Source organism: Papilio machaon, chromosome 12 (genome assembly GCF_912999745.1).
Source record: "Papilio machaon chromosome 12, ilPapMach1.1, whole genome shotgun sequence".
NCBI lineage: Eukaryota > Metazoa > Arthropoda > Insecta > Lepidoptera > Papilionidae > Papilio > Papilio machaon.
The window spans coordinates 493,166-637,344 of NC_059997.1; the positions used below are offsets into that span (position 1 = coordinate 493,166).

At 33.2% G+C, this 144,179-nt stretch overlaps 2 protein-coding genes across 4 annotated transcripts; one reads left to right on the top strand and one right to left on the bottom strand.

The window, feature by feature from the left end:
• Positions 1-22,414: 22,414 nt before the first annotated feature.
• LOC106718923 (knirps-related protein) lies at positions 22,415-82,584 on the bottom strand. Of its 3 annotated transcripts, XM_014513127.2 has the most exons (4): positions 82,133-82,584; positions 63,571-63,612; positions 35,979-36,056; positions 22,415-23,958 (listed from the first exon to the last, which is right to left on the bottom strand). In XM_014513127.2, exons 3-4 carry the CDS (start codon positions 36,054-36,056, stop codon positions 22,924-22,926), a joined length of 1,113 nt encoding a protein of 370 aa, XP_014368613.2. In that variant the 5' UTR covers positions 63,571-63,612; positions 82,133-82,584; the 3' UTR covers positions 22,415-22,923. The 3 variants fall into 3 exon arrangements, with proteins under 3 accessions (XP_014368613.2, XP_014368612.2, XP_014368614.2); XM_014513126.2 differs by lacking the exon at positions 63,571-63,612; XM_014513128.2 differs by lacking the exons at positions 63,571-63,612; positions 82,133-82,584 and adding an exon at positions 36,396-36,463.
• A 54,517-nt stretch (positions 82,585-137,101) lies between these two features.
• LOC106720810 lies at positions 137,102-143,640 on the top strand. The gene is made up of 4 exons (XM_045680330.1): positions 137,102-139,034; positions 139,326-140,681; positions 140,832-141,956; positions 143,582-143,640. Exons 1-4 carry the CDS (start codon positions 137,102-137,104, stop codon positions 143,638-143,640), a joined length of 4,473 nt encoding a protein of 1,490 aa, XP_045536286.1.
• The last annotated feature ends 539 nt before the right edge of the window (positions 143,641-144,179 follow it).

The following is a 144,179-nucleotide window of genomic DNA, read 5'->3' on the forward strand; positions in this document are numbered from 1 at the left end:
CGGGAAATGTTTTCAAAACGTACCTATCTCCTAAATGAATCGTTAAAAAACTAAGTTAATAATTACCGACATTCAGTTTTCGATATACAAGTGTTTCAATTTAATGGTGTCGATTCCATAAGTTCCCGATGAATATTCGATTCTATCGATGTCAGAGTTCGACAGTAAATCAGCGGCGGGCGTCGATAGCGCAGCGGCCGAGTATAGATACAGGAATGCGCCGCGCCGCCGCACAGACAAATGTACTGAGCGTCGCGTTTTAATTCCCCGTGTGTGCCCGCGTACCCGCGGAGAGCGAGGAGAAATCTCAAAATGTCACTTTAAATAATCGTGTTCATTAGTAAACATTTAAGACAAGCATTAGAAGCGCTGGGTGCCGGCGCCCGATCCCTATCGCGTGCACGCATCTATCGCTGTCGCCTGCGCCCATTGCCGCAATCACGCGCGCGACAGAGATGTGCGCGCGTTAAATAAGGGATAGAGGTGTCTCGGCGATTCTATCGACTGGACGTAGGGGTACTAATTAAGAGGCCGGTCGCATATCGATAGCCCCCGGACCGATATTCTTGTATGTTGCAATAAAGAGGTACGCATAACAAGCGGGGGCCGATTCGGGACGTTTTTATCGATAATCGTCCGAAGTCACCCGCCGATACGGCTCTGGCGCAGCGGCTTGGACACGGCGACCCGCCGCGCACTAATTGGCGGTAATTTTTTTAATTGTTGTGCTCATTGTGTTTCCTATTCGGTAATTTGTCGAGATGATTTTTTTTCCTATTCCGAGGATTAAACGGTCCCATTGGTCATAGTTAACGCGCTCCACGTTTCGTTTATCTTTATATCTTTATCTACAAAAGTTTTGTAACGCCCGATAATTACAAGTAAAGCAAAATAAAATATACATTTTATTGGGATATGAATAAAAGAACGTTTATAGATTATCTCCGGTTTGTGGCCCGATGTTTATTTAAATTCGGCCTCGATCACTATTTACTTTACTTGAGTGTGGTCGAGTTAATTATACATTATATTTTTATTAGCACAAACAGCTCGACAGAAATGTTGAGTGGAGACCGAAAATTTGCAAAGTCTAGCTCTGATTATTTTGAACGTAGTTACATTAAACTTTTTTACTTCCAATTTTTCATCAAACGAAATAAATAAAACAAAAGTTTAACCACTAAGGGGGATGATAAAAGTTATATTTTTACCTCAATCACAATTAGTGATGGGTATAAGAAATATTTAGCTTAATGATTGCAACTTTTAACTTCTACCGAAACGAATTCTTGCGCTATAAAAACGTAAAAGTTAACGAAGTTGATTGACAAATTCATAAATATACAGGCCTATAATTATTATTAAATTAAATAATTGAAACATTTATAAACAAAAATTATTAATTGATATGTAATTATTTAATTAGGCGTAAGATAACGGCTAACTTAATTAGTTAATGTCATAATCCGAAGTTGGGCGCGTGCTGCGATCCGTACGGGTAATGATTACCAATGATTTTATATAATCATAGTTCGTTCATTAGTTTGTTTTTGTTTAATTGTGTAAATTATAATTTGTATAAATATTTAGAGGCAATTCGTTAATGGCTTGCTAAATTCCAAAATGTATCGTGAAGGTTCATCACGTCGTTCCTACTTCCATGACACACAGGTTTTTGTTAATTAAAAAAAAATAGAAATAAGAAAAAAAACATATTTAATTAGATGTAAGGAATATAATATGACTATAAATAGGAGGATAAGGAATATAATAGGAGTACAAATAAGTTTCCGCCGTTTTATTGTTGATGGCGCAGCACGGAGTTTCGGTCAGCTTTGGCAGATGATAACCGGCTTAAAAAATAGTTTGGACATTCAAGAACAACATAACCTATTAATAATATTGATTTTATATTGGTAAAATATAATTTTTGTAACATGAAAATGTCAAAATTTGAGCCAAGTAAGCGTCATTTGCGGGAAATATTAGTTTACTTCTTTAATTTAAAGAAATCTGCTGCTGAGGCGCATCAATTGCTCGTAGAAGCATATGGTGAGGGTGCTTTGAGTAAGAGAACGTGTCTAGAGTGGTTTCAAAAGTTTAAAAACGGTGATTTCGACGTAGAAGACAAAGATCGCAGTGGAAGGCCAAAAATTTACGAGGATGCAGAATTGGAGGAATTATTTATGGAAGATTCATCTCAAACAATTACTGGAGCCCACTATCGAACACAATTGATGAGATTGAGCCGAGCTCTGAAGGAAAAACGCCCTCAATACTATTCTAGACACGAAAAGAATTATTCTTCTGCATGACAATGCTTGTCCACATGTTGCGGCTCCCGTAAAAAAGTACTTGGAAACACTTGATTGGGAAGTGTTACCCCACCCGCCGTATTCACCAGACATTGCACCGTCCGATTACCACCTGTTCCGGTCCATGGCACATGCTCTGACGGCGTAGCGGTTCATATCTTCTGAGGATAACAAAAATTGGGTTGATTCGTGGATAGCCTCAAAAGACAAGGAGTTCTTCAGACGTGGGATTCGAATGCTGCCTGAGAGATGGTAAAAAGTGGTTGCAAGTGATGGGCAATATTTTAGATAAATTTATATTACCGTTCTTCTATAATAAATATTTAATTTGTGTTAAAAAACGGCGGAAACTTATTTGTACTCCTAATAATATAAAAAGAGTACGGGCCAAGAGTCTGTAGACGTCGTTTGAAATAAATAAAAAAAACCAAGACATTACAATATAAAACTCGAGTGATACACACAAGAAAAAATTTAAATCATGTTACAAAGAAAGAAAGCATGAACATTCTGGAAAGCTTGAATTTGTTTATTGAAATTATATTAATATAATTACGCCGCATGCAAAAGCAACATACGATAGACAAGTTAAATCTAAAATTCTTTATTTTTTCGTACACAATTTAAAAATAATAGAACAATTAATTCAAACAGTTACTAAATACTGAACATTGTGAAAAGAGCAAAATTATTAGTTACAATTATTTACGTAGATGCCGTTGTAACCCGGATACTCATCCACGTGGGTAGGCTAGTGCAGTATCCCAGGTGCTGGTGGTCTTCGACTTTCGACTCGGATATCACGGATTAGGATGTGCCTGTTAATTGCTCTAATCGAGCTAATTACCGCGTTTGAAGCTTTTGATATCTTTATACGTTGAGTTGCGACGGATGCTATAAATATTGACAATCTCGTTTTTATTGTTACTATCTTATGAACTCCTGGTACTTATATTTTATAGTCATAAACTTACTTATATTGGTGTAGCAGAGTTTTTCATTATGTTGACTGTCTCTTTCGCTCTGTTGATGTCTTGTCAGTTGTAAATATGGAAAAATAGAAAAAGCAAATTCTGAATCGCAGCTTAAAGTATATACTAAACAACTATCAACTCTACAAGCTCAACTAAACACGAGTGTAGAGAAATCTTTAGTGTATAAGTAATCGAGTTGAAATCTGATGCGTACGGTAATATTTTATTTTATAGCCGTTTGTGAGATCAAAATCTGTTGGCGTACCTTTTACGGTGCGTTGTTTGTCTGTCCGTCGCATCTGGTGTGGAGGGCGTTTAAGGTGCTGATTGCGATTGCTGAGGCACATGGGGATATTGATCCTAAGGACAGATAATCGTCATTGTTCCTTACGTCTACGAAGAGGTTATGCACGCCTGGTAGTTTATGTGTGATCGCGTTTACCGTATTTTGGAATTTCTTAATAAGTTTTAAGAGCGTTGGTGGCGTAATTGTTAAAAGAGCTTTATCGGACCGGACCAAAATCTACATGTCCAGGTTCGATCCCATGTACCATTGTTTTTGTCGATTTTCGAATATCATATATACATTAATCTGACGTTCTTACGGTGAAGGAAATTAAGGTGATGCAACCTGCATATATCTGTGAAGATATTCAAAGATATGTGTGAAGTCAACCAACCCGTACTGGACCAGCGTGGTTGACTTTGGCATAGTTACTCCTAACTATGGCAGGCTCGGAGCTCTTCGATAGAAAAATAATAATTGAGTTAACTACGTATACATTTTTATTTGAATGTATCATGTCCTACCCTGATGTCTATTTTAAAACTAATTAACGCTAACAAGCTACGAGTAGATATAGCCACCTTTCTCGAGCATTGAGTTTATTAGATATTTAAAAGGTAGTTAACTGAGATATTAAATAACTGATTAATTAAAGGCATCCAGATCCTCCATTAAAATTAATATAAGTTATTCATAAGGAAATATTAATAAAAATGTAATCCATGTCATTTTTAAACCAAGTATTTTATTATTACATTTGCACCAACACCCGGTGTTTGTCACACGACAGTACATCTTACCGTTAGTGTTAAAACTTAGACAATTAACTTAATTGATGTACACTAAAAGGTCTGCACATGCAATCACTTGACATGCGAACAATTCACACTTTGCTTAGAAAGTCCCTAACCCGAAGGTTACGTATAAACAATCAACAATCGCATGCGATCGCGATCGCGTGACGAAACGATCTTCGACTTCGATACATCGATACCGTCGATATCGATTAGCATCGCCCGCAGTGGGTTACGGGAACGAGAATCGATACAGTACCGATCCGTGGAGGCCGATAAACGCCTCCAATTTAGAACAATTATAGATTATAATGAATTAATGGTGCTCAGTGTAAATACAGCTTTTTTTTTTTTTTTTTTTACTTCTCGGTCGTTTGTCAAATGTATTTCACGGCGCTTTATCTATTTTTATTGCCGGCAATTTAAACATTTCTACGGTAACGAATCGATTCTATGTAACAGTTCGAATTCAATCCTAATAGAACCGAATAAATATTTAATTATTGTTCTTTATGGTGAATGGTAACGCAATAACGTATTGATTCTTTGATGATTTTAATCGACGTAGATTCGACGCTTTCACAATATTGATTTTCTGTTTGTGGATTTGTGAATCGATTGCAGATCGAGTTACCGTTTAGACGAGAGATATTAGTCTATAAACATTAGTTTTACGAACGTTTTATTTGTAAAAGTTTTAGTTTATAAAACATCGTGATTGTAAAATTATTAGAATGTTCGATACATTACAATTTCGATTAAAAAATAGGCTAGCTTTATGGATCGCTCCGGAGCGTGTGAAATAGTTTCGAATTTAAATTTTTTAGATGAGCGCGCATCGACGAGGTCTAATATACAGCTAATCTTGTTTAATCATAGACATTATGAGTGTATTATTAGAGGCCGGTGGGTGATGGGATTTGCCGCGTCACAAATATTATCTATATTTTATAAGAGAGATGCATTTTAAACGAGGTTGACACAAGCATAGACATTTTCGAATCAATTCAAAGAGATTATGTAAGGAAATTTAATCTCACAAATTTATAATCGTTAGCTTTTATGAAAAAAAAAAAAACTGTTACAAGCTCTTTCGTTTTGTATACAATCGAGTATTTTTTTTAATTTAGGTGTTTATGAGAGATTTTAAGTGATTTTATTTGAGTCTTGAACATTTTGATATTCATTTTGGTATGACGCGGTTTGATCGATGTTTAGATAGGTGTTGGAAATTATCTTCATACATTTACTTTTTAATTTTGAATGTACATTTTAAGTAAAAACCGAACAAATTTATTACCCATTAAAAATACGTTCCGTGATCTTAGTTTATCGTTTGGACAGTAATTTAACGATCGAACATCTTAATTTCATCGACAAATGTATCGATAAGAGCCATCAATCAGATGAAGTGTGGACGGATGAAGACATCAACGGTAATAACACACTACGAAATGGATTTATTAGCTCAATAACGCTGTTATAACTGTTATAACGCTAATGGTTTGATTAGTTGATAATTATAAAAAGCAATGGTTCGATAATTCGCGCCATTTTCAAATGGAACGCTTTTTATACGGAGAGGTTAGGGCGGTCTCTTATATTATAACCTATGATTATGTGAGATTTACGTGTTACATATAAATGTTACTCATAATGTATAATGAAATAGTTAGTTATGAGATGTAATTTCTAATACTTAGTCTATACTTTCAAAGACGAATGCGGTGCAGTACCTTGTATATGTCTAGTGATGAATTAATTACGAAGATCCTAGTAACCAGTCATTGAATCACTCTTCTAATATATTTAGTTTTTATTTATATTTTAACTTAACTATTGAAATATTGCCTAACCATACAATTTCCTTGAAGGCCTGCAGATCATCTGCAATTCCTCTGGTGTTGGGGATGTCGATAGACTTCGTTGATCACTTCGGTGTACCCGCCGTTTGCCCCTTTCCCTTATAAAAAAAATAACTCGTTATGTTATGTTAGTTTGAACACTAAAACAAACTGTTGGTTAACGTTTGACATACACTTTAAAATAAGTAATGTGCGTCGATTATAGCGATATAAGAGTCATGAATAACGAGTAATTACACGACCTTAGAATCGATAACACGTATTAAAATCGATATATAATTATCGATTACTCGTACAGTTGTAACGAGTTATGTGTAATGGAGCGATTTTATTCATCGCGTGATCTCAGTTAATGAGTTTTTGGGACTTTTTTTTAATACAAAATGTATGAACCAGCGATAAAAGAAAGGCTCTTTAACGTTTGCGTCTCTGGTTCAATTTTTAAATTTGGAACATTAATTATTTATAGTGATGTCAATCAAAATTAAGCACGTATTGGAACACATCACCACTTACCATCAGCTGTGTTTGTGGTCAAGCACTAGTTTATTCCTTTAAAAAAAAGTATTTTAGCCGGCATATGAATTGGCAAGTCGAGTAGACATATACCTATTATTAGTTTTGTCTTAATCAAGTATATAAATAAAAATAAATAGACATTGGTCCATTTACTTTTTACAATTAATGTGTTTGTCCATGCCCTTATCTATGTATATCTGATAAAAGTAATGCGTTCGCACAGTTGTTTATTAAACTCCACTTGCAGATATACTGCGGCACTTTGTGTTTCCGCTTCGCGCAGCTCCTTGCGCGCTATCGTTACAAGCCGTAAAACCTTTTCCACCAACGCGACTAGGCCCACGAGTTCTATATCAAGAATGTTGTAACTTTCCACTGGTTGGAGTGATCGCGACTGCTATATTATTATACGCGTGTGTTATATTGCCGTGCTTAGTATCAGTGGAAACAGGGTCTTAGTGTGAATAGGGTCTTAATAAGGAGCAGGCGTAATGAGCTCGACTCACTCACTACGATTAGCCGATATCTGCATTCGGATGAGCAAACAGGATCCTAACTTTGCGCAACAAACCGTTACCTAGAGCTTTTTAATTGGCTCCATAATATTCAACCTAATATCTTTTAAATTAGATTTTTAGCAACGGATCTGCATTGTAGTTACGTATCAAGTATATTTGGATAGATGTTTCTTAGAAGTTATCTCAAGACCGCTCAACGGATCTCGCTAAAATTTGAATTGAGAACACATAGGCTACATTTTTTAATTCCACGCCGTCGGAGTCATGGGTAAAAGCTAGTCTTTTCATAAAAAATAACGGCATGTTAAACATAATACAATAATTAAATTAATCATAAAATAATATGAAAATTGCTATTACTTTACTATATGTAAGAAAATAAGCTCATGTATGCTACACTAAAGCTTTCTATTTATATACCTTAATTTATTACAAAAATTACATACAGAACAAAATTTTTGTGTTTTAAAAGTAAAAAGCCTACATTAATAACACGACAACAAGAATAATCATAAAATATCAATTTGAATGTCAAATAAGATAACCGCGCGTTTCGAATTCCACAGATACAATATGGCGTCAGTTTAATTTTTTTAAGGCAAAAGTTTTCTGTCATTCTGCTCGTAAATTACGTTCGCGGGATGATACTGATATTATTTTAGTGATAAATGTTTCTGATTATTTATTATTTCAAATAACGTGATGAATACTTCGTTATATATAAGATATAAGTTCGATAGAAACGTATTATTATAATTTACAAGTGTAGTGTAAGTACTGGTTCTTTTGCTTTAGCATTTATCAGTCTATTTTAATTTTAAATGATCTTTGGTATGCACGTTTGATTTATTGCGGTCGGTTTCTGATTTATGACATTAATCATTGGAATTAATCATTCAGAGGTTTTTTTATTTAGATAGAAACTCGATAACTTAACACTATCAGAAATAAGATATTGAACGAATTATTATTGTATTGGATTTATTAAGTTCTACTTATTTATGAACGATATACATTATAAATTATGTCTGGATATATTTTCAAATTATTGTAATTTTATGTGTATTATTTTCTAGTCGATTATTTAAGGTCTTTTGTAATAAAAATCAAAATTAAAATAGTTTTGTTCTCAAACGCCACATCAAACAGGTGGAGGGAATCAAAAATGAGGTTGTATGTCGCAGCAAGCGAGCAGAGACAGTGCGTAAGTTACGGCCGATATCTGGTGATCTGTGAAACACAAGGCGGCCCCGCGGGCCGTCTGCCCCTAACGGCCCCAAATTATTGTTATTGCCACCATACTAATGTAATTATTTTACCTTAAAGAACAGCAGCGCAATGGAGTCTGTTTTAATTAATTTTAACTTATGATTTAACAAATTAATTACTATTTATATGAAGAAATAAAAACGTAAACAAAAATAATTGTGGTAAAACTTAGTCAGATCACTCATGCTTCCATTAAAATGGTAAAGCAATTTTTTATATTTAGTTGTATGGTATGTATTCAAAAAATTCACGATAAACTTTCTTGTCAAAGTAAGAAAGAATAGATGAGAAAATTGTTTACTAATTAATAATTTGCAGTCACGATTATTGACGAATTTTAAGTCTAATAAGTAAAAAAAAACAAAAACTTAAACTTTAGTATAATTTTAAAAATGTAATTAATTCTACAATAGTATCAATGTTACTAAAGAGTATTTGGCATTAATAAAACGATCCCTCGATATTATAAGCCAAATAAATAAACTCAAAACATATACATTACACTTCATTTGCTGTCCTTGTAATGCTCGCTATTGAAAAGCGTGAGCAATATTTATGGACAAATTATTCTAATTAAATTAAAAATAATAACATTATTGAATAAGTACTCTATTCCATTAAAATAGCAATATATTTCGTAACCTTGCTTAACAATGCGTGACAATTGCAAATAAAAAGATTACATTTTATTTTTAATAAAAATTTATCGTTGTTGTTCTTCCAGCCAGTATTGAATCTGTTTACATTTAAACCAAAGACAATGTAAACGGCATTCGATATATTCTATTAGCATATACAGTTGTCCAGCCACTAGAGTTGGGCATTTGCCTAATTTATGCCACCGCTGGGCCTGGGCCGGGCGTCCCGTGGGAGCTCCGCGGGAACTCCCGCAGATTTATAGGGACGAGCGAGTGGCGGGTTTTATTGTCTCTGGTCGATAATGTCGCCATTAAAATTTCTTATTATTTATTAATAGATCAGAGACGTGTTATGCGCCGAGAATTCTTGTAACCGGAGTACCGATGTTTCGGTTTTACGTAACGTAATAATTTCCAATGTGAGTTGTTTTTAATCAACTATTTCGTCTGATATGTATTGATATGGCGATATAAATTATATCTCAAGTGTTTTTATTCGTTTGTAAATTGAGCTTTTATTTTAATTTTTGTGAGTGTACAAGATGGACGATTAATGTTGATAATAAATATCCATAATACCGGTGTTCTGGGGAATGTTGTGTGTGTTGGATCTCTTTATATATTTCATAAAATTGGAGTGTCTGTACGTTAGATTGAAATAAAAGATATGTCATATTTCGTAAACATGATGTAGTTTCTGATAACGAAAAAATATTTTTTTGTCTGTCTGTATGTCTGTCCGTAAGGTCGTGTTTGTTCCGGATAATCTTCGGAACGGCTGAACCGATTTTGACTGCATGCACGTGGGTATATAATAGACTACTTTTTTAATTCTGAGCTGACGAAGTCACAGACGACCGCTAGTATCTTATAAATCTATGACAAAAATATATTGTACCTAAAATAATAAATCATGACTAAACTATTTCAATGCAACAATAATTACAAAACGGTCGTATGTATGTAAATGTACGGTGTCATTACGTAGTTTGCTATGATTCGTCGCGGAGTTGCCTTAAGCCAGTAAAAATTCCGTTTACCCTAATTGACGACCCGCTCACCTTTTACACAGAGATACACAGCTTTTAGATGTGTTATCTTAACTTAGTTATTTAGGAACGTAGCAACGTTTTTACACTCTCAAGGTAACTTTCACATGAAAAAATTAACACACAGTATTCAAATTCAGAGCTTCAGCTTGGCTCAGGGGTTAAGCACTTGACTTGCAATCTGCAGGTCCTGGGTTCGAATTCCGCCATGTACCAATGTGTTTTTCGATTTTCGATTTACATATGTACATTTATCTAACGTTCTTACGGTGAAGGAAAACATCGTGATGCAACCTGCACATATCTGAGAAGAAATTCAATGATATGTGTGAAGACAACCAACCCGCACTTGGCCAGCGTGGTTGACTATGGCCTTGTCACCCCTAACTTGGGGTAGGATCCGGGCCCCTCAGTGGGGACGTATAGTGAGCTGATGATGATGATGATGATGATGATTCAAATTCACATATCCAATTACGACCTCATATTTTTTAGCCACTGAGTCTGTTTAAACGAGCCACTGAACAATTGTTCTGAGAGTTACTTGATGGAAACCCAGAGAGTCAGAGTCCGTGAAAGTGTTGCTAGGTATATCCAATGCATCTTTAATAATTTTACTTTCTTTAAGGGACTGCTGATTTATACTTAACTAGCTTTTACCCGCGACTCCGTCCGAGCGGAATAAAAAATAGAAAACGGGGTAAAAATTATCCTATGTCCGTTTCCTGGTTCTAAGCTACTTGCCCACCAATTTTCAGTCAAATCGATTCAGCCGTTCTTGAGTTATAAATGGTGTAACTAACACAACTTTCTTTTATATATATAGATAGATACAGTCTGCAACACTACTAGTAGTAACCGATGTCAAATTTAGTAGTAGTTGTCATGGTGTGTCGGTGGCGGGGTCGCGTGTGAAATGCCGCGGTCGTGACGTGAGCGACTCGTTACTCTAATATCGAGCGCATCCTCAACAGCGCCACTACCAATATACCACTGAAAGTATTTACCACTAATTGGCCAAATCACTGACAGCCAAGGACATGACAACTGTTTATTTACAAGACATTAAAGAGATAAATGATTTAGCATCAGAAATAGTTTATATTCCTCGGATATTGAACGTAAATCGATTTTTTCAAAGCCTAGATAAGTTTGATTCATATTCTTTCTTACCATGGCTTTGTCGTTGTGGTTATAATTCGTATGATATTTAATATAAAGTGGCAGTTGACACTTTTGTCGTTGTGATTAATAACTCGAGTATTCATTCATTAAATCGATTAAAAATCGATCTTATACCGATACTCTAGTTAAACTGTATTGACAGGATAAACGTGACAGCAAAACTTGGAATGGCTTGCGATTGTTAAATCTGTTTATCATTGCGGTTGTTTACAAACACAAATATAAAAGTGAACCTTATACTTTTCTAAAAAGGTTGAGTTTCTATTGATATATGTATGGAGCTGCAAAGTTAAGTTGTCAATTTGGTTGTAAGATGGTCTCGTAATAGCAGATAATTGTCATCGCGGAGACTCGCCCCCATTCCTGTAACAATTTATGAGTATTTCGATCACGAGCGCAAAGTAATTGCTGAAGGATGCGCCCCCCACCCCGCCTATCCGCACGACCCTTTAGTCGATATGGTCTCTATGTATTGCTTACTGACTGTATTTGGCGCTGATTTGACAACTATAGTTCTGACTTATAGCAGCTACCCGCGACTTCGTCCGCATGGAATTAAATAACCTTGGATAGTGTAGTTTACCAACAGTGAAAGATTTTTCCAATTAGTTTAGTTGTTTTTGAACCTATTCAATGCAAACAAACAATCAAATCTTTCCTATTTTTTATATTATTATAGATAACAGTCCAGTCACAGGGTGATGTTTATTTTTTAAACAGTTTTTTTTGTTAGTATAGAAAATCAGATATAAACACAGGCCGCAATTTAATACATTTTAAAAGGAACAAAGATCGTGTATTCTCGCTGGGAAGTAAAATGCAAATGGGATCTAGTTAAGGGTGTATAAATATTTTGTGAATGACTTAATAAATGGCCCGCGCACTGGGTGAACCACAAATCGGAGCCGTGAGATGATTTTCCTATAACCGTTCCGACCAAGATAACCATAGTGTAGTAAAACATAGACATTACTTAAAACTAAAAGGCGGTGATAACTTTAGTTTCCTTTTTTTATATGAAAAGTTTTTGTTAAGTCTATGGAAAAAGATTAAATAAAGTGATAATAAAACCTTTATTGCTTATGAAACTTATTTTTTTTTTAGAATTAAAAACATATATTTTATACTATGTTCCGTGTCCTGTCTTTACTTTCCACGTCACGATATCAAACTTGAATGTATGTCTATCTTGAATATGTAACATATTCATAATTCGCAATTGGTTTTAATTTTGTATGGTCTGTAGTAAAGTTACTCTGTGGGCCATCTCATTACAATGTGCGGGTAACGTGGCTGTAATGCGAGCGATCAGTCAACAAGCGCACAGAGCACCTCAGCCCGCGGCTGTTCATACTCCTAGTCTACTCTTTATTAACTTGTCAACGAGCTGGGTCGAAGGTTGAAGCGTATTATACTCTATCGCTTTATGACAAACAATCTCTTCGGAAGAACTATTATAAATATATAGAATTTCTTATAATGGTCCTTCATCGAGAGTATTTGCTTTTTAAAAAAAAAATTCTTTAAGGTTGATTAGGAAATTTTTTAATACAATAATAATGCAATAAGCTTTGGTTACATCTTTTCTTTCATTACACAAAGCTTTAACTTTTTTATTTAAATTATTACAAGAAGCTTTAAATTAACACAAGAAGTCTACATGATGTGTACAAAGTAAAGGTTAAAGGATGATATTTTTACGTAATTCCGTCTAAAGGTTACAATAATGGAAATCTTCCTAAAGAATGGAATGCAATCTAACCCGGTACACGATGTCAGCTTGCCCTTTGTTTTTATCGTCTGCAGACCATTTTCGGTAAACAGCGCCTGCCGTCTGTGGCCTGCCGCGTTAGTAATATTACAACAAAAATTAATTCTATTACCACACTAATCTTGCAGTGGAGCGTACGATCTCAAACGACACGATTATAAAAGGAATTATTAAGACATTAATTATTTCCATTTGTAATGTTTATACAAAGTTTTAGCAAAGATCTTATAAAATGTTAACCTCCGAGAGACACTGATTGCAAAATATGATTTAAACCTTTGACATTAATCAATAAAAGTAAAACGTCGATGGTCATAAAAGCTTTTGTTAATTGTTTGTGTGGTGATAGTTACCGTAATTTGTGCTACAATTTTCCATGATATTCTCAATTAAGTGATATAAAAATCGAGTTTATGATAGAGCTATGATTCGAATTGATTTTAGTTGTGTAGCGTGCGCAGGGCGTGGGTTTTAAGACGTTATAAAATAGTCGTGTGTGAGCAATTTGCAAAAAATTATAACTGTTGATATTCAAGTTGGGTCGTGAAAGTAAATCGTTATTTACTAAATGATTGCTAGAGATTCAAGAACTCAAGAATTAATGAACCGATTTCAAAAATCTTTAACGTGTAGAAAGTTCTTAGATCCGAGAGTAACAGTAACATGCTATACTGTATTTATATATGTTTTAATATGATTCTACTTTAGCTGGAGTATATTGCTCATAGCATATAAAATAATTGCTATCAGAGTATCTCAGAGTAAGGTTCACGCGAGGGCTCTGCGCGTGGGCGAAGCCTCAAGGGCCCAGGTTCGATAATATCTTGATTAAACGCGTTTGTTTTATTCATTAAAATTATTTTATTACGACTTTGAATTACTAATAAATTTTTAAAAAGCCTTTATTTAATTGGAATGTTTATTAATTAAAAGAAATAAGTATAACGCTCCTAAAACAGAGAGGTATTCAGATATTACCCATATTGTATTACACATACCTTTGCTTCACAAATTCATACATCTTCTTGTTGCGGGTAATTTTAATGTCGCATTTTATTAGAATTCCAACAATTTAGACAGTATACGTTGACTCGACAATTTACTGAATACGGCATCAAGAAAAGCTATTGTTTATCTACATGTGTAAAGTGAAAATTACACGAAGTTGCAGCAGTAAGTATGCGGTCTCTGCTACTGGTGTATAATTTCGAAAATTAAGGATAACAACTCGAATGTTTACTTTGTAATTATATAGTAAAAGTAATTATCTTACTTGAGCATACATCGGTACAGACTTGCTAGGGCTAGGTATTGCGATATACATAAACAAGTAATAAATTGCACAAACAAATATGTCATAAACAACATAGCAGTGTGGCAACATTTAGCGGGTGTGATATGGATGTTTAAACGGTGCTCGAGGGACCACCCATCAAAGTAACAGTTACTCGTGGACGTGTTAATTAGCCGACTCGGATATCGAAATAACCTATTGCTATGAGAACGCACTCCTCACTATTCACTATAAACGATTATAGCGTAAAAATTGTCTGTAACTGTCACACTCAGAGTTATTTTTTGGTTAATTAAATAGGTACTTAGAGACGATTCCTAATCCAATTTACAAAGTAACTGGTCTAGTAGTTTTTATTTATATTTATTGTAATTAGTAAATGATTAAAAAATAATTAGTTAACAAAGAATGAGGTTTGATATAATCATCAGCTATAAGGTGAAATGTTATTGGCTGAAATTTGTTACCACCAACATGACATTGACAGCGACTGTCAGGAACTGTATTAAGCGAAATTGTCCATTAGAACTGCCACGTAGGGTGCCTAACGAAGTGCATTCTGGTGATTAGTGATTACAAGTTTTGTTTTATTTTGAAAAGTTTTAGTCAGCATACATCTACAAATACGTCTATAAAATAAATACGTAAATATCTTCAGTTTATAAACGCATCTGTAGCTCTAAAATAAAATACAAGATCGACTGCCCAAGTTTATAGATTAAAATAATTGAAATTAAAACGAGTATTGATTTTATGTTTAGTGTAATTCGAAATGAATACGGAGTGAGTTCAGGTTATTGCAAAAATATACGAACAAAAGATTGTTGACGTAGAATACGTTATTTCACTATTTTCTTCATAGAACAAATTTAATGCATCGGGCAACTAAAATTATGTAAAAAGTATTACAAATAATCTATTTTAAAACCTTGCTTTTGTCATTAGTAAGGATAATTAGAGTGGTTCAATTCTAGTACCTATCGATTAAAATCTTCAAAGAGCATTCTTTGAAGCTCTTTGAAGATTTTAATTGATACTAAAATTGAACTTGATGCATATCAATAAAGGAAATATTGTTAACTCGTCTTTACATATGAATAAAAAAACTTGAGAGGTGTCAAGGGACACCCGGATGGAACGAAGTTCCTTTCAATTAATTAGTGAAGGAACCAATGTTTATTCTATGCATAAAAAACTTAAGTCTTCACAAGGAGTACATTTTATTTCTATGAATTTTCGTTATATATTGTCACGTCGTTGCCATGGTGATATAGCAAAAAGTGTCGTGACAACTTTTCGTAAGAATTTTTTCCGTCTAGCCCCCTTTCACAACGCGCGATAAGAAACTTCGTTCCAACAGTATCTAAGACCAATATTTACAATTTTATTGTTGTGTATTTACTTATTTTATTTCAATTTTAATGATACGATTTCTGAGTATAGTCGACAAGGTACAGTTAGGTTTAACAAGATGTTAACACAAGTCAAACTCAAGTAATCCGGTGCTGACACGAACAAGCTAATAGAGTAGAACGTAAGTTAAGTGTTAAGTATGATGTTTAATTATGCTCAGCGAGTTGTAGGTAATGAGGTGCGTACACTTGAAGGGCTCTAAGTGGCGAGTCCGGCCCTGCGCCGAGCTCGTACTAATTAACCGGTGATTTTGATAAATGGTGGAGACGGGCCTGTAGGCCGGTGCCAATAGCTTAACTGTTACTGCGGTAATTGATTAAGTCATGTACCAACTGTCTGTTTAATGTTTTACACGTGTTAAATTGTACAGTTGTTCAAAGAAGTGAGATAGAATTAGATGAGATTTAAAATTCATCTTTGAATGGTTTCACCAAACATTATCAAGTCTTAAGACATGCGTTTTGTATTACTATTATGACATAATTCATATAGAAACTTAAATATTTTTGCATTCATAGTCATGTGATGAAAAGATGTAGGCTTAAAAATGATGTGCCGGGAATGTTGTAAACATTACTCTCAGGCAATATCAGACGTCAGTTAATTAATATAATTTTTGACATCAGTTCGCAATCATTAATAATAATGTTTAAATAATTATTTTATTTAATCCAACGCGTCTGCCTGTTAGCGTTTCATCTCTTTATAAATGGCCGCAGTTCGCATCATCAACTTGTTAATGTTAATCAACACAATATCCGATTACATTTAAATAATTTAGAAAGTGTATCGATACAACTAATTTATAATAATACAACATAACAATCTAATATTTCACGTATAAATAATAACTGTTCGTCTGACGTTTAATCTGTAAATCTTACTAATATTATAAACTAGCTTTTACCTGCGACTCCGTCCGCGCGGAATAAAAAATAGAAAACGGGGTAAAAATTTACCTATGTACATTTCCTGGTTCTAAGCTACCTGCCCATCAATTTTCAGCTAAATCAGTTCGACCGATCTTGAGTCATAAATAGTGTAACTAACACGACTTTCTTTTATATATATATATATATATATATAGATAGATGCGAATGTTTTGATGGATGGATGTTTGTTTGAAGGTATCTCCAGAATGGCTGCATGGATCTTGATGAAATTTGGCATAAATATAGATCATAGTTTGGAAGAACACATAGGCCACTAATTAAGTTTTTTTTAATTCCGCTCGGACGCAGTTGTTGGCGACAGCTAATAAAAGATATTTTTAAAACATAAATTTAGAATTAAACTGAACTTAATTTGACAATCATTGCCTTTTTAAATAAGGTCACCAAGCTTAGTTACTTCTGTATTAATCCTTTAAAAATAGATACATGGTGTTTTATAACAATCATCGAATCGAATGTTCGTTTTCTTACCGTGAGTTTTTGAGACCAACATCTATGTTTTAAATATATTGTTATCTCTGTTTTATCAAATATAATGACAGGGATGACGATATGTTTTATGTAGAGATTTTGGTCTCAAAAATCCACGGTTAATTCTATAAAAACCTTGAACAAATTATAAACGCATATGCATAAGAAAATGTTCGAAGACGTTGTAACTGTCAATATTTGTGTTCTAAACGATCATTTACAGAAATTATTATATCATTTAAATTAATATGTCGCAAGGTATCAGATTACACTATGAAAAAAGTTATTAAATTAATATTACTTTTTATTTTAAATGAATAATTACATCATATCATGAATCGCAGTGGAATAGTGTATAATTTGAAATAAATTACCTTAATATTGTTTTTAAGAAAGAAATAGAACATAGCGAATTAAAATAAATTCAACTTACACTTGCTCAGTTCGTTGTAGGAACCGATTAGTTTTGTTTCCCGTAACGCGTCGAACTCAGTGCGACTTCGAATCCAGCCCTGTAATCAGTTAAACTGAAGACGAACCTTCGACGGGTTTGAAACTAGTCATTACAAAGAACGGATTATTTATGGGAAGTCGAATAGATTTTGATGAAAGTGTGGTTTGATATGTAAAGGATAACATAGACAAGATTCAAATTAGTTCCTTTTTATGGTCTTGGTTTTCCTATTTACAATAAACAAAATGTAATGTGTTTGTACTCAGCAGTTTGTTGCGCTAATCCGTGAATGTGTGATCGCTTGCTTGTGTGATGTATGAGACACGTCGACATATCTCAGCGTCCAACCGCGATCTGCCGTGTCCCGCTGCGTCCCGCCGCGCGCAATCTCATTATTTTTAAAACACAGCACACTTAAAGCACACTATTAATGCAAAAAATTGATATATAGATGAAAAAAATACTGCCTGGAAATAATTGCAGGTGGCGTTATAGAATTATGTTATATTTATTTTTTATAATTACCGCGAAATATTGAAATGCCTATGAAAAATATATATAAAATGCCTTTTAAGTAAACCAATAAAAATTAAAAATAATATCTTTGCCGCAATTATTATTTCTATCCGCCTTTTGCAGAACTTTAACTACGAGGAACTTACGAAACTTAAATTACGAGGAAAGCGAACGAAATAAACTGTTTACGCTTCGATTTGCAAAGCAAAAAATAATAATAAGCTAAATATCCATATAAATATCCAAAAATTTAGTTGATTCCGGATTCAAACCCAAGACGCACGGGTTAAAACTACTCACTGCGCTAACAGATCGCTATCGTTATTTATTTAATAAATTTTGTTTGTAACGTTAACAAGCGCCGCGCCGGTAAAAAGTACCAGATGAGGGCAAACGTAATGGTCCCCACTGCAACAGGATTTCTTGCAACTAACTCGATTTATCACACTGATTAATTCGAGTTTCAATAGTACGCACCGCATTCCTATATTTTTATTTTAGTAATTTAATGTTTGAATTCATGGAATGATTTGATTACGTACTAATTAGTAATACTGTCTTATTCACATTTTTATTGCTCGAATTAATACGACGAAATTAATCTTGTAAAGTTCAGCTTCCTCTCCGACAAACAAATGATAATGAAATGATGGTGAAAATATACAAAACAATTTAAATTATCTAAGATTCTCTATTTAACAGCTTGACTTTTGCAGGAATCAGTATGTTTTCAATTGGTGTGTTATTTCTTCGAACAAGCGATAGGACGCCTGGTTATTTTTTATAAATCTCAGAGATTCAAGAAGTTATAATTTAAATGTAGAACTGTTCTCATAAGCAATATTATCGTAATAATGCTGTTCATAGATTGTTTTCAATATTCGACTGCACGCAACATAAGTTAGAAGGTCTAATGCAAGAGGGTATTTGCCAGTGCTCGGGGCTCGGGTCTGTCGTCTCGTGGGTTTTACTAATTACGTATTCAACTATACAAAATGACCTATAACATGGCAGTTATTGTAAGCTGACTTTACTACTGTTACACAAGTCGTTTCCACTTGCGTTATAGTTGCTGGCATGGAACTATAGTGTCTAGATGTGATATAAGATTTAACATTTATTTATATCTGTTGAACTTCGCTCTTGTGTACGAACTGCTGAGTAACGTTATCGACACACCGACAGAACACCAAATTCCATCCTCACCATCTTGATGGTTGGTGTAGTGTTTGTGTCTATGGAATAGATACAATTCACTGTCTCATGTACCACACTGGAGGGACAGCTGTCTCTGGGTAGTTGAGTGACGAACGCGGTACGAAGCGGACGTGCGCCTGCGCTCCAGTGTGGTAGTGGTGAGCCAGTGTCTGTCCTTAATCATCTTTAGGGACCCTATGGTCCTACAGAATAGATACAATTCACTGTCTCATGTACCACACTGGAAGGCACAGCTGTCCCTGGGTAGTTGAGTGACGAACGCGGTACGAAGCGGACGTGCGCCTGCGCTCCAGTGTGGTAGTGGTGAGCCAGTGTCTGTCCTTAATCATCTTTAGGGACCCTATGGTCCTACAGTTGGCTTCTATAATGTCGAGGTTTTCACGAAACGAGTTTTTTTCAGCACTATTTTTAAACAATAACAACTTAGGTTTCTACAAGGAAAAACGTACTCATTCTTTATAGACGTTTTTTAGAAGGAATTTGCAGTTCCTCTGTTGTTGTGGATGTCTTTAGACGATCATTTAACTCTCGGAGATACGTTGTTTTTTTACTTATAAAAATTGTCAGCTACATCTAGTGTATTTATATCAATGTGTGGAGATGCTCGTGTCGCTTGGGTCAAGGCTCGCCGCTCACATGCGCCTGCACCAGCCTGCATCGGTACCAAACGCTTGCTAATATTATAAATGTTTGCATGTATAGATGTTTTTTACTACGTAATCCTAAAACGACCTAACGTTCTGGGTTTAAACACAGATAGATTACAGCTTACAATAGCGCATACGCTATTAACTTAGTTTTTTATTCTATTGTTTTGTTTCAAGTGAAGTCGCGGGCCTTCGCTAGTTCCTACTAAACGCAACTCCTCGTCTCATGTAACCATTACGTTCTTGTGAAAATCTATAATTTCCATTTTAAGTACGTCTCGAAGCGAGAAGTGTCATCGGCAGTTAAGGATCTATTTTACAATTGAAATGTTTAGGGTTGTCACCGTATTATGTAGACAAAGTTATTCTTTAACAAGTGTTTAATATTTGCTCTTTAAAATACCTTTTGATGAATTGAAATAAAGTCAAATTGCTTGCATTTTTTAATGGCATTTGATCAAATGATTACATACTATATGTTTAAAAGTAAACAATTTGTTTTATGTACATACGCGATATATAATGGAAACCTTATGTAAACCTTTAGGCAAATAAATCTTATAATACATTATCACTTTATTTACATACAAAAAAATACCTTAATTCCAAATTAATTCCATGAAAGTTGTTAACAACCAATAGCAAAACGTGGATTTTAATATAAAAAAGGCGGTTAAAGAAATCACGAATTAATTCGACGCTTATCAGCATTCTAATGACATAGAATACGTCTTTGTAATACACTTAATTGTACAAATGCCGTACAACCAATCTACAATACGTTTGTTCATTACGTGATTGCGTATTGGAATTGATTAGTTACGATTTGAATATAGGAGGAATATTGAGTAGAGCAAGGCGTGCGAGGGAACGCCCAGTCTGATGCTTCTGAGACATAAATAATGAAGACATCCGGAGTTAAGATAATGGAGGCAAAGGTCACACGAGTAGAGTACTCGTTCCGTACTCGTGTGAAATTCATTTGAAAATATTGCGTGCGACACGTTCATGAAATAAGAAAGTAAATCGTTAAGCGATGTCCGTGTAAGGAACCCTATTTGATAATCAATAAAAGTTGATGATTGTTTTTAAAGGCTCCTTAAAAACGCTATTAGATTTGATTTTACTGATTTATCATTCGATTCATATTAAGATTAGATTCTTCCCCCTGTGTGATATGTACGGTCAAGGCGCGTCGCTGTGTTCTACGTAAAGAAAAATTCTTCGCCCCTTCTTACAAAATAACCAATTAGGTAGCAGTGAGTTGTGTAAATGATAGCATAATAGTTGAAAGCAATTAGTCGCGTAACACTGACGGGACTTTTTTCGTACAGACACATTCAAAAGGTAGCCTTGTCTATTACTTTGATGTCATCGTCTCAATACTTATGAAACATTCAAACGACTGTCGCTTCTAAGTTAAAATACCACCAGATCTCCAGATAGTACAGTCAGATCAGATTAATGGATTTATATGTTTATAATAACGTCGTCCTCTTTCATAAAAACCACACAGAAGACAGGCGTGAAGTGGTAGCAATTCCGCTTTTCGTCTGATGAGTGTGGTGCCGGAGGCCTAATTTTAGTCCACGTTCCCTTCCTTTGCCAATTTACGATCTGATCGTTTGCATTATGTATGCAAAGTAAACATTTATTGATGTGATCAAGTCTCAATTTTATTTAAACTAAGTTCACGTTTTGTTATTATTCTGTACTAGCTATCGCCCGCGACTTTATTAGTAGCCTATGTGTTCTTCCAGACTATGCTCTACATCTTTGCCTAATCATCTAGATCCGTTGAGTCATTCCAGAGATACCTTCAAACAAACATCCATCCATCCAAACATTCGCATTTATAATATTAGTAAGATTGATTGTTTACCTATGTGAATGAAGGCTTTGATATGGCTTACTTAGTTTTATCAGGTAAGGGATATAACAGCAATAAAAATGAAACGATGTAAATCGAGTGCATGATTATTTTATTTTGTACGTTTCCGTGGAATGTATTTCTTTACAAAACATTTTGTAAACACAATTTAAAAAAAAACACGCTACTTATAATTAATTATATACAAACGTAACACTGGTAAAGTATTTTATCTGAGTATGTGATCGAGATTAAATTTCACTATATTGAGTACATAAGAGAGACAAACTAATGTTGTTACTTTGAGCAAATCCGTAGGAATGTATAAAAATACATCGAGTATACATCTTATACAAATATATTTTAATAGAGATTTTAGTAACACAAATATATAAAAGTCAGGTGCAGTTTTAGTATTAACTTACATTATAGTGATAGTTTCACAATGCACCCGAACGTAAACACATTTCAAAATTCACAAACGTCATGTCACGTTATATCAAAAACAATGAAAAAATTCTACTAAATCATATAAATTATATTCCAAATTATACAAAAATATATTTATCCATTTCTGAAGCAAAAGTTGGTTGCGACACCCGGCTGTACTCCACAGTAACCCAACAATTAACCTATCGCTTATACGTTACGAAATAATTTAATATTTACAACAGATTTGTACACGAACCTTCAACCGGGCCTAACTATCGTCAACACATTAAACGCTACTTAACTTAAGTATTTGGGATAGACTCTTTAATCAATCGATAACAAACAAACTTCGCCCAAAAAGTCATTTTTATACTTATTTTTAAAATCACAATCCGATTTACTGGCCTTTCTTAATAACAATATAATATAAAGTTCATCGTAACGATATTTATTAATGTCTATAAAGGAGACGTCACACTTTGGTCGTCAAATCTAAAGGGTGCAGTTTGATTCTTTTGATTTGCGTGTATGCCATATCTTCCTCATCACTGACTGAGCCGCCCGCGCTCACAGAGTCCCCGTCCTCGTTATCAGGGGCTATTATTTCACTGTCGTCGGATCTCCGTCGTGCCGAACTGGACCTGCCGTCAGACTTGACAGAGAGATCCATGGGGTTCTCCTGGAGAGGCGATTCCGAAGTTCTCCTTTCCGCTGGTGGTGTAGGAACAAATTCAGCTTCCGATATAACATCCTCCTGTGGCGTGGGCTGAGTCGATCGCTGATGTTTTAGAATCTCGTCTAAGAAGAAACGCTTCGATGAGTCAGCGTTGTGGTCGTCGATTCTCACGTCGTTGTTGTTCTCAGCTGCCTGCCGCAGCGCAGCGTGGTCGAGCAAATGTCTAGAGTATATCGGGTGGAAGCCAGGCGGGAATAGAAGGGGATGGTTCGCGGCGAACGGACTGAAAGGCGGAGGGGGTAAGAATGGCGAATGGGGGAAGTGGGGCAAGGAAATATTGGCTAAGGGGAGCGGAACGTATGCGTCTCTCGGAGGCGTTAGCGGTCTATCCGGCGGCCGGGATTGTGTGAGCCGCGACTTTTCGTCAAGTTTGGGCGAGGAGCCGCTGCGGTGAGAGTCAGGTGAGCCGGAGCAGGGCGCTTTGTAGTCGTCGAGGCCGAGTAACGCTAGTTCCTCTTTCGTCCTCGGTCTCGCCAGGCCCGGGAAGAGATGCGGTGGAAAAGGTGGCGCGAGATGATGTGGCGATGGTGGCACTCTGGGCGGCGACCTCGACTGCGCCGCTTGCTGCTGTTCCTGGAGCAGACAGTGGATCTTGAACCAGTTGGACCGCCGGCCGTACCGAGAGCCTGACTTGGACATGCCGACCATAAGGCATTTGCGCAGTCGGCACGCTTTGCACGCCGTCCGGTTCTTCTTGTTGATGACGCATTCGCCGTTGTTCTTGCACTCGGTTATGGAGTTGAGGTTGTTGTACGACCGCCCGAAGAATGACTGAAAAGAAAGAAACAAATGGTTTAAATATATTTAAATGGAATTAAACATGCTTGTTGAGTAAATAAGATCTAGTTTTACAGAAATGTTAATAACAATCAATGACGCTCTAAGTGATAAATTAAGCCCGGTTTGCACGGCCTGTTGGCCACCGCTCCAGCATGTTGCCTTGAAAGTGAAAACGATGCCTTAAAATTGTCGTGTTCACGGTTTGCCGACGTCATTTCCGTTGGAAATAGGCCACAGGCTCGGTTCCGGTCTGTTAGCCGCCTTTATGTACGGTTTCGATTTGTCTTGACCTTGGGATTTCGCTTCATTATGTAACGCCATTGTTGTTTCACTTAAAAGGAAGTTTACTGTAAATTCCGCCACCATACTTTGCATTTCTGGAACTTACTAACATTCAGTATGAGATTGACTGAAATTTAGTCGATATCTTCATTTCTAATCCGTTTTCTTAAGTTTACAAACTTAAAGGCGATGTATGCTAAGATTAAACCTACATTGATAGTTGCTATATTGTTTAACCCGTGTAATACTTTCCAAAGCTATGCCCTATGGTTGTACAATTGAAAACTAATAACGGTTCTTTATAGCGCATTAACTAATGTGTCTATACTCTCCTCGGTTACTACAACACGTACCTGGATTGCCAAAACGAGCGAGGATCACGGGGTGAATGATAAATGACATACGTTTGCAACGATCGCGTCATAGATGAGGAATTTAAACTGAAACAATGCCATCTTTAAACGCGTTGCGCGCGTGCGGTGAATTTTAGTTACCACCGAACGTCGCCAGTCGCTCGAGATTATGTTTCGGATAGCGCCAGTTGCGGACTACTGGCTGGTCAAGTGTTTTTAATAATGTATCTTTATTATTTTAGAAACTGACAATTAAACTTCTTATTGAATTATGGTCTCCCAATCAATTTAATCATAGTCATTTACTGCACACCAAATACAATGACTTGTTTAGTAATTAAAATTCAAAAGTTCATGTATTTGCTACATCTATAATTAATAATGAACTTTAAGTCCATTGTTGTAAAGTTTAATTTAGTCAAAGCACTTGGTCTTCTTTTGAATTTAACTTAAGTGTGAGATTAAAAGTTTATAGTAGATTACAGAACAAATATTAACACGAAAGACCTTGCATGAATAAAATTAAATTACATACTCAAAATTAATTCTGCAATGTAATATTAAAGTTAAGACTTTATTGAGGCTCTCATTTTGTTATGATTTTGAAAGGCATCATTCAAATTCAAAGGTTAATTGGATTATAACATTCCAAGAGACGTTGTCAACTATCGAATACTCGTAGTTCCTATGAAATAACACTTCAAAAATATAAATAATTTAGTACCAAGATATAGATAACATGTCTCATTTAACAATTTATAATCAAGTTTAATAATGTCATAGTGTTTGTAGGTTATTTTAAAGCACAATAATAAATATAGAGATGGACGTTCAACATTCAAGTAACCGTGTACGTAGTAATGTGAACGTAGATAAATTTAGTGCGGGGCGCGCCGGGCGACAGAGCCAGAGTTACTGCGACCCTAGCGCCACCTGTGACCCGCCGACCGGACTATATGTCTAGTCGACAGCGGCGGCCTGAGGACGGCTTGGGGCGCATTGCAACTTGTTCCCAGCAAACGTTTACTTAATGTTTATGAATAACTTGCCACTCGATAAACGGATTCGCGGATTTAAATAATTCTATTTTGTTTTAAGTCACTAAATTCAATATAGCAAGTAACTTTGTATTAAATCCTTCTCGTATTTCTGTCAAAAACTTTTGTTATATGAATTACGTGTTTTTATTTGGAGCATTGGTTTACCATGTTGGTTCTAGTCGTGTTATAATTCAAAAGACAAATTAACCTTGGAGTGGATTAAAAACAGGCCTTTGAAACATTTTAATTAGATTTCCTTACAATTTGATGTTCAATAGATGAACACGCAAATCAACACTTTATAATTATATCACGACATTTGAGGTCCAATCATTGATATAAATAAGTAAATTAATTTATGACTTATAAGTCTAAATACGTACTAATTTCTACCTAACTAGACTTACTAGCTAAAAAACTAACTATTACAATTTCCAAGTATTTATTTTTAGTGTACATGAAATGTTATATACAAATGATTAATGCATATTTATTTCTGATTGTAGACTTGCTGAGATGTTCGCAGGAAACTTACAGTGAAACTTGTCTTCAACGGTAGGTGGCGCTGCGTTAAGGCGCTTCATTGGTAGATGCCATAGATAATAAAATGCACGGATGATTTTCTTGTTTTATTATTCTACTAGCTTTTACCCGCGACTCCGTCCGCGCGGAATAAAAAATAGAATACGGGGTAAAAATTATCCTATGTCCGTTTCCTGGTTCTAAGCTATCTGCCCACCAATTTTCAGTCAAATCGATTCAGCCGTTCTTGTGTTATAAATAGTGTAACTAACACGACTTTCTTTTATATATATAGATATACAATTTATATACATCTATGATATGCCTGATTATCAGATGAGTAATGTTTTTTGTGAATTTGTACCTAAAGATAGTCTATTGTGATCTGTTTTGTAGACGATGTATTGTACGATACCTTCAAAGAGTCATAGGGATTCAGAAAGTCGAACTTTCGCACACTATAGCATGTTAAGTAAATCTTTATATATTTTTTTCTGTCAAACAAAAACATATTATAAGGACACTTTTATAATTTCTTATACCTTATAAGCTTGTTGTCTATAAAAGTTAGCACCTTATAAGAAATAGTTTTTCTATCTGTCATGTTTTACATTCAACTACATGTGACAGACGTGGTGCAAATATGGTTAACAGATTATAAATATTATTTTAGTAATAATTTTCTAGATACAGTAAAGTTGTTTAGAAAAAGTTTTTGAAGATGAAAAGAATCCATCTCTTATCATTTTAAGACATCATACTGAGTTATTTATCTTCTTTTTAAACTATGATTTCTGTCATGTTTTAAATTGGATATTAAACCTTATATTACTGTATGAATTATCTACAGTTAAATGTATGGAAGGAGTTGTATGACGATATAACTAGGTGCAATTGCTATTGGTCACCTAAGAATAAGGGTAAAACTCTATTTATTGACATCCAAAAAAGAGAGGTTTTATTATTTTATTTAAAAAAAAAAATTACTAATAAATTCCTTGTCATACTAGACACTTTACTAGATCTGTACAATAAATAAGTTTGGAGTGCATGTATGTTATAATGATAAACCTGTTTTTAAAATTTTTGTCTGCCTGTATGTCTGCAAGTTCGTGTTCGTTCTGGGTACTCTCGGAAACAGTCGGACCCATTTTAATAAGACTGGAAGTTAGCTTATATGTGCTGGACAATTTTTATTTTATTCTGCGCTGACGAAGTCGCAGGCAATAGTTAGTTGCTAATGTTTTTTTAAAAACAGTCTAGATAATACTTAGATTTATAGTTGAGAGCTAAGTGCTAAGATGCTATAACGACTATGCAACGTCTCGAGTCAAGGTTTGTGAAGGCAGCATTGTATTTAATGACGGAATAAAGGTTCACTTTTATTACGTGAACGCATTATACGTTTATGTATCAGACCTTATTATTAATTTATTAGCGATATTGCTCTTAATGTATAAGGATAACTTTTATTGGAACGAAGTTCCTTATCGCGCGTTGTGAAAGGGGGCTAGACGGAAAAATTCTTACGAAAAGTTGTCACGACACTTTTTGCTATAGTAAGTATGCTAACGACGAATAAGCGCTACTTCACCATGGCAACGACGTGACAATATATAACGAAAATTCATAGAAATAAAATGTACTTCTTGTGAAGACTTAAGTTTTTTATTCATAGAATAAACATTGGTTCCTTCACTAATTAATAGAAAGGAACTTCGTTTCATCCGGGTGTCCCTTGACACCTCTCAAGTTTTTTTATAAAATTGTCAATAATTTATTGACTCAATTAGTGTGTTTGTTCCTTTTACACTCCACGAATTTAACAATGTAACGTAACAAAATATTTCAATCGTTGAAATTTCTAGATCTTTCTTTTCTTCTCTATTTAACGTCATTGCTGTAAATTCGCAAAATGCTTGGTCCTTTTAGTGAAGTTTTATAGAGTTTACACTGTATTTTAAAAATACAGAGAGAGGTAATATTATTAAAATGTCTAAAATTAAATTAAATAAATTTACTATTTGTCTCTTTACAGTATTAATGTATTCGGAAATAACGCTGCTTCGAGTTTACGTCGGCCATTTTCTAAGAACCAATGCTCGGTAAAACTTTATTCGTTTGATTATTCAGCGAGGGGATTCACGTGCACGCTGTCACCACTTATATTGAATATAATATGTAGCATTATTGTTCGTGTACAGTTACAAACATTTGTAATATTACTTATGAATTATAGGAATCGTATATGACTCCTTGTTTTATAAAAGTTTTTAAACGAATGCCCTAATCGCCTTTTAAACTTGAAATAAACAGTCAGTGTATTGACTTTAATGGAATGGATTATGTCTAAAAATGACCATTACACTTGCTCCTTACATTTGCGTTAAAACTTAAGATAAAATACCTTACTGATAAAAACAGTAGGAAGAAAAGCTGAGAATTTTTTTTTGTTATGATTTGCTTTGAACTGAGGATAAAAGCGTTTTTGAATTCATTTATACGTTAGTATCCTTTAGAATTTACTATTGGCATGATGAGGTCAGCTTTTATAGCAGCAAATACCTAATAGAACCAACAATGTATGGCCCATAAAGACGGGCACAGAGCAAATTTGCTGGCACCATTAAGACTTCATAAAGTAAGGTATAAAAAGTTATGGCACGCGTTTTATAGTGTTTTCTTTAGAGGTTACCTACCGCAGAGATCTTGTAAGATGCGCCTAATAGCTTAGAACTCGTTTACTAAGTAACACTTGTGAATTTTACTTACGTGGAATATTGTACATATTTTGTATGAACTTAGCTATAACATGGCTAAGTGCTTACTTATTGTATAGATAAAATAGTCGTTCATTAAAAAAATTAAGATTGAACTAAGTATCAGTCGCTAAAAGAATTTAAAGATAGTAGAAGTTTTTTTTTATTAATTATATAGTTGTATAGATGAGCGAAAGCCTAGATAATAAGCAACGTCTAATGTTACATGTTTCACTTTCTGATCACTGCGCCAATTTCAAGTGAACCGAGTGACAAATTATCAGTGTTTCATGTGCAGACGGTCAGGCAGACCAACATAATCACGCTCAAACACGAAATAAGCGTGAGAACATTGAAGATAACATTACAAACTGTCTGACCTCCTAAATTGTACATCTTCGACAAATTTAATTTCACAATAAAGAACTAACGTTACCTCGATGTTGAGTACTATGTCCGATATTTTTAAGAAGCGAATTTGTTTGAGGTTATGTTTTACATTTGATGGTATAGTGCCGCGCGTCGTGGCGAGTTTTCGTTCGGAAGCGGTGACCCGCGCCACGCCAACGATGTTTTGATTGTGCCTGACATTCGAATACAATCGATTATTTGTTTAATATGACTCGATGCTGCAACCGCTTCTGTTATATGTATATGTATCCGGTTGTTGAATTGAACTATATATATTATTTTACCATGCTTTTTAGATAACACAAGCTTTACGGAATAGATTATGTTTCAAATATGGCTTTAATAATTAAAGTTTTGACTGACGATGTCAACAAAAGAAGTCGTACGACATTCCGAAACATAAATAATGTCCCGAATGACAACTATTGCCATGCTCCAATAAATCTATCGGTGTGCTAACAATTGCGTCCATTGACAAGTTTCGAAACTTTTTTGTAAAACAAAGGCAATTAACATTCAGGATTGGTTTAAGCGATAATCGTCTCTACGTCAAAATATTGAATACGGAACGAGCTATCAAATTCGCATGACATCGATTAAGGAGGTAAATAAAATCGAGTGAGTGAATCGATTCTCCGTCACAATCGAGACGAATCGATTCAGTTCGCGAATGATATTGCGAATATTTCAATATGACGGCCGTAGCGGCAACTCAAGCGAATTATTTTGATCTAGTTCATTCAGTATTTCTTTGGTTTGAAGCTTTTTTGTTTTACTAAAGGAAATTGCATCAAAACGTTGCATTTTAAATTGTTTATAAATATTTTTTCAATATGATTCAATATGTATTTTATTCATAACAATATTTCAAAATTAAATTAATGAAAATGTAAACACTTAAGTTAATTTAATAACAGTGGTCCTAGTACGAATATTTGTGGCAATAGCCTTCGTATCGTTATCATCAATTATGTCAAAATTTGTATGAAATTTATGGTGTACTTACGTCTGATTACGTTACAAAAATTTTAATACAAATTTTGTCGATTAAAATACGATGACATTTGTCACAACATTCGTGCTAGGCCCACAGTTGAGTATGACATTTTTCGTAGAACTGAGTGAAACGGTTTTTTCAATTCGTGTATTTATTTCCTGTTTTGTAATCGTAATAAACGTTTTTTATTAGTAAGGAAAAAAAGTATTGACATTTTAATAAAGGAAAGAAAACAAGGAGCATATTCCTACAATTTTAAGCATGAGTCAAATTTTGATTCTAAGTATTTTTCAAGCGATGTGGATGAATTTGTTTAATACTCAATTAATAAATATATTTGAAAGCTGTATTATACTTAATAAAAATACCCAGAAGATTTTTGACCGGGTTATTGAAAAAGATCTAAAAATGAAAATCAAATGCTTTAGCTTTTTATAAATATAATAAATCATTTGTAAAATTTTAAAGCTCATTATGAGTAAGTAATTTCTAGTAACGTCTTTGACGACCTAATCTAACATAATATTAGATTTCTTTCAGCAAGTTCCCGCATACATTTTACCTTAGTATTTAATTATACCTATCGTTATAATTAATTCGAAAACATATCTAGACTTAAAATAATTATAGACTTCTTAATGGTTCTCGTTAGAACTGGTTGAAATTGAAACGAGTTACAATTTACAAAACAACAATCCAATTAATTCAGTAAAAGGACCGCTAATGGCAAACTTTTTTTTAGCTACTGCGGTTGACAAAAGTGACAATGGCGGCGCCACTGTCTTTGTCCCCTAACAATAAACGATTACGCGCAGACGATTCCCGCTTAAACTTTTAAAAACAAATTAGTTGAGATGATTTATTGCTGGCCAGTTACGAAAGATTAGTGATGTGACTGTATGGAGTAAGTGATGATTAAAATTATATATCGATTCTTTTTACATTCTTGTCATAGAAAATAATTTGATAAAAAACAATGTTTTTGAAAATCATTTTTTATTTTTAAATTTCTCATCGGGATCACTTTTTTAATTGCATAGAAAACTTAAAACATTAAAAGGATTGTTGTTTTATTATTATTTTTTTAAATGCTGCTTGCTTAAAAAAATCGATATCTAGAACATCGCGCATCCCTATTTCGAGTCCAAATCGTTTCCACAGATATTTTTCCATTCGCGTGCTGTATCGCAATTTGAATGTGCTCTCAATAGCAAAATAATCTGTGGCGGGCGTGCAACCTGCAGCTCGACGGTCACCGTTGATGGTGAGCTGGTGACGTGCCGCTGGGACATCGCCTTGTTTTCTAATATTAGATAAATTTGTATTTTATATGCGACTAACTGTCACCCGCGACTCCGTTCGCACGGACTTAAAAAAAATAGTTGCCTATGAGTTCTTCCAGACTATGTTCCGCATCTTTGCCAAATTTCAGCGAGATCTGTTGAGCTCTTCTGGATATATCTTGTAACAAATATCCATACATCCATCTTAACATTTGCATTTATAATATTAGTAAGATTTACTAGGAGATTATAAAATGAGTACATGTGTAATTATCTTTGTTAAATCCCATGCAATGTTTCTATCTATTTCTTAATTGTTAAAGATACGTGTATATAAAGAAACTATCAAGCTATATCTATTAACATACGGTTGCTTTCTGCCATTACTTTTTTCAAAGAAACAAATGATATCATTCACAGCATTTCACCTCGACGACCATCTAATGACGATGTGAACAGAAACACATCAAACCCGGTACAGCGCGGTCCAGTGCGGTACTGTACCAGGCAATAATAACTGCGGTACAGTGCCCTACAGTGCGAGATAATGACTTCGTTAGGGTGTTATTGGAGCAGAGCCACGTTCTCACGTTTTTGCCGACCCATCAATCACTGTCCACCATAAGCCGCTAGCTACTGATCTTTGACTTGCCGTCAAAGCCTACCAGTTAAATATTATGTATTCTAATGTTTGTTTTTGAAGTTATTAAATCAATCAAAGTCACAATATAGTTGAAATACCAGGTATTCATGTTTTAGGAAATTCAAATATTTAACACTAGCTGTCGCCCGCGACTTCGTCCGAGTGGAATTAAATAAAAAACATAACAAGTAGCCTATGTGTTCTTCCAGACTACGATCTATATCTGTGCCAATTTCATCAAGATCCGTTCAGCCGTTCCGGAGATACCTTCAAATAAACATCCATCCATCTAAACATTCGGTATAATATTAGTATGATATAATTGTGTTAATTCTCTTTCGTTTGGTACAATAGAGTTCAACGACAATAAACCACAATAAAACAATTTTATGTATCATGAAAGATAACAAGATTATTCGTTAATTTAATGCACCTAATCACTAAATTAATAGACAAAATAAGCATTTTTTTAAATCATCATAAAATGTATCCCCACTTGAATTTAAACAAAAGGTTAGGTCATCGTTCATTGCAGTAGTTGGCCAATTTGGGGCATTTCGGTTAAATCGTGATTTGTTTTTTAAAATTACCTTTCAATGTTTCGTCGGCGGTCATTTTCCGGAGCCTGCGCGCATCCGTTTCTCAATGACTCGTTTCCGATTCAAACACCATGACCGAACTTTCCTGTATCTTTGCTATGATCGTATCACATTGCATTGTTATGATTAGACGTTGTTGATGGCCTTGGGACTGGATGTACGAATGATGTTTAATAATTGTTGCTTCGAATCCTAGCAAGGTTGCTAGTGTTAAGGATTTCTGACTGCAGTTGCAGTGATCTAAAGTTCAACATAATCTGACCCTCCTACAAAGAAGGTTAAGAATCTAACATTATAATCTAAATATATAGCTTGACTACAAACATAAAAACTCTAACCATATTGTGTGTGATAAAGAAGGCGATTGAAGCGCCCCCACGCCATGATTCTTTTATTATTTAAACCATAAAACATTGTACTATCGAACGTCACATGATTTAACAAATAAAGATCTCATTTGAAGCTAACATTAACCGTTGACTCATAACCTATTTAGAAACGGTACACAATCTATAGTCGAGTATTGTTTACGCGGTTGGTCGTTAGTGCACCGCGAATAGACCGGAGCGTGCCAAGCCGTGAGTAATGACACCATTTAAAAGGGCCACGACAGACTGATGAGATCGCAATTGGCACAAAGTCAAGGATACGCGCGAGCGGACGCCTTCAGAATATACTGTCGTAATAAAGTAACCATATTAGCTTAAAGAAAGATCTTACTAGCTTTGGAAATAGCTGGATATATATGACTATCCGTGGGTTTATGAAACCAAAATCTCTGTTTAAAACGTTTTGTTATCTCTGTTTTGTCAAAGTTAATGACAGGGATGACGATATGTTATAGTTTAATCGACTCGGCTAAATGTTAATTATGTTTCAACTAATTGATACATATTTTAAACGTTTTCCGGCGGAAAGAATATGAAAATCCGTTTGAATGTGTTTAAGTGTACTACGTTGAAATATCAAATAGTAGTTTCTTTGGCGCGGTAATGTCACAAGCAAAAGTGTTATCATATAATTAGTACACTACGTATTAAATTGATGGCCATCAATATCGGACGTTACGTTATATCGTAACAGAGCAGGGCCGCATCCTGCGACATTTCCCTCCCTCTTGCGCAACCCATTGTGCCGGCAGTTCTGTTCCACTTGATGCAAATTGCTTTAGCGCAATCCAAAGCAAATTTAAAACAATACAATTCATTTCGAGTCGACCTTATTCGGTATTTGTATGGTAATCGAGATAATCGATTACGGAAATTAATCGATTTTTTAGATATTTCATTTGATTGAAAAGTTTTAAATAGATTTATTCAATAATAAATACTATATTTATAGTAAATAGTACGGATTCATTAAAAGACAAAAAAGAAACTTATATTCCAGTTCCCTCGTCGTTTTCTCCCTTTCCGAGTTTAACCGAGTAATTATAGAGTAAATAAATACAGATACAATTAACCGAGAAATCGTATCAATAAATTATAATCGATATGGTCCAAGAAAAAAATGTGTACCGGAACATGTTGCGTGCCGATCGAATTATTGACGTGTATCTCCCGGACACATATTATATTTACACTCACCAAACTAATCCTTATTACAATCACTATAAGGTCGATTGTATGTTATTTGTGTGTTTGTTTTTATTAATAGTACTGAGGATGAATCAATTCTGAGTCGGAATTAAACACAATTAACGTTAATAATAGTCGATCTGATTAAAAGGATATTTGGCAGCCCTAGTTTCACATCGGTGGCTTTGATTTATTTGTTTACAACGTTATTAATAAATATATGTATTTATTCATTAATATCACAATGAAAGGACAGCACTGTAAAGTTTTATCCATCCATAATTAATCTAATTACTTTCTTCCTGTCCTATATTATACGAAGATATTCGTAAAACATTTTTCTTTTAAATATTATAATACTGTTTTAATGTTGGTCATTTAACCTCTTTAAAAAATGAAGTTTTCGTGATAATTATTTGAATTTTAGATGAATATTGTTTACGAAGTTGAAGCTGTCTGTGCATTACGTTAGAATCTCATTTGCACGCGAGATAATTAATTTTTTAAATGTTGCTTTTTATTTTCCATAATTAAACAACATAATTGTTAATAGTTTTATATTTTTTTCTCTCTATGTTTTGGAATGAATAAATAACTGTGTTATCAGTGGAAATGTTAGTTAAACTTATTTGACGAGATCTAGTAAGCAATTACAGAGATTGGTTACAGTTATGTATGTACAAACAATTATTAATTGCTTTGATTTTCAATGTATGTAAGTCGAGTCGTTTTATACGCTTTAATTTCTTGGCATTTCAAAGAATGTTTGTAATAAAAATGTTAGGATGAAATGAAGCTATAATATTTATTGTCTGTATCGAGATCTATTAATAAAATCTAACATTTATTATTTGTACTTTAATTGTTATTCTTTCAGTATCATTACTAACTAGTTGTCGCCCGCGATTCCATCTGTGCGGAATTAAAAAAAAGTAATAAGTAGCCTATGTGTTCATCATGACTATGTTCACATATGTGCCAAATTTCATCAAGATCCCTTGAGCGGTTCCGGAAATACTTTCAAACAAACATCCATCATCTAAACATTCGCATTATTAGTGAGATTAGCAAATATTTTTATACGAGTACATCAGTGGCCCCGCCACAGCGTCTTTCAATTTTGCCAATCTAAAAAGACACTAAACAAAAACGTCTCCATTGCTAATCCTATCATAAATTAAATTCGAATATTTAGTACCTCAAATGTAACTGCAAATATTACAAATTGTACGTCAGTATGTAACAGGCCGTAGTCACCGATACTTTTGTTGGAAAGTAGATTTGCTGCGAACCGATTTTATTATTTGTTTTCTACACAATAATTACACTTAATATTCCGAATTTATTAAATTAGGTCAGTTTTTGTTTTTAATGTGATATAAGATCTTTGGGAGACACGAAAAGTTAAATGCTCCTTACTGACTTTTATTTTTTTCATGTTATGAGACTGTCACTAAAACCTCCTTAGTGGCCAACATCAAGTGCAAAAGGGAGAATGAACTTAAATGTAATTTTTAATTTTAATAAAAAAAAAAATTAGCTTACCTTACAACCTTCGCATGTGAACGCGCCGAAGTGAAAGCCCGCCGCCGGCTCCCCGCACACTTTGCACTTTTGGTTCATCTGAAATAACGATAAAAGTATATCAATACCACAAATATAATGTACTAAGACGCATAGAAATATTAATAAAAAGACATTTAGCTCTTACTTAGTTGATTTCGAGGTAACCTTTAGTATAGTCTTCTGGAACACAAATCAAAACAAAATCAAAATTAAGTGAAAACAACTGAAGTGCTGAACTGAACTGAACATAACAACTGAAGAGCGGAACTGTTACGTTCTCTTATCCGATAGGACTACTTAACATGTTTATTGAAAACTTATAAATAAATACCAGAGAATATAATAAATAGGTTTCCTACTAAAATTCTACTGAAAAATAAAAAAAAACGCAATTACCTAACAAAGAAGCGTTAGTACGTAGTTCCAACTCAACATAGTAGCTGTTATCGGTCGATATAAAGTTGTGCGCGAATGAAAACCGCTTCAGAAACCCAATTCAGTGTTAATACGCCGTGACGGAGATCGGCCATTTTCCAATCAGTCATTTAGTTGTTAATTTCGAGGACCACGGCGCATGTTATTACACAGTTGGCGATAAACTCTACACTGATAGACGATCAAAATGTTTTTTAATCCAATTTTTATTTTCAAAAAAAAACCTATATTAAGAAGTAAATTGAAACCTTTTTATTATACTAAAATTAACAGGTAAAGAAATTTTTTTTCTTGGCTTTTAATTAAAAAAAAAATGGCATTTCATTATATTAATGGAAATATATATGTAATAATAGCCTGGTTGGGTTGCCAGTATTTTATAAAGATGAAGCCAAAAAATATAATAAAATTACCATAGAGCTTCATAAAATAGACTAGATGGAAGTAACACAAGTTAAGAAGAATACAGAGTTGGATTTAAAAAAACAGTGTTATTATAAAATAAAATTTAAGAGTCGGGAATTCAGTTGTATTTTAAATTACAAGTAGACATTGTAATATTATAAAACTAGTTATTAAAATCCCTTACAAATATTTAATACTAAACCGTTAATGTGTTGTCACGATTAACGCTGATTGTCAGCCGTGCGATATGTCTTTATGCTTGTATCGCGTTAACTTACAAACGCAATTAACAATAAATTGTGGAAATTACGCCATTACACAAACGCTGCAGTATTATGGAGACGTTAGGGACTTCTGTTGGGGGACATTAAAATTATTTTTATTTCGCAATATAAATTCTTGTGAAATTGATAACTGTAGTGTAATATGGGATAGTTAAGAGGTCATTTACCTTTGGACTTATCTGGGTGATTGACAATTGTTATTTTTGGTCGCTTTCTTTTTTCAATTTTCTTGATATTTGTCATTTTTATTTGAAATTTAATAGCTTTATTTTGTTAATTATTGCGCATGTATCCTTGTTTGCTTTTATTAATATAAATTAAGAACAATTAATCTCTTTTATCCTTCATCTGCTTCAATCCTTATAGTCCCAAGGGCACCTCGCGAATCCCCCGTACCTCCAGTCACCGGGACACGGGATAAATCGTCGAGATGCCACAGATTATGTTATAAAGGAAAATACGATAGGCTCCGGAGGTCTGCGCGATTTATGTCTCCGCAGACCTTGTACAATGCTAATTTATTTCGTGTTGTTTATTTTACTTTGCAGTCTGTTAATTTTCTACTATGATATGTACTTACATATTTATTTATTTTATACACAAGTTAGTTGGATATTTTTTTATATAATTTTAATATTAAAATATACACAATAATATATGTAAAGGATAGATATGTTTTGTATACATCTAAAATCATACCGTACTGCTAATTGTCAAACACAGCTTATATCTAATCTAACGTTATATCTAAGCGTTATATCTAATCTAATAGAATAAAATTTTGCCTACTGTCAAATCGATAAGGTAACAGACATTAATTTCTAGCAAATTAATTAGTACTATGCTATACAAAAATAAATCGCAAATCATTCGACAAAATAATCCGCAAGTTGAAACTGGTACAGTCGATGACAGCGCCTCTAATCAGATGCGAGCGCATCGCAAAGCGCAGGCCGTGAGTAAATCACGCAGCGTGGCGCCGCCGCTCCGCTTATCGCTGCGCTCATCACGCCGCTAGCCGCTCTAAATTAGATCGAACACGATCCCCTGCGAGCCTGGCCTGTCCCCGCGTAGTGACCGCGTCGTCCCCGCGGTGATTTGTCGACTTTATGATACAGCTTCTTGTTACCTTCAAGTTTGATTTACTTTTAATGTCTCCGTGTACAGTTACGAATGGAAACATCATTTTTAGATAAATGTTATGATTTATTTATTGTTACAAATTACGTTTGTGTAATTTTGTTTTATCTTTCTGAATACATTAATGTATTGATAATTGTTTAGTTATTCATTTAATCCACGGTGTCCAGTCCACGCTGGACAGAATCAGTAGCGGAGTTAGGGTAGGACGAGGTGGGGCGAGCGTCCAGGGCGCTGTCAGTTAACATACGTCTAAACAGTAAACGTATGTTAACTGAGGTTGAGACAAATAATGAGTTTGTTTTTCTGTGTAAGGAAAGGTCTATTTCAAATTATTATATAATTTTCATAATATAATCTTGTTTAAAAGAATTAATTTAAAATGTCACATTACGCATCGGAGAGGAGTTGACATCGGTGCGGCAAGATGGCGGCGTATTTTTTCATCTGAGAGCGGGAATCGTTAAATCGAGCAAATTATTGATATACGACATATATCAGACAACGCTTTGGCGACGTTGTGCCATTTTATTTTAATTCTTAGCCATCAGCTGTCGTCTTTATTTAATATTAATTTATAAGATGCAAGCTTACTGTTTCTTTTACGCTTGCCGCCAATACGCCATTATAAAAAAATAGTTTTGGCGCCAACGCGTTTCTAAACACATAGAAAAAAAAATACTTCATCAGGGATAATTATAGAAAGATGTTGGACAGATTATTATAAAAATAAAATTCGGAAAATCAGTAATTAGAAGAAATCGTGAAATTTTGTGTTTTATTTTATTGTATGTCTACAGATATCAGACTAGATTCACTTAGTACGATACTTAATAAAAATACTTCAATGTTATTAAAAATCGTGTGCGGCGTTTCGTAAGGGGTCGATTCGAAATCGATTTTCATTGAACTTACTATATCGGACGTGAATTAAAAAAAAACAACTGTCGCGGTCAGAGACCCCGAAAGCAAAAATGCGCAAGAGATGTCAGCACTGTCGCATCCTATCCCGATTGCTGGCTATTCGAGCATGTGACTCGACGCAACAGATCGATTCCCTTTTCTTGCGACTTAATTAATTTGTCAGTTGCGCCCATATTTTTGTTAAATTATACAATGAAATCTACCATTTAATTATCAACTTAAATACTTTAGTCCGAAGGTTGAAATTCACAAAACTCCATATTGTCTACTCGAGCGTAAGTAAGTGAAAACTTGATTCGGTTTGCGAAAAATTAAGAACCGAAAGGGTTGTCCCAGAATGATAATCATTTATCTCTTGTGAGATCGGAACTCACGATTTGCATACTAATTAAATCATTTTATTTATAAACGAAAGCTTTTAGATGTAATTTAAAATTATATTAAACGATTATAATCCAATTTAGTTGTTCATGTTTTTGACACAAAGAATTTAATTTATTGTAACTTCTTATTTAGATATCAATGCAATTAAATAAAAATAAAAAAAAAATAAAATAAATAAAATAATTAATTAGAAATTACATTCTTGTGTTGATAAAACTTTGGTATGTTTGAAAACAATGGAATTTTACTTTTGCGCCAAAATATTTGCAACAAACATTTGTAGACATGTTACAAACAATTGATCCAACCTTTGGTTCAAAGCATCACATGATATTAGTGTCGGTCGTGTGAGAAACACCGCTCTGTCATTTTCCTACACCGACGCCATGGGCCGGACTCGGGGCTCGCCGTGGGAATCCGAGCTAGGTATTGCCTTATGGGAATACGTAACAGGACTGTGAGCATCGCTCCGGGAACTCAAAAATGACATTACTCTAATATGTTGGTATCACTGTGACTAAGTTAAGTTTATTTTCGTACTATTAAGTTTTGTTATGTTGGTATTTTCTGGAAATTTATCTCATTAGATTAGCAAATTAGGAAGATTTTGAATTATTCTTTCAACTGCTTGCTGATTTCAGACTATCACAAAAGATTTTCTTTAAGATAGTAAATTATACAGCAATATTTTACATCCTTTATAAAGTAATTTACTTCAGCCGTATCCTTATTTTATTTTAAGATTATTATATGAATTTTGAGGTTATTTAATTTTTCAGTACGACTTGCGCTTTGAAACCTTGATTTTTTTTATTCTACTTATTAACACAACCTTGACGATGAAAATGCGAATAATTAACGATAACTACGTCAATGTATTATATTGTAACATTAATTTAAATTATAATAATGTAATTTCATCACGACATAACACATTGCATGTAGACAATGACCTTCTATTTTTTTATATACCTGCAAATCTTATCTTACTAATATTATAAATGCATATGCCAAAACGGCTCAACGGATCTCGATTAAATTTGATAACGATGTGGGGCATAGCCTGGAAGAACACATAGGCTACTAATTATTTTTTTATTTCACACGGATGGAGTCGCAGCTGACAGGTATTAAATAATATTTATATGTGAACGATGCATTTAGTCTTCTAAAAATTATGTTTTACGCTAAAATCATGATTAATTTTTAATACTTTTGTCCTAACCTAAATCTATCACCAAATCCAAGTCTAGAACAAATATAACCGTTTACTTGATATAATTATTAATCATATGCTCCTTCAACTTACTATCTTTTATCTGTGCAATTACTAACAAATCTATTACTGGCATACAATTCATTATTACTTCGAAAAAAAAAATTGATGAGTTATGCAGAACAGTGGCAGATAGATATATTCTGAAATCATTCCATATATTAAAGCTTTATAATGAATGATGTGAGAATAGTGAATGAGAGTATGTTTCGCATGGTTCTCACAAATCTTAGCAAGTGTAGCGGTGTAAGTGAGCGCAGCAAATTAGTAATAGCACAGTCTGGATACGGCGGGGAAAAAACGCCGGCGTTTTTTCTACGTCACTTCATATTTTTGCATTTCAAGACGATTTTATTTATATTGAATTTTATATTGTTTAAATTTCTTATATTATATTTAATATTTCTTTATTTCTCGGGCAATTTATTTGAGAACAAAAACACTTAATTTGTTCCGGTCTCTATTTAAGGTTAAGTTTTTTATTAATCGCTGATGTGCAAGAAAATTTTGATAAAATATGTTTTTTTTAAATTAAATAAAAGATTAACAAGATAAATAAAGAATTATAATTAAATAAAGAATATCATGAGCTTTTTTTTAATTAAAATTTAAACAAAAGTAAAGACTGTAAATATAGCAAGAGTCATAATAATTTTGTTGTAGACAGTACCATACGAGATCTCTTGATTTCGTTTTGATAGGTGATAATTTGCTATGGTCTTTGAGTTTCTTGCACGGATTAGATGCAGTCTCTTTTTTATCCTCATTTAACTCGCTCGTGGTTTTTGTGGCATTATAATTAATATCTGCTTACCGGCGGTATGTCTGTTTGTTCGTTTTGTGGACATTTGCATGTCTGATGTGGTAAGTGGATGTTGGAGGAGTTATTTTGTCGCTGAGTTAAACGACCTATACAGTGATTAAGATATTTTTGTTACACTGCAGTACTATATAAAATCTATATTTTGGTAGAAGTAATATTTTTAAGGTATACGCAACATTTTTAAGTATTGATTTTTGATAAATTAAAGTCATAAAAACACCAATGAGTTTCGTTTTTAGTCTGTGGTTGCTCATATTATTATAATACTTTGGTCAATTTCATTAAGGTAGGTACTATCTGAGTATATGACAGTATTCCACCTTAAAAAGACAGTCGTTTAAATGTTTCGTAAGCGATGACGATGCAGATACAATGACCAATAGGACGCAGCTCTTAAATGTGTGTGCCCGAAAAAGGTCGGTGAGTGGTACTCGACTAATTGCTATTTACTATTATGCCGTCGTTGCAAAACTCATTGCTACCTTATTTCTTAGTTTTGTAAGTAGGAGCCTCGTTGCAGGGAATTTTTCGGTAAGTGGAACACCGCGAAGGGCGCCGACTGTACAATTTCACTACACACTTTTCTTAAATATCTCATTCAGTCTTTTATAACCGCATCACAAATTCTGATAATATTCTTACCTCAACTTGTATTTTATAATTGCGATATTCTTGCTATGGACAGCTGCGATCGCAGAGCTTCAGAGCCCGAGGTCAGGAGGTCGAAACAAGAGGGCAAGTAATAACCATCGTGTTGTCGACCTGAGCCGATAGGTGGAGCCTTAGGTTTTGTATTGTTATTTCACAATAATATACACATATTGCGGAGAAAGTGGGGTACTGAGATATATCTCATTATATATAAGAAAATGTGCTGTTTTATGTTTTACGAAATTTCGAGATTTTTTTTATTCTAATTAGGAGGATAAACGCCAATACTTTCTTTTAACTAAGTATGGTTAATTCCTGATCTTTTAATTTGAACTAATAGAAAATAATATCGCTTTCTAAATCTTGATTTAATTTATATTTACTAATAAACTAGCATATTTTAACTGAAATCATAATTTTATTACTTTTTGTTAACAAATAAATTTATCAACTTGCATAATATTATCAATAATCTATAAATAACATTCAATCAAAACAACGAATGCAACAAAAACATGCATTATATGGAACCAATTTGATCTGTCAAAATCTACATTAATTTTACTCGGTCAGTTATCTACGCGTTACTTCGACTATATTAACACCCAATTTGCTACACTAAATAAATCAAAATGTAAGCGATAGAGTAATAAATCGTTGGTATTAATCATATATATATTTAATACAGCACGTTCTGGTTGCGCCGCAGTTGACCCTGCTTGTTAATATTTCATAAGACAGTCAACGTAGGAACTGAGGCGCAGCTGGACTGATTTAATGCACCACCTGGTGTACCGTGCTGTACAAAATAAACCACTAATTGTGGTACGGAAGTTGCTAAAAATTATTAAATTGTAATCTTTAAAAGTAGTCTAACGACAAGTATCAGCTTTAGAAGGAAAAATCGTTTGAAGTAATGATCGTCTTAACTTGGTTTATAATTGTTAAACACTTGGTAGTGATACTAATTAGTTCTCGCTTAAACCTCTAACTCATTAATCGTTGGTTTCTGAGATCAAATTATCTGTATAAAACATATCGTCATTATCTTTCACAAAATAGAGATAACAATATGTTTTAAACTGGAATTTCGGTCTCAGAAATCCGCAGTAAATATCTTCAATTCCAATTAATTTGATTAATTAAATTTATCCGAATTTTGATTGAATCGACCTCTTCTTTGACTTTGACCTGCTTATGCACAAAATTAGTTAACGTTACAAATTGAACCAATTTATAATCTGTGATATTCAGCCTTGTCTCATCACGAAGCTACCGATGAGTTTACTCTGTGGTAACGCTTTTATAAAACATGTTGTCTCTCTTTTTTCCATAGATTATGTCACGGAATTTGACTATTTTTCGCGCTTTTAAATTCCGTCAATTTTTAACTATGGTTCTGTTATAGTAAATGGTTAAAATCTTTGTTTACTTTTTTAAATACTTACACGTTTCTTACATTTACAACTTTCGGAAGCTAATGATAATCTGTGTAAACCTATAATATATTTTTAAAAGGTTTTTTCATCTTTTAAGAAATTTTAAAAAGTCCTTTTCCTAAATTCGGATATAAAATGTATTTCTTAAAATGAATAAACATTTGAATATCGCGTAGATAAAATCACAACAAACAAATCAAAGTACTTAATTATCTTTTAATTGTCATTTCATTAAATAATAAAAATGTCCTGATTATTAACTAAGAGCGCCAATAATTACTATTTATCGCAATTAGATGCAATACATTTACTTTTTTATTTAATAATCCTAGATTTTGTCACGCATTCGATTTAAAGTTAATTTTTCATAATCATGGGCTGCAATAAAACACGTAAAAATACATACTCATCTCTTACATTCTCCTTGAAAAAGAAAGAAAGAACGGTATATGTAAAAAAGTATAATGCAATAACAAACAGTTATATTTATAGTCCATTAGGAAAATTTTAAATAGTTTATTGGTTCTTTAAAAATATTTTTAATAAGTGAAATGGATGTAAAACCTTAATACAATGTAAGATCAACTTAACTATCAACCAGTAACATTGTTAAAGCGATGTTTATGCTTGGTAATGGCGGAACCAATCACGCTGTCACACGCGCGCCGGGTAGCCTGGTATCGGGTAGCGAGGTAGTGGATAGCGTGCTAATAGTCTAGTAGCAAGTAGCGGTAGCCGCACGATCTATTGAACTATAATATAAGTGCAAAGTACAAGGTTACATACTTTGAAATAAGGAGTAAGCATGTTTTGAATTTCTCATATGGTGTTAAAATTAATTTATAAGATTTTTAACTATGGTTTTGGGTGGCTAGGTGGAGATTAGTAACTGTAGGAACTACTACTGGAAATGTAATACATTCGCACGATACTGTATGAGCATAATACAAATTGCTTTGTCATAGTTTCATACCTCAATAAAACATGGGCATTTTACAACGTCTTAACAAAACATCGATCGTTCATTCGACTGTTTGTGATACAAAATGGGCTCAACCTTTGATCTCGAAAAGGATTCCGTTACAAGAATCGATTGTAATCGATAAAGACGAATGATTAATCGCATCTAATCGATATAATTCAAACCCAGGGGATACGAGAGACATGCGTCATCCTGACACGCAAATTCTGACGCCGTGACAAATTGTTGTGACAAAATATTTCAACAGTTGCGTCAAGCGATCCCCATCAGCCCTCTAAATGATCGAATATCACGTGAACATACACAACTATTATTCCTTTAATTGCCGACCACATCAACCTTATTCCAATGGGACAAAATTCAAATTGCTTCAATTTATCGCCTTTGGGTGAATTAACATATTTGTGAAGCAGCGTAACACAGGCCACCAATGACGAGGCGTTCTGAATTGAAGTTTTCGAATTTGAATGAATGAATTTGCGTTCGAAAATAAAGGAACGATGTTTTGTGCCGTGAATGGGGCGTTTGGAAGTGCAATTTGTCCAATGACTCGGCTCGCATTTGAATTAACATTTTCTTTGATTGTTATGTATTCATAAAAGTAAAACATCTGTCGATTTAAATTTTTCTAAAATTTATACATAAAATAACAGTTATTATTTTTCTAATTAAATGCTAATTTTAGAACATATAACGCAAAGAACTTACAAACAATAACATTCAAAATAACAGTTTAAAATGACTGATTTAAGCTTTAATTTAGATATGATCAAAAACCAGTTTATTTTCATGGTATAATTATACAAAATAAAATCTGTATTATACGACACAATTCTGATAAAGACTTAAAGTCGCTTCTTAAAATATTGAGACCTTAAACGTGTTTCAATAAAATAAGAACTTACATAAATTTGCTAATATTTGACGTGTATTGTGAATATAACATTTTTCAATAGTAATATTTCTTTTATCCTTATTATAATATCGGTTGCCGTCAGCAAAATTATCATATCATGATTTGTAGATGCGCTATGTTAATTTGACTTACAATGTTATTTATTAATATTATTCTTTGTAAATTTATTTATATGTACAACGGTACAAGCATCTCGTTATTTTTATATAATATACTCGTAGAAGTATTGTAACTATATTGACGTTATCCGATTTGAAAATATTTACCTTCTTTTCTTGTATTTAAAGATATGATTAAAGTAATATTAGTTAATAATAATTTACAAATTGAATTTTTTAATAAACTAGCTATCGATCACGACTCCGTCCATGTGGAATAAAAAAATTTAGTAACCTATGTGTTCTTCTAGACTATGTTCTATATCCATTTAGATCGGTTGAGCCGTTCTGAAGATACCTTGTAAAACATCCAAACAATATTATTATTATTCACTAATATTTTAACCACAATAAATTTACCAAACATAACAAAAGGACCATAAACTTAGAATTTCAAAAAGCATTTTGCCCACATGATTTACAAAAAGTTCGTTTTATTATTTAAATAATAAATTATATTTAAACGCTTTCTATCGATTAGTGTTCACACTATCGACTTGACCTTTGACATATCAAATTCTCGCTGACCGGTCAATACCCATTACAATGGTATCATTGATACGAAGTGCTATCACTATTTTAAATATAATTCCTCTATTGTTTGTACTAAACGTTACACCGCCGACTTAAGGTTTAATTTCACTAGTGAGACATGTCAATAGTCTTGATTAAGTTGAGGCTATCAATCTTTAGTTATCTTTTTTATTAGAGATCTGTCCAGTTAAATAAGTAAATGAAAGCGATGCTTAAGTCGCAGTCAAACTTTTTAATTCTTCTGAACAAGATGCTTTATAGTGTCTTAATTCAAATGTTAAAGATTGTTGACTTTTGAATAACTTTCTAAATGTTTTGATGAACATTTTAATGTGATTTTTTTTCTTCTTTCATCCGTTAACGTGTGAATAACATGTAATATAAAAATAGGAATGCGCATTAGATTTTTAGGCACAATTTATGCTCGATAAAATGAGTTTTTTTTTTAATTTGAATACATAAAAGCGTTTGCATTGAAATTCTTATAACTATTAGACTTTAGCACAATGTAATACACTTTATGATGTAAAATTTGAAAGTTTTTGTTTTGTAGTTAAAGTAATTTTGTCTAGTGGAATCGAGGTTTAAATTAGGATTGGGGGTTGCTGACTCATTTGGTTCACTTCCCATGACAACTGGCAACCTGTCTCAATTGAGACACGCTTTATGTGCTTTCTTCCAGAACAATTGTCTATTGTACGGTATATCATATTCGGTTATTAGGAACATATATAATTTATTTTCCTAATGCTACTTTAAGATATTTAAAATTAAAGGTATTTTAAGATGTAATATTGTAATTGACTTAATTTTGAAATAACAAAAATGTATTAATTTCAAATAGTTTACTCTATATTTTATTTAATCTATGTTTCTTCATACATATCTTTTATTAAATTGTGCATATAAAATATGACACATCAAATATTATCACTTGCTACATAAGTAAGTTAAGGCTATTTAACTATAATAAAACGGTCTTTGTATACGTTGTGATACCAAGACCAAGGAGTGTGTAGGCGCCTCGTGTACCGGCCACGAAACGCGTCTCAAATATTCATGACATGCCAACATATACCGCGGACATACCAATACGCAATTATTAAATTTTTTACATTACTTACTGCTAGAAAAAGTATAATTAGTTTTGTAAAAATTCCTTATATTAACCATTTCTTGTAACCATTGCAACTAATCTCGAAGGTGTGAATGATTCAAGACAATCAAATGCTTGGATTCGAACTCATGACCTTACCTACTTAACTTATTCCGCTATTGGCGTTTTCATCATCGACAAAGACAATAATATAAATGATTTTTTCTCATAATTTATTTGAGATTCAATCCTAGATCCCACGTCACGCTATGTCACTGAGTAATCACTGTACTATCGTGACTATTACAACCACTGTTTAGTTAATAATGTTAGTAATCAAATGTATACATTAGCACAGTTTAAACGTGTCAATATAATTCAATATTCATTAATAACTTAATAAAAGTCAGGTCGAGAACCTTCAAGAAACAATAAACTTTGGTGTGTTAATTGCATTAAATTGTTCCCTTGTATTAATTGTAAAATTACTACAAAATGCACTGTAACCTATTCAATTATGCTAATCTAAATATAAATTTCTTGGTGTTAGCTAGTCCAGTCATGCGATAGGTCTTTGTCATCAAGTGACCGATTAAGTTTTACAACTAGAATATTCTCAACAGTTACAGACTCTAGAATATTTAGTATTATATTAGTTAATAACTTCGCCCGCGATTCCGTCCGCGCGAAATTAAAAAAAATCTTTATAGTAGCCTATGTGTTCATCCAAGGTATGTTCTACATCAGTGCCAAATTTCATCTAGATCCGTTTAGCTGTTCCGGAGATACCTTCAAACATCCATCCATCCATCTAAACATTCGCATTTATATTATTAGTAAGATAACAATCAAATTAAGAATGTAAAAATGAGTTTTTATAGCAAATTGGATGTAAAGACTCTAATAAATGACATCACTACCTGTAGGACCAGTCCTATGAAACTTCTTGGTTAAAATTGGTCTTCTTTAATTTTTTTTTCTATTATAATCGATCTATTTTAACAGTTATACAATTATTTTTAAAGAATTAATGTATATTTTAAAAGTGAATACAACATACAACACTGAATACAACAAGGATTCAGGAAACATCTATTACATTATGACCTTACCTCAGGTCGGTGCCTTTGAAGTAAAATATATTTTGTTACAGTAACGTTTTAGCAAATTACGTTTATTTGCTAATATTTTTTAAACTGTTGTTTCAAAACAATAGATCAAACGCACACCGATGTCTGTGGTTATCAAAAAATGTGCCCATAAACTGGGTCATATTCATGAATAACAAAAGAAATAATAACAATTCGAAGCCTTAAAATTAATAAAAATATTAAAGTGTTATGGTTGTTATTATTTAAAAATACAAATGTTATTTAAGACTGCCGTATGTTTTAATAAAATTTGACGTGACATGAAAATAAATTTAAAAGTTATCACAGCTTTCAAACTTTAAAAGGTAACGATTTAGTTTGAATACACGCACGTTAGTAAAACGATGCGTGCAGAAATAATATTTAGTCTACTTTTTGTTGGTCTAAGTTGACCTGCAAAATAGTAAAGTACTATTAAAGATCATAAAGGCAACAATAACTAATTGTGAAAGAAAAAAGTTGTGTCGGCACATGAAAGGTTGCGCACAAAGATGGCCGCGCGGAACGAAACAAAAGCGCTCGTAAAACAGATCTATTCGGAGAAGAGAAATTTTGCACAAGTTGCGAACGCTTTGTGTGATGTTGAGTGCAAAGTTTAGTATTAATGACCCCCAGTAAACTATTATGTAACAAGCCTCAGTTCTTAAGTTCGTTTTTTAATGGTTATAGATTAAAAAAAAATCAAAACTACCTATATGCATAGTTAAAACAAGGCAACAACAGAAAGCAATAACTAAATGAATTTTGCAAACCGAGTTGTGACAATTTATATCTAAAGTTTTTTTTTTTAAATTATCAATTTTAACATATTTATATACAACTTAATTAAATGAGCATCGAATTAAAAAAAACGAAACTTAAGTTATAAAAGAATAATCCGTCAACTTTGGATGACATCACTGCTATAATTTCAATAAAGCCGTATAACAGTATAAGTCACAGTCAACCTTTTAGACCGCACCTTTATGTCAGAAAAGATGTTGCAAACATCAATTGACTAGCAGAAATTATTAATAATCCGTTTATTTATAGCTAAATAGTGTAAAAATTCTAGTGTTAAATGTCGGACGTCTATATAAACCAAATTAAACCTCCGGGTTCACAGATGCTTGAAAATATGATAAATTCTTACCTAAGTTTGATATCACATTGTATCATGGAGGGTAAGGTGAGGTATCCAATGAATTCTACTGACACTAACTTTTCAATCTATATATATAAAAGGAAGTCGTGTTAGTTACACTATTTATAACTCAAAATCGGTCGAACTGATTTAGCTGAAAATTGATTCTGAGGTAGCTTAGAACTAGGAGACGGACATAGGAACTTTTTTTATCTTGTGTGCATTTTTTTTTATTCCGCGCGGACGGAGTCGCGGGTAAAAGGTAGTATTCTATAAATATATTTGCATGCGTAAAAATATATAGCACACTTGTACAGTTTATACCTACGATATTTACATTCAGCTAGCGTGTAGCGCTTTCGCAACTAATGTCTACTATAGTTGTTTCAAACTCTTAAACTTTGTATTGGTAGTCTGGATTAACTTGATAGTTACAGTATAAAACTAAGTAAATGATTTTGGAGCAGCAAATATAGTTAGTTGGAGTTAAGTTTGCGATATGATACAAATTTTGAATCATTACAGACACTTTGTTTCAATAATAAATAAAGAATAATTGAGGGTCTTGAGAGAAGATTAATAGAAAATCTGGTGGTAAAAGATAGATCTCTTATCAATTGTTTACGTCTTTTCCCTGGCGTACATATACTTGAATCTAACAAACTATTAATGTTTTTATTCTTCGTTTTGGTGTGGTCTATAAAATTCCTAAGTGTGCCAGACGTCATTGATGATCGAGTGTCATGTTTAATTTATAAGAAAAAAATAGTGTAGCCCGGTTGCTACAGCGTGTTCCGAAAGCCGGCGGTGGCTCAGCAACCGCGCACGCGTGGCGCGCTTACGAATGATTGGCGGACGCCGCCACGCCGCGCCGCCACGCCGCCACGCCTCGCCGCGGCCGCTGCGTCGGCTAATGTTACATCAATTATTTATGTTGCTCGTAACTCAACCGACACCACTAACTTGTGCCCCTGGCACCGGTTGTCATGTTGTATTTAAAATCATAAAGAGTTTCTAGCATCTGTCATCTGAGCAGCAGCTCTTAAATATAATGTTAACAAGACGAAGACTTTAATTTTTGAGGTTATAGTTTTAATTTGTTTCATATTTTGTATGACTACGTAGGGACATTTCTCTGTAATTTTTTTTTAAACCTACAGTCAACTTTTTTAAGAGAATTATTGGATTAACGAATTTGAATGAAAACATTTGACTGTCAATATATTTTTATGGTTATGAAGCCACATAAAATTTTGTAACCTTAAATCTTTAAAAGAATCTTGAAGTATAAAACAGTAGCCTAGTCTAGAAAAGTAACAAACAACGTTTAATTGACAATTTTACCTTATCGGTATAATGTCAGTTCAGTACTACCTATATTTTTTTACAAAGCCAACACCGCATCGAAAGAATTGGAAGAATTTAAAAAATGCGTCGTCAGTGACCACCGTGTTCCGGCATTGATAGGTATTAGATGCAGCACTAAACTTTAAATTAGGTCCTCAATCCAGATCAGACAGCGCCGACACAATATTTCATAGTCGGGTTTGCGCGGGATCAATATGGATGAGCGTTGCGGCGCATTCATACGTCAAGCCCGCACTGCGCAGGCGCACGTCGCGAGTAATGGCGTACCACGACTATTTATTACTTTTATTTATTTATAGAGAATTGAAACATATATTTTTTATGGAAATATGAAATTGTGAGATTGAAAGTGTCAAGGTAACAAATACTAATCTTATCATTCGGAACTATTGCATACTCGAAATTTTTTAATTTAAATGTTGTATTTATCTTATTGTTTTTTTTTAAGAGTCAGCAGAGTCAAAAGTAATCAAAATCACTATAGATAACCAATTATAACGAGAGTTGCGTTCACTTTATATTTTATTACATTCAAGTTTATTTCAATGTAAGAACGAGCTACCGATCGTTTAAACATCCGATATAACTTGGCCTTTGGTAAAATCAGCGAGCACAAACATAGGCGACCTTGTGTCAGATTGTATTGCCATCCCGACCTTCGGCGGTCGGCGGGTAATAACAGATCATCAAATTCCTATTACGACCGTAATATCATTGCTCGAACAATTTAAGACATAATGTACTAGTTTATGTTACCGGATCAAGTTAACTTGATAATGTAACACGCTGTATTTTTTTGCACGACGATTATGTCACTAAAAGGACAAAGTTTTGAAGTTTAAATGATAAGTTTTGGCAAATTTGTAACACGCAAACTTTTTTATGACATCACGAAACTACAAATTTGGCGAAAAAACTATTTATTTTATATTTTTGCTGGTAGTGTGCAGTTATTTTGAAGCCGAATTATTAAATAAGAGCTATTAGAATTCTTCTGATTTTAACCGGCCGTAGCCATTTGGTGCATATAACAAAACTTTACTATTACCGTTCCACTGTCAAGGCATTCAAACTAAAATATATTGGCGTGGCAGTCAATAGATTTCTCTAACTAAAACTATATGTTTTATAGATATATACGTAGCGATGGCTATGTTTTGCGTATCATCGAATGGTTATTACCAACGCAAGTCAATAGACGTCCGTCCGGGACGACTGATGTAAACTGAGATTACACGCTCCTTACTGTGACTAAGCACAGGATGTTCCAAATTTACATTTATTAAATTTTATAACTCACATGAAAGTGTTTGTTAAAGCTAGCTTTGAAACTCAAGGTAGTTGTAGCAAACGATATTAATTATTATTATTGTTGTCAATTATTCACAGTCGGCTAAAAAATATTAATAATTGCGCCTTCCATCTGAGTTCACTTGGGACTTTTTTAAATGGACCTCACTATTGGGGCTTAACTAGAAATATAATCAGCTTTGTAGCTTGTAGCGATCTTTATTTTATTCATTGGGCTATAAAAATCTACTTTTAGTTTTAGAAAAGCCAAACATGCAAACTTTTGTAAGTTTTCCTCAGATCTAGATTAGGTTAGATTTTAATATGAATGCAAACATGCTGTATGGTGACTGCTGTCATGGTCGGTGGTCACGGAAGTGTGGTAAGCGGACGGTCACCACCGGCCGCCGTCCTCGAGGATGAGCTCCGAAACTGTGCCAATACGACCTTAAGACTACGGATACGACAGGTGATATTTAGTAATGCTAGTATATTTACTATACTTATGAGTATTGACTATAAAAATATACGTAATAATTATAAGTCAACAGAGGCCTATCGCGAAAATTTGCGAGAAAGTATATACTTGTAACGTCACCGAAAAAAATTTTTTACTTATTAGATTTGTGCACCACCCCTATAAGGCGTTTTGATATATTTCGTCGATGACTTTACGAAAACGAACATCGCAAATATTCGTGATAGACCCTCAGTACCGATGTTTTAATTTAACCTCTTTTTAATACAACTAAAAATGGGATATTAATATTTAGTTTAAATAGACTTCGTAATAGCTTGACACTAAACTTTTTTTTTTCATTTTTATCAATGTAAAATGGAAGTTTGAATCGTTTATTTGTTTTGGCAAGCAGCCCTCTATATCTTAATCAGTCGTCTCTTAATTCCGTATCAAAAATTACTATTACTTATACAAACAGGTTAGGGTTATACAAGTCAGACTTTCTAGTTTCTAGTGCATCTCGACCGTTTAAACATCTCGCCTCTATTTAGTAAAGCATAAGATTCAAATTGCATTCACACTCTCGATCGGGACCTTCATAAATATTCAATTTATCTCATAGGAAATTCAATTTTGTCGTGAAGGATTTAGGTAGAGAATGGCTTGAATAATACGGACGCAGCTTCTAAATGGTTTAAGGTGCACTTTCCGCGCGGGTCACGGGATGAGCTCAACCTTTCACGCGTGGTTCGTTCCAGAATGGGCGCGGCTTTCGCCATGCTTTACTGTTTCATTGTAACGTGGAAATGTGAGATCGTCGATGTTTAGATAATTTAATAGATTGCGAACATGGTTCATGTACAAAATAGTTACGGGTTAGATGTTAGCTTTTATCGTTCCCTTATTATACCGAAAGCATTACATGGCTGATTGGATAATCACTTTCTGACGCCATGTTTCATTCATAGATTACAATTTCATGTTTGATTCCACAACATTTACTGCCCACTTCAAATCAACAAATTTGGGAAAGTTACATCAATGTATTGAGAGAGATGGTTTTAGAAAATAAATAAGTTAACATAGAAGCTTTATTCGAAATTGAAAATTATTTTGTAGGAAAAGTATTTTACAGAGTTGTTTCGTAAAAAACATAATGAACGTGTGCGGAGTCATTAGAGAACAGCCCGGAGGCCAGTATTTTGCGGATTTCACCTCATCTCCCGAGTGGTACCTGTATTAACTTTAGTACTGAGGACTGAGTTCTAGCGACGCTCAACTGATTGTATGTTAATACACAGCGACCCCTGGCGGATGCGCCAAGTTAAATGTGACATACTTCTAGCGCCGCTCGAACCTATTTGTTAACATTTACACAAGATTTTGACATTTTATTACTTCTATTTACTTTTGATACTAAATTTTATGTATAGATATAGACCATAGTCTGGAAGAACACATAGGCATATAAAGTTTTTTTTTAATTCCGCACGGATGGATATAGGGCGAAATTGTTTTAAAACGATTAAATTGTAGTGCTTCGTTCAATCAAAAGGTTATCTATTAGTAATGAAATTGTGCTTAGAAACGTAGATTGGTTTCAGTAATTGCTGAACATATTTAAAAATGATTCCTTACCGTTATAAAAGTGATGCATTTGTTAATATACGATTAAAACAAGCTGTAGCAATAAAAGAGCGGTACATTTGATGTACAAAATTAAAAAGAAAAATCTTGAAACAGGGTTGCCTTGGACGATAATATAATCTTATATATTGTACAATAAATTTTCGCCCTGTAATAACTACAAAACGGAATGTGTGGTATATTCATATAATATTTTACCGCGCGTAAGTCGTGAAATAATTGGCCGTATGATTTACTATAACTACCCTTGGTCCCTCGATGACTTCGCAATGCAAATAAGTTTCTATTTCATCGCGAACTTTAAACTTAACCAGTATAAGTATAATTAGGGTTGTCATATGAAAAATATAACATCCTGTAGGTTAAGTTCATGATCGTATACGCTTATGTTATAAAATAAAATTTTATACGCAATGTCTCTAACTATTATGGTTTATAAACATTTTTGGAGTGTTACTAACGTTAACAGAGTGTTGAAATAAATGTCCTTTTTGTTAGTTTGTTTATTAATATTTTAAGGTGGGATAAATTCATTAATCTTATGCGACCAGTCTGAGTAGGTCTACTAGAATGTAGTTAAATCTATACTAATATACTAAAGAGGAAACAAAGCTTTGATTGTTTGTTTGTATTGAATATGTTCCGAAATTACTGAACCAATTTTAAAAATTCTTTCATTGTTGGGAAGATGCACTATCTTCGGATGACATAGGATATTTTGTTTAATGCCGCACGGACGAAGACGTAGGCAACTGCTAGTATTAAATAGAAATGGTTTTTTACCCTAAAGTTTACAAATTAAGGAATAAGTCTGTTTTAATTTCGTAAAACATTTAAATCAAATCAATTGGAACATGTTTGAATCAATTGGAAACTTTACAGAGCCTTAAAGTTGGAGAATGAAGAGGTTTTACTATGAGGCTGTAGGAGGTTTGTAACTGCGGTGCCTTTTGAGAGTAATAGCTAACTTAACTTGGATGTTACACAGTGACATATATTGCCATTTTATAGCTACCGGAGCTCTGTAAAATATAAGCGATAGCGGTCTATTATAATTGAAAGAGTAAATTTTTAAACATATCAACGCGTGTCAACGTTACTAAATTACACCGACTTTTTTAGTAAGATAATAGACAAGACTATTTTTTTTTATTTAAATAGTCAAACACCTTATCTATTTAAAGAGGAAAATAATTTGTCATAGATCATAGAGTTTATTATAAGTTTTTTTAAATGTATAATTTAGTTTTCGTGTTTTGTGAAAGAAAATATTAGGTTATTATTCTCTAAATTTATTCTTTTTATAGCATCTAACTCTGGTTGGTGACTTAACGTCAAATTGAACATTTTAATGGCCATTAGCAATCTAGTAATAGATTGTCCACGTAATTGGATCCCTAATGTCATGTTGAATTCTTGCAAACATGGATAATCAAAAAAAATTGTAAAATATTTAATACTTATTAAATGCTAGATTTTATTAATTTAAATGTGTATGTTAAATAAATGTAAAATTATTTTACTTGATGATTTTATCTATAATGTATAATTTAGTCTGGAGTCTGAGAAACGTTCATAAACTTGTGTTACTAAAAAGGGCAAAAGTCTCTGCACTAATTCTTAATGTCTGTCGCATTCCTTTTATATTTATTTCAAATTTCATCGCGATATTATTAAGTTTATTGCGATTACAATCTAGAGAATTCATTTTTGACATTTTTATTCGAATTTATGTGATTCCATGTGGTGTTACCGCGATATGTTTACTGCCGGGTAATTTATATATCGACTTAATGCTTTAGCAATAAAGTTTAAACTTGAATGTTTCTTATTTTTAATGTTACACATGATAAGTTTGTTGTGGTGACGCCGTGTGACCGTTCTAAGATTTTATTATTTTAAAAATTGATATTTTATTTTCGGTATGGGTCTGCTAACGTGCGCAGCGGGTGGTTGCCTCCTGACAATATAAACTAGGCCTTAGTTTCTAGAATTAGAATTTATTTTTACTTTTTCTTTAATTCCAACCAAAGGGCTTCAAAGAATCGTATAATCTTTTGGTTGTTTTGATTTCTTTTAATCGTCGGGAGAATCGCTTATTAATGAATTATTTCATAATATTCTTGGTGACATTAAAATAGAATGAAGTTATATTTATTGTTTTTCCGGTTTTGATTTTTTAATTTTTAATACAGTTATGTTGCATGTAAATATAGAATTTAGTTTGTATTCATTTTACCATCAAAGCGCACTGATAAATTATTACTTTATTATAATAAATGCAAATTATATTGATACACATATTTTACTTGGAAGATGATGTTGTGACTTGAATTGAATAGGTTCTCATTTCTTTATTTAAAGCCTGTTGCCTAAAAAAAAAATTAGTAACCCGTGTACTTTCCAGACTAAGTTCTACATCTATGCCAAATTTCAGCGTCCAAACATCTATCCATCCATCTAAACTATCGCAGAAATAAGTTTGTGAACAGATTAAGAAAGAATGAGAGGCTAGAAAAATCTATGTAACATAAATTACGCACACATTTTTATAAGTAGTTTGTGAAGTAAAAAACATAAAATTAGTTTTATTTATTAATTAAATATAAATAAAATGGATTAGTAACCGAAGTCGAGCGGCTCGGAGTGCTATCTCAACATCGTCTGGCGATCTGCTCGGTAATCAAATAATGTGTCGTGTTTATAGTCCGATCCGATCTTTAGTGCGGTGCCCTATGCGAAGCTCTGCGTGTGCGCATCCTATTAAAAATTACCTACACCTACTTGTATTACCGTTACGAAACGAGCGTGGACTTTTAAAGCGACTAAGTGTCCTATGATATTTATAAGGTATTACGACATTATTGCGTTATTGGGGTAGGTAGAGAACTGAAAAGTGGTCGTTGAAATGAGATTACGTTCTAACATTTTTAGGCACAACAATCAATGAAATTCAAAACACTTATCATAGCCATCCTATTAAGATTTATTTGATAGACAATGAAAAGTTATTTGGAAATTAAGAGTCGGAAGGAAATCGAAAGAGATATTATTAGCTTAAGTTTATTTTGTCAATTTCCTAGTCGTCATTTGTTTCTAAAAGTAGTCTACTCTAGTCTCCAGTCATACACAAAGTAAGCATAACTCGGAGCTATGCAGATAATGAAACTGCAGCTTGCAGGCACGGCAGTGCAGTGCAGGGCGGCGGGCTGGGAAAGCAGCTCCGAGCGCTTCGTGGCCCAGTAATGGCCCGGGAACACACGTCTATTGCACCGTATGGGAATCTAATGTAATTGAGACTTCTGAGACTACTTAGCCGTTATTGTTGTCTTAAATAACTGTTCTTTTGTGTACTATGAACAAAAAGTGCATAATGCTTCCATAGACATTTTAGGATTTAACTCTTCTTTTATTTGTTACTAATTTAAACCAACTTGAAGAAGCGATTTCATAAGCTATATTGAAAATTGGTAATCTTTTTTTTGTCTAAACGCAAATCTACTTTATATATACAGATTATGATCTTTAAACCGTTGTGTTTTAACTAAACTAATTGAAAATGGCTATATCGACTTTAATGCTTGACACCGTCTAGGTTACCCTGTTTGTTGCGGTTTTTATTTTTAAATATTTTTTTTTGCTAGAATTATTTTCATGTTCTACTATCTGTACATTTGTGATGTTCTAGAGTTTCACGAGAAAAAGATAACATCCACATCAACGTAACATAAAACGTCCTCCGATAGGAGCAATCAGCTCCCGATTTGCATACTAGAGCAGTTTTATTGCTTCAAACAAAGCTATAACTATTCAATTACTTGTTTAATAATCCGCTTACTGATTATTACGTTAATAAAATTATATTTTGATGTTTTCAATTAAAATATGTTAACTCGACAATATTGGTGGCGTTTATAAATACAAAGCACTATACGACTGACATCTTGAAATAATTTGTATGTGATATTTATTTTTAATATATTAATGATATTTATCTTTGCTAAGGACATTTGTTTGTTTATTCATTTGTTTATTAATCATTTTGTAGTAAATTAAATATTTATCACGACGAAGTAAATAATTAAGACGAACGATGTTACTTTCCTCTTCACAGATGTATATAAACCTTAGATTCTATTGATACAGCACTTGTGTAACACATAATGCAACTATTAACTACTATCTTTTACCCGCGACTCCGTCCGTGCGGTATAAAAAAAATGCACACAATATAAAAAGGTCCTATGTCCGTCCCCTAGTTCTAAGCTGTCTCCCCATCAATTTTCAGCTAAATCAGTTCGACCGATCTTGAGTTATAAATAGTGTAACTAACAGAACTTTCTTTTATATATATAGATAGACTAGCTTTTTCCCGCGACTCCGTCCGCGCAGAATAAAAAAAAAAAAAGAAAACGGGGTAAAAATTATCCTATGTCCGTTTCCTGGTTCTAAGCTACCTGCCCACCAATTTTCAGTCAAATCGATTCAGCCGTTCTTGAGTTATAAATGGTGTAACTAACACAACTTTCTTTTATATATATAGATATATAGATATAAAAGATAGATTATGTATGTATTTACAAATTTAATCATTAATAATATTTCAAGTATCCTGCAATATTATTTCTCTACATTTTGTATGATTTCTATGCATCAATAAAAGTTAAGTTTCTTTGATTTACCATTGATTTTTGTGACCTAAACCACTATACAACACTAGGTTATAAACGGGATTTCAGAAAACTTCGGTTTCAGAAACCTACAGTGAGTAGTAAAAACCATTGCGATGTTGAAAGTGATACGTCCCGAACACGTATAAAAATAATTCTCACAGAGTAATCTAAATTTACAATGAAATGCAACAAATTCTAGATCGTTCCTGAAGCATCGCCACGCCTTAGTCAGTAAAGGGACTTAATACTAACAAAACACTCACAATAGAATGCAATGGATTATATCGAGAGTGGGCAATACGTAGTTCTCACGCCCACGCGTGGCCTAAGCCCACTACTCACATAAGCTCAAGTTATCGCTTCAATTAAGTAAACTCTCTTATTATTCTTGGATTATTTTCTTTAACCGCTTTGTATTATTTTTCTTGGAATTTCGTAAACAAAAAGTAATTGAGCTTATGAGGAAGTGTTTACTTGCTTTGTGCTGCCATCTTTGGAGAAAAGAGGATAGACTATAGAGTGATAAATCTATATTCACTTGATTTTTATTTTTAAAAGATTCGTTTTGACTTGCGTTAAATGGTATCTTAATTATACGAAAATATATATATTTTAGTAATTAATTACAATTCTAGTTTTAAATACCCCTCTTGGTCGCTTGACCGTGGTAAAAACATGAAACTAAACTTGGGTGGTCGAGTTTTGATAAAATAAGTAGATAATGTGATTCCATGTACAGATTAATAATATTATTGTCAATTTATATGCATGTGAATATATTAATAGAAATTAATTATATTTAAATTACTCCATACTTCTCTTTCTACATCGACATCTGTGTGCATTTGACTTCGAAAAATATTTCAAATTATTTTTTTAACTTTAAAATTTAATCTACTGTTTTATAAAGAAATAAAACTAATTTAATCTACAAATTTGTCTTAAAATTCGATCAAAAACTATAAAACACTGCAATAAATCTTTATCAGCGACATCTAGTGAGCGTTAAGTGACTATCGTACGTAATTAATTACGTATTCATAGTGAATTAAAAATGTCTCATACATCGAAGTTTTAAAGTTTAACATTTTGGTGAGTTTAATTTAGTCGTGATTCGCCCAATCCGACCATCATACATGCGAAAGTTTACATGTATGGATGGATGTTTGTTAGCAGATATCTCCGGAACGGCACAACAGATCTAGATGAAATTTAGCACAGATATAGAACATAGTATGAAAAAACACATAGGCTACTTATTAAGATTTTTTAAATTCCGCGCGGTCGCAATCGCGGGTGACATCTAGTAATTAATAATAACAGAATTTTCTTTTTTTGATTTTAAATGCACGTTTTTTTAACATTCAGTTTAACTTTGTCAAATATTATATTTACCGTTAGCGAAATTTTCTTAAAAAGGAATACAAAGTTTTTGCTTCTCGTTTAAGCATAATGTTAACAAAACAACCAAAAATTTGTAAATAAATTGAGCTTTAAATTCACAAATTACGAAATTTTACATTTCCATCGCAATAATTTTAAGCGTAACTGATTTTAGAATCTTGTTAACGTTCATTGTAAATTCGAACTTATCCTAATAGTAATAAGGGTCATCATTAATAATATACATTGGTATGAAATTAAGCTATATATGAGGTGAGATATGCGACGCCTCGAGCTATCTGCACGTTTATCTGTCCCTTTCGCACTCGTGTATATTTGTATGTTATTGGTCTGTTTTGAAGGTTTGCGTTGTCATTTTTGTAAATTGACCTTTGATCTTGTAATGTAGAGATTATGTTGCGAATTAATCGCTAGGTGAGAATCTTTCTAGCTGTCTTCATTACTAACATACCATGTCAAATGTAATTGCAGTTGCGAGCTTATTGTATAAGTATGAGTAAAGGTGAGTTAGGTAAAACAACTGCATAACAACAGTATTTGCTAACTAAATATAACAATATGTTTTCATACATGTGTTATGATAGTTGAAACACAAGTTAATTCATCATCATCATCATCATCAGTCACTATTGAGGGGCTCGGAGCCTAAGTAAGGCATGACTAGGTCATAGTCAACCAGGCTAGGCTGGCCTAGTGCCGGTTGACTTCACACATTAAATTTCTTCACAGATTTGTGCAGCATCACGATGTTTTCCGTCACCGTAAGAACGTCGGATAAATGTACATATGTAAATCGAAAAACACATTGGTACATGGCGGAATTCGAACCCAGGACCAGCAGATTGCAAGTCAAGTGTTTAACCCCTGAGCCACCGACACTCTTCAACTTAATTATAAAACGTTCATTTAGTTTTATCTTTGCAAATAAGCATTTATAACAATTAATAAAATAATATTTTATTGCATTAAAAGATATAAAACAGAAAGACTTTATAAAACATCTATTCGATTTTCCTTATTCAGGTTTTTAAAAATAAATTTAAACCCGGCATAAAACTTAAAAGCTCACTAATTATGTAATTGGTTATAAACAAACAGCAATGGCGACACGAGAGCAGTTTTCGATCCAGTATCGAGCGATAATGGCTCTTTATTTCTCCTTTATTAAGATTAGAGCCCAATAAAAACTCAAACGTTTGAAGTAAGATTTTTAACTTTTAAGAGACAGGACCTGTCAAATGCACACAAATGAAAACGATCAATAAGTTCTCAACTGGCTATCACGAGTGCTTGTTTTATATAACTGTATACATTTTTAACTAAGGATGTGGTCATAAAGAAGTTTCAATTTTAAATGTGACCATGATATACACATATGTAGTTATCATCTTTAAAGTCCTAAAGTGACGAAATTTATTTAGTACGGCAGCATTTAGCCTAGTCCGTTGCTCTATAGTCAAAGAGGAAGATGGCCGCGAGGCGGTTGAAGACTAAATTGTATTTAAAACATTTTAATCTATGGTAATCAAGAACAAACAGTGACATTACGACGCACCTTGGACTTATTACACGGATATAGAGAATTATATGATATTACTAACGCTTTATTGAAAAAAAAAATACTAAAACAAAATAACAAAAAAATTGGTAAAGTGCAACAAGTATAATAAATACATAATTATAGCAAACTAGCTTTTACCCGCGACTCCGTCCGCGCGGAATAAAAAAAAAAAGAAAAATAAAACGGGGTAAAAATTATCCTATGTCCTATTCCTGGTTCTAAGCTACATGCCCACCAATTTTCAGTCAAATCGATTCAGCCGTTCTTGAGTTATAAATGGTGTAACTAACACAACTTTCTTTTATATATATAGATATAGATTTATTTAAAATAGTATTTTAACTAAACATTTAGTGTCATTTATGCAACTTAACACGATAAATAAAAGAATTAGCAAAATTATTTTTAATAAAATCAGAGAGACTGATTTATTTTTGTCATTATTTATTTTCGTTTACACAAAATGGAATTCAGAACATTATTTCATGCACACAATTTGTTGCATTAAATTTGCACAGGATCGTCGACCTTAATACAGTCTTTTGAAATAGCCGATTTCTTAATAGACTACGGTATTGTTTGTTGCCTTTGACAAAAATTTGTATGGACATCACACTATCGTGTGTTGCCTCACAAACAAATAAATCAGCTACGTCACTTAAAAAGAGAACCACGTTTTTAATTAGCATAATATCACGCTCGAGCCACATTCATCTCGATCTTATACTAAAATATTTTATATATTTGGCATTTGTGTTACAGATATTAAATTATGATTAGCCTCGGGTTTAGCAATTGACTACAATTATATCTTGATCGTAGTTTAATCATTATTTAATTACGGGAATAAATGTAAAAAACGGTTGATTTAAAAAAACATTAATTAGTTTTTTTACGATTCTTGAAATTTACGCGCCAAAACAGTTCATCATAGATTATAAATTAGGAATACGATACTCTTTTACATCGTTTTACGATCGTCAAAGTGTTTTAGTGTACATAACCTTTAAATAGTGTTGAAAGATTTATCGTCATATAAACGATATACGCTATTATATTTAATTGGGAAATAGACAATTTTATTGAACACTATATGGTCAGTTTGAGCAATGGATGACGTAACGGGAAACGTTTTAAAACGTGTCCAAAGCGCTTCACACCTCGTTCGATTGCAATTAACCGATGTTGATTCCGAACGTTATGAGACGATAAAAAAAGACTATCACATCGCAAGGTATGTATGAAAGGTTAAAAAAGATATCGAGCGCGTTCCGAACGGAAAACAATTGTGTTATAATTTAGTTGAGGTGTTCGAATGCCGTCGGAATTTGACCCCGGGGTCAATCTTGACCGACTCAAACACCTACGGATGAAAAAAAGAATATTTATTTGACATACATTGGAATTTTTATAACTATTTTCCTATATTAAAGAAATTATTAAATACCTTTTTATGGAGACGTAAGTATGTGATATAGCTAACGCGTACCTGAAACAAAATAACATGGTTTATTAAATCGTTAATCTGGTAAGAGAATATTTTACAGATTTTAGATTCAATGAAATATTGTGTAGAGACAGATAAACCCTTTTAATACAGACTTACCTGCCTTCTTAGTATAAAAGTTGATACAGTTTTAACGGTTAATATTTAACTTGAATACGGAATATGTTATAGAGTCTTTGTTTTATTACCAGAAATAGTAGTTAAATATTTAAATCTTAAACCAACCTCCTTTGTAGTTAAGGACTTAGATTGATTTATGGCCCTTCAAAGCTGTGGGTGTAATCCCTAATCATTTCTTAAAGGCTTGTAATAAGCGAAGGACAAACAAAACAAAAAGCGAACAAAAAAGGAAAAAGATTTCATCAAAAAGGTTCGTGTTGCGGTTGTTGTTACTTTTTATTTATTATCTGTGAACCATTTAAGTGTCGTTTAAATCGTTTGTCTTTTTATAATTTAATCAATATCGATTATTGTTATTATAAGTAATCGAGATAATTGCAAACGATTATAAACCAGACTGAAAATTTGTTCTGATTCCATAAGTTTTTTTTTTAATAATCTTTGATCTCGATAAAAATAAATAATAAATTTAATTATTACAGAAACTCGTTCACCGGGGTTATTTTGTAAAAAATAAAAGGTCATTTTTATAAGTTTAAAAAAAAAAACATTTTAAATCATCGAGTAAAATGTCAAATAAATAAGCAAACATGAATACTATCGTTAGTAATTAGTTTTAACATTTTTAACATTTCGGGGATTATTATTAATATTGCTTCAGTATTATTTAGTTCCTTGCGACATTTCACAGTAGTTATGTGTATATTTCACTGTATTTAGCTATACATGTTAATTATGCGTGCGAGATTAAATCCATCAAGCAAAATCTAACATGTGTGGCCTGAATAAGAAATCATTTGGCAAATTTCGATGTGTATCCGATAAGTCTATGATCGGTACATGATCGCATCTGTTTACCTTTGAACAGGAATATTTCTAATCCCGGATACACGGCAAACATTGGTTCAAACATTGGCCGAACACCCACACGCGTCTATTACCGAGGCTCTAACAGCTTAAGTGCTGTGTTAATACTGGTCCAATATGCGCCAGCGCTTTGTGTACGGTTAGCACAAAAATCATCTCACAAAGGACGTTTTTGAGTTATTGCCCCGTTAAAAGGCCGGACGTGCGGTGGCATGTTGACGTGGTAATGGGTGGTACGCGGTAACAACTATTTATTTTTACTATTAAACTTCGGATTATTGAACAAGAAGCTATGAAAGATGTTTATAAATTATAATATAGTGTATAAAATTAATTTGAAGTAAATTATATTGATTCGTTTTCATGGATAAAGTTTTAGATTTAAAACAAAAAGCAAATCTCTACTTTAACTCGAAAAGGTAAGAAACTTGTCAACACAAGAATCAAAAAATATTACCCTTATGTTTAAATATGTATAAAGTTTCCAAAAACCACGTAGCTAAAGTAGTTACAGTGACATAGTTATATGTACTTAACCGTTAAGTTATAATCGATAATAGCATATCAGAGAGATGTTAACAACTATCGAATTATTATGAGCTGTTTAGGCAAACATGGGTCGCGGTACAAAACGAATGATAATGATCACACAAACAACTCGGCGAAAGTTGGTGAGTTTCTAAATTAGCGGGTCCAGATGAGGCGCGCGATTGATAGTGGACGAATTAGCGGCTTTTGTTGGTCGCCACACGCCACACCGCGTCACTACAGTGACAATATCGTAAACCAGTTTTGGGAATTTGTTTTATTTCTTTATCTTTTTTACGAAAACTAAACAATGCATCTTATTTAATGTATCCAAGAAAAGTAATATTTATTTTTGATAGTTGTATTACAACACATACACATAGTTATAAGAATTAGGTAATAAAATTAATAAAGAAGTACAAATTTCGTAGGTAGCATTACTGTTTTGTATATCAAATAATATTATCCGTCTAAATGTAAATAATGAAATGTTAGTCTGCATATGTCACGTGAGTAAAAAAACATAAAAAGCTGTTCAACTATTTCAACGTTATTCGAAGAATAGATTGCTTTTTTAATATAAGACAAAATAATTTATTTACAGATGCTGTCAATAGTTGATTACATTTTATTACTGTACATAAATTATTATATTTTATATTTATTTATTCAAATAATTAAATGAATCAATAGTTTTATTCTTTTTAATATTTTGATTACAATACCATTTATGATTATAACTTATGTAAAATAAATTTATATTAATAATTTTAATTTAATTAAAAATTATGATATTAGTTTAAACTTTAATGAAATATGATAATTGGATATTAAAAGATAATTATGATACAAAATTATTTCTCACAGCAAAATAAATTCGTCAGCTAACAAAATGAGATTTAAACATTTAGCAAAATAAAATAATTTTTGAATTAAGACGAATTGAAAACGTCAGTGGGTTCGTGGGATTATAATAAAAATGGCCATAAAGGTCACTGAAACAATATAAAAATGTGATCAACATATTTTAAAATTCTCACTATTCTATTGAGAAGACTACTGTCTGGTCACCCTATATTAGTAAAGCATTTAGCGCTACACATTGGCCGGCGAGCGTTTCCGGATCGATTGTATTAACACCCACTTTCCGCGGCCGATCTACGAAAGTGAACGATGTGATCTAACACATTTATATTTGCATGTACATTTTGATATTATAATATTTTAAAGTGCTCTTGAGACAGAACCGCCTTGGTATTCCTAAATGTGGTCCGTCCACGACTTCACAACCCGTGCACCCTCGGTTTAAGACGGCCCGGATGTCTTAAGACAACGTTTGATGGGTTGGTAGAGTTGAGAAAAGTCAGTAATTTTTTAATTCTTCTTTTATATTTTTTACTACACAGCTATATACCGCTAATTTATTATTAAGAATATAAAAATAATTTATCTAATCTTAGATCTTTGTTACGATATAATAAATATTTTTAACTAAATGTTACCAGCGCTTGATGAATATTTAATATCAATTAAATTATTTTAAATATTCTAATAATCATTAAACTGTTCATTTAATTTTAAATACGATATCAAAAATTTGTCTTTTTTTCACCGATCTCTGTTTAACATTAAGACAGTGACAGAGATGGTTGCGTATCCGGATCAAAATGATATTGGACGGCAGTAGGTCAGAGTATAGAAACAAAAGCAATAAAAAGTATCGTTCGATGGACAAGTGCGATAGTGAGCTCGGATTTCACACAGACTAAAAAGGTTATTGTTTTAAAGATAAATGCGCACCGATAAGACGCACGGTAATTCGGAGATCGTTTATGGTTATGTAAATATGTGTTTTATTATATAATTTTTAGGTTTCAATATTAAATGAAAAGGTCATCTGTGATTTTGGTTGAGACTACACGGGGTAAGGTCAACAGATATATTGTTTCGGTTTTGCGTAATTACATGTTCAAATGTTAAGTGGCTGAGCTTCATAATTAATAATTATGAAGTAGAAATGATTGTTAATCTTACATAACTCATTAAAAGATGTTGCGATGTCCAACGTGAAAAAAAAAGCAATTGATATATTGATGCTTTACCTAAGAATCAACATATGGTGTGTTAAAAAATTACATGAACAAAAGCAAAAAAAGACGTTTAAAATTATCAATTTTTGTGTCCCGTTAATTCCGTGGGACTATAAACTTGTTATTTAACTATCTCGAATTATAAAAAAAAAACCGTATAAACCATGACATTTTTAAACAAAGGCCTCTAACAATTAAAACATTTTCAATCGTATACCAATCAACAAAACACACAAGTTACGCCATATACGAGATAAATTACATTTAATTTGATTATGACTTAAATTCGTATTTCACGCGTCGACTTTTATGCTGTCTGTGCACGCGATGCGATGTCAGCGACATCTTCATGCGAAGGGTCAAATTGTTTAAGATAAATGTTTTGACTTTTAGTTCGCATGTCTTCTAACTATTAATGATGGATCGGAGACGAATAAATGCAATAATTTCTCAATCTCATCTTTATTGCTCTTTGTATTTTTTTTTCTATAGACTAATAAAACAATAATTGCGATTGCAAGTCAATTGCATGTGATTTTATAGTGAAATTATTCCAATGTTTGCTTTTAAACATCAACCAAAATCTTATCTACTTTAATATTATAAATACGAATGTTTGGATGGATGAATGGATGTGTGTTTGAAGGTATCTCTGAAACAACTTAACGGATCTTGATGAAATTTGGCATAGATGTAGAGCAGTCTTGAAGAATACATAGGCTACTAATAAAGTCTTTTCAATTCCGCGCGGAAGGAGCCACGGGCGACAGCTAGTCAAATAAATTTTTTGTGTTCAAAACAGACCTACTTTTTAAGTGGATCTTTACTTCATTTAAGTAATAATTTTAATTCTAAACATTGGTCATCGAATAATATTACTTAATTCATCTGCACTTGTACTTATTAATTTGTAAGTCAACACTTTAGTCAGTAGTCAACTTCCTGTATAAGGTTAAATAACAAGAGTGCACTAGCGGCCACTTAGCGAAACTACTGCCTTATAAAGCCTTGCTTACACTATTCGTCTTTTTTATTGTTCAAAACTTACACCCTATAAAATATGAATTCTCTCGTAATATACAATAATATAGGTTATTTGCGAAGTAAACACTAAAAAACCTAACCGATTGCTTTCCTATGACACTCTGGTTGATGTTTATAAATGACAATTCCATGAAATTATATAAAAGTCTGGTGTTAGAGATTTTTTTGTTGAATTCTTAATCTTATAATGATATAGAACTAATCAAATTTATTATGTATTTTTTTAATGATAAAACATGTGTACTCTTCTTTACGGCTACATAAGAAAAGCTTCTGTTTACACAAAAGACCTGATCATGCGTGGTTTATGGTCATTAGTATATTAAGGCATCTCGTAGACACGGACAAATCAATACACACCTCCCAAAAACTAACGCAACATTAACATTACAATAATTAAAAAGTAAATAAAACAAATCTTTGCGTCTATGATATTAAGGATTAGCTGTTGTTCGAATATTGAAATAGGTCACTAAAGGCCAAAGTTATCCGAACGTAGCGTCGTCGCTCGATACGATCGTCGATAAAAAGTTGTAAATGTTTTTAAGCGATTCGCGGCTTTAACGTGTGTCGTAAGCGTGAACCGTTTGATATTTGCATTTCTATTTGGTCACTCGATCTTTGCTGTTTAAGCTAGGTGATAATGTGTTTCGATCCGCGTTGGTTTCGACACGTTAGATAGTTTGACTTTTAAGAGACAGGATCTGTTGAGTGCGCACTTTTTTCTCATTTAAAAATAAACGATAATGTTCAAATTTGCTTGTTTTTCTTGTCTGTAATTTTTTGAGACAGAATGAATGCAGACGTTTCTAATTCACTGCGATTTAGTCAGTATTTGCACACGTGTGATTGTCATTTTTATTTCTTACAATAGTACAACGACAGCTCTTTGCCTAGTCCGTTTCTCTATAGTCAAAGGTTAGGTGTTTTATAATCACGCTTTGGGTTTCGTTGCATTGTTTGTTGGATACGTTAGTAATACCGTGGTACTATTGATTACTTCATTACGATAAATAAATAACAGAAGCTACACGTAAATTAAACAAGCTCACTAGAAGAGTATACTTCGAAAGACAAATGTGTTGAATTTGTACTACAATTTACGCTATTAAAAGTTCAAATGTTCATAAAACATTCTATAAACAAATTTTATTTTATCTACAATTTTTTTCTACTGTTGTTTTAATACATTTTTTAATAATAAAATACAGTTGAAAACATTGTAAAAAATGTAAATAACATACCAATGAAAATATATTTCAAACAACTAATGAATTAAAAATGTTAATTTGATTTTGTAAATAATAATAACAATTGTTGCGGAGTAATTATTCATTAATAAGATTTAATATTTATTAAATAAATTATAATAATAGAACAAAGTGTAGACAGTTTAACAAAAAAATAAATTATTGTAATTTTATTAAACCATTACTAGTAACATTCTTAATTTCTTAATGTCAATAACTGTACTAAAGGTTTATTTATAAAGCAACTTCATATTCGACTTCCGATTGTTCAACAGACTTTTGCATAGAACCATCTTGTTACTGGTAAGAATGTTTATAGAATATTAATTATTCATACACTAAGCTTGTTTCTTCAGTACTTGAGTTAGAGACGGATATTTAAGCTCTTAGGTACTGTACAAACATATTGGTGTTTAAGGAAAGCGCCGACGCAAAACGTTCATGCAAATCAATTAACGTAACTATGTAATGAAGTAAAAATGTATAGAGATAAAAGTAAGATCTTCTAATAATAATCTATAATCTAATATTATAAATGCGAATGTTTAGATGGATGGATGGATGTTTGTTTGAAGGTATCTTCGAAACGGCAGAACGGATCTTGACGAAATTAGGCATAGATGTAGAACATAGTCTGGAAGAACACAGAGGCTACTTATTACCTTGTTTTTAATTCCGCGCGAACGGAGTCGCGGGCGACAGCTAGTAATTTATAAACAAATAGCTGTCGCCCGCGACTCCGTCCGCGCGGAGTTACAAATAAAACTTTATAAGTAGCCTATGACTATTTATAAAGTTTTTTTTTTCTTCCAGACTATGTCTACATCTGTACTGAATTTTTTCAAGATCCGTTCAGCCGTTCCGTAGATACCTTCAAACAAATATCCATTCATCCATTTATCTAAACATTCGTATTTATAATATTAGTAACATTTGAAATACCTGATTTACTATATCTTGAAACAATGTATAAAATTTGATATTTTAGATCAATTGACATGAAATAGGTACCTACTCCTTAATCATGTTACACATCATCACCAATAAGTTATTATAATTTAAAAAAATTATTTACGACTTAACATTCACAATTACCATTGAACTAATTGTCTAATAACACAGCGCAAAAAAATGCATATTTTCCTGTAATTAATGCGTTTGTTTACATAACAATGGTAGAGTCGCGGTTCTCGGCCAGTGTTCGTGCTCCAATTCACAGGGAACGAGTTCGTTAGTATCCAAGTGATGATATTAAAGCGATTAAACGTAGAAATAGAATATATATTGTAAGATATTTGATGCAAAAGTATTTTAAAAGAATTAAACTAACAGCGAAATAATGAATTTAACTCTACTTCATAATAATCCTCGCTGTAGTATAAACTCAAACCGAACGTAAACAAACAAAAATGTCAGACGTTCCGCAATGACGAATGGAAAGAGACTGCCTCGAGCAGCAGCGCATACTTCCTTATAAAACTTTTTTTTTGTGTGGCTACCCTCAACAGTCCTAACACGGCCTTTCCTGACTGGAGGACGTCCTCGTCCTCCTGTACTTCTTTTGCAACTTTGCGAACCATAGGCACGACGTTGGCATAGTTCGTTTACAACAACATAGTGAACCATAGGCACGACGTTTGCATAGTTCGTTTACAACAACACAATGAACCATAGGCACGACGTTTGCATAGTTCATTTACAACAACATAGTGAACCATAGGCACGACGTTTGCATAGTTCATCTACACAAATGACTTCAGCACATGACATAGGCACGACGTTCGCATATCATGTGTCATCTACATGTGCATAACATAGGCACGACGTTCGCTTATTACACACATGTCAGATACATAACTACTCGTATAACATAGGCACGACGTTCGCTTATTATACGCAAGTAGTATCACACAATCGTTCGTATAACATAGGCACGACGTTTGCGTGTCATACGAACATAAGATGTCTCACCGTTAAAAAAAAAGCATAGCATGTCTCGGGAGTCCACTCCCCTCACCGTGGCACCATGTAGGACAAGCGTCCCGCAGTCCGTTGCCGATAGAAGCGTCCCGCAGTCCGTCCTCTAAATGATATTAATGGCAACCCGCAGTATCTCAGTCCTGAAGATACCCTGGAAGCATCATCTCTTGATACAAAAACGTCTCACAGTTCGTTCACTATCTCACATCTGCAGTTGGGTATCCCACAGTCTACGCAACGCAGACCATCCCGACAATACATGGACAAAGCAAACTGAACTCATAAAGGGCATCAATGACTATCACGACATAATGACATCCATCTGACTCAGGCAAAGGCCTTTAATCTTATCACGACTCGGCCTTACCTGACCCTCACTAATGAACTGATCGAGGTATTCAATTTCAGTCTTAAGTAAAGAACACATCTTTAAATTAATTGAAAAGTCTATTGTTGACTTATTTGGCATCAAAACGTGAAATATAAAAATATTGGTTCGATCTTACCGCAGTACAAATTGAATAGATCGCGTCCACAATCCGGTCTGCTGTGAAATACACAGACAGCGCGTGAGCCTCACTGCCCACATATTCCCAAGCAGAATAAACGGCTTGGTCCACGCTACCCATGTTTCGCGAACACTGGTACGACTTTGATATCGACTCAACTTGCTACGACTACAACAATTATCACGGTAACGATCTGACATTTTTCTCTTTGCATTTATTTTCACGAAAATGCAAACACAAATACAGAGTGAGCAAAGTGGATAGAATCACGTGGATCCTATCCCACTTCTGATGTAAGATATTTGATGCAAAAGTATTTTAAAAGAATTAAACTAACAGCGAAATAATGAATTTAACTCTACTTCATAATAATCCTCGCTGTAGTATAAACTCAAACCGAACGTAAACAAACAAAAATGTCAGACGTTCCGCAATGACGAATGGAAAGAGACTGCCTCGAGCAGCAGCGCATACTTCCTTATAAAACTTTTTTTTTGTGTGGCTACCCTCAACAGTCCTAACAATATATTTTTATAGATTTTAAAAATCTTTTTTTAGAACTAATATCGATAGTAATATTACAAAGAGGAATGATTTCATTGTTTATTTGTTTGCATTGAATAGGCTTCGAAAATATTGAATTTATTTAAAAAATTATTTCACTGTTGGGAAGCTAGATTTTTTAATTCCGTGTGGACAAAGTCACGGGCGTCTGTTAGTTTGTAATAACAATACCACTTTAATTTTTTGTTTAAAGATAGTTTACAGTATAAATAAAATGTTGGGTTATATGTCCTTAAGTACAAAAACTAAAAATTCCATACGTAAACCTTTTCATGGAACCATTAAGTTGTTTAAATAGTCTAAATAATACTACAGTAATTTTTGAGTATATATCTTAATACAATAATGTCTACCAAATAAATGTTTAATTTTTAAATGTGTGTATTAAACGCTATCTCCTGTCATTTAAGCCAGGGGTAGCACGTGGACTTGATCTTGTGCGGGGGATAATTACCCGCGTGACGTGTACCGCGTCTGTGACGTTGCAAAACGTCAGCGATGACGGCCGTACCGATGGAACGGGATACGATTTCGTTATTAAATAACGTTTTATGTCATTTTGTATAATTTGAATAATATATTAGATAACTTTTCGAACCTGATTTAATCAAAAATTTAAGTTAATGATTCGCTGGTATCTTTAATTGATATCTGCAGATATCGCAATAATTTTCGGTTAATTTTAAGCAGGTCTAAAAACTACCACAGACAATACATTAGAGACATTTAGTATTGGCGACTTTCGCAATTAATTTAATTATAGACAATAAATAGAAATCAGGAGTTGATGTAAGGGCAGGCGCATCGCAATCTGCACAAACTGACAGCACAATACGTTGAGGTATTATTTGTGAGAATCAATCATGAGGCGGGCGACGCGGGCGACACGGCGCGGTTGTAAAATTGAAATTCAATAGTAAATGACATTCACGTTATAGCTACTTATTACGTTGCCATAGTTTTATACCGGACGGGACGGGTACGATACGATAAGTGTTTAAATGTATGTAAACTTTAAACTGTTTAAATCACGTGTTACAATAAAACAATGCACTATAGTAATTTTTAATCTAATATATGATAATCCTATTGTTAATTTAATTTGAATATGAACAGATTTGATAATACGCCAACGTAGTCTTAATAAAATATTTAAAATTTGTATTTAACTACGATTATATTAATATGATTAAGATAATTATATCAGTCTGTTTTAAAACACCTTCCTTTGTCTCAATTTAAATTATTTATTTAATGCAGCTACGCATTTTAAAATAATTAATTATTTTTGCATTTTAAATAAAACGTACACAAAAACAAGACTAGACATTTATAATAATTTTGTCTTTATATTATGCTAAATAGCGGCTGTTAAGTTAATTATTTGCAAAGTTTTTCCCAAAAACGATGTTATCCGATAAAATATTAGATATGGAGCGACGTTACGCTCCGACGTACTTGTTTAGTATTTTAAAATTGCATATTTTCATAAATAATTTTGTTTTTTTTCCTTTATATGCTTAATATTTAGTCTGTGATAATAGTTTATATTTTCATTATTATTCATTTAAATCGAAATAGGAAAATCGTCTGGATTTTTTTGTTAAACGTCATTTGTCTCTCAAGTACATTTGATTAGTTATGCATCGTTAAATAATTCTAGAAACTTAAATTCATATTAATTTAAAGGATGGTCATAATTAGTCTAGTCATAGTCATAAGTATTCGTAATCACTTAAGTTAAGTCAATCTAATATATAAAATTCTCGTGTCGCGGTGTTTGTGGTTAAACTCCTCCGAAACGGCTTGACCGATTCTCATGAAATTTTGTGAGCATATTGAGTAGGTCTGAGAATCGGCCAACATCTATTTTTCATACACCCCCCATTTAGATTTTTTTAACTGCGCGCGGACAGAGTCGCGGGCGACAGCTAGTAACCTATATAAATTTAAATGTACAATTTTTTATTGACAAAAATAAAAATTTGAACTCTTTAGGGACTGTTGGATTAACTATAGTACCAATCGTTTTTTTGAGTCCTCTTAACTATCTGACCGTTATCTATGGTCCTATCCGAACTAAACCAATGGATTAAAAATGATATTCGCTTTTAACTATGCTTTATTTGTACACAAAATATGAAACATAAAATTAATTGTGTTTGGAACAAGTTGTCTAATATACCAACGATTTGAGCAACAGTTCCGACACGATCGAAATATGTCGTCGAGTGTAAATCGAAATATAGATTGTAGACATTACGGCGCCTACGGTCGTCACCGTTACACCATTCCGAAGATTTACCGGAAAATGGTTAATAAAGCTGAAAAGTTACGGCCTCGAAAACACTATTGTTGCGTTCCCGCAAATAGTTACACTTATATGGATTCCACGAATGTACGATCCTGCGAGTGAACTCTTACTACGTTTGACGCGTGTCATTGTCAAAGCTTCGCTCGGCGAATGAATCGAAAAGTAAACGTTAATTTAGATTTTTATGTACCCAACTCAGTATAGTACAGTCACCTGCATATAAAGTGGAGCATTCTATTATGCAATTCGATGCACGAAGAATCCGTTTCACGTATCAGTTTTGTAACACATCTTTAACCGCTATATTTCAATCTAGCGACTTAATATATTAATCAAAGAAATTATCCCGGAGTAGATGTATTGCGGTGATGAATGCGCGTGACATTTAAAATAAAAAAAACCTTCTTTCACCACTCCACTTATCGAATCACGATTTCATAAAAAAACACATGAGAAACATAATAACGAGCCTGTCAGCAGTAACATTGACAAATTAAAAATCAACACCCATTGCAAAAGTAAAACTTACCGTTAACCCGCTGACCCGTGCGACGCATTCAATTGATTGTAAAGGCTTCTTTTCAATGTTTAAACGGTAAAATAAAGTTGGTGGTGCGTGTGGGCGACGTCGGATTTTGGCTGCAGTGTAATTAGAGATTGCTGAGTGATGCAAGGGGTCATGCGAACACACTCATAGAAAACATCGTGATGATACCGCCAATGGTACAAGTCATTGAAGATACGCGGTATAAAATGATGACCACTTTCCCTTACACTAATAATAAGTGAAAAAAAAAATTAAGCATTATTAAATCTACCAGCACTTCAGTTTACTAAACGGGAGAGTTTACAATATATAATTCTCTTAGGTGTTAACACTTAAATGTTAATACCACCAATGCCTAAAGTCAATAGCGAATCTTTAAAAACTAAAAGAAACTATGATTATCTATAAATTGACTATTACAAATTAATAAAGCAATTAATAAGCAGTGTATTTATACTTGTAATTCTATCAAGAAAAATTCGAGAATTTGACATCATGACTTGCGCTTATATCTTGTACCATACACGAAGGCATTTCGGCTGATCTTAATTAAAATTAATCGTTTCCACCTGACCGGACCTATTGTAATTAATGATGCGTGAGTCTCTCGCTACTTGGGGTGAACAGGTTGAAGAAAAAACAAGCGACGTACCGCTAATAGGATATAAAGAAATAATTACAATGTCTAATGAGGTGTGTATACTCAATTCCTTGTTACGTTACCGTTCGGGTTAAATTTAACTTGTGTGATATATGGATTTATATTGACTTTAAAAAGGCCTTTGTATGAAATGATATTCAATTAGTTGAGACAGCGTCTTAGAGATTAATTTCGAAGAACACACTTTTTTATTGTTATCCTTAAATGAAATTTTAATCTAATCTAGGCTTTACCTATACGTTAAGCTGGAATATCTTGTGAATAGTTTTGATACAATCTAGATGAAGCATGTAACATAGAGTATAGGTTAAAAACCTATCAAGAATTTTCAGGCAACTGTCATCAGTCAATGACGATTTGTTCGCTCAACTTTTGGCTTTTCAAATATTATTGTGCAAATAGTAATTGAGAACATATTATGTTGGAATTTTGACAAACATTGTGGGAACACCACGACATGCCAATAAAACGTAAGGTACAGTCTCGTCGTAAACAAGAGTGTCTCGCTGTCTAGGATGGCCGCGCTGCGCTCACGACCACGAATGGACTTGTAACAGTTTTCATGTCAAACACTTTCGTACAAGGAAGTACAACGGATGTTTATAATGCAATGGGACGATTCCGATGTTTTAGCTCGAAGGAATTTGGTATCCATTGATGTTTGGCTATAAGTTGTTTCTAATAAATATTGCAGTCAGTTCCAACTAAGTAATATAATATGAGAAGTTACTTCTTCTGAAATGTTCACCTTTATTATTTGCGACTCACCGTGCGAAGAATACCTTTTGTTTTAATAAATAAGCTGTAATGTACGATCACTGATCGTTGTATTATTTATTTATTTATTTATTTTTTTGAGGTAAAAGGAATCATTTTATATATAACAATCAAACCAAGTGACAATCAATTTGGAGATGATGAGAAAATAAAGCGAAGGTAAATTTCAACGCAGGCTGAGAGTTAGACACACGCGATTGTGCTTTACTTTGTACCTAAAGCTGTATGCACACAAAGTTACATCAATATTTTTAATTTTAAACTTATAATTGTTTAGGTAGATTTTTTTATAAGTGAATGGCAAACGGATATCCGCAACACCAAAGGAATTGCAGATGAGTTGCCGTACGCTTGTTTATTATAGGATTCTAAGTCGAAACTTAACATTATGGTACATATAACAAGTTTTGCAATCAGAACTTCTAAAACTTGATAACGTGAAACATCAGTTGAAAATAAAAGTTAAATTTTGTATCAGTTTATTGTAATTTAAATAACCATAGTATAGAAATAGAATAAATCACGCTATAATTGTCTATTCTAATCTTTTTTGTTGACATCTCATTTGACAGATAAAAAAATATGCTGAATCAATTTAATCGTTATTTTTTTTAGTTTTCAACTAATCAACAGACATATATAATATATTATTATTTATATATATTCTGGCAGTAGTTGTGGTGTTCACGTCCTTACAGATGATGACGGCGGGCACCATTAGGTCGGTGTAGACGCGTGAGAACTGGTGCGGCGGCCGCGGGGTTAGCCTAGGTTATGTTAGCCTCAGTTTCCGTAAAATATTACAGAAAAGTTAAATTTAAAACACGTTTATGATGATAAAACTATATTTTTAAAGATGCTTATGATATTATAAGGAAAATAATAACATTAAACTGGTTTATACTTGAAACAAAGAAAAATAAGAAATCTTATCTTTGTTGCGTTTTTCTTTACAATGAAAAAGAAGTAACAACTAAGGATTTCGTGAACAGAATTTTTCAAATTTTAATATTCTAAATTATGATAAAAGAAAATTAAAAAATTTAAAATTAAAAATTACGAGTATCTGTCATCTTAAGAACCATCAACAGACAGCATTTTATATCTAAATTATACTAAGATTTATATCAAATATTTAAATTAATTATGAGACTAGTTGACCTGGCAAACGTTGTTTTGCTAAATTACTAGTGTAGAAAAATTTTGTCCAAAAAAAAGGTAGGACTGGACAAGCATTATCATTTAGGGGTATGAAAAATATATAGTATTCGATTCTCATACCTACTGAATATGCATATAAAGTTTCATAAAAATCTGTCAAGTCGTTTCAGAGGAGTATTGTTACCAACATTGTGACACGAGAATTTTATTTTGTAAGATGAATAATTTTCATTCAAATTCAATATAAATAATATACAATAATAATTTGTAATAAGAACGTTCTAAAATATTATTTCTAATATATTTCTGAACAAAGAAATATTAATACAACTGAGAAATATATCAATGTAGCGAAAAATTTTTCCTTGTCAGTTACAAATATCGAGATTAAAAGAATTAAGTCAACGTGAAAGTGGTTTGTAAATTGAAATAATATATCGAACGAAATCTAAATAACAAAATATTTTTGCAGAATAAACATATTTAAATTATTATCGTAAATTTTTTATGCAATGTGTATTTGAGAGGACTTTTTTTTATTTAATACTAGACTAGCTTTTACCCGCGACTCCGTCCGCGCGGAATAAAAAATGCACACAAGATAAAAAAAGTTCCTATGTCCGTCTCCTAGTTCTAAGCTACCTGTCCACCAATTTTCAGTCAAATCGATTCAGCCGTTCTTGAGTTATAAATAGTGTAACTAACACGACTTTCTTTTTTATATATAGATACTAGCTTTTACCCGCGACTCCGTCCGCGCGGAATAAAAAATAGAAAACGGGGTAAAAATTATCCTATGTCCGTTTCCTGGTTCTAAGCTACCTGCCCACCAATTTTCAGTCAAATCGATTCAGCCGTTCTTGAGTTATAAATAGTGTAACTAACACGACTTTCTTTTATATATATAGATATTGTACATTTTAACTGTTTACTTTTCATCACAAAAACTATACTTTGGATTTATTAACTGAGAACATTTTATTTTTACGCATTGCAACATAAAAATTTTACATTAGTAAAAATACTTTAAGGGATAATAAGCTCGCATCTTATTTAAATCTAATTTTACACATTGAATAAATGGAATTTAATGTCACTAGTCTTTTTATAGTGACAACGGAAAAATGTCTTTGATTCAAGTTAATGGTTCAACTATCCAGGTTTCTGTTAAGTTAACAGATGCGAAACTTGTGACGGGATAATTTACTTAACGTCACTTAAGTGTGTATTGATTTAAGAGCTTTAAGTTGCATTTACTAGTCCAGGTTGGTCAATCAACATTCTTCGAACATTCCCTTAAGACTCGACACCGAGCTCTGATAAAGCTACCTTTATGTACCTACTATATACATTATATATTTATTCAATCGAATATATAAGACGATTTTATAGCTAAGCGCGTATCGATTTCATTTTTCCATTTGTGTATAGTATTTTTAAAATATTTGTCAGTTTGTGGTAACCTTTTTCATCCATTTTATTGCCTGTACATTACTTTGGATTAAAAAAGACATCCTGGAAGATAAGTTACTTTACATCGTATGTTAAATGTTCGACGGCATTCGTACGAAAAAAAACAAAACATTAAAAAAAACGTAACGATTGAATTTCGACAGTTTAAGAGAAACTGTGCAAAGACGCGGTGTCGTAAGACGATAATTTGTCGGCAATTAGTGAACGACTGAAAAGCAGACTTTTGACATCGTCAAAAACATCTAAACGTTTCGAACGTTGAGTATATTGCTCGCTAATTTGTGAAGGGCTCACTTAAGCTATAGAATTTTAAAAGCAAGATGAAAGTTCACGTGAGGTTAATTTTAATATCTCATAGAAATATGCATTTTGCGTTCCAAAATCCACATAATTATTAGTACATGATTACCACAAAACTCCTGGTATAGTCTTTTTTATTTATTATATTCGAAAGTACAAAAATAAGTTTAATGTACTTGAACTATTCTTTTTTCAAGTCAAACATATCCCGCGCGACGTATCTCTAATTAACTTTATAATTCTGAGGACGGATTTCTTTACTATTCGCGGGTCGCAACTCGGTTGTAGAGCACACACGGTTTTCTTTGATGACACCTCTTTGGTAACAAATATATTGCTAACAATTGCATGATAAATATTACCTTATAATTTATCGTTTAATTTCCAGGAAACACACAACCTTATTAGCGAGTACTAATCACTTAAATGCGTACAATCAACTTTAAGTTGAGACGTGTCTAAATTAGTGCTTTTTATCATTGATTATTGTCATCATTGTTTGCGGCGAGCCTAAATAGTGTGTGCAGACTTTTTGTCCTTTGCAAAGATAAATATGTGGGAACGATTCCCACGCGTTATTGTTTCTCATATAATATCTTGTTTTTATCGTAGTTTTTAATATCAACGTCAACTATTACGAACATAATGGTCAATTGTTCAATTGAATTTCGATTTTCAAATGAGGTCAGTACGACACGCTAGTGCATTTGTCATTCATTGATTTTGAAGTTGAAGTTTTTAATTTTTCTTTTAAAAATATCTTTCGCCCTACAGCCTACAGATATATGATTTAATAATAATAAACTGTTATATTAAATTTAACTTTGTGTTACAAAACTTGTAAGAGATACGTCGTTTTGCCGTCGCTTCTTTGATATGTTTAAAAAATATATATCAAATTTATTGAATTGTGAATACTTTATTTGTCTACTAGCTTTTACCCGCGACTCCGTCCGCGCGGAATAAAAAAAATGTACACAAGATAAAAAAGTTCATATGTCCGTCACCTAGTTCTAAGCTACCTCCCCATCAATTTTCAGCTAAATCACTTGGACCGATCTTGAGTTATAAATATTGTAACTAACACAACTTTCTTTTATATATATAAGATATTATTTCTTAAAGTTTCACTAGTAAATATTAAATTACTGTAGAATTCACTTATTGTTGGTACAGGCAATATTTTTGTATGAGAAAGATAAATATCCAGGAGTTTTTTGTGTGAAGTATCATCAACGTTGAGAGACAACATTAATTGTTATGTTACTCTAGTGAACAACATTAACGGAACATATAAAAAATTCGTATATGTTATCTACATACTCAATATTTTACTCCGGCGGAAATCAACTGTTTCAACGAAAAAAACTATCGGTTTAGTAATGATTAAATATTAACAAATTCTGTATTCATTTATTTCTACATGTTGAAAATATTTATTTCTACATAATTGTGGTTTTTTGCTTTTGTTTCTTTTCCATGTTATTTTAATTCGTCGGATTTCGGTTCGGAATGATTCTTGAAAGTTAATTCTATTAATCGGGATTATTACAGTAATGTGTAATCCTAAGACGTGATGTTGTTTACTTCGAATTACAAAAAAGGATAACAATTTTTTTTTACATTATTAGTAAGCTGTGGTACTTTAAAAATAAACCTTGTTAAAACTCTTGCCAGTATCTCAGTATTTTTGTATTCAAATATTAAGTTTACTTTAAAGTTACTTCACCGAGCTTTAAGTATTACTAAAGATGTCGTAAGAAGGATTATCGAGGGTGTTTGCAGGCTAGTTAATTGTATATTTAAAGTGCATTAAGAAAGTACGAAGTTAATCTAAGATTGGGTTATTAACTTACTTTGTTGTGAACATTTTGGTACTCTCAAAAGAATTAAATTGAAAGTACAAATTATGCAGCTGTGAAATATTTACGTCGATGTAGCGACGTTTACGAAAAATGGTGTGCGGAAGCTCGTTTAAGTCTTTTGTAAGGAGAATGTTTAATAATTTTTCTTTCAGTAAATTTTGCCAGAATAAAGTTTTAGAACGTATTTGGAAATTATAAAACGTGAAATGAATCAAAATTATCATAAACAAAAATACAATTGTGCAAATATGTTCTCCTTATACATTAACATGTGAACGCCAAATATTTTTGCGACTCAGTCTACAAATTAAACATGTTATGACTTTTTTTAAGAGATCGATAATTTTTCTGATTTTGAAATCGTACGGTTTTTGGACGGTCGATTTGCGTCAGTCCCGAGCAAATAAGAATTTAGGGTGCGATATGGACGTGCTAAATGCCAAACAACATACCTTTACTTCTTTGTATAATTTCGGCGAAAACAAAATAAATCACAGCTCCCGTTGAAAATCCCACAAACACAACACTGAGTATTTCGGCAATTTTTTCAAAGTCAATATCCGACTTGCACTGGCCGAGCGGCGAGCACACTCCGCGCCTCAATTAACAGTACTATCGATTTCAAAATGTCACAATACAGTCACTTTCATGCGAACAAACAGATGTGTCAGCATGTTTCATTTACAGGAAGGCTCTAACTGAAAACTTAAACTGAAATCGCGCGTGCACTCTGTTACGTTTATTGTCTCTATTTGTTCTGTTGACACATTATTTAGCGGACTTTCAGTTGCGGAATGCTCCAGTCTAGTTTGCGAGTTCCATTTGGTTTACTTTAGGTCGTGCGATCGATTCCATTTTCGTGAAGATCGAACGCGGACGACGTGTTGCTGCGGCGGCGCGCGCGCACGAATGCTCACTCAGGAGGATGTTCGCTTGCGCCCGACAGAGAGGCGTGGTTAACTTCTAACGCAACTTGGGACTATACCATTGTCTCCGTCGCTCCATAGGTTAATATCGTGTATCTGTCTCGCTCTCTAACGCCGTGCGCTATGGTATAGGTATGGTCGATGGTGGGACAGCGTGAACTTTGCCACTGCGCGCACGCAGCTCCGCTGTCGATTAATAAAACTATACGTTATAGATCGAGACGTGATTGTTTAACGTAACTTCAGTACGTAACAATAGCAGAGGTGAACTTGAAAATTAAAATTTTACATATTAATATTTAAGAATTTCCTACTTTAAAAATGTAAATTCCTCTTTTATTCTTAATTTTCATCAAAGAATTAACGAAAAAATAACCTTTAAATTGGTATTTAAGTATTGATTTTTTACCAACAAACACTTTATGATGTTGGTCTGTATTTGTCACAATATTAGTTATGTTATAAATACTGTTAATCTAAAGTTTCATTTATTAAAAAACATTTGAAATATTATGGAAAACGTTTAAAATTGTTGATATTTGATATAAGCGTAAATATGTAAATGTGTATTTTGTAAGTTTTTGTGTGGAGTTATATGAATGATTTAAATATATTTTAGAAGAAATGTTTCATGTAACAATTCATAGATATTTACAACAACACATAACTGAAACTATTAATGATTATTTTGTATAATTAGATGTATTCGTTTTAAGAACCTTAAAAGGCAATAAGTTTATGTAAAGATTTACAACGGAAACGGAAATACCATCTTGTTAATGTTAACATTTTGTGCCTTAAATTAACATATTGTATGGTTCAAAAAAAGAATATTTGAATTAAATATATATATGTCCATGAGAATGTGTATTATCTATTTACATATGTTTTCCACCGTCATTGATAAGTTTTATAGTTACTTTTTTCTATACATATATGGATAAAAATATATTGATAAATTATGAAAAAAATGAAAAAAATAATAACAAAAAAAGAACAAATAATGATAACAAGAGAATTGTACAGCATTTAAAGTTGTAGGCTGAGTTCGTTTATTACATTTAAGTTTTTTCAAATGTTATCTAGAGTAACATTGTTTATTAAACAACTAATATTTGATTAACGGATTTAATAAATAAATTTATTTTCTTTGAATACATAATACACTAGAATCCCACGCCTCAATTAGTCCGCACAAAACGAGTTACAAGTGAGATCGTTGATGTTTTTTGTATGAAAATTCTATCGATGATGTTGACATCATGATTTTGCTTTTGCTATCGTCCTTTATTAATAAATTGACTCCGAAACGTTAAGTGTATAAACTTAGAAATATGTAAAGATTATTTTTACTGTAATACATCAATAACGTCTTCGTTCTTTATTTCTGTGATGAACATTTAAGTTACATTTTATGTTTCTACTTTCTAAAAAACAAGGTAACAATTCTTGTGCGAAACCCAATTCAGCAGCAAATAAAAAACATGTTACAAAACAGTTAAGACGTAATTAAACAAGGCCCTTTCAGTTACCCTTCCTAAGGATAGTTTTATTTTGTTGCAATTTTTAACAATGGCAATTATTACGTAACTTTAGTTAACTGTATACAATGGCCCAGTTTGCTGCATTGTAAAATTTATTGTCTATAAGTTTATGTTATCGTTCTGCGTTCAATCGTATAACAGTCATGATTTGCAAGAGAACTATAAAAATTACATTTGCGAAAGGTTTGAGTTTTTTTAAGTAACACAACATGAAATGTAACTGAATGGAAATTCATACAGTAGTATAAGAGTATAAGAACGAATATTTTGATATAATGAAAAGGACTCTCTTATTAAAAGATAGGCATCGCATCTGCAAATGCTAATGTCTATGGGCAAAGTTCACTTCGCTTTATAAACCAATTAAAATGACCACTGACTCGGTGACATGACAAACGACTTTTCCTATAAAATAGGTAGATTAGTGAAATTTGGCACAGTGTGTCCACACCGAGAGATAATATTGGTCCTTCCATTCTCTTTTTTGCCAAATAGACCTTCCCTTCCCATGCCTCCCTTATAAAAAAGGATGGGAACGGGAAGAGGACTAAAATTAGGCCTCGGACACGACCCTTTCCAAATTTAGTTTAATTTTTAAAAGATTTTTATTTTCAGACTGGCTTAATTATTATTTACATTTCAATTGTTAAATTAACATATAAAACAATTAAAACGCAAAGTCAATTATTGGTCCGTTATTATTTTATAACAATAGTACCAAAAAGACAATAATTTGCTAAAAAGCATTTGCGTATCCTCAATAAAAATTCAAAAAACTATGCAAACGTGCCGCCTCGCAAAAAAGTTTCGCAGAAAAGAAATTTGCGCAAATGCATTTGTTAAGGTAAAAGTAAGAAAAAAAATTAAATTGAATTGTTTTATGAAGGAACAGTTTTACTATAGTTACTGTTTCAACGGGAATTGACGTTTTTTTAAGGCTCGCCGGCCGGTTTGGGCCTGCCCGCTCCGACACGGCGAGCGCCTCTGACGTCACGCCCGTTATCGTCTAGGTAGCGAACCGTTAGGCGATCATCCCTTTTTAATGTTTTTTAAAATGTTATTTGTTTAAATATTATTATTATCATACTTTCTACGCTTATGTTACTAATATTATAAATGCGAAACTTTAGATAGATGGATGTTTGTTAGAAAGTGTCTCTGAAACGTCTTAACAGATCTTGATGAAATTTGGCACAGATGTAGAACATAGCACAGGAAGAACACATAGGCGACTTATTAAGTGTTTTTAATCCGCGCGGACGGAGTCGCGGGTAACAGCTAGTTAAATGATATAATGGTGATATTGTAGAAGTAATACAGGGACATTTTTGAACCTCATTTAACTTGAGATAACTATTGGGTATTTGTTCTCTATTACACGAACTAATTCACTATAAGATTATTTCAGTATAAGATGAAGTTATAATCAATTTAATTTACTGACATTTTAGTTTAATATGGATTCTATTCCTTTTATGTTTATTAATTATTACCCGAGAATTTTTTCAAAAGATTTATAGACTATAAAACACAATTTAAATTGCTAACACGAATTATAAATATAATATTATTAGTGTTGAAAAATAAATGCATATAAAACATAATTTGTTACATTTAAAAACTTCTATCAGTACCTAATTGCCTTCGATTGGAGGTAACAAGTCGGTTATAGACTGGTACAAAGATAAAGTAAATAGAGACGTGGCTCGAGCCTATATATCTAATAGAGACGACATTCTATACTTTTTTTATTCAAAAATAAATCTATTTGGTCCATAAATCTCTGCGGCCAGATTAGATCTCGTTCGTACATCTCAATTTTACAGTAAATTTATTAGTCCGGGTGTACGTGTGTCGCAGCGCATATTTATTGATCTGACTGTACCTAAATACATCGTTATACGAGATAATAGTTACCGAATGTATTGAGTAACGGGGTTTTTTTTAATATTTATTACTATTGTTTGTTTGTTAAGCGTGTGATAAAATTAAATTAGTGGGTTCTTCTCATTATATTGATTTAATTAAAATTCGATCAATTTAAATCACAAGGCAACATCAAGCTTTAAATTAAAAATTCAGATATATTTGTAAAAACATCTATTTATATAAAAAAAGTCGTGTTAGTTACACTATTTATAACTCAAGAACGGCTGAATCGATTTGACTGAAAATTGGTGGGCAGGTAGCTTAGAACCAGGAAACGGATATAGGATAGTTTTTACCCCGTTTTCTATTTTTTATTCCGCGCGGACGGAGTCGCGGGTAAAAGCTAGTTTTTTATAATCCTGACATCGAATGTATTAAAAAAAATCTGTTCCATGAATGTTGTCTAGACTAGTATTGTGCCAAAATTATCGCGATAGTCGTTACCTCATAATTGTGTGGTCATTGCGAGGCAGAGCACGTGCACATAGTTTTGACACGTGTCTACCAGGAAACTGAGGACATCGGTCCCTCCGCGTGCCCACATCACCTATTAAAATGTTCATACAGTTTGTATGTATGTCATTTCATACAAACATGCGTGACCGTTCGATTGAACACTAATTGTAATATTTTTTTTTATAATTCATTTCAATATTCCAAAGTACAAATATCGACAATTCATTAAGGAATAGATCTAAATTTAATAAAAACAACTTTAATTTCTTAAATTAAATACGATTTTTGAAAACAATTTTTCTTTTAAGTTGAGATCTAACTTTAATTTTTTACGCGGCAATTAATTTATTCAAATTGTTTCTTCTTTTTAGGATAATATTTTTTAAATTCAAAATAACATTTAAAAAGTATCTTTTAATCTCAAGTAAAACATCTGGTTCAACTTAAATTATTATCTTCCTCTAATCTGTGCTGGGTTTGTTAACTTAAAAGTTTAAGCACGTTTTAAATATGCGGTCAATGTTAAACCCTGTCTAATAACTAATCCATTTGGGTCTGTTCAATTGAATAATACATTTGGGTAGAAATTGTTTTTTGACTAATTCATAGTCTTTTAGGAAGTCTCTTTAAGATGAAACTGGATTAAAATAGTATTTACTGAATATAAGCTAGTACTAGAAGACTAGAAGTAATAGAACATACTTCGTAAAATAATCGCAAGATTAATTTAATTTGTTGTTAGGGAACCCTAAATTATCTTAGTTTGAATTAACACGTTCCGAGTTAGATATCGTTTGTACATACTACGTTTAGGGTCTGTTAATCCGATACCGTGGTACTTTAGGGAGCTCACCGCAATTTATGTGGACCGGTGCGCTTGATTTACGCTCTTCTACACGCCAGCGACTGAATGGAAGCGGGTTTGATGACCTTTACTATGGTAATTTAAAAAATGTCGCCATTTCAATCGATAATATCTCTACCATGTTAGTGGTTAGTTTAAAACACATTGCTTCCTGTGTACGTGATATGTTTTAGTAATTATAATTAAAAGTGGCAATGTATTTTTCGCTACTTGATAGTATCGTTGTATCAAGAGGCGATGCACGTAATTCCTAGACGCTGGTGGCTTTACCGACGTCGTGATTGGTGCGATTTATATTGTAATAGAACGACAATTTGCAACTTGTAGTGATAGAAATTATGATACGTAATTGAGTAGCTTTTCATTGACAGTTATTCGATAATTAATCAAATTATTGTCATCGATTTCTATTTACTTATTTCTATTTATCTTATACTTATATAAAGTATATATTATAATAAAATAGTTGTAACTAAAGTTATTAAATAGTTAATATTTCTTTTTACATAAGCCGTTTACATTTTTATATAAAATCCATTGATATAAACATTAATAAATGTGCTATTTGTCTTACGTTTTATATTTATTTCATACTTCCGGTGCCGGTGTTTAGTTTAAAACATTTCTAGGAGGATGCTTAGTTCTAGTTCTAGGAAAGGAAAGAGGCCATTCCCACTCATTTCTTATAAGGGAGGGATGGAAAATGGAGGTGGATTTAACAGAGAAGGGCATGCGTAGGAAGGTGAAATATCCTGATGTCTATAGGCAACGGTTACTTCGCTATTATGGCGAATTCAAGTGGTAAAAAAACTTCTATACCTAATTTGTTTCATTATACGGTTAATTATATTATTGTCACTAATAATTTTGTAATATTGATGTTTCAATTGTTTAGATCTGACATCACGCGACAAGTTTGTTGAACAGTTAACGGATTTTAAATATAGGATTTATGGATTTCAAAGGAAAGGATTAAAATATGTTAATCGAAAATTTCTTAATAGATTTGTGTTTAAAAGAAAAGATCAATATTGACAAACAAAGATATATCTTTTGTGTGGTTAATCTTTTAAAAAGGATGCGTAATCTTTTTGTGACAAAAGTCTGTTTTGAACATAACTGTCTACGATAACGAGTATCGACGGTTCATTGATGATTTAACCGGACGTTTCCACAGATGAAACATGTACAAAACGTATTGCTTTCTCTATTTTTTTTCAAACAAGTATTAGAAGGAGGCAAAATTAATTTTTGTACGATTGTTTCCAAACATAACGAAAGGAATATTTGCTTGTGAATTTTTTACAAGCATTATTCGTTTTGATTTTGTTAACAGTTATGTTTTTATTCCCATACCTTTTTAAGTATTAATATAAAATTATTTTCTAAGACGTAATGTTATGTGAAAATTACACATAAGACAGGCGAGAAGGTCGTAGGTAATGCATCTGTAATTGTGGATGTCTACGGGTAGTGTTTGCTTCTCTATTTCGTCAAATCAGGTGTCCGCTCGCTCGTTTGTGACGTTATCATACTAATATTATAAATGCGAATGTTGGTTGCGAGATGGATAGGATAGGATAGATGTTAATTTGAATGTATCTTTAGAACGGCTCAACGGATCTCGATAAAATTTGGCATAAATGTAGAACATAGTATGGAAACACATAGGTTACTTATTATGTTTTTTTTTAATACCGCGCGGACGGAGTCGCGGCTAGTAACACATAACAAAACATATTTGATAGAAGAATGAAGCATGTATTTTCACATTCCAAAAATTACAAATCTTAGACTCAGAAAATTAACCGTTAACATTTTAAATTTTAAAACATCCCTTTTGTTTCATATGAATATAAATCAGTGATTCCTATAAACCTTAAATCCTGTACACTTCCTTTGACCGAGGCAATGCATATTATAACTCTACACGACAGTACTACAAACTAATTGCTATGCGGCCGCGCACCTCTGACCCCGCATTACTCCCGACCATTCTCATCTGCATAGCAGAATCCAAAGTTATTGCACCATTATGATTAAACGCGCAAATCTCACACCCGTTAGTACTAAATTATTCATATAGATAATGGTTACCGTTAGTTTTATTGAATTAAACGTGAAGTCGACCCTAGGGAGCGCTGCTGCAGAACAGTGACGTTATTACTCTATCGCATATTGCTTTATGAAATTGAATTAATCTGTTAATAAAACCGTATAGCCAATGCCCAGTCTAATGATGAGGTCATCAAGTATGAGGTATAGAGGGATCTACAATAGCTCCACGTCTAAACTTCCACCGAGATGGCTCTGGATCGTAGAATACTCTAATTGACTGAAAGCAAGGCCTACTTTAATTCGACGCTCAATTTATTTAGGTGTTGATAAAAGTTGTATAGATTGTGTTGAAGGCCAAATAAAAAAAAATATCGAAGTTGAATGCAGTGTGAAAAAAAGGTGATCCGATCGCAAAATAATACTGGTCCCCCTCAGTATGAGGAAGATTCCTCGACGGGTCCTATACTAGTAGAATTAAGCTCGTAAGAAACAAACGTTCGTAAGAAATTTTTGCTACGATTAGATTTATGACCTCTTAATATTTCTGTATTTAAGAAAAAAACAATTTCAATAACGATCTTTACATAATTTCTATATATACCATATTAGATATCAAATTACAAATAACAAGAGTGAAAATGAAAGTTCAACGTTGGCGGTGAATTAGTTTATATTTTTTTCAAATTAAAAATAATGTATACAATATTAATGTGTTATTTTACATAACATGTTTTATACTGATTTAAGTAAATTCTTCTATAAAATGATTACTAAATTATATAAATTAGAACACATTATATCACTCAGCTTGTGAATTAATAAGAAATACTTTTTTCGGATATGACATCACAAATAATATTTAAAAGCACCTGACTCGTTTGACTGGTTACATCTAGTGCTATTTAAAAAGATGATTCACTAAATTAGACCAATTTATAAATCAGAATACGTTAATTGATGACTTTATGTGTGCACATGTTAAAGTTGATTTTATTATGGCAAAGAAGCTAATAGACACCTGATAACGCTATGATACCGAAGTAACAGGTGCCCATGAAGGTTTATAAGATGAAAAGGTAGTTGCGTACCTTTAATAGACAGAAGAACTCTCTAGGAAATACTTGAGTAAGCACAGACAGTATTTCCTTTTCATATCGATCTCCTTTCAAATAATTCACGTCCACTTTCCATATTTTTATTTGTAAGTAAGGTGAAGGGAACTAGAATTGGTGTCCGGCGTCAGTTACCAGAGGAAACGCGGAAGTACTTCCACTTCACGCCTATCTTCTGTGTGGTCGTGGCTCCAGGCTAATGCAGTTCTGGACTCTATCACTGTTTTATCATGAATTAAAACAACTTTGTCGTAGTCATAACTTTCGAATATTGTTTGTTGTCGAATTCTACTATTACTAAAGTTAACTTTGTTAATATTAAATTATTTATGAGGTCTTTAACCTATGTTAGTTTAACATTTATTGCTCTTAATTTATAAATAATAGACTGATTATTATAATTTTAATACTGGTGCTGTTAAATTAATATTATTTTTGTCATAACATTTCTAGGAATTCTATTTTACGAAATAAAAGAAATTCTGTCTAAATTTAATACTTAATTGGTTATAATTTTCAAAGATCATTGTAAAAGAAAATTATTCCTTACATTAATTTAGTTTTTATTATAATATTTTTATGTTTTATTAACCGATTTACTTTTATATTTAGAGTTATTGTTGTTAAATATAATAAGCATTTAATATTTCCAGTTTAAGTATTGGAGAGGTTACAAAAAACCCACTGTTGTTTTTTTAAAGGAACTGAGGTTTTCATCGACACCCATGGACATCTGCATTACCGGTGGAACCGCAGATGTGTTGCCGGCATTTAAGATGATACGCTTCTTGAAAGACCCTAAGTTGAAGTTCCATTATTTCAAAACGTGGCTATGCGCTGTAGAAAGCTTCGTTAATTTTAATATTAAGTCTTTAAACGTTAAAACGGTCATGTGATACTAAGAGGTAGCGGTGCTCCTCAGGGAGCGATTCAAAGCTCGGTCCATTACAGTGACACTTATCCTGAAGATCAACTAAAATATTTTGATACAATCGCTCTCAGATAAATGTCGTCAATTTATCAACAGTCCTCATGAATGCACCGCCGGCTACCAAACGATCACGGCTCGATAATTCCCGTTTGCCACTATTTATCTTTAGATTACCAATGACATCTTTATTCCTTTTAATATGATTTCTTTTATTTTGATGCTCTTTAGTCATCATCCGGTACTAAAGTTAGTCGATTTATCAAATCTATTGTGTAATATGGAACCATTTTACAGTTTTAATATTTTGTTTATCCTTTTTTTTTGGTGTCTGGGGTGTGGGGAAATCTTCCAAAGATACCCTGACTTCAAGGGGAAAGACAGGGTTATGTGGATGACCCATTAAAACCCTCTCTGTGGCTAACCTCAAGTGCAATAGAAGAGGATTCTGGGATCTTCAAGGAACACATCAAAACCCAATAATTTTGTTTATCCTAAGAATATCTTTGAATTGTTTTAATGTTTAGTAAAGTAATAAAACAAGACGTTTACTCAATGTTGTTTTTTTATCAACTTTCTCCATTACTTCAAGTAAAACTTTGGCAATATTTTTTCGAATAGTATCACAGTCGTTAACTAATTTGGTAATTTAACTTAAAAAGTTATGATCAGAATAGAATCCGGGAAAATATTACAAATTAACCACTGAACTAGTTTGTATTTCTATTTCTAGTATAAAATACGTTAGCGTCATCTTTATATTATACCGCGATGTATAATTTTAATCGATTTTCAAATGAATATTAACTAAATGATTCATTAACACTTATATATCTTGATATTTAATTCGCTCTATATATTTTTATTGCACCGCTATCATGATCTTGATTTATGTCGGCACTTAACTATCTGCTCTATGCTGATTGTGCGCTATCCTAATGGCTTATAATAACTTTTTATAGCATTTAATTATAAATTAGCGACGCTGTAGAGTCGACTTCGTCGGTCTACCTTTTTTACTATGCATTGCGTAAAAAACCTCCGGAACGACTGGACCGATTTTGATGAGACTTGGACGGTAAGGTAGCTGATGGGCGGGCATATTATAGATTTTTTTAATTATGCGCTGACGAAGTCACGGACGACCGCTAGTTTACAATATGTTCACTTTTTGAACGAACTCTTTATGTAATAGGTAATCAAATTTGAAACAAAAACAATTTGTATCTTTCTTAAATTGTGTAAAAAGACATAATATTCGTGAGCGTAAATTTCTAACTACTAACATAATGTTTTGTAACATACAAGGGTATCTGTTCCGACAAAAAGACACAAGCATAGCGCACTGGCTGCAGTTGTCGCGTGCGAACCGTGCCGCGCCTTGACCGCACAGCACAATGCAGTGCCTCCCGCCGCCCGCGGGCACCCGGCACCCTCGCCGACCTCGCGACCTCAGAGGTGTTATGTGTTTAGATATGTTCCGATTAACCACTGAATTCAATATTCGATCCTTGAGATAATAAAAAATCTCGCGCTTTAATTAATCTGTATCTGTATCTGATTTCTAAACAAATCTTAGTAATATTATAAATGCGAATGTTTAAATGGATGGATGTTTGTTTGAAGGTATCTCCGGAACGACTCAATGGATCTTGATGAAATGTGGCACAGATGTAGAACATAGTCTATAAGAACACATAGGCTACTTATTAAGTTTTATTTTGTTTCCGCGCGGACGGAGTCGCGGGAAACAGCTAGTACATTATGTTTTTAAATTGTAATATTGTAGTAGTTTCATCACGATATAGAGCTGTATCATATAATTTAGTGAGTTTTGATAACCGTTAAAATACGAAGTTTTTTGTATTCCATTACTTACCATCAGGAAAATATATTTTTAAACATCTTCATGTTGTTGACATGTTTAATGTTAAATACATGTTAACATAAGGAAGTTGTTTAGTTGCCCTTTACAATATGAAAAGGGATTTATTTTTGAAATGCTTCCTTCTTATTATTTATTGTTGCCGATGTTACATACATACATATATGTTACGTGATAAGAATATCATATTTTAATTGATGACATTAATGTATTATCTTACTCCATAAGTAAGTAAATGTGTACGTTTATATTTGATTAACGTCGTAATAAGATATAAATTAAGGATTTTCATGATCAGCCTATTTACGTGCTTAAGAGCGGATCGAGACTGCCTTAAGATAGGCCTTAGTTAATCACGCAGGCCAACTTTGGATTTTTTGACTTTATACACATCTTTGAATTGCTTATCAGATAAAATGCAGGTTGCATTACGATTTTTACTTTGCCGTTTAATTATGAAGACACAATTAAGATGCACAGTACAAATCCAGTACAGATTCTTACACTACAAAGCACTGAGTATAACTCTATAAAACTGACCTCTAAGAAAAGATAGCAACAAAGGTTGACAAATGGTAATCTCATTTGATTTGTGTTGGTTAGTACACAATTATTTGTGACATCACATAAGCGGGGGTCTAGATAGACTGGTCGGGCCAGTGTAACCCCACACGCGGCATATATCATACGGAATTATTCCGCTTTATCGCTGTCACCCGTACTGCAAGCCTGCCGCATGTCCTGCGTGTGGTTCACACAATGTTGGACTCTGGTGGTCTTCTGATTATTATTATTGAATTTTTTAATTAGATGTCTAAATATTTTATAACATACTAGCTTTTACCCGCGACTCCGTCCGCGCGGAATAAAAAATAGAAATCGGTATAAAAATTATCCTATGTCCGTTTCCCGGTTCTAAGCTACCTGCCCACCAATTTTCAGTCAAATCAATTCAGCCGTTCTTGAGTTATAAATAGTGTAACTAACACGACTTTCTTTTATATATATAGATATATAGATAAATAGAATTTTTTCAGTATTAGTGGACTTCATATTTTTAAAGCTTTTCCAGTTCTATTAAGATAGGTAAGTGTTTCATATCACTTTCCAAGATTCCTAATATCACTGGAGGTTACTTACATTCACATGTTTTTTTAAATAATCGGATTGAAGTTTTGCTACGAATGATATTCAAATAAACAGTCAAAGCTGCATCAGTTACTTGCTATATCTAATAGACTAGGAGAATGTGAATCTCTTATCTCTGAACATCTCATAAGGCGTATGCTAATTATGTTTGTTTTTTGTGTACAGTGTACAAACGTTTATTGACATTTTATTCATATAAAAGCAATTTGCAATCATATCGATACTTAAACCGTTTAATAATTTTGTTATTCCAATAAAAGCGAACAGGTTTAAATAAAACGCGAACACATTTATAGAGCTGCCTTGAATTGAACAGAAACAGTGATTATTACGATGGAAACATGTGTAGTGTTTATAGACGAGCATCCTGCGGATATTAGAGATGTCGAAGTGAACCGGAGCTTTAGCAATAAATGACATTTGAACATCAAAACGAACATAATTAACTCCAGTTACAACGCGGTCTAGAAACCTCATGTTATGCTAACTAGATTATATTTAGATGCCGACTCTATCGCGGCGGGGATCTGTACAAACAAACCAATTTGCAACATTATTTATACGTGTATATTTCGCGACATCGCCATAAGGTCTTCACATTTATGTAACCGCTTTTATTCTAGTGATGTGACGCAGACTTTATTCGCCTTATCCGGTACGTTTTAATTCTCTGTGTCAACCAAATATGCGGCGAGTGCCAGACGTGTATGATATTACAGCTCATCACGATGTTTATCGTGAGAGCACTTCTGATTCACAGTCGGTAACATTTCATAGGTTCCGTCCTCGTTTAACTAGTACATTAAAATTATAATTTATCGATGTTGTGACACTACTTAATCGATATCGATTTGAGTGACAAATCAAGTTGCATTACTCGATTTTATGATCAATGAAAGATCTGTGTCATTTGAATTTTATGTTACGTACATTTATGTAACTAATTCTATTTGATGTTCATATTCTCTCTACTCTTATTGATTACAAATATAATTGACTTGTATCAAAAGTATTAAGATATGAACTTAAAAATAGTTAGATGAAAAAAAAAAAGTCGATTGAAACAAAAGAACAAACATAAAGATTTTATATCTAAACATAGATAATCAATTTTACGAAAGTACACTATTGCTGCAAGGCAAATTTTCACCTCTACAAAGACAGATAGAGACTTCACACTATCTTCAAAGCTTTAATAAACATATAAAAGCTTTAACGATACGAGATTTCATTCGTCCAAGATATGAAAGCTGGTCTATGAAATAAACAACAAAAATATGACTCGTGTGCGCCACAAATCAGTGCGATATCGTCGATTTCACCGGCGGTATGACATAGACAGTTTTCCTTATGCCGTGAAGTAACACAAATAACATTAGATGTCCCCTCACTAGTTTAATTAATAAAGTAATAGAACCTCTGGGCCGCTGAGGGCAGATCTGAGGGCATCTCGATATCATCTGCGCACTCGTTTCCTGGAATACGTGTACCAACTTTGTAAAATATTAACCGTAGCGCACCGTATGTACTGTCGCTAGCTAAATTAGTTACAACAATTTTTTTTATGTTTTATTAAATTTTTCTAGCTTTATTTTTAGTATGAGGTAATTTTTGTTTCCTAACTAACCTGGGATACCTGCTTTAACTTTGTATATATTAAAGACTAACTGTCGCCCGCGACTCCGTCTGAGCGGAATTAAAAAAAAAACTTTATAAGTAGCCTATGTGTTCTTCCAGATTATGTTCTAAATCTGTACCGAATTTCATCAATATTCGTTCAGCCGTTCCACAGATACTAACTTTTAAACAAACATCCATCTATTCATCCATCCAACTAAACGTTCACATTTATAATATTATATATTAGTAAGATACAATTCATCTAATTTATTACATACCCAAAGTTGGAGTTCTCTAAAAAAGAGCCTAAAAAACGAAAAGAGGTATTATTAAGTAATAATATTATTTAGATTTAATTATGAAGAGTTATAAATATATGCTGTATAATTATTATTTTGCTATTTAAGATGTTTTGTGCGCGACAGTACGTGCTCATCATTTCGCGTGCGCTCGTAATGCCAACGAGTGCGGCAACTGCAACCGCCGCCGCCAGCCCCGTGTCAGGTTACCCGCTTACCTCTTATGACGACGTTTAAATCGATTATTTATTATGACGATCTTTAAATCGATTATTTATTCTGAATAACAATCGATACTCACAGGCCGTATTACGCCTACTCTATTCGATATTAGTCGATCGCCTCATCCCTTTTACTTCTACAGATTCTATTTAGAAATACATTTTGTTTGGCTTTTATTAAGTTAATCTTAAAGTTACTACTTGAATCGATAGCATTGGTTATAAGTTACAAAAGACTGATAAACAAGAAAGATTTGATTGTTTGTTTGCGTTGAATTGACTCCGAAATTACTGAACTTATTTGAAATTTTTTTTTACTGTAGGGAAGCTACATTATCTTCGGGTGACTTAGACTATATAACTAGATTTTTTTTATTCTGTGCGGATAATGTCGCGGACAACTATTAGTCTTTAATAATTTTCTCAACGATCAGCAACAACCCAGTGAAGCGTACACTTTATTGCACGGGTCTGAATGAAATTCAATAAAGAGGTTAAAATTAAAGATAGAACGTAAAACAATACGACTAACGGTAAAAAATTGTAAACGACACAATCACTCGGAACTTAACCTAACTGTACAACAAAAAACTAAGCAATTGTTTCATTGAAAATATTTTTATTTTGAACTCTATTCCTTTAAGATTAGAAACTAAAGCTTTTACTAGTTAGCAAAGCTAACTTGGTACAGATATATCAGGCTTTGACAACGCTGACCTTGATGCGCCATAGTTCACACAGTCCCTTCACTGTGAAAATGTGGAAAAAACACGACAATAGCACGGCCCTCATGCGTGTCTTTGGACAAGACAATCGATTACAATCGTTCGTATGCATTTTATTGATTATTGTCAACAGTAAATTGAATTGGGCAATAGATTTTGCTCGACGCGGCCTCTTTTATTCTTCTCCCTAATTGTTACATACACATGAGACAAGACTTTGATTGTGTCAAATAGTCTTCTGAAGTATTTTTGGAAATAAAAATTGTTTGAGTGCTGTATTTATTTATTTGATAGAACCTACATCAGAACATATTTGTACTAAAAGTTTAAAATGTAAATAAACATTTTGAAAATATAATTTAAAAAAACAAATCTCCACATAACGTCAGAACGAGGAAGTCCATAATTGGTTTTAAATCAAACATGGTTCTAAAATTCTGCGTGAATGGAATCCTGGGATCTGAGATGAGCGCGGGTTCCGCTGCCGCTGATCGTATCACTAACACCTAGACCTCGTGCGAGAGCCACGAATACAGTATTACATTGTGGAGTGCCACAATAACTTGTTGAGGAATTTATTGACTTATTATGGCTTCATTAATTTTTAAATCTTTCTTATTTTCCCACAGAGAATGCATGTTAAACAGTTTGTGCTGACTTGCTGAGGAGAAGGGTAAGAAATTATGGAAGATTTATTGGAGTCTTGTATAAATTTTATGAAGTTTAATTATTTTTATTTAATGTAAATTCAAGGATATTCAAATCTTGTGTCATTATATTATATTGCAGATAAGTCTCATGCACTTCATATGCCGTCTCCATTCCAGATTTCTTGACTGAAGACGCGTGTGCAAGGAATTTAACGCCAAATCGCCGGAGCTGCGCGGGTAATTGCGGCTTATCAGCGCATTGTTCGAGTAAGGGGCACAAGGCTGCGCGACCGTCGACCGTCGACCGTCGCGCTCGGCCGTCGACGTGTGACCGCCGTTTCAACCATTGTGTGCTCTGTGGCGACGCTACTTTTCCGCTCCTGTGGAAAAATATATGTTTTAAGGTTTAATTTTATTTTTGACTAATAACTGGTTAGCTTTAGCCATTTTTTTGTATCGTTAATATATAATTTGATGTATAAATGACAGTTTTTTTCCTTAGATAAACACTAAATCGATAAAAATTATTTGAAAAATCACTGGGTCACATAGGGACTATTTTAATTAAATTCGATGACCGAATGTTTTAAAAACTAGAAATTCAATCCTAAATCTACTAAGTATTCTGATAGGCCACTCTGTTTTAATGTGAACATTGTTCTCTTATCTATTTAAATGAAAATACCTACTTTTTCATAATATACTTTTTGTTAAAGATAGTATAGCTGGTATTATTACACCGAAGCGGTTAATGTTTTTATTACTGTACGAACGTAATGTTTGAAGATGTACATATTTTATGAACTTTACGTACCGTATCCTGAACTTGACGGAAGCACGTTGATATAATCTGTGCTTTTTCAAAAAACCCTTTGTTTCATTGCGAACAATTATCGCGCCGGATTAATTATTATTTATAACGGATGAGTGCGACTACTGATACTTTGGACTTTAATGCTTTTTATATAAGGTTTTAACACTGAAACATTGTACAAGTTCAAAAAATATTCGTTTGTTCAAGAGAACAAAACTACTAAGATTTTTAATTTAAAAAAAAAATAGAAGAGATGTGTTCTTATGAAATCTAAACATTGCACATACAACAATGCTATTAGAGAATTTAGAAAGGTTTATTATTTACCTTGCTATTAGGATTTAGAGAGAGAAGAAAATTTCTCCATTACGATATTAACGTTATTAATAATATTTGTTGAAGTCTTTTTGTTCCTTTTTGTCCCAAGTCTCAGTGGTCGTTCACGGTTGTATTCAACAAGACACTTCCCTTCGCTAAATGGTCCCTATTGTTCTTAACTTGAATATGTACATTTTTAAAAGCCTCTGACTTTTAAATCCCTGCAATGATAACGTTTGTCTATATTTCTTATCCTAATACAATATTCATAAGATTGATTTTCCATTGTCCAGTAGAACGCAACCCTTTAACAAATGTCTTCATTTTGTTGATACGTTTGCCGTTTTACATCTGTTATTAAAACAGTTATTAATGCGTTGATTCAAAGCCGATAGTCGGCTGGCAACCGTATCAATTTACATTGAATGCCATAACTGAATGAAAGGATTATGTGTAATAAAAGGTGACATTTTGTATTCACAGATAATATCTTAATATGTTTATAATAAATGGGGTTGCCTCTAATCTGTAACTGTCAGTCTGTCGCCTTTTTTGGCTGAAGTTTCGCACCTTTTTTGGGATTATTCTTTAACGTTTAGTCGATTGAAAAAAATTACTCCTTCTTGTCTACTAAACAGACATACAAACAATGTAGTTAGTTATCAATTTTGTTTCATGTCTCAAGTTCCATACAATTTTGTACATTTCTAAGAAAAAGTGTTAGATGAAACTAGGTAAATCGTTCTATTACAAAAACACCCGCATATACGTTTCCAGTCTATGTTTTTATTAGGTCAGAATATACTGAACAATATTAACAGAAACAGAAATCAAAGTTTTCTTTATTGCGGAATTATTACATAGTGTTTTTTTTATAACTAGAAAGAAAAGAAAGTAACTTAAATGGCGAAAGATTTACTAAATGTATAATTTATAATGTTCATTTATTTAAACGGAAACAATTTAACATCTCTAACGTTTTTGCATTCATCAAAACATTTTCGTAAGATTCTTTTATTTCGAATGCTTTAAGAATAGACGCTTATTAAAATCTCGATTTGACAGATCTTTAGTTGCAGAGTATGCGACGTCACGAGCCATGTGTAGGGAGATGTGATACGATCGAATGCGGGTTTGATCCCTGTACTGCTAAGCTTGGGGTGTTATTGAATAATTCAATACTTTCATGCTAACGGATTTTGTTGTTTTGTTTGTGTTAATACGAAAGTCGAACTGTTGGTTTGCATAGCCGAAACACTCGTGTAAAAACAAAATGGCGTCCCTCTTATACTACTTAAAAACTGCAATACATACGTGTTTTGTACGTGGATTATCGCTGGGAAATTATAACAACTAGAAACAGGGTATTGAATTTAAAGAGTTAGTAGTAATTCTTTAACAAAGTTACTCAAATGTCACAAGATATCTTACCTTATGAGCTTTCTTATAGCGTAGAATCATTTTACAACTTTATATAAATCGTAGATTAGCTCACATTTCAAGCTTGGACAAAGGCTACATGTAATAACTATAATGGCTGGGTGTTTAATAGCGGAGTTTGCAAACATTGGGTTTCCCGCGTTGGCAGAAATCCAAGCATTTTCTGTGTTAGAATGTTAACAATGAAATACAGATCGACACCGGCCGTGCTCAAACTTGTAACACGTGATTATGAATTTATAGGTTTATTGTATGAGCGGTTGATTGAGTGGTCAAGCGTGACTGGGCTTGCATCAGTGTTTTGTTGAACAAAGATATGGTCGTTTACACCTTCTCATGAATACTATAACTACATTATATTATGTCTATATGTCTCAGTACATTTAGTACTAGCTGTCGCCCGCAAATAAAAAAAAGTAATATGTAGACTATTTATTCTTCCATACTATGTTTTTTTTTATATCATAAGGTGGCAAACGAGCACACGGCCACCTGGATTCGCCAACAGCGAGGCGACCGTTGCCCATAGACATCCGCAAACGCAGATGCGTTGCCTACCTTTAATCAACGGAGAAGGGGACGCACAGAAAGAGGATATTTCTCCTTCCTACGCGTCCCCTCTTCCACCAAATTCACTTTCCCTTCCCATCTTTTCCTAATAAGAAAAGGGTGGGAAGGGAAAGAGGACTAAAAGTTAGGACTCCGGTACCACACTCATCAGACGAAACGCGGAATTGCTTTCACTTGACGCCTGTCTTCTGTGTGGTCGCGGTATTGCACCGGGCGAGGCCAATTCGTGCACCCAACAAATATTGTTGTTGCGGGATCTACCACGGTTACTATGTTTTGTATTTTTCGTTGAAGTAAAAATGTATATATACAGAAAAGATTCTTTCTGTGTCATTCTAAACGAAAATATTACAAACTAGTTAATCAGTAAGTTAGTTACGTCGTTAACTATAATGATAGTGACCTGACGAGCTCATTGTACGCACACAAATTAGTTATTTTATTATTAATTAGCCGTACAGCTACTGAATTGAAACAAAGTGTGTGTAGACACATCGTTACAATGCAATAAAGTTAAACTAAACTGAATGCTGTACTAAATCACTATTGATGTTTTTTTTAGGTTTTTATAGACATTTTTAAATAAATCTTTACTGCTATCGTTGAAATTTTTACAGTTTAATTTAATTTTGTACTTACAATCTATATTACAGCTTATTTTTTTTTTTTGTTAAAATAACGTTTTTGTATCTGCCACGTTACATATAATAAATTAAAGAGAATTGGAAAATATATAAATGATTACTTAATATGTGTAAGATCAATGATACAATATCCTGCGCTACCGTATGCGCAAACGCATCATTCGTAACGAACGAGATTATAACCTTTCATCTGCCGCCATACGCCTTTTTTTGCCCTTCAATATTTCTCTATGACGTTTCAATTCTGACGGAAGAGTAAAAAAAGCATGTATAGATTAACCATTTAATTTAGAACCACTAGTTTGGAGTGAGCTTTTACGAACTAGTGTATTTTGAATAGAAACAAGATGCATGGAGGTTCACTTAATATGGTCGTCATGGTGACGTATACTGTGATAATTTGTATTTGATTTAAACCAATTAGTGATGCTTACGCCCGTAGCCCACGTTATATATTAGATGTGAGTTTAAAATTTGTTTTTTTTTTTTTGTTATCATTTTCCAAGAACATACAGTCAGGAAATTGGTATCGAATATGAATACAATTTTATAATAAAAAATCCAAATTTATAACCAGTACCTTTCTTTCAATTATAATAAACTAGCTTTTACCCGCGACTTCGTCCGCGCGGAATAAAAAAAATGCATACAAGATAAAAAGTTCCTATGTCCGTTTCCTAGTTCTAAGCTACCTCCCCATTAATTTTCATCTAAATCAGTTCGACCGATCTTGAGTTATAAATAGTGTAACTAACACGACTTTCTTTTATATATATAGACTAGCTGTCGCCCGCGACTCCGTCCGCGCGCAGTTAAAAAATGGGGGGGGGGGGGGGGGGTTATGAAAAATAGATGTTGGCCGATTCTCAGACCTACTGAATATGCTCACAAAATTTCATGAGAATCGGTCAAGCCGTTTCGGAGGAGTACGGAAACGAAAACTGTGACACGAGAATTTTATATATTAGATAGGAATTTTAAAAAAACGATGAAAATGTATTTTTTTCTCTGTATGTTATGTGGTAAAAAATTATCATAAATATCAAAAAATATCAACCAATATAAATTCATTAAATATTTCTAGTGACAAATGAACACGTAACGAACCGCCATCTAATTGACCATTAGCGAAGATTGAATACAGAAAATCCATCCGTATGTTTCCATTCGAACTATTTTGAAACCGCTCATTACTCCTCACTCTGTGTAGATACGGTTTCGTTTGTACAATACACAAATCATTATCCGAGCACATACAGAATAGAGACGTGAATATGAACCAATCAATTATCACTTGACCTGATCCTATCCTGCTTAAAAATTGTATTCATATAAATTGAAAAGATGAAAATTGAATCATAATTTTTTATATTGTTTATTAAGTCGTATACTATTTGTTAGATGGATCGTTAAATGTACAATTTGTTCAATTTATGTTTATCGGTCGTATTTTGTTTATCCTAGTTGTTGAATTGTTGTTGACATATTCAAGTTGTTTGTTAGATAATGCCTACATTAGCTTATTCATGCCTGAATTCTACATTATAGTACTTTCACTTATAACGACTTACCAAAGATGATGTTGCATTTTGTTGATGAACTTATATATGTAATAGTTACAACTTTTTGGTGCGAAGTTTTCATTCAACCTTGTCGAACCTGCCAATAACATAATCCGGACAAACTGATTTAAATCCTAACACAACAATTAAGAAGGCGATCATTCAGTTAGGATCAGTTGAAATCTGTTTAGTGCCGCGTCCGCGCAGGCGATCGATCAAGCAAATTGGTTCCAGTAAAAGGATTACGCTGGGACCGTTTGTTGGTTTATCAATTTGACATAGTGTTGTTTAGTATTGCAAATTTTAAATTGATTCACGTGAGAAAGATATATGGGAAAGCTGACACGGTACAGATGATAATGGCTTGCGTGTGGCGAAATTTTAGCGAATGATTCTTTGTAATTGGAAATTGTGTTGAACGGACTGAATGTTTTATTGAGAAACTTTTGCTCGTGCAAAAGATTTAACTTGTATTTGTTTTAATCCACCATTTACTTATAAGATCGTAACGTAGACACTTTTTAATATCTATTATAATGTAATCTATCTATATATATAAAAAAGAAAGTCGTGTTAGTTACACTATTTATAACTCAAGAACGGCTGAATCGATTTGACTGAAAATTGGTGGGCAGGTAGCTTAGAACCAGGAAACGGACATAGGATAATTTTTACCCCGTTTTCTATTATTTTTTATCCTGCGCGGACGGAGTCGCGGGTAAAAGCTAGTTTAACATATTAGGCATTGTTCGATATATTTCGGTATAGCATTCAGTTTATAATAATTAGTTTTTCACGTAATATTTTCTTGTTGTAGTGTAACAATGTAATGACGAAGGTGACTCGACTGTACCGCTCGCATGTGCGTCATGTCGCCCGTCACGCTGTGAGCAGTAGCTGGTACAGTCGCGAAAAAAACTACCTAAATTACTATTTATACCAATTTTTAAATAATTGGTGAATTTCTTAGCTTGAACTTCTTTTTAAATTAAATCATATTCTTAATATGATCTTCATTTTATTGGCACTATATCTTATTTAGCGATTTTCAAAAATTAGTTATTTTTTTATATTAAAAGGTGGCAAACGAGCAAGCGGCCACATGGCATCGCCGAATTGGCGATGCGACTGCTGCCCTTAGACATTCGCAATTGTAGGTGCGTTGCCTAATCTCAATCAACGAAGGAAGAGACGGACAAAAAGAGAATATTTAACCTTCCTATGCATCTCCTCCTTCATCAAATCCACCTCCCCTTCCCATCCTTTCCTTATAAGAAAAGGGGTGGGTAGGGAAAGAGGACTAAGATTAGGCCTACGGCACCACACTCATCAGAGGTAACGCGGAATTCCGCGTAATAATTACTTCCACAACACGCCTGTTTTGTCTGTTTATATTATCAATCTAAATGTAATAAAAAACAAATAGTACAACAATAAATTATAATTAAAAAGAAGCATTGATTGCTTCTTCAAATTATAAGTACATTTTAAAAACAAGTAACCTGTTTACAAGTGTACTCAACTGATGTACAGAGATAAGCTTCGATTAAAGCAAAAAACACTAAGGATATGACGATCCAAAGACGCGTGGATTTAGTGCAAGGCCATAATACGTGCACAATAACACTCTGTCGTGTTTAAGTCATAATTAAGTTTTTCTCAGGCGTTTGGCATCAGCCTGTAATTACGTTTGCTGTATTATATGATTTACTGAGTAATAAATCAGATTTAAAAACATATAAACTTTTTATTGAATTATGATGCAATAATCGTTGGTTTCCAAGATTAAAATCCCGTTTAAAACTATTATCTATGAAGGAAATTATTTATCTGTGTAACTTGCATATACAGGTGTGTTATTGGGATCTATCATTGCATAGTTAATGTAAAATAATTTATTGAATTGAATTTAAAGTTAAAATCCGAGATATTTAAATTCATTCAGTTTTCATTTTAGGTGTTCAACCTGTTCGAAAACTTTAAAAATTGTTAAAGACAAGTTAATGAAATGTGAAAATATATTGCGAATTAAACTGAAATTTAAAATCCTCTATAAATATAGTAGGAACTAGTATAAAATTATATAAGGGTACATTTAAACTGTTATCCTCTTAGATACTAGATTATTCTAAGATAATAAAAATTAAGCAATTTAAAATCACGAGCAGACAATTAGCAGCGATTCTAAAGTCAGTAGAGCGTTCAAAAATTACTCGCACTTGCATTCTTACCCAAATGTCGTTAAAATTTGTGTGCAAAATTATGATCCGTGTAAAATTTAGGGGCACTGTACACGGACAGCTTCAAGCGATCTGCAGTAGCAGATACTGTCGACTGCTTGTAGCTGTCACTGCCGACTGTTTAATGTTATCCGTGTTTGGTAGTCCTTAAGTTTTTTGAACAAATTCAAGGTCTTTAAGGACTTAAGTCGGTCGATGTATAAAACTTTTGTGATTGCCGATGCCAGACATGTAAGATGTTAATTTATTAGATTAATTAATGTCGAATAACCTTTACGAATTAACTAATTACCGCAGTTTAATTTGGAGGATTACGGTCGGAAGCGTTTTTGCGTCGGTCGACCGCGGAGTCACATTGAGTGTAGATGCCGAGATAAACTTCGTAGTATCTGAAGCGAAACGGAAAATGAATTTAATTAAAAAAATTAATATTTAACTCGATGCATATTTATGTTTCTTATGCGTAGAATTAAATAAAATACTGTGTTGTAAATTTTTATGGTTTAATAAAATTATAGTTGATATATGACAGGAAATTTAACGCTTAGTAAATTACAAATTTAACTATAAATAGGAGGGAAATATATCTTAAATTTTGTACATTTATTACGTATATCTAATCAACATTTGGACTTTTCATAAAAGAAAGAAGTGTATTAAAATTTAACACTGTTGTACCCTGATTTAAAAACCATCTAAAGACTTCGAATTAGTAACAGTAAATAACTATTTGATTTACCTCTTTTTATACTCTAATTTCTCCTTAGTGACAACTTGTAGTGCCAAGGGTGAAAAAAGAGTATGTTAGATAATTAATGTACTCTTTTCTTGTAACCAGTGGTATTTTAAATCGGGCAAATTTACGAAGTGTCTACGATTATGTTAAAGTAACTTGTTTCTTCTAATGATAGTTGACTTTTGACAGAGCTCAAAAATAATAACGAAACCATTAAGTAGAATTATATGGTCATGTACAAATAACATTCTACATTCAAGGTTCGAAGACAAAAGCTGTTCAAGACAATGTTTCTAGTACATTCGTGAGAACCCTATTGTTGTTTAATGTGACATAATCCACGGAACCATCGTAATGAGGTTTAATTTATATTTAGTGCAAGGTTAAGGCTCAAGGTCATTATGAATGTCAGATCCACTATCATGTCATTGTTAATTATGCACAATTTTGGGTCAGATTGTGTTTAATGTTTATTAATTTTGTTAATAAGACAAGCCATTTTTTGTGAGATAATATTTTGCGTTTGTGTTTTATTTTTGTGTTTAATATTTTCTGCTAATATACTAGTATTTTTTTGGTAATGTAATAAATTTAGACATGTCATAATAATGTAACAAATTAAATGGTTATTAATTTATATGTATTTACGTCGTAACTATTCAATTTATATCAAACTATCTGTCGACCTCGAAACCGTCCGCGTGGAGTTAAAAAAAAAAAACTAAATGTGTACCTTATGTGTTCTTCCAGATTATGCCAAATTTGATCGAGATCCATATAGCCGTGCTGGAGATACTTTCAAACAAACATCCATCTAAATATTCGCATTTATAATATTAGTAAGACAGTAAGATATATTTAATTTAATATACTTTATTATTTAAAATTATGAAGACGAGATAATGAAAATTATGCCGTCAGGTCCATAACTTAAATTAAGTAAACTAATTTACAAATGAAATTATTTATTATTTTATTGGAATAAAATTTCATGTGGCTATTCCACTCAAGTAAGGTAAGCGCGACAGGTTATTATATTCCAGATAGATTATCTCAGTCGTGATTCATAATTAAAATATTCCTAAATTTTAATGTTTAGTTATTGTTTAATTAATTGGAATATAATTGCAGCTTTTAACTTGATGTTATAAATAGCTATGAAATAAATAACTGCACAATATTGTAAGTTCCCACAACATTTTTTAAATTTCAAAACAATTAATGAAAGCTGTAACTTGTATTCGAAACTATAATTATATTGAATTAATACAAAAATAAATACTTAGACGTGACGACAGATCGCGTGTCCATTGTTGTATTTCACAAATCAAGTTGCAATCGATTTCGGAATCAATAAAGTTAAAGATGTATTGAAAAAAAAAATGGGACCCATCTGCAAGCAATTCCTTTCGATTAAAATAATTTTTATCAAAATCGGACCACCAGGGGCGGAGATTCGCAGTAACACATTTAAAAAATATACAGTCGAATAGATAACCTCCTTCTTTTTGAAGTCGGCTAAAAAGCAAGAAAAATCTATGTACAATTTCAAGTGTGTGAATCTTACTAATATTATAAATGCGAATGTTTGTATGGAGGGACGAATGGATGGATGTTTGTTTGAAAGTATCTCCAGAACGGCTCAAATAATCTCTATGAAATTTCGCACGGACGGAGTCGCGGGCGATAGTTTAAATTGCTTAAATAATTAACGTACGTCAATGGAGACACGGCAGAATATTGTCGATCGCGTGCGATCTTTCCGCTTGCCGAGTGGGCAATGGTGACTTAATTAGCATTTAACACCGATACCGTAGCGCCCAAAGTGGCGCCTCCCTGCGGCTAAAACTAACACCATTCGTTATGTCTGTTATTTTGTCGTTATCTACCTAAAATATTATAACAAACATATCATTATATCGAAAATAATGAGAACTTGTCTATGTTTCCATAAATTTTTAAATAAAAGAATTAATATTACAGTGTTTTTTCTTAAATGACAAATTAGACAAATTTAGCTGCGGGCTAAAATTTCTAACAGTTCAGATAACGGCTAATTTGTTGATATATAATTTATTATAATCAGGGACGGCGCAGATAATACGGCGAATTTCGATTTGTTTCTATGTTTTTGATATCGCACAGACATACAAATGGAAAGGTCGTTTAAGTGTTTTGTATCGGATTATGTTTTTAAAGATTTAGTTAATTATGACTACATTCATTATAAACATTTTAAATTACATAAAGAAATATTCGTCTTTGAGTTTTTGAATTTTTCGTATATTTATTTAAGTTATATTAAAGGTTGCATTAAAATTTTTACTAGTCTTTTCAATATATGTAATTGAATTTTCTCACACATTTATTTATTAAACTATAAATGACATTTTATTTTTGAATTACTAAGTAACTTTACCACAAATATGATGGAGGGTAATCTTGTTACTATTTCTATATCATATCAACAATCTCAATATGTTTTCAAGTATCTTAGACATATCATCTTGACTAACGAAGCTGCTATCAATAGGTCATAGTCATAATATGACTGTAAGAAGTGCTCATAAAAAACATATAAAAGACGCTTAGTATTGCTTAAACGTTCTCTTCACCGCTTTGAATTTCCATTTTGAGTATATGCGTTATAGCTTACGTCATTCCTTGTAATCATTTTAATATTTTATTACGATTCACTAATAAGATTGCGTATCAACTCTATAGATATCGATTTCGGTTCCGTAGCTAGACGCCCTTTCCTTGTAAGCTCACTCCGAAGCCCATATTTCATGTAACAAATTGTAATATTCATTGTAATTTGAGAGCTATTCTATCGTATGATAATGAGGCACTTTTAATATAATGTAGTTTACGGTCATTTCTATCGGAGCGGTCAGTTTCGATTTGTGTGTGGTCCTTTGTAGTATTAGTTTACAACTTATAAATAATAACTGTTACGGAATCGTAACGGATGTTAAAGTGTATGTAAAGTTAGATTTGAGTCACATTCTGGACTGTATCGGTATCCAGTTACATTATTTCTGGTTACTGTGTTTGTGGAACGTTATCTAATTCGGGCAAATAAATTCATTAGCTTTCGCCCGCGACTCCGGTCGCGTGGAATTATAAAAAACTATAGAATAGAATTATAATAAGTAGCCTATGTCCTACATCTGTGCCAAATTTCATCAAGATCCGTTGAGCCGTTTCGAAGATACCTTCAAACATCCATTCATCTAAACATTCCTATTTATAATATTAGTAAGATTTTACGTCAATATTTCAAAACTTTGAGGGCCTTACTACAAAAAACTTACAGTTTTCAAATACATTTTAATTTAAACATACGTCAACCCTTTTATACCGTGACTCTAGCGCCAGGCACGGATTTTTGAAAAATCATGGTTATTGACCAAGACATTATTATGCGTAAGGCTTTCGAAATGCGATATTTACAAATAAATAATGAAGTAGCAATACCGGAAACAGTGTGGGGATACATATTTGTGATGAAACGTGTCACCACGTTAGCGTCAATAAAATCAGCGGCGGTGAAAGAGTTAATACACGTGATTAACTAAACAGTGTTTTATAGTGTTTATTGAAGTAATACAGTGAAAGTTTAGATCTGTCAAGTGAAGAAAAACAAAAAAATTATAAAACAAATAGTTTAATTCTTTAGTAAATTTTACTCCAGAATTGTAAAACTAACTCCAAAAATAATTTATTACGTGCCATAGTACCTCCCACTGACCTATAACTTCCCAGAGTGTATGTGTATTTCTATAAAAAAGAATAGTTTGAATTAAAAATAATAGTCGTTATCAACTAATGCACTATCAGAACATTCTCGCGTTAAACATACGCAACAGTCCCGTAGCGTTGCATACAACGGGACAAACATCATCAAATTGATTAGAACCATTAGCGCCCTTGTCGAGACATGGGCGTTATAAAGCCGAAATACATACGTCCGATGAAAAATACAATCGAGACAAAGTCTATACAACTTCACATATACAAAATATCATCCTTAAAATAATATCATTGAAATATCAATCTTATTATATAAGTTAATAAAGTTCTGGTTTGTTTGTTTTGTGTGTAATATAAAATTTGTAATAGTTTACGAAATCGGTCTGGATTAATCGTCGGACACACGGAGAGGTGATCTGACAAATTACTTACAGCACATTGGATTTAAATCGGTCGTGTACCTTTTGTTTTTGTTCGAAAATCCAGCGCCATGTTGAACTTGGTTCAAGCTATCGCATACAGTTACGCTATTTAACAGCTAATAATTAGTTAATGGTTCAATTGTTCAAAAATAAGCTTAATAAATTTACCTGTTGAGAGCGTCGGTGGCTCAAGAGTTAAGCACTTGACTTCTAATCTGCAGGTCCAGGGTTCGAATCCTGCCATGTATCAATGTGTTTTTTCGATTTTTTACATTTATCCGACTTTCGTGCGGTGTAGGAAAAAATCGTGATGCAACCCGCATATCACGTTTCGTCGCCCGAAATGGCGAAAAGTGGATTGCGGAGGTTCATATGGTGACACCAGATTGAGGTCCGTGATCTCTGCCTACACCTCTTGATTAAAGGCGTGAGTTGTGAGATGTTGTGTTTTCTAAAAATAAAGATGTCAGATCTAAGACCATCTTGGTAGACCACAGAAAATTCTACTAAAGTCTCATGAAAATTTATCCAGTGGTCAAGAAAGAGTGGCAGAGAAGCAAAAAAAAAAGTTTTATGTAAGTACTCATTTATTAGATTATTAAATTCCAGTAACAAATGTATCCAAATATACCTAGGAGCGGTTTAATGCTCCTTTTTGTCAAACAATACCAAAGCCTTTCTAATTTCACACTGATATTGTAAATTACCAAATTATCACTACTCCAATGACATTTATGTTCATGCAAAATATTATTATTTCTTTATAAAATTCTCTACAAATACAGCCCACAATCGCGTGAACGTAAATCATTTTTTTCCATGTCATATCGCATGTCGCTATTATTTATGGATTTGTTAATCAATTTACGAGTTTTCTTTATACCAGACGATGTTTTATAAGGTTAAGTGAAATCAAACCTTTTGTAACATATTTATATATATTTTTATTCTTTCTATGGAATTATTGTGAAGTAGATAAGACAGCGATGCCTTTCTGTAATCGAACGTAGAAAGTTTTGGGGTTAATACGTGTCCATTTAAAAATGTCAAATGTACATTTTTAACAATTTTGAAATAAAGAAGGTTATCGTGGGGCCCGTTAATTTTTTTTCTTGTACGACGCAATCGTGAGATATATTTTCACTAATAACGTCAATTTGTCGCATTCCGAGCTTTCTTAAGCGAATTCTTATGTTGATTCAACTTTCCGATTTCGTAATTTCAACACAACAGTCGGTGACAGATCGTTTCAGTAATGCGGAAATCATTGTGTGTTAGTACCACGCTTATCAACTTTTGTTCTATCATTAGACGTACATATTGCTCTCGCTGTTGTTTAAAAGAGAATGTAAGAGATAACAATAGTAACGGACAACGAAATCTTACATATACGAGGTGATACAGACACATTATATTGATAAAGCACGTACGCAAAATTATCTAGACTTCGAAAGCAATGTCGGTGACGTGAAAATATTATGAATGTTAATCTATTTCAGGATACGAAAGTTAAATTAAATTAAATTTATCGACGAAAATAGCAATGCTTTTAACTACTCGTAACTTACCATCTAACTCATAAGGTTTTATTTTCAACTTTTGCAGTAGGTATCACTGCGTAAGAGGAAAGAATTCAAAAAAAAAAAAAGGATAAATTACATTTTTTTTTGAAACGGTAATAGACACTACTTTTGTTTCTACGTATAAAAATTGAATGACGGTTCTTTTGATTTATTTAGAACTGGTAGGGCAAATACGAAATATTTTCACCTCGATCTTAAGCCGCCTATACACGGACAGATTCTAGACAAAGGTCTTTAACGTTCGCAGTACTCGGATCGCAGTTCACTATCGTCGATAGAAATACTGCTGTACGTCGACCGTTTGCTACTGTTTGAAACAGTCCGTGTACGACAGTACTAAGCAAGGCTCATTACCTAAAAGCCTAGGATCTGTTGGCGTGTCGCAGATAGCATCGTGCGGCGCCGGCGCGTAAATCACGCGATGCGTATCGCGCGATCCCGCGACATGCGCGCAGCCCTAATTGTTGGGATAATGGGTTTGTATGTGAACTGCGGAGACCAATGCAACTAGATCCTTTACGGCCACATCTAATTTGATCTCTTATTGTCGAGTTGTTAGTAAACATTATATTAATAGATGACAAGATAACGCCAAATCTTCACATGTCTTGTTACCTAGTGATAACAAACTACAGTCAAAACCGTTTATGGCGACATCGTTTAGAACAACATACCGGTTAAATTGACCAAAATCAAAGGTCCTGACTGAATGTTATATACATATCTTTCCTATTAATACCTGTCACCGGTTGTTACAACTATCGGTTTTTACGACTCAATATGAGTAGTCCCTTCGATGTCGTTATAACAGATTTTGACTGTAGTTTGACATACTTGCATCGCATGTATTTTGTTTGCTAACAATTGTGATAAGATTTAAAAGTTTGAATATTGAATTTGTTTCACAAAAAATGTCTCTTTGAATGTCGTTGAATAAAACAAGAAAATATATTGACGTTAAATAATCGATAGGTCCTATATTTAAGACTGAGTTAATCTAAAAGTGAAAACATGTTAACTCACGATTTTATTTTATAAACACATTTTTTATGAACAAGATTTTTTTGTTACTATAAGTATAATATATTAATAACAACAACAATATTTAAAAAAAAATGCACAAAAGCAATAAATGTGCAAGGTGCAAACTCAAGTGAATCATTCGACCAATTTAAGTGCAACTTGAGTGATCAGACAATGAGTTATTGGCTTACATGTGTCACTTGCCAAAAATGTCAATACACTACCTAACACCCCTTAACACAGTCATACATTTAAAATTAAACTTCATCACATTTAAGATAAGGTTCAAATTAATTTGCACGTTTGTTAACCGCCGTGTTACTTATGGATTGACAAACAATAAAATATCGTTTGTCACTCCCACCGATTAAAACAAAGGAAAACGATAAAATGAAAAGTATGCTGTGTGACTCAAGGCGTCTAAAGAAGTCTGTACTCGGTACATAATCAATAAAGATTTGTGGTTTGTTAGTGTGTATGCTAATCAATGTGGAAAAGTCAACAATATATTGAAATACATTTCTGTTCTGTATGTTTATAACAATATATTTTTTTGTTTACTGTTTTTTTCTTCATAACGAAGACGAGATCAGGACATCGACAAAAGAAAAGGTAGTGAGTTTTAGCCAAAATTGATCGAGACATTTATTATCAACATTTGTGTACTGGATAGGTTCATATAAGTTTTATTAAAATTTTTCTTTCGAAGCCAGCGTTAACCGCAAGCCTCCATTTCAATAGCCCTTAGCATTGTTCACTGAAGATTAATTGTTTAGCAAACGACTTAATTTACTACAGAACACCAAATGCGGCCTCACACACCCCGGCGTAACCTTGACAGCCGCTTAGCCATGGGGTTTGTCATCGCCATCCTTTCTTTGTTGAGGTCAACAAGACAATAGCCACCGATATGCCCATCCTGGCCTTTTAAGACTAATCGGCGCGGCGTTTACTCTATACAAACATATTCAATCAAATATGAATTTAATACGCATAGGTATAGAGTGCAATTTAGAATACGCTATCGTTAGGTAGTTGTTTTCTTTTAGATGTATATTGGTATTCAAATGAGGAATTTGGAGGTCACGACTAGTCGGATTCGCCCAACAATATTGGATTTGTTCCAAAGAGCGGTGCACCGGGACAATGCATCTTTGTTGCCAGCAAGCGAGGCCGCGCTCCTTTGCCTTGGGCCTCGAGCCGCTGCCGCGCCGCTTCCGATCGGGTGCTGTTTAAAAATAGAACGCCATGTTTTTAATTGCGGTTAATTGTCGATGGCCAGTTTCAATTCGAATGGCCATTTATAAAATAGGTTCTAGAAACATTTTCTTTTAATTCAATTGTCGATTGTTTTTTAAAAATGTTAATGGAATGATAATGTGTTTTTTTTTACTTTAAGATTGTATTCATTAAATAGAGTAAATAAAGCATGCACTTGTTTATACAAGGCCAGGTTTAATGTGTATTTAATTTAGAGCTCGAGGATCGGCACTGATAGTTTCGTTTCTTCTCAGATATGTGCAGGTTGCATCACGATGTTTTCCTTCATCGTAAGAACTTCGGATAAATGTACATATGTAAATCGAGAATCGAAAAACACATCGGTACATGGCGTGATTCGAAACCAGGACCTACAGATTGCAAGTCAAGTGCTTAACCACTGAGCCACCGACGCTCAGTATACAAGCACTATATAAACACTAAGAAATCTAAGTTGATTTGTACTGTTTATAACTTCAAGTTAAGGAATCCGTAACTTTGGCCTTTCAACGAATAGTCCTATAATAAAACGACGCATTTTTACTGCAAAACAATTTGAACTGTAAATTAAATATTTATAAAAGAATATATTTCGAAACATTCATTGAATAATACACCTTTGCTCTTAAAAATAGAATTCAAATTCCGTTACACAATTCTGATGTACTCGTGCACCGAGAAAGCTTGTAACAGGTGTAGGGTAGGGCAATAAGAGAACTAAGACGCTCATATTAATAGCAATAAACGTCTTTGAAGGGGCATAAATACGATATGGCGTATCACTTCGTCGCCGATCAAACTCGCGCTACAATAAGTAAAGCGCTATCGGCAATCTCTGCGGTCGCCTTTAAATCACGAAAACGCGCATGTAATTACAATACGTTCGCTACGCACAAGTGCATTCATATTGAAAATCTAATTTAAGAAAACTAACAGATCATTTATTTTAATGTATTTCGTATAACTTCCTAGAGCGATGAAATTGTTATCTATAACTTTTCCACATTTTTTTTAATGAAGCGATTAAATTAACATTTAAATTCTATTGTTATTTGTAACTTTATTGACTTTTATTTTATTATTTTTAATCTAAATAAAGCTTTTGAATAGTTCCTGGTAACAAGATTAAATTTGAAAATACGATAGTTTCGAAGTAATCTACATCAAGTCGACTTTTGCATCGAATTCTCAACAAATTGTTTCTTTAATACTGTTAGGTTTACTAATAAAAATTAATGGAGTTGCTTTTAGATTAAATTCGTCCATTTTTTTGCATTTTCACTCGGAATTCGTATTCAAATGTTACGATTATGTGTTACAAATAATCGATACACATATACATAATCGTTATCAATCGATGTTCTACTAATAACGGAACACGATTCCGATTTCTCGATTGTTATGTTGCATATAAAGATTTTCCTCGCTTCTATAAACGCTAGTTAAAATCACTTTAAATTTAAACAGCCTATAATTTGGTTAGAGGTTTTTAATAGAAGCACATATATTCAAGGTTTTTTATTTATCAACACAACTGTAGTACGCTCTATGATAATTAATATAAATAATATAGGCCCACATTTTTTATTAAATGTTTTATAATTTAGCGTACGTGACACAGCTCGCAAAATTAAATAACTGTAATGGTTTAAAGTGAACAAAGAAAGTAGATGCTCTTTTGTTTTGAATGTTTATATTTAGAATAATCAAAAGAGAAGTACTAAGAGAATAGAGATAGAAGAAGATGTCGAATTTAATAATTTATTCATAATTTAAAACAATATTGTTTTATTAAATTTTGTGTTCTAAAATAGAAAATGTAGTGCGCACAAATGCAAAACAATTGAACGAGAGATTTTATTATTTATTGAGTGTGTCTAAATAGTTGTTCTCACATTTCAAATGCGATGCCCGAATTAATTTTTATCGCCAATTCTCAAATCAAACGCGAACATTAACGAAACAGTTTCCGTGGTTATTTATTGTTAATGTGTAAAATAAAATTTATTAAAACGGTTTTAAACTACTAAAACAATTTTAATAGGTGAAAGATGATACTCGATTATTTCAAAAACAATTATGTTCGTTTGAAATTAATTGAATCTGCACCATATACTTTTTTTTAAAATTTTATGTTTTTAGGTTTAGATTTAGATGTTTTTTTTTTAATTTTAATGACTATAAAATATAATTAAAAAACAAAACGTCTCTGTAGCATGCATTCAGTACAGCAGTAAAAGTACGTAGGTTGAAGATTTGCAAGTTGCATAAACTCGCATCTTACTTTAGCGTTCGAAGTATGAAGCGACGGGCTCGACGGGCCCGATAGTGGCCACACCGGGCCACACCGACCTGTCGTCGCGTCGGACATCGCGCGCCCGACCGCATCACGAGGGTGCCATACTAATTGATTTTATCTATGCAACTTAGCCCGACTTAAAAGAAAAAAACAAACGCCTGCCAACACCAGAAAAAAGAAACAAATTTATTTATTGTTCAAAGTCGGATTTTGCATGATAAAACATTATTTATTGAAGTCAATCTAAATTTACAAATTATCTGATGTCATGTATCATTTATATTCATACATTCTTTTATTATTTAATAATTCTTTTTCGATTAATTTCAAGGTTTTGTTACTCTATAATCAATAATGTTTGTTTAATTAAAATCGTTATATCAAATATTTGTTTGATTTTATGAAATTATTTAAAAGTTGACACATTAATTGCGTATAAATAAATTATTTATAATTCATTACATAATTAATTTTTCTTAAAATATATGTCAGTTAATACTAATTCACATTGTTTTTTTTGCGATAATTTTCAATTAAAATGGCGAAAAAATTCGTTTCACATTTAAATGTCAGATATAATCTATGAAAACATTTATAACTTAGTTGATTTTCAAAAGGTGCTATTAATTAACAATAGGTTGTTAGTGATTTAATAGAATAATATATAAAAGCTTGTTTCTGTCCAATTCCAGGTGATAGGGTTATCGAGTCTGAAACACAGATATATGAGTTTTCAAAAGGCCAAGAATTACAGAATATAACCGTGGGGTAATCCCTCACGTTCCAATTGAAAAACTTAGATAACAACATGCTTTTGTACAAGTTAAGTTGTTTTTGATTCGGTCTTGTCTATGGGATACCTATGGGTAAAAATAAAAAACGTTTATAGTTGTAAGTTTCATAAAAAATGAGTCAAAGATGTTGTTAATATAAACAAGCTGAAAAAATTCGGGATTGCAAAAATATCCAGATGTTTTTATGTAATTTTTTTTTAGCTTACTAATAGATCTTACTAATATTGTAAATGTGAATGTTTAAATGGATGTTTGTTTGAATGTATCCCGAAACTGTTCAACAGATCTAGATGAAATTTGGCATAGACGTATAACATAGTCTGGAAGAAGGCTACTTGTAATGTTTTTATTAGATTCCGAGTGGACGGAGTCGCGAGAAAAAGATAGTTATAAATAATTTCTATATTAAAATTATAGTGTATTATATGCTTACTGTGTTTTATAACTAACTTGTACGATGCCAATTAAAACTTAGATGTTAATTTAAAGAAAATATTTAATGAACTCTCTATTCGCAATTTCTTCCGCGCGGATTTAAAAAATCTAGCATATGTATTGTTTCAAACAGTGTTCTTCGTCTATACCAAATTTCATCCAGATCCATGCAGCCGTATTTTAACTGGAGATATACCTATTAACAAACATCTATCCATACATATAGGTATTCGCTTTATTAGTAACATTAAAATTTACTTAGTTTTAATGAAACAAAATGACTAAAGCATTTTTATTATTAATAGAATAATGAGGATAAAATAGATTTGAGTCACACAAGGAAAATATCCACAGTGTAACGATAACAGTACTATCATTTGCGAATGAAAAAACAAAGTACATTATGACTTTTAAGCTTGCGAATTGACAGATATCAAAGCTTTTATTTTGCAATTTTTAGTAGTTATTATTCTTTGTTATTGGTACATTTTACATCAATATGTGAAATTAAGAAGAACTTTAGGATTCTAAGTCAGATTTTTTTTTTATTCTATAGACATACTAAATTGCGTTTAAGAACGCGATTTACTTGACCATTGATATTTATTTGCGTTAATTGGAAGAGAAAACGATAAAAAATGAATTCCCGATGGAGAACAAATTATCGCAGTCCCGGGCGTTATCGCGGGATCTCTCCGGGGCCCGGTAGCGCGGGATAAGGTATCTAACGTGACATCACTAAAATAAATTTAGTGCTGCGCTCGACCCCGGGTTAACTACGCAACGATGCGCCGCACTATTTCTCACCGATTCGATGAGATATCCATTATATATTGTACGGTTAATTCCAATTAATATCTGTAGCTTTGCTCTTTCTTTATATGTTTGTTTATTGTGTGCTAAGAGGGATAGAAAATCTAGTGTTTTAACACATGTTTAACATTGCCTTATTCATCTACTATATCTACGAGTAGTATATTAAAGATCTTTGTTGACTCTAAATAAATCAATGTTTTACATATTTATATATGAATGTTTTAGTAGCGCGATTTCGTCCGCGCGGAATTAAAAAAAAAAACGATATAAGTAATATGTGTTCTTTCAGACTATATTCTTTATCTGTGCCAAATTTCATCAAGAACCGTTGAGCCGTTCCGGAGATACCTTCAAACAAACATCCATCTATTTAAACATTCGCAGCTAATAATATTAGTAAGATGTACACTCATATAGCATTTTGCGAACTGTATCTTGCTGCAGAAATAATAAGGTTTAAGAAAAATTATGGATTCATCTGTGATAATTAATTAATTTTATGTAATTTGTAACTTTTAGAGCAGTTTCGAACTAAGTTAAGCTCACACACCACAGTCATTTGCGATTGTTAAAAGTTCATCGTAATTATGTAATCTTGCAAAACAAAAAACAGGACATGCAAATAAAGTAGCTGTGAAATTAATCGTAGTTAAGTGGTTATTAATCTATAGAAGTGCAGCCAGTTCTGATGTCAGCGGGTATTTTAATTTAACATTATCAATGCAAACGGCGCGATGTTATTAATTTCAAACTAATTTATTCCGCATTCGATTGCGATGACAACTCGCGGTTACTGCACCAAGTTTTACTTGAATATGTCGCCTGTCAGTATCTTTTGTGGCATCCCGTGAGGGTGTCATGTAGCGGATTCAGAATGACTGGATGAAATTTTAATAATGACTTTAATCCTATTGGTCGTTAGATGTCATTGATCTTGGGATGTACTCGCCTATGTGTTGTGGAACATAGTACGTTTTAGAGCTTCTTAGACATTATAATAGATTCTGGACAGTGGTAGAAGTTATTCGTCTTTCGCTACGGTTCTAGTACATTGTTTTTTTTGGCCGATTCTTTTGTCATGTTTATTGAAAATTTCTAAGCAGGATCAGCTATTTGGATCTACCTTTTTCAGTTGTGTTCCATGTTAACAATATTATGCAAGTATACTTCACGAAGTATTTAATCCAGGTATTTAAGGATTCCGCGTTCCCGCTACAAAAATGTCAAAGATTAACGATAGTGGCGATGGCGGGTCCGGCGGTATTCGGCCGGTGCAATATGGCGGGCAATATGGCGGCACAATATGGCGGCCGATGTGCGGATAGCGCGCGCTCGTAACTCGCATCGGATACCTCGCGGATATCGATCTTAAGATATAATAAGTCGTTTTATTTATACCTTTGATGAACGACCTGAAATGTGATATTGTTTTCCAAGTTAAACTTTCGATTATTGATCTGTAGTTTATAAAAAGTCTAGTTTTTTTATCAAATGAAACTAACGTATTTCAGTATTTATGACAACCGGGATAAAAATAAAAAACAAAACATATCTAACATCATATAAATGTTTCTGTACGTATGTATCTGTAATGCCCAACAGATGTCTGAACATATTCTATACTAGCTCTTGTTCACTAGACTATTACTGCAAAAATTAAGCTCTACCATATTATAAAGAACCCTATCTATATCATTACCTCCATTACCTTCGTATCATCACGCTGAATTAAACCAAGGAGACCACCCGGGTCGCGACACGTAGACTGTCGATTTACGAGCCCGTAGTAACAGCGCCTCGACTCCCAGATAACCTATGCACTGCATCCAGCGCTTTAATTCACAAATGTTCCAGCGATGTACGCTAGTAAGTACAAATTGGCAGGTGGCGGGCTATAGTTAAATCAATTTTAACGTCGCAACGTTATTTATTAGACAATGTAGGATAAACAGTGATAGCCTAATGGGAAAAGTTACGGTGGTTGTAGGTTCGAAGTTCAGTGTTCAGTTTTTTGGGAATCGTCGTCGATCTAGATAGATATGTCCTAAGATTTGACCTCTTAACGATTTTCGAAACCGTTTAACAAACTTCATAAAAGGATAAATAAAAATAATTTAAAAAAATGGGATCAAGAGGCGATCGTAAATTACCCGGTCAGCAATCAAAGTCATTCAGTCGTTCTGACTCGTTGGTTAGACAATAAAATTTGATTCATTCCAATCCAAGCCGTAAATTATCCGGACTTTTTAATGCGCGCCTATTTTGAACTATTACTGCGACATAAACTTTAAACAATTTTTACGAACGGTAAGTATATGAGTGTCGTAAAAATTATCTATACATATTTACTGCTGTTCGTGTGTATGTTTGTTTAGTTTTAATTAATTAAAAATGGCAGGCGCTTTTTTATCTTCTTACTTCTACATTTATTATCATTTTATTGACCGAAATACAGTTCATTTAATAACTTATTTGGACTTCGAATTTCCTAAAGAGCTTTAAGACAATTCTACAAAATAAATGACAGATAAATCTTCCCTCTTTTTGTTTTCAATTCATGTTTTTCACAACAAATACATGAATGCATTTGTTAACTTAATGCCTTTTACATAAGTCAGTGCCATATATCTAATGAGACCGTGGTCAAACGCTTTAAATAATTACAAATATAATGGATTTATAATGGAAATGAGCGAGCAAACCCGCGGCCTTACACTGGTACCTAAATTTAACTGACAGACTACACAGTGACCATATTTTTTTCTAGGACATTTTTTTTCAAATTGAACCAAGTTGTGGAATTTATTGATATTTTTTCAATGTAGGGAAAGCAAATAGTTTTGCAATTTCTGCGATTTGAATTTTAATTTGAGTCTAATTAATGTTGTAGACACTAACTAAATGTACCTAAAAGTGATGTTAGCGGTAGATATTATCTTTGATTATACGTTTATTTAAGACCATAAAAATTTCATTGTTGTTACTGATATATCTAAATTTGTTGTGTGTTTTAGGACAGTCCTAATTTCTCTTTCATTGTGGCGACTCTAGGATCTAATGGTCGCGCCTCAATCAATAAATAGTGGTTGTATTGTCACGTATTGTCGAGTGTTGTCGCTTGATTCATTGTTTATCAAGTAGATTGTATCTCATCTCGGCCGCTAGAGGGCAACGCGTGTGGCATTCCGTCTCCACACCAGATTACCATTATTAAAAAGCCCGGGGTAAATCGTTTAATAAATAAAAAACGAGATATAAAGCGGAAAATTTACTAGCTTTACTAAAGTGGATTGATATACGTTTTAATTTAACTGCTAGTAATATATTTAAATATTAGGTTGTGATCTGGATCTTAAATCTGCGTCGATGACATTTAAGACTTGTTTAATTAGGATTTTAAGTTTGTTAATGCGTTTAACGATAAAGTTCAAATGGGTACAACATGAAAAATCTTTTAACTGGACCCTAAAAGCAATTTATCATTATTTAGTTATAGTTTCCGTTTTAGATTACAAAACTATTGATAGTTACGTTTTATAATTTTAAAGGTAAAAGAACATCAGACGAATTACTATCAATTCACGCCTATTCTGAAAGTTCGTGGTATTTTGGTTGAGGCAGAAAATCCACAGTTTTACACTTGTAAGCTTATTTGTTTTCTAGATTTATTTCTTTGTCTATAAAATATTCAATAATTAAATTAATTGATTACTTTATTAAGTTATTATAGATCGCTAAGCATAATTATGAATTCGCGTCACATATGGTTACGAAACAAGGCGTCGACCCACGCCGAATTAAACGCGTTCGTACGCACATACAATGGGTCACCATGGCTAATGTTATGGTGTAACGTATGTGAACTCGTATTGTTCTACATATTGGCCTCCTTCACCATTGTGCCTGTAATCATGGACTGTAATAAAAGTACATGCTTATGCATAATTCAATATATTAACAACAAAGAAAGTCGACTTAAATTATAGTTTAGAAATCATTTTGTTTTTATAAACATTATGTTAAAAAATTTCAGGAATAAGAATTTTATTAATTTTATTAATTCTTGTTATTTTTTATTTAAAAATAAGTAGTTCTATGATTTTTACAATTAAAGATTTTTTTAAACATCCATACAAAATAACCATTCATTCATTGGGCGTAGAATAACTTAAATTTAATAACGCCTGTCACTAAATACGTGTACAATACAATATTCTAAAGGAAAATAATTCTTAGCAGTCGATCGATCAAACTTAAAAGATATTATATTTGTGTCAATTTGTCGATGATAGATCTTTTAACGGATACGAATCAAATAAATGCAATGTAAGCAAAAAGTTGCATAGAATAAGTTAAAAAAAAAAACAAACGAACTATAGTCTCTTCAATGCAAGTAACCCCCTCCCACCCTTTTCTTATTAGGAAATGATGGGAAGAGGAAGTGGATTTGGCGGAAGAGGGGACGCATAGGCAGAAGAAATATCCTCTTTCTGTGCGTCCCCTTTTCCGTTAATTAAAGGTAGGTAACGCATCTGCATTTGCGGATGTCTATGGGCAACGGTCGCCTCGCTATTGCGGCGAATCCAGGTCGCCGTTTGCTCATTTGCCATCTTATGATATTAAAAAAGTAAAATAAAAGTGTTGCCATTTAGGTCAAAAAGTTATATTTTATAACTAGAAAATAAATTGTCATTCTCACTCAAAATATCTCTACAAGGCTGACTGCATTTATATATTCATCATCATCAGCTCACTATACGTCCCCACTGAGGGGCTCGGAGCCTACCCCAATTTAGGGATGACTAGGCCATAGTCAACCACGCTGCTGGCCCAATGCGGGTTGGTTGACTTCACACATATCATTGAATTTCTTTTCAGATATGTGCAGGTTGCATCACGATGTTTTCCTTCACCGTAAGAATTTATATATTAGCTGTCGCTAAAATTTAATAGCATATGTGTTCTTTCTGACTGTCTTCCACATCTGCGTGTTTAATCAAGATCTCTTGAGCCGTTCCGGAGATACTTTCTAACATCCATTTATACATTTAAATTTTCGTATTTATAATATTAGGTAAGATGTATTTTGGTCACTGGCATAAAAATGATTTAATAAAAAAAATTAAAAAACAAACAAAATAATTATAAAGACAGCATAATATTACATTAGAAAAATAAAATATTTATTATAGTAATGAGCCTTACAATGCTGACCGGATAGAGTATATACATTACGTATATTTGTGTATTTGCAAAATGTATGTCAGTTGAAAACTGTCGGAGTATGATTTATGTCGGTTCTACACAATAAGTCGTAATACTAATAATTAACAATTCTTATGTAAATGATTTGCGTCAGTTAGGTTTTAGTTAGTTTTTATTGCGTTACAAAGCACGATCTGCATCTTAAATTTTAGTGCAAACAATAGAAACGAGCAAATATTGTTCTTGTTGGGATTTGAACCCGCGACCTCTGATACTATGACCTCCAAACACACGTTATATTGGTAACTCGACATAGAAACCCATGTCATAGTATATTTGACAGCTTTGGCGCGAAACACTTTTAAATTATTCATAGTTAAGCAAATGCATTTGTTGTCGGAGCGTTCGTGTAATGAAAAAAAAGGGTGACACAAAAAAATGTCTGTTTGTGTGAAATCTTAAGTCAAGTTATCGAATAAGTCTCGTTATGAATATTCAATAGTCAGTGTTTGTTTTGGGAATACGTGTTAGTGGTTAGTAGAGTTGAAACAATAGATTTGATGCGGCAACATTTTTAATACATATTTTTCTTTTTTGTTTGAATTTTGTGTGTGTTTGTACCAATTTTAAGTAATCTTCTCAAAAAACAGATCCTTGATAATGGAGTCTAAATTGTTATAATATATATAATATAATAGTCTAATTGTCATCGAAGACATCGTAGTAGTATCTTTATTAATTATATTCCAATTTTTAACTGACAAAAGTTATGTATGGATGTTTTTCGAAGGTATCTCCAGAACGATTCAACGAATCTCGATGAAATTTGGCACATTTAACACATAGGCTACTTATTACGTTTTTTATTTCCGCCCGGACATATTCACGGGCGACTGCAAGTTAAATATAAATTTTAATGGAATCTATATTTAAATATAATACATTGTTTTAAAACGATTAATAAATTCCAGAGACTAAATAAGTTAGTGCTTTTCAGTCCAGATAGTAGGTAGGGTAGTGTACTGGGGTCTGCACGCGGCAGCGTCGGGCGCATATTGCACCCGGGCAGGCATTGTATGCAAATAGGGGTACGTGTTCATTTGAAGGGAAAAAACGACTGAAAAACTCGACGTTACACTCCCGAATCGCAGCGCGCGAGCATTTTATATTATCTCAAAAGCATAACACGAACAACCGGCAAATATCCACGGATCGCATTTCTAGGGTTCCGTAAATTTTTGTTACAATATAAGTTTTATAATTTTAGTTATAACTATCTATTTTTAGAATAAGTTTAATTCGTCCCAACAAACATAGCAAATGTTTGTTGGCCTTATTATGTGGTGCATAAGATGACAGTTGTTTGACATGTATCCTAAAACATTATTGTATCACAAGACTTCTTAGCATGGGACGCGTAAACCAATTACGATGTTATTTTTGTGTGAAATTATGATTGTTGTTTTAATTTAATTATGGTTTAAATATAAAAAGTATACATAAACATTTACTTAAAATTAATTATTTTAACTCTACGGAACTTATAAGAAACATAAGATTCGCACTTGAAAATCTTTTTTCTACAACACGAAGGTGCTAAGTCACGCTTTAACTGACTTGCAATAAAATAACTTCCCCGCTTACTACCGCGCGAATTTGACGATTGCAGGAAAAATTGCGGAACTCAATACTTACTTAAGATATTATCATACATCCGCAATATATCTTCGGTTCAACGGATAAAGATACATACTTGTAAGTATATAAAATTTTCTTCATATTTAATTACATAAGTGCCACAGATACATAAGATATATACATAAGTATCGCTGATCCAGTTGAAATAAGTTTATCCAAGTATATAAAACTTTAAATTTCGAAAACATACTATATCAAATATTGACTTCAAGGTCTCAATTAAGTCAATCGATTACATCATCATATATACATAAGTATATACGGTCAGCAGAGTCGTGACTCAGTCCTGTCTTTCCAGATATTGTATACTTCCATCTCGATCTTGTACCATTTGTTAGGCTCTCGTAAGCTGACATTTCTAGTGTGGCGATCTTGAGGCCACCCAACGTTTAACGCATGATTTCGTTTTCTTAAAATAGAAAATTAAGTAATAAATAAATTGTTACTCTTGCAGTATACTTATTATTGAGTTTTTTTTGTTGATTTCAGTAAGTATTTTCTTCTCACAAATGGAATTAAAATAAATTGTGAGAACGCAGAAAGAGAATATTAGTAAAATTTTGTTTTTGTAAATTAAGTAAATTTAAAATTTGTAAAATTGTATTCTTCCACACATAAAACCTACAACGAACTCACATTGGAATGTGAACAGCTCCTTAGTTCAAACTTCTTGTATTCATTTCGTCTCAAATTTGAATATTTCTTTTACTGCAAAAGAGGATTATTCTCCGTCCGAGTTTACGATGCACCGGCTAGTGTACGAAGTAATGTCCGCACTACGCATTGCGTCCTCACTCTAGCCCCGTTTTACGATCCTTGAAAATATTACGGCTATGTAAAATAGGGTTTTACTGCACACCGTACGACAGGCTTGCTTGTAAACATTGCATAAAAAAAGTTACAGAAAGGACTTTTTAAAACAAAATTGAATTGAAAATAAAAACAAATCAAAACTGTATCTTAAATTGACCTAATTTTAAATTAGCTTAAATTTACGAAATAAAAAAAGGAAGTGTTAAATTCCGTTATTCTTTTTTATTTACATAAATATTGCATTTAAAATGGAAAATTTTGTGTAATAAATTACAATGATACTATTTTAAATTAATTTTACAGTTTTACATTTAGTTTAAAAATGACTCGATGAAAAACAAATAAGAATTGACATGTCTACAAATTATTTAATCTATGTCCAGTTTCGCTTTTTCTTGTGTCCGACACGATGATTTGAGTCAAAGTAGTTTAAAGCATAGGATGGTGGCAAAAACCTAGCATTGCAGGAAAATATCGCCATTGTTAGGTTTACGTGCGACAGACGCACTGGCTCAGTGATATATTGGATCTTTGAAGAGTTACTATTGCTGAGTTATGAGTAGAGTCGACATCTTAAATGACCTCGGCTTGTTAGTAACAAAATAGAAATGTAGCTAGAGATAGCAGTTGTTTTATATTCATTAAACCATTTCTGACCTAATACTCTTTTATAGTTCTACTAGCTGTCGCCCGCGACTCCGTCCGCGCGTAGTTAAAAAAAAAACTAAATGGGGGGGCGGGGTTATGAAAAATAGATGTTGGCCGATTCTCAGGCCTACTGAATATGCTCACAAAATTTCATTGGAATCGGTCAAGCCGTTTCGGAGGAGTACGGGAACGAAAACTGTGACACGAGAATTAAATTAGATTGCCTACTGTAAAAATCTTTGTTGCTGAGAATTAAATTAAAAATAAATAAAATAAGTTTTATTGATCCACAAAAATTTTTTACAATTCAATAGGACTCTGCCTCCTGTGGTAGGTGGGGACCTGTGTTACAGGAGGTAGTGCCTTCTCTTAATCTATGTCTTAAATAGGTACTTATCTAGTGGTCTACCTACATTCAATACAAGAAAACCAACTTAAATCAATAGCAGAAATTACTCAACGTAAGAGTGATCTAACCAAAAAAAAAAAACAAACATAAAACGAACGAAATAATAATTCAATGAACCAACACGTGCACATACAAATCTTCAAACAAGCGCACGAAATCTAATAGAAGTCATTAGATCTTCAGCAAACAGTGATTTTGTCCGAAACAGCATTGTTCCCACACACGTACGCTAAGTCAAAGAGAGAGCTGAGGGCGACAGTTCCGACACACAAATTTGTCATACCGACCGCTCGACAAATATTTGATCGAGTTATTTGCCTCGCGGAGTATTTGACGCAGGTAAAAGCCGTGACTGGTCATGACCGCGGCACTCGGAAAAAAGATCAATTATCGATATTAAATTATCGAATTGCTCATTTATTATTTGCTTCATTTTATATGATACTAACTTTTGCCAACGACTTTTTTGGTACGGAATAAAAAAATCTAATTATAAAAATAGCCTGTATTACTCAGTGATAATGTAGCTATTTATTTTTAAATCGTCCCAGTAGTTATTGAGTTTTTTTTACATACATATTTACAAGTCTTTTCTCTTTATAATATTAGTACAGATATAGATTTCAGATAACATGGTGAATTACTGGTAATTCAGCATTTAAGACACAACTTTGTCGATACAAAATTTCAAGAATTCGGTTAAACATTTACACTACTGCACTAAAAGAAAACTACAAAATACATTATACTTGACTATATTACTGATCTAATCATGATTTTTACAAGTCTTGTCTATATTTGTAAGCACTAGCTTTACAAAGTTTACAGTAATTTACTACTCTAATAACATAACGATAAAGTTCTTTTTACAATCTGTTCGTGTAAATAAATTACCATGATATAGAATAATAAGTAAGTTTACGCTTCGAGAAAATTGACCATGAATAAGACAATATCCACTCGCGCTAGGAGCCATCGAGACAGGCACTATAAAAGACTAAGATGCATTTCAAATCACGAACATCCATAATTCATTACACCGGGATCAAATTACAGGATAACTTCAATGTTACTTCGACTTTAATCTTATCAGAATATGGTTTAAATTTCTTTGTATATAATATGTTGAACGACGGATCGCTCGACTCGTATGTCAACACCGCTACCGTGGGGCTACTTACGCCGTCAATATGAATCTATTTGTACAACACGCTACCGCGCATAGAGTGTGCTCGCTACCTCATTGTAACTATATCCATAGATGCATACATTTGTAATCTAACGAAGGGATGAGGTTCTGTTTGCAGTCTTTTGTTCAACATTGACCTAAGCATTGTTTAATTGAATTTGATTATTGGTTTTCACTGCTGAAAAATATGTATCTAAACAAGTTGAGCAATAACAGAGTTATAGGTGTTTTGTTTTGGAACCTAATGGTTATGTCCGTTTATTTCTATGTCTTCGGATTCTAGATCTGTTTGTATGTGTATATAAAAACTAGCTGTCGCCCGCGACTCCGTCCGCGCGCAGTTAAAAAAAACTAAATGGGGGGGGGGCGTTATGAAAAATAGATGTTGGCCGATTCTTAGACCTACTGAATATGCTCACAAAATTTCATGAGAATCGGTCAAGCCGTTTCGGAAGAGTATGGCAACGAAAACTGTGACACGAGAATTTTATATATTAGATTAACAGAATTTGTAGCTTATTTTTATCCAGAAACTTGTCTAATATATTTATTTCAAAATATACATCAATTAAAAATTAATTTTATTTAAGTGAAATTTTGGAAAATCGATGACTAATGAAACTCCTGCTGAGATGTTATTTGATAAAAATCACTTGTTAGCAATACGAGATGTAAAATTATATACGGATACGCCAATTTTAATATGCATTTTTATTGGCCGATGTCTAACGTAAAAGTCGTTATAATCGACGACATGTGTCGCGTATCGTGTAACCGAAATATCGCACAAAAAGAAGACACTAATCGAAATTAATATGATAGAAGCGGTTCCGAGAAACATAATCCAGCGCAATATTTATTGAAATATATGTATTAGTCCGCGGCCCTCCCCGCTCATAAATTAATACATTTAATTATTAATTTCTTTAAGTACGGGATAAGATATATTTGAACAACCTGACTGGGACTGCCCAGGTCATATGTAACGCTAACGATTTTATTTCTTTTATAATTTGCATAGAGTAACATTATTGTAGAGATGTCATTTTATTCATTCGATATTTTCGTCGTAGCATTGTGCGTATACATTGCAACAAAACTTATAAAATCCTTTAATATGACTGTACTTTTGTATGCATTATTTATTTATAGGAATATATAAGATACCAGATACTAAATAAAACCACACTAAATTGGTTTTATTTAGTATCTGGTTTTGGTAATTTGATTAATTATATATTAATTAATTAATTTTAAATAATAAAATAAAACATTCAAATTACATTAACAATGATTTTTAAGATTAAAATGGGTCTAGTATTTATCTTTTTATACTCTAATATTATTTATATAGAGTGTAGAGTCTGTAAGTTGATTGGTCTGTGTAAAGCTCGAGGTCCCGTGATCGCGGGCGTCTCCGCGATCGTAGCCAGAGATTACACTCGTACAAACATTGTAAATTATTTTTATTACATTATATTCGGGGCCCGGCGATATTTGTTGAGGCCTATCACTACACGCCCTCTGCCGCACCGCGTTGGCCCACTCCGAACTGATTCCATGTATCCTCTAATCGATTTCTACCTTGCGGTTTGTTTAAATCGAAAGTGATATGCGATTGATTTAGGTTTTATTGAATCGAGTTCGCGGTATTTGAGTCACAAGTTAGTTGATTGATAGGTTTCGTGATTATATTTGGCTTAATTATGATGAATAACTTCACAATCATGATAGCTCTGTGGTTTTTGAAAATGTTATTTCTTTCAGCTTTCTTACGTAAAAAAGTCGCGCTTATAATAACTAACACATTGATGGGATAAAGTATTAAATCTATGAAATATTGTATTTCTTAAAATATTAGCAAGTATAAAAATATTGCAACGTAATTGATCCAGGAACTTTAACAAATGTAATCTCGTAACGAAATCATAATGCATTAAGGTGAGTCTCGATGCGATGCGATGCGTTGCGGTCAGAGGTCGCCGATAGCCGTTAAAAATGACCTCGCGATAGCCGCTCCGCGCCGACACCTGCGCGATGCGTGCGGTCTCCGCTCGCTTGCAAGTGTGCATGCACCTTTATATTGTAAACTAATTCATTCGAAAATACACTTTGATTAATTGTTTACAAGCAAAAAGTTTTTAGAGTAATTATTGGATTGATTTTTGGGTACGGGCGTAAATTTAAAGTTTTTATTGACGTCGTTTATAAGAAAGTAACAATATTACAAAGTCGTGTGAGTACTGAAATTTTAATATTTTTATAATATACGAGATATTTCAGAATGTCCATTTCTTAATATTCCACAAACTCCTTAATATTTGAACAATTTAAGTATCAACTGCAATACATGTGGTAGTTTTAATAATTTTAAAACATAGTTTAAAGATACAACTGAAGATTTTTTATCTTTTCTTTGCTTTAAACCTTGTCAGGTTGGTAAAGTTATCTATGATATTGTTTTAGTGCAAAATTAAAAAAAAAAATGTTTATAGACGTTACTTGTCGAGTTGCCCTTCATTGGCCGTATCTGACTAACGTATATTGAGTCTGAATTATGTCTGTGATCGATTAAAACTTCAGATTACATTGTTACGTTAAGCGATTGTGCGATTGTTTAGTACGATCATTGATATGATGGTACTTCACGCTGTTGTTGGTCATATTAAATTAAATAGTCACAAATATTTAGTGGCCTGGCAAAAAGAACATTGCAATTGTTTTTAAGGAATAATCTTAAATGTAGAGATGGGTTTTTGACACAAAATAACTTTGATGTTATCATAAAATTATAGCTTTTATTATCTTACAAATATTAGCAGCGAAATAACGAATACATTGTTATGAAATTATGGGAATTGATTTATTATATCAACTTATATTGGCCCAAGATAGGTGTAAATTCAATGCCAAAACATTAGAGTAAATGTTACGAAAGTAATGGAAAAAAACAATTAAAAATCTACATGTTTTTGTATGGTCACAATAATTGTGCACAGCTTAAATTAATTTCTTAAACTCTTTATCAAAAATAAAATTAACATATAGTCTGAAGATTGAATTAAACGCTCACGATTGTAGAGAACAATGCTAAATGACATGCCCTTCACCTGCTTATGTTAAATCATTACTCATACGTTTATTGGAATGGATTTAACTGAAGTACTAATACGGCTTGATGCTCATAAACGAACACCATTAGACTCACTCACTAATTGTTTGGTTTTAAAAATAGTTGCTGTGAATTTTCTTTATTATAAGGTAAACGAGCAAGCGGCCACCTGAATTCGCTGAAATAGCAAAGCGACAACTGTCCATGGTTATCTAAGAGAAAGTGGCCACCTGATTTCGCTGAAATAGCGAAGCGACAACCGTCCATGGTTATCTAAGAGAAAGTGGCCACCTGATTTCGCTGAAATAGCGAAGCGACAATTGTCCATGGTTATCTGAGACCAAATGGCCACCTGGTTGCGCCGAAATAGCGAAGCGACAACTGTCGATGGATATCTAAGAACAAGTGGCCACTTGATTTTAATCAATGGAGGACGCACAGAATGAGGATATTTACCCTTCCTACGTGTCTCCTCCTCCAACATACTCACTTTCCATTTCCTTCCTCATCCCATCATTTCCTTATAAGATAAGGGTGATTAGGTTTAGGCTTATAAGCCTCCGGAACCACACTCGTCAAAGGAAGCGCGGAGCTTCCACTTTACGCCTGTCTTCTTTGTGGTCGTGGTATTGCACTTTTGCTGGAAAAAATTAAAAACAAATTGTCATTCCTTTATAAAGAATTAACAATATGTTGTACATGTATCTGCAATGAAAACCTGTATAAAACTGTGTTATAAAATGCTTGAAAAACGTTTGGTTATGTAGTGTGTACAGCGAGACGTTTAAATGGGAAAAGAAGAACGTTGTTCATTATCTCATATTTGCTACTATTACAAACTAGCCTGTACCCGCGACTCCGTTCGCGCGGAATAAAAAAATAGAAAACGGGGTAAAAATTATCCTATGTCCGTTTCCTGGTTCTAAGATACCTGCCCACTAATTTTCAGTCAAATCGATTCAGCCGTTCTTGAGTTATAAATAGTGTAACTAACACGACTTTCTTTTATATATATAGATTATTTTCAATCATTTTTCAATATTGCATTAAATATTTACGTCTGTTTCAGTCATCTTTTAAATAATTAAAATATAGTCCAATAAGCTACTTACTGCATAAAGCTTTCTAAAACGTTTAAATATTTCATAATACGTATTCAAATAGCAATATAAATAATGAAGTTAAATGTTTAATCCTGTGTAGGCTTAGATTGATGTTGTAAATGAGTTCTGTTGCGATTGCGTTTGAAACGTGGCCCATCTGAGATGAGTCGGGGCGATACCTCGAGGTCGCACTAACGTTCTGTACTATCTAATCTATCTGTGATTTAATACTCACGACTACGTGACGATTACGATTTAATTTTAATATCTAATAAGTCAGACCATTAATTATCAGATTATAAAAATGCATCTTAAATTTAATTTTTATGCTACTTTTACAAGCTAGTACCTAACTCAACAAGGAATTTAATGACACCACAAGCTTTAAAATGAGACAAGCAATTTTAGTTACAAAATGTCACAATGGAATGAACCTACTCAGTTACTCATCTGACGCTCAGACAACATTTATAGTTTGGAATAAAAATACTATACTTTTGTGCATATTTGGGAGGATACGAGAAAAAATTTGTTCAAAATATAATGTCAATAAAATCGCAAATATGTCGTCATCTAGTCGTTGGTTGTAATGAAGTTCGGGATTGTCTTTCCCATTATAGCAAAAGGTCGATTGTTTTATTGATTGCACACAATACGTTTGTTAGCAATTGTAATTAATATTATGATTTTTTAAAGTTCTTAACGTGTTAATTTAACACTTGGTCTGTCTAAAATTTATTATCAAATTATTTCATTGGTATATAGCAACACTTAACTACCTTGTAATTATTTTTTTTGTCGTCATCTTTACAGCAACGTTTATGATTCACTTAAAATTAAATTGGGGAACTATTTGGTGCACATTAATTACAATACGTAAAAGGCACGTATTTGCTATTAGCTGTTTAAGAAAAGTACATAAACTAAACAGTTGAATGTCTCCATGATTCAGAATTTTAATATAATTTTAACGTATACATGCAAGTCGATATTGTCAGGCAATTTTATTGCTGAAGTTGTAGGGTTTTCCGTTTCTGCACTGGAGCCATCTGTATGTAGATTGTGGGTGATACGCCGCGCGTGCGCTTGACTTGATTGACAGCACAATGTGTCACATGCTAATGCGGTAGGGGGCGCGACCGGACAGCGGGGGGGGGATCTTTTCGGCTGAGACATGAGTTGTACCAATGTACGTGATCTCCCATTTTTATTGTTTTTTAATTATGTTTATAAGTTATCGCAGGGGGCATATTATTAAACTTTAGAATTTTACCTTAAAATTATTGAATGGTTGTCACTGGCCGGTGACACATCGGTATTGGATGCAAGAAAAAAGGAAAAACATTAATTTTAAAAATGGAACACGATACTGGCAATATTTACTCGGTAAACCGAGGAGGCAGTGCACCGTATGACGTAAACATCGCAAATAACCGATGCAGATGCAGTTTGGAATGTTTTAAATTACTCATTGAACTCATTAAGCGCACCAACAGTAGGCGTTTTACACTATCAGTAGTGGGCACCTTTACAAATAGAATTAATTGAATAGAATCGTAGAATTATTACACGTAGAAGAACAGGTGACAGTCAAGATATTATAACGTATTCATAAGATACATAGAGATTGTTGATAAGCTTCACATATTAGCTTAACCTATACACTTTACTATTTTCTTCAGCCAGTTTAAACATTCATATACATGAGCATAAGACACATGCGTTTTTCAATTAATATTAGTCTTCGAACACCTTTTTGTATGATCCGTCTATCGTCTATCTAAAGTATTATGGGCATATTATATCGAATTCCTTCCACTCCATTATCACCTTATAAGCAAAGAAAAACAAACAGGTAAGACATTTTAGTGGTTTAACCCGTGCATTAGTTGTCTGTTGTTTTCGAGTGGTGGCGCTTCGGAGAGCGTCCGGCGCGTTTACACTACCAGTGGACCGACTAGTGCTTCTGTAAACAGATACGGCAGTTAGTAGCGACCACTTATACACTCATGTCCTCAGACGACGGAAGAAAATAAAATAAACCATATTACACTAATGGACTTGACACCAGACTTGTTGAAATTAAATTTAGAATCCTTAAAAATATCTTAATACTTAAAAAAAAACAGTAACGTACTTTTTTAATATAAGTAGGAAGTAAACGACAGTAGGACATCCTTAGTGATAGATAAACATGTATACATATAAATCCTTACTTCCTTACTAATATTATAAATGCGAAAGTAACTCTGTCTGTCTGTCTGTCTGTCTGTCTGTCTGTCTCGCTTTCACGCAAAAACTACTGAACCGATTTAAATGAAATTTTGTACACAGATAGTCTAGAGCCTGAGGATGGACATAGGCTACATTTTAACGCGAAAAAGGGGTTGTAAGGGGTTGAAAGTGGGGGTGAAAGTTTGTATGGAAGTATCGCCTACTATCGTCTACTGAACCGATTTAAATGAAATTTGGTACACAGATAGTCTAGAGCCTCAGGAAGAACATAGGCTACTTTTTAACGCGAAAAAAGGGTTGTAGGGGGTTGAAAGTGGGGGTGGTAATTTGTGTGGAAGTATCGTCATTTTTACAGTTAGAAGCTTGAAACTTCTTTCTAAGGTTGCTAATTTGATATGAATAAATGTGAAATTCAATTTTTGTAACAAAATCACCTTTAGGGTGCTAGAAAACAATGGGGGATGAAATTTTGTTTGGGAATATGTGGGGTTTTGGTGAATGTTTTGTTTAATATGTTTTGCTGTTACCCTTACCAATATTTAGTCTGGAGCTTCAGAAAGAACAAAGGCTACTTTTTAACGCGAAAAAAGGGTTGTAAGGGGATGAAAGTGGGGGTGGTAATTTGTATGGAAGTATCGTCATTTTTACAGTTAGAAACTTGAAATTTCTTTCTAAGGCTGCTAATTTGATAGAAATAAATATGAAATTATTTCTTTTTAAATTTTACCCTCTAGGGTGTCAAATAGAAATAATGTTTAGAAAATTTTCTAGAAATTTTATTTAGGAAAATGTGAGGTTTTGGTGAATGTTTTGTTGTAATCCTTGCCAACATTCAGTCTAGAGCCTGATTAAGAACATAGGTTTATTTATTAACGCGAAAAAGGGGTTGTAAGGAGTTGAAAGTGGGTGTGGAAATTTGTAAGGAAGTATCGTCATTTTTACAGTTAAAAGTTTGAAACTTATTTTTAAGGCTGTTAATTTGATATTTTGATATGGGTAAATATGACATTCAATGTTTGTTAAAATGTTATCCTCTAGGGGGCAAGATAACAATAGGGATGAAAGTTTGTAAGGAAATGTAAGGTTTATGAGAATGTTTTTGATGATATTTAATGATTATATTAGACGATTTACGGAGTTATTACAAAATGTTAAACTGAAGTTATTGCGAGTAAGAAACTAACCAAGCACTGCACCGTACGCAATAAGCGCTGTGCGGTTGCGAGGGGCAGGGGGGGAGGCGGAGCACGGCGTGTTGCGACGCGTTGGGCAGCGGGCAGACGCGTGAAGTCAGACGCACGTATCACACGTATGCTATATTACTTTGCGCAGCAAATTCAATGCAAATTGATTACAATTCGATTTGCTTATACGATCTTTTCATCTAATAAATGTTGTTGTTGTTTGTTTTTGTTGTTATTGTTGTTTTCATCTAATAATGTAATAACTTTAAATTTTTGAGTTCTATTTCATTCGTCAAAAATAGGTAACCTTCGAATTTCGTTAGATATTATTTTACGTCATAATAATTTGTTGTACATATTTTGTTAATAATAACATTTTTAGTTTTAGTGGTTTGTTTATAATTCTAAAAAAGTTTATTTTACTTTGATTAAGTTTAACATAAAAAGTTATAATTTTGTTTATTTAGGTTAACAATATAAGTAGAATACTAATTTATGTAGGTTCTTATAAAATTTAATAATTTAAATTAGTTATTTTCGTAGTTGTTTTTTGTGTTTACGTTCAAAAGTAAAAGAAAGTGTAAATATATTATAAAAATAGTAATAAGTAATAATATAGGCAAAAGTAATAATAGTGTACATATATATAGTTACATTGTTAATTTGTATATACTTAATACTTTTATTTCGATTCGCGTAAGTTAGGTAGCAGATTTTTCTTTTTGTTACGTTTTTTTCATTCTAATATGCCTAGAAAACGCAACTCTAACCTAGCGCGTAGTTCTAGCGGAGCTCGCGCTAAGAAAATTTCTAGAACACAAGAGACTGAAGAACAAAAACAAGCGCGGCGGATTTTAGATGGCGAGCGTCACGCATCTCAAAGGGCTGCCGAAACATCTGAGCAAACTCAGGCACGTCGGCTTTTAGATGCTGAGCGTCACGCATCTCAAAGAGCTGCTGAGACTCCAGAAGACAACCAAGTGCGTCTTATTTTAGATAACGAGCGTCACGCAGCTCTGCGGGATGCCGAGACCTTAGAACAAAGACGAAGACGGCGACGATTAGATGCCGAACGTCACGCATCTCAAAGGGCTGCCGAAACATCGGAGCAAACTCAAGCACGTCGGCTTTTAGATACTGAGCGTCACGCAACTCAAAGAGCTGCTGAGACTCCATATGACAACCAAGTGCGTCTTATTTTAGATAACGAGCGTCACGTAGCTCTGCGGGATGCCGAGACTTTAGAACAAAGACAAGAACGGCGACGATTAGATGCCGAACGTCACGCATCTCAAAGGGCTGCCGAAACATCGGAGCAAACTCAAGCACGTCGGCTTTTTGATGCTGAGCGACACGCAGCTCAAAGAGCTGCTGAGACTCCAGAAGACAATCAAGTGCGTCTTATTTTAGATGCCGAACGTCACGCATCTCAAAGGGCTGCTGAAACATCGGAGCAAACTCAGGCACGTCGGCTTTTAGATGCTGAGCGTCATAGGTCATTAATTTCTGCAGAGTCTCATGAGGAATCGCAAAGAAGACGTATTTTAAATGCTGAACGGCAGTCGCAAAGGAGAAGTTCATTTAGGCGTAATACATGGGAGGCATTTCAAGCCGCTGCTTTTAATTATGACCCTTTGATCGAGTATATTAATCATCGATTAATTGTTATAGGGCGGATGGATAAAAAGTGTATACATTGTAAAGCATTCAAATGGAAAGAAGAAACATCGGGTATGTGTTGTTCTGGTGGAAAAACTTCACTTCCATCTCTTGGTGAGCCAGAGGAACCTCTAAAATCGTTACTTTTGTACGACAGTAATGAATCACGGCATTTTTTGAACAGAATAAGGAAATACAATTGTTGTTTTCAAATGACGTCGTTTGGAGTAGATAATGAAGTTGTTATGCCCGGATTATCCACTACGTTTACAGTCCAAGGACAGATCTATCATAGGATTGGTTCATTACTGCCTACAGATGATCAACCAAAATTTTTGCAAATTTACTTTATGGGAGACGAAAATAGCGAAGTTGACCGTAGGTGTCAAAATATTCAAGGAGTTGAAAGAGATATTGTTTTAAAAATTCAAAGAATGTTGCATGATCATAACATCCTTATCAACACTTTCAAAACTGCGTTAGAAAGAATGCCGGAAGAAGAATACAAGTTGGTCATACACCCTGACCGTAAGCCAAGTGGTGAACATGAAAGACGATATAATGCACCATTAATCAATGAAGTCGCAGCCGTAGTATCTGGCGAACAATTTGCTTCCCGTGATATTGTTTTACACACTCATAATGACACGTTAATTAGGGTACCCGACACACACAGATTTTATGACGCACTGCAATATCCACTAATATTCAGCAAGGGACAGGAGGGGTATTACTTTCAAATGCCTCAAGTAAGTCCTGTTACTGGCTTGCCATTACCCAATAAAAAAGTTTCGTGCATGGATTTTTATGCTCATCGGATCATGATTCGTGAAAACGATTTCAATATAGTATCAAGATGCAGACAGCTAGCCAATCAGTTTTATGTAGATATGTATGTAAAAGTTGAAAGCGAACGATTACGTTACATATCATTAAATCAAAGCAAATTAAGAGCGGAAAAGTACATTCATCTTCAAGATGCTGTAGCAAATGACGGTCATGTTGATCCTAATAATTTAGGTAAAATGGTTATATTACCGTCATCGTTTGTAAACAGCCCTAGGTATTTGCACGAATACACTCAAGACGCGTTTGCTTATGTACGTACTTATGGTCGCCCTGATTTATTTATCACATTCACCTGCAACCCAAGTTGGCCTGAAATAGTTGATGAGTTGTTGCCGGGACAAAGTGCGATAGATAGACACGATATAGTTGCAAGAGTTTTTAGATTAAAAGTAAAAAAGCTAATTACTGTTATTAACAAAGGAAAAATATTCGGAGAAGTATTGTGTTATATGTATTCGATAGAATGGCAAAAGCGCGGCCTACCTCACGTGCATATTTTAGTGTGGTTAAAAGAGAAGTTGAGGCCTGATCAAATAGACAAAATTATCAGCGCTGAAATACCGGATCCAAATAATGATAAATCACTGCATGAAATAATTGTTAAGAATATGATTCATGGTCCATGCGGTCCTGAAAATCCTCAATGTCCTTGCATGAAGGATGGCAAATGCACTAAAAAATATCCTCGCAAGCTTATTCAAGAGACAGTCCATAATGATAACGGATATCCACTATATCGTAGAAGGGCGCCGGCGGACGGAGGTCGAATAGCATCTGTAAAACTTCGAAATGGTAGTTACTTTACTATAGATAATGGTTGGGTGGTTCCTTACTCGCCTATTTTGTCCAAAATGTTTATTGCCCATATAAATGTCGAAGCTTGCAGTTCAGTACGCGCTATTAAATATATCTGCAAGTATATTAATAAAGGCAGCGACCAGGCTATTTTCAATTTCAGAAACACAGAGGCCGCTAATCCCATAGATGAAGTACGTACGTATCAGTCTGGACGTTATGTCAGTAGCAACGAAGCTGTTTGGCGGCTCTTAGGATTTCCGTTACATGAGAGGAACCCAACCGTCACACATCTCAATGTGCACCTAGAAAATGGTGAACGTGTCTATTTTACTGTAAATAATTTTCAAGAAAGATTATCTTCTCCTCCAAAAACGACACTTACTGCTTTTTTTGACCTCTGTGCCAAAGATGAATTTGCACGTACTCTTCTCTATGTCGAGGTACCGAGATATTATACTTGGAACACAACAAGGAAAGAATGGAAACGCCGAATTCAAGGAGTACCTGTTCTGAATTGGCCTGGTCTAAAATCTGGAGATGCTTTAGGTCGAGTATACACGGTTCATGTTAGTAATATGGAATGCTTTTGTTTAAGAATGCTTTTACACCACGTGCGTGGGCCAACCTCTTACAAAGATCTAAAAATGCTCAATAATCGAGAATTTTCGACATTTCGAGAGGCATGTGAGGCAAGAGGGTTATTAGAGAATGATAATCAATGGGACATAACCCTGGAAGAGGCTGCACAATGCAAATCTGCAACCAAGATGAGAGAGCTTTTCGCTATATTAATAGCGACATGTGGGCTTTCAAACCCTCAACAATTGTGGGAAAAATTTAAAAATGATATGGCGGATGACATTTTGCACAGATTGAAAGAACAGAATCCTGATGCTTCATACAATGACTTAATTTACAATGACGCGTTAACAAAGGTTGAAGATCAAGTAATTACTATTACTGGGAAAGATTTAACCGATTTTGGAATGAGCAGACCACAAAGAACTGGAGAAGTAAGTAGTGATTTAATGCGATAATTAGATTACGATACTGTTTCTTTGAGGCAACAAATATCGGAAGCTCTTCCACTTTTAAATTCAGAGCAAAAAATAATTTTTAACACAATAATTCAAAAAGTTGCAAGTGACCAAGGAGGTTTGTTCTTTTTAGACGCTCCAGGGGGCACTGGTAAAACTTTTCTTTTAAATTTATTGCTAGCCCAAATACGTAAAGATAAAGGAGTAGCTGTTGCAGTAGCTTCCTCTGGAATAGCTGCTACGCTACTTAGTGGGGGACGAACAGCGCACTCGATTCTAAAACTACCATTAAATTTAGCTCATGAGGAAATGCCAATATGCAACATTAGTAAAAGCAGTGAGCGCGGAAAAATGTTACAGCAGTGTAAGCTGTTGGTTTGGGATGAATGTACCATGTCCCATAAAAGAGCAATCGAAGCACTAGATCGCACCATGAAGGATATTAAAGGTAATCAGGATACCATGGGAGGGATGGTTGTACTTTTAGCTGGTGACTTTAGACAGACCCTTCCGGTTATTACTAAAGGTACCCCGGCAGATGAAATAAATGCCTGTTTGAAAGCATCTGTATTATGGGTACACGTAAAAAAGTTTTGTCTCACTACAAACATGAGAGTACAACTTCATAATGATTCTCAAGCAGGGCAATATGCCGCTGCTCTTCTAAAAATCGGAGAAGATTGTATGCCAACTGATAATAGCGGCATGATTACATTAAGACATGAGTTCTGTCAAATTGTCGATAGCACAGACGACCTAAAAAATAATGTCTATGCTGATCTTCAAATGAATATGGGCAATCGAGAATGGCTGTGTGAAAGGGCAATTTTGGCACCGACTAATGAAAAAGTTAACAAAATAAACGAACTAATCATGTCAGATGTGAAGGGGGATGTATTCGAATACCTCTCAGTAGATAATGTAATGGACACTGAACAAGTAACATCATACCCTATAGAGTTTCTCAACTCTTTAGAATTATCTGGAGTTCCTTCCCATAAATTGAGGCTAAAAGTTGGTGTTCCAGTCCTATTAATGAGAAATCTTGATGCGCCCAGGCTATGTAATGGTACACGGCTGCAAATTAAACATCTGGGACACAACATAATAACGTGTACAATCATGACTGGAATGGCAAAAGGAGAAAATGTTTTGATACCCCGTATCCCAATAATACCCACTGATTTGCCATTTCAATTTAAAAGACTCCAGTTTCCCGTAAAAATAGCATTTGCCATTACAATTAATAAAGCTCAAGGTCAGACGCTTAAAGTTGCAGGAGTACATTTAGAAAAACAATGTTTTTCTCATGGACAACTCTATGTGGCATGCTCACGTGTATCAAATCCGCAAAATCTTTATGTTTTGGCAAAAGATGGGAAAACAAAAAACGTTGTTTATAAAAATATACTTAAATAGTCCCATACTAAACTTTACACCTTATTAGCTGTGCCCAATACTTCATCCACGCGGAATAATGTCTTTGTGTAATATATTTTAAACTATCTTTTACCCGCGACTCCGTCCGCGCGAAATAAAAAATAGAAAACGGGGTTAAAAATTATCCTATGTCCGTTTCCTGGTTCTAAGCTACCTGCCCACCAATTTTCAGTCAAATCGATTCAGCCGTTCTTGAGTTATAAATAGTGTAACTAACACGACTTTCTTTTATATATATTTTAAATTTCTATGCAGCATACGTCAGACGAAATAACGAAAACGGTCATTTGTGACTCCATTTATCATTTCTAAATTTTTTTTATTTATTAGAAAAACAAAATTGAAATTTCACGACACTCGAGATATATTAAGATAAACTCATGATATACATGTGTTAAAAAATCCTAGAAGAAGAATTTGATACACGTGATCATGCTACATCGAGTAATCCATGAAAAAACATTGTTTTTCTAAATTTACTCCTGCAACTTAGCTTGAGCTATATTAATTGTAATGGCAAATGCTACTTTCGCGGAAAACTGCACTCTCTTAAATTAATATGGCAAATCAGTGAATATTATTTTATATATACGGAGTAACAAAACATTTTCTCCTGTTGCCATTCCAGTCATGATTGTATTCTGTCAACGTATGTAGGTTCTATTCTCTTTATGTCGTCTGTGCTATCGAAAATTTGACAGAACTCATGTCTAAATGTAATCATGCCGCTATTGTTAGTGTGAATACAATCTGCCCTGATTTAAAATCATTATGAAGTTGTACTCGCATGTCTATAACATAATCTACTTAAGGTATTCAACTACATCCCCCTCCTATATACATACTTCAAAAATAATATAGCTCTTTGCAGGTAAACACTGCAAATAGCTCATTAAAGTATTCATCCGTGGCTTATTTTGTAAAATTATTAGCCTACAAAATTAAAATGCTACCCAAAGACACTATTCCACGCGGACGAAGTCGCGGGCACAGCTAGTATTTTATATAAAATTAGTATATTAATCAAATAGGTATCGAATGTCTGTGCCCTTATCATCAGTCGATTGTCGCTTAGTATCTAGTCAGTCTATTTTGTCTGACAAATCCGTTGGTTTATCGTAAAATCAGTCCAATTCCGCTAGACGGTACTGTCTGGTCTATAGAGTCGCATGACTCAGAGTTTTGATTAATTTAGTTTTGTTGGAGGTTGGTACTCTAATCTCATTCAGCCAACAATAAGTAGGGTTCGTGGGCGCGTGGGCGCGAGGTTAACTTACGAAATTCGACCCAGGCTGTCACGGTGACTCACAATGTTAGGTTCATTAATGTTATAACTTAAATATGAGATATCTTCAATTGTTTAAGAAAGGAAAATTTATTTTAATTTACTTTTTCAGATAAATATATTTCGAAATGTATGCATGAATTACGTTCTCATTTTAGGCTACGATTTAGAGGAAAGTTCGTTGCTCGTCGCCTGTGACTCTATTCGCGAGGGATAAATAAAACTTAATTGGTAGCCAATTTTTTATTCCAGACTATGCTCTACATTTACGCGAAAATTCAGCGATATGATTAAGGCCGTTCTGGAGATACCTTCTAAACAAACATTCATTCAAACATCAAAACTTTCACCTTCATAAGATTAGAAGTAAATGGATCTTATATTGAAGGCTTAGAGCGGAAATACAATATTAACATAATTTTTTCTTAAGTACATTGCAATTGAACTAAGTATTTCTAGTTATAGGGTCGAGGTCATACTTTTAATATGAATTACTACTTGCACTGACGTAAGGCTCGTGGGTTCAATTCCGGGGGAGTAAAGATTCGATTTCGCATTGTCTTGTTACGCGATCGTCTCAAGCAAGTCAAGGTTTCGACTAATGAATGAATTAGTGAACGTATGACCTGGTAATCATTCGCTTTTGTTTTCAAATAAAGGTTAAGTTCACATGCGGATTGAGTTGTTATTGTACTTATAGTGAGCATGTTATTGTTACAATCTTTATTAATTAAAATAATTATCCGCACTATCATG

Excerpts from the sequence above, each read along its gene's own strand:
- LOC106718923 (XM_014513126.2), bottom strand. The coding sequence starts at position 36,056 with ATGAACCAAAAGTGCAAAGTGTGCGGGGAGCCGGCGGCGGGCTTTCAC. Across the intron at positions 23,959-35,978 it reads TCACATGCGAAGGTTGTAAG|TCATTCTTCGGGCGGTCGTA; the intron begins GTAAGCTAATTT and ends CTTTCTTTTCAG.
- LOC106720810 (XM_045680330.1), top strand. The coding sequence starts at position 137,102 with ATGCCTAGAAAACGCAACTCTAACCTAGCGCGTAGTTCTAGCGGAGCT. Across the intron at positions 139,035-139,325 it reads TGTTGATCCTAATAATTTAG|AATGGCAAAAGCGCGGCCTA; the intron begins GTAAAATGGTTA and ends TGTATTCGATAG. Across the intron at positions 141,957-143,581 it reads TACAATTAATAAAGCTCAAG|GCTACGATTTAGAGGAAAGT; the intron begins GTCAGACGCTTA and ends TTCTCATTTTAG.